Raw genomic sequence first — 144179 nt, 5'->3', positions numbered from 1 at the left:
CTCTCATAGAGTTGACTTGAGGGGTTTGTTCTTAATAACGAACTTTTCATTTAATACATTGTACTACTTAATTTGCTTCCAAAACCTGACATAAACTGTTGGTTAAAGTTTGCATATACATGCAAAATGTGTAACCATTACTGCTTGGCTGCATGCATGGACTGGGTCAGTATATGATGTAGTCTGAGTTATGAAACTGCAATTCAGCCAATCAAAGGTTAGAATAAAAAATGAATGTGCACAAAATTTCATGTAATCAACCACTTCACACAAGCATGAAGAGGGCTTACATCCATATTTCAACTCCCAATGCTTAATAACGATTACACTACAATACACAATTTTGTGCAGACGCTTCCTGAATATTAAATGCTCTTCTATCCCACAACAACTACAGTATGTTATTTCACAAGTACTTTTCAGTTGCCCTTTCCTTTATCCTTCCAGTGCTTTTGAATTACACAACTTTTATCTACCTTCCTTCCTGTATTTTCTATGTCCAAACCATCTCAAAGCATTCTAATCAACCTTTTGCCACATTGTCACCATATCACTATGTTTGTAACCCTTTCAACCTTCTCAATCTACATATGCTGCACTAACTATTCATCTCCACTGCAACTCAACATTAACAATTAGCTTCCATAAAAGAGTTGGTTCAGGATTCCCTCCATATAATATCACCATTTTTTAAAGTAAGCTGTATTTTTCCTAGCTACAAACCTGAGGTCCGTTACATTAGAAATTGCTTTGCTGAAAGTAATTCCTAATGTAAAGGACCGACAGTTTGTATATCGTGTCAGAACAACCAACTTTTGCTTCCACCAATACTGTTATTAAAACTTTTAGATCTTGTTGCTCAACTTATTTTAAAATTCAGTTCCTCTCATCCTACCAGCATCTCTTACATTTACTGTTCTCCCAAATGCACTTCCGCATCACCCATTCTATCGTCATATTTGCATTCACTGCACTATCTCTCTGGTAATCATGACAATTGAACCAGACCTGTTCAGACTGACATCAGAGCCGCCAAAGACTGTTCGCCATACAGCACCTATCATTAAACCGTAACTTCAGTTCTGGACATTATATACTGATGGCATTTTAAGTGAGACTGGAGCTCCTATGTCTCATGTTCCACAGTTCTTTGTTGTTTTTAGTACATTACTAAAAAATTCTTGGTTTTGAACATATGCAAGTACAATATGCGGATTATTTAAATCGTGTTAGAACTGTTACTAGCCTAAATAAATGTGTAGAACAAATCATTCAGTGTTGTAGCCAAAAGGGCAGACTGAAAATGAGCAAAACTTGAAAACATTTTTCAATCGTAGACCTCTACTAAGTCCCCATCCCATGAGTGGAAAATAGCTTTTAACTGTACTTATGATTCTGAACATTTGATGGAAATAAGTGGTGCTGCATTTGACTCAAAGGCTTTATTTCCAGCACTTTGAACATACAACTGGAAATGGTAAAAGTGCCATCTGCTTAGAAATTTTGTCCTGTCACTGCTGGACCATTTTTTTCCTAGAAAGATGCTTTCAGATTCCTGGAAAAATTGCTGAAGTGGTAGTTTCTCTTTCTTCAGTTTTAGTAAATTTTAGTTTAGATCCTCTTTGGACTACTTGTTGGGTCAAATTTGATCATTATACTTCAAAAGCATTAGCAACATTACCTTTAGTACCTATGTTGAAGTACCAGTAATAAATGATCTTAGTCACTATACTATCAAGCTTCAAAACAGTCTTCCTGCAAATTAAAGTGCTGTGCATCACTGCCTTTTATCACTTTTTAATTTTTCTCAATGATTGTTTTTGTATGTGTACATTAGCTCTTGCTGATTTGTTTATCTATTCAATATTACTCTTATGTTTTTTCTCTTTCACACATGGACATTCTAACTTTTGGAAGCACAATTAGCAAGTTAATGGCATCCTTGGATTATTCCATATACATGATTGCTAATACAGGCAGTCCCAGGCTTACGACATTCCGAGGTTACGACGCTTTTCAGATATATTCATCAGAAATTATTTCCGGTTTACGACTCATGTTCCAGGGTTTAATGGCGTTAAATGCACTTCGATCCACGGAAGAAATATGATGGCTCTAAAACTGCAGAATAATAAAAATTTGGAGGGTTTTTCATGAAAAAAACTCAATAAAAAAGGGATTTTGACAAAGGAAAATCTATTTCGAGAGGGACTGTCATCCGGTGAAAAAGTCCATTCAGCACTTATTTCTGAGGCAATTCGTTTGCTAGATACAGAGAAAGCTAAATGAAATGCTGGGTTACTACCTCAGAGCGAGCTCCATTAGATGGAGTCGTGTGTATGGAAAAGGGTGAACTAAAAACACGAACCTTATCCTATGAGATCCCAAAGTCAAAAAGTCCCACAGAGAGGTGCATTACAAACCCATGCACCACTCACGGACAGTATACAAATCACCACTTTTTGTTCCATGAAAGCAAAACCCCCACCAGAATGATGTTTTTTACTATGGGGGGAGACAACACATGACAGAGGTGGGTCACGGGTGACACGGTCCCCTCTCAGAAATAGATTTTTCCTTTGTCAAAATCCCTTTTCTGGATCGGGTCCCGTGTCAGCTGGTGAAAATTAGCAGAGAAATAAATATCATTCTTAAACTGTAAGAGATAACAAAATGTAAGCAAAAGAAGACCAAAGGTCACAAAAATCCACTAATTACTAGCAATAACAACAAGTAATGTACAAATAACTGATGGGAGCTTAAAATTAACATGACAATATAAAAAAATATACTTAAACAAAATAACTTATACAAATTGAAAACATTATAACATAAATGTGTCATTAAATAAACATACAGATAACTTTTGGTCAGTGATAAGTCAAGGCGTACGCCTGACTGAAATGACTGTATGGGGATAATTGAGGCAGTGGAGAAGAATTGACTAGGAATCAGAAAGGGCCTAGAAGGAGGGATAACGTTCCCTGCCGCGACTGCTGAGAATTTAAGAGCTTCTGATTTCAAATAGTGACGCTTGAAAGCCAGGGTGACTTCAAACCAGTGTATTTGGTAAGATCCAGAAATTCGTAATGGAAGTAGTTAATGGAGGTGGCCACAGCTCTAATATCATGAACTCCTTGGGACTGAGTCAGATTAGCCTCGCTTGATGAAGTAAAGGATTTTGCTGTCTAATAGCAGACATAGAGATATTACCCAATAAAAATGCAGTTTACATCCGTTTTCTGGCCACACCCAGAGCATTAAAAGTCAGGTTTTCTTAGATTTTTGACGATTTTCGACGATTTTTCGAAACATGATGCGGCGTAGAAGAACGGAACCCCCCATCGTAAACTGGGGACTGCCTGTACTGTACTGTACTATAATCATAGTAACCAATGTGCCATCTTAATCTTACTCTTGCACTCATGTACCTGTTTCATGACAAACCCTTGGTCCAAACATCTCTTGCACTGCTGCTCCCTGTCAGTCCTTCTGTCGCGAGTTACTTTCTCAACCAAAAAATACACGGACCTACAAAGATTAAATGTGTTTACAGTGCTATTTGTTAATGCTTGCATGGCTTATTATTGTCTTGTGCTACAGTGCTATTGATATTTTTATCTTGATTTCAAAGTGTATGTAAGAGTCATCTGTGTTATTTTTATTTTATTAAAAAATATGTTGTGCTGGGTTGCTTGTAATTTTTATTTTTTCTAATGTAGGCAAACAAATCATATGGAGACCATATGCAGCACCATCAAATAATTAGTTTATCAACTTTCTTTAAATATAGTAAAAATACTACAGAAAGGATATTTTTTCTTATTTAAGAGTAATTAATATACTTGTAGTTACTTCACAATGCAACTTCTTTAAACAATACATGTACCGTACAGTATTATCTCAGTATTAATTTGCATAAAACAAAAGTCTGTGTTCCTTAATTTTCATTACTCAATTACCAACACATTTTATTAGCCCAAAGTGCTTGCATGTCTTCCACTGGCCCTATTCCATTCAGCTCACAGCTACATTTTAATGGTCATCATGCCAAGTTAGGACATATTGTTAAAAAAATAACAATACAATATTATAATGTATTTGTTGATGAACTTTTTAAGAATTATTATTGATTCATTGTCACCTTTTCTCACAGATGACATGGGGAAAGACACAGCATCAAAATGTAGCTGTAGGGCGAAGCGGCATCAAGATGTATAAGTGTGTGTATTGTTCTTATTCTTCTCATTTTAAAACTAACTTGGACCACCACGTTCGAGTGCATACGGGCGAGAGACCTCATGCTTGCACCTTCTGCCCGGCTAAATTTACTCAGAAGGCACACCTCAAGAGGCACTTGTTTACCCACATGGGGAGCAGCTAGTGACCCATCCAATCTCGACCGATATGTTCAAACAAAAACTTTCATTGCATTAATTGTAAGAACGAACTGTCTCTTTTCTGTTAAAAAAAACCTCATCCTATACTGAAATCATGACTAGGGAATTTGTAATTCATCATCTTGCCATCATATTTTCCTTATCAATAGTTGACTATATAGTCATCATTTGGATGGGTAATTTTACCACCCATACACTTCTTAATGCACATAAAAATATAAATTATGCATTCAATATCTGTTTGCATAAATCTCAGAGCATTTCAATTCTACTAAATAATTATCACCTCATACAATTTAATGCTTTCTATGAGAGACTCAATTCCAACAATTTCACTGTACCATGTATAGATCAGTCCAACAAAACAATAATGTGAGGTTGTGCTACTTACATATGTATCTAGCCAATTAAGTTTCCTAAATATTTTACTACCTTATTATACATCTATAAATTAAATTTTTCACTGTTTTATACTTCAAACTACCTCATGTATTAGTTGCAGTGCATGTTTAAGCCATTTTTAACATCTTATTTTTATGTTACAAATTTTCCCTGAAATTAGTAGAGTACTATACAGTAGATATCTAATTCTCAAAGCACTATGCAGCATGATATTTCTATATTTTGACAATCACAATACAGTAACAACTTTTTTAACTGTACTTTATTAAATATGATTCAAATCCATACAGTTTTATTTGTATTATTTATTCAACATCAAACTAGCTTTAAAACAACAGCAGTCACAAGACCAAAATACATTACACATCTTTGTAAAAATTAATCCACTTTTACTAAAAATATTCTCTCAATGAAAGCTTCTTAAAAACCCCTGAATTCATCCATACATAAATACAGTACTTAAAACTATAAATTCATTTAGTTCAAGTAGAGTAGCAATAAAAAATTTATTAAAAAAATCATCTACTTTTATGAAGAAAACCAGCTTTTTCAGTGACTTTGGGAAATGTTTCCTTTCTTAAGTAACCTGCAGAGAAAACAGTTACCATCCATATGACAGCACTCAACTGCAAAAGAGTTCATGTCATTCCCTACAATTACTGAAGTGTTCTGGTTCCTGACAAAAACTTGTTTCCTGACCACTGCACCTATCAATGAAATTCTATGAGGATTTTAAGGCAAAGAATTATTAAAACAACAACAATGTCTTTGTGAATCAAAATTTCCTTTACCAGGGATGAGGGATAGAGGTTACGAGGACAAAGGAAAGGGAGGGACATAGTGAGCCTTTTATGCATCAGGGATAGGTAGTTACAAGAAAAATAACATACTTGTAGGACCATGGAACTCCCAAGGGGGTAAGAATATCTATTACTGTACATATAACACTACCTACCAGTAAGTTGTACGTTGAAGGAGTAGATTTACTTTACTTTTAATTCTAAATAAAATTTTCAATTTTAGTTTTTATGACACCAAAACTTTTGAGTTACCATTTTAAATCATTCCAGGGTTCAATAACATTACCTAGGACCTGATTATGTTAGCTATTGTTCACATTCTAGAACATATCAATGACTAGATGTGCAAGAGGAAAAACATCTTGGATCTATATGCACAAGGCAAAAAACATCTTGAACCATGAAGATCCAAGGAACAAGACTGTTTGTTCAGTTAATCATAAAGACTTTTTTATTACTGTAATTAATTTATGATGAGCTCTTGCAACATTCACAAATAAATAATAACCTTGGAATTATTCTTGTAAAATACTGTCCTATTGACATTTACCCTTAACACACCTTTTTTATAGCTTTTAATATATAAATTTTTAAATTGCAAATCAACTTTTCAGCTCTAAAAGAAAACAATAAACATGAGAGTAAACCATACTACAAAACAGAAAAGTGACATCATCTTTCCAGCTACGTGCATTATCAATGCCATCAGGAATGATTTGCTGACAGTCAGCTGTCACCATAAAATTATTTATATGCTAGAGCTCGATGGTAGGAAATCTGCAAATATCCAGTGCTTGGAAAGATGAGAAAGATTATTATAAATTTACCTGAGAAAATGTATAGTGCCAAGAATGGCAAGTCTTCCCGTACAATTACAATCCATATATTAAAAAAACCACTGACTTTTAATAATGATTATTTATTAGTAATAAGAAATTACTTATATGTTTCCCTCTTCACTTTTACATTTGCTCTCTTCTGTCTCTTATTACGAAAAAGGGTGAAGAGAAGGAAATCTCAAGTAGTTTTTGGGAGGAATATCACTTTTACAATATCCGAAGACCAAAATGCTCTTCTGAATTCTGATGTCCCTATTTTCCAAAGCCCATTTGCAAAGTGAACTCTTTCGAAGGTTAAAATACATCAGCAGCTAGCTGAATGAACCAAAACATCTTGATTATGCTACACTGTACATTTTAACTTCAAAACTCTGTGACTCGTTTCATTTTCTTTCACCAAGACTTTTCATACAGCTCTCTGATCAATAGCCATCAACATCAATACAAATTACTGCTGTATACAATATCAAAACAGCCGAGTAACCTTCTTCATGTGGGACTACAACTATCTAAGGTGAATCTGCAATTTGGATGGCTCAAATAATTTGTGAACTGATACACAATCTACATTAGTTTGGATTTATCCTTTGCCAGTACTGTAATCCTAGTTTTTTAGAATGTTTATCAGTACACCATAGCATTTATTTACTACAGTTGAAAAAGACTTGTAATGTATCTCATATCCTTGACTTGTATGTTGAATAGTCTATTTTCATTAGTCTCAGCAAACAGGTGTATCACACCAGATCTAGACTGTGTTTTCATACAAACTGACTCCCAGTATATTTACAAAAAGAGGAAAATATAGCATCATGTATAAAACCAGCAAAAATAAAGACTCAATTTAAGACAAAGTGAAATTTTTCTTCAGTCCTTGATTAGATTGCTATTACAGTATAGACAAAGCTGTAAAGATAACTTTGATTCTTTGGTAGTCTTACAAATAGTAACAAAATTGATAAAAAATTTACTCCTCCAAAAAGGGTCATCGATTTTAAAGTAACAGTAGTCTTACAAATAGCAGCAGAGCAGATAAAATATTTACTGCTCCAAAAAGGGGTACAGTACTAATTTTAAAATAAAACTAGTTGATCGTATCTTGGCAATCCAAATTGAGCTTCAGAGTAAGTAACGGTTTGGTGTAGAAATATTTTAGTTTATGCCAATATCTGAAGTAACAGTCGTAAAAAACACTTTTCTATGTAAATGGGAAAATTCTAATTTACATAATATTTCCTGGAACAAAAGTATATCATTGTTTTCCTCCTCTTTCTTTGGGTGCTAATTTGGGTTTCTATTAGCTCCTATTAGGAAAATTTCAATTTGGATTATCTTAATTTTGGTTGCCTATTAGGAAAATAATTTCAATTTGGATTATCATAATTTTGGTTCCCTATTAGGAAAATAATTTCAGTTTGGATTATCTTAATTTTGGTGTTTTGTAGTGATCTGGACACAGGTTATCAGTGTAAATTTCAATTTATAATTCATAGTAACATTTTCATGAAATTCACCAAATTCTTGCCTTTATACCAAAGAACATGCATGTATGCCAGTTTAAAAAAGACTAAATATTACAGTAGTTGATCTAAGTAATCATACATTAAGAGTATTGTAAAGGAACAGTCATTTACATCTATGTATCTTTTTTTATTCTAAATATAAGGTTATCCCTTCCTGAAATGACATGAATGACTGATAGCAGCCTTCCCTCACAGGTGGTGCCAGAGAAGACTCATCACACTGTAACAGTCATTGAAGGGAGCAACACCAAGGTGTACCTGTGTGTGTTTTGTTCCTTCTCGACCACGAACAAAGGTAACATGGTGCGTCACACAATGGTTCACACAGGAGAGAAGCCGTACCAGTGTCTATACTGTCAGAGCACGTTTTCTCAGAAAGAAAATCTGAAAGTCCACATTCGAAAACACACGGGAGAAAAACCATTTGCTTGTTCCTTGTGTCCTTACCGTGGAGCTCGTAAAGACCACTTGCAGAAGCACATTTTTAGTAACCATTCAAAAGGAAATGAAGGTTTACAGCAAATATAATGCTCAGAGGAAAGAGAATATACACAGTTCTCCCTGTGAACAAGCATACTTAACTCTTTGTAACAATGGAATAAAGGATTAACATAACATATAGTACCAATTTTGATAAAAATACAGTATGATGAAGATAACGTTGACCTAAAAAAGACTTTTACTGCATCATATAAAATGTCCTATTTTTTCTATCAAATGTCTCTGATTTTTAAAAATGAAATCAATTTCTAATTATCTGGTTGAAAAAGTAAGCTCAGCAGTTTATTAGTCTCTGAATCATCTGGTAAAAGTAAATAAAAGCAGGTATAATATACTGTAGAGCTAAATAATAGCAACCTTGCTTTCTTTGCAACATTAAGCAGACGGAGATACTTAAGCTTTAACAGCTTTGCCAAAGACATACTTTATGTTGTAAGGAAACTCGATTGTGAAATGTTGCAATTTGGAGTGACAGGATCATTCATGAAAAACCTTTGCTTATTACTACTTTCATTTGTGTTTGTTGATGTTTATAATAAAAGTAAAGGTATGAAAAAAGGTTTTACTTTCCTCTTTTGTAGTACAGTAAGATGTTTGAATGATATTAGGGGTCACAGCTTTTATGACTAGGAACATAATGAATGCTGTATCAATAATTTACAAAAAGATTAAGGTATGTCACACAAGGAAAGGGGTTGGCACTTTGTCTTACATTCAAAAGATATAAATTTTCTAGAATGGGATAACAACAGCCCTAGCTATTATTTCAAGACTGTATAGCATACCAGGTCCCTCTGTATAGAGGTTTTTGTTTGTTTGTTATCTATCAACCTCAAGTACGATAATGCCTTGCTGTAATTTGGTCTGCATGCAATTCCTTTGATTTTACCACTAATTTTCATATCTACCCTAGTGTTTTAGAGTCCCGGAGGGAAACTTTCCTTCCAATGCACCTAATGACACTTTGCACTGCCAATTATTTCTGAAAATTTATAACAATACATCAAGGTTGCACAAGTATTTGCTAATTTGACATTTGCCATACGAAAGAATATTACTGTGCATACTTTAGCAATATCATACATAAAAAATTACACAGAACCAATCACAATTTATACACAATCAAAATCTAGTTCTGATGACGACGGTTAGAGCTCATGATAAATATAAGTATTCCACTAGCACGATAGATTTCTCCCAACAATTTTTTGTCAAGACAAGGCTGATATTAAGGAGGAAATTCCTTCCACCCCCAAACCTGGGACACTCAACCCAAATATTTTATATTTACTTGTACAAGGAATCAACAGTTATAACAAAGAATAAATAACGATAACTTTCATGTAACAGCTAAGGCTGACCAACCAACAGGAATCACAGTAAAGCAGGTTTTAAGGTCAAATCTCTACTCTATGAAAGTATGAATCATTCTGAATCAACTCTTTATAATAAATCTTTTGCTGTAACCTTTAACTTGTGCAGATACCTAACAAGTCTATTTAAGGTTGAAAATAAGAACTGCAGTTCACTTTCAAATACTGAAATGATAAAAAAAATTCTAGTGCAACGACACTTTTCCTTTATCACTAGTTCATAGCTACAGTATTTGACAGCAGTGTTTCAAAATCAAGCTCCAGATGCTTCTCACTAACAATCATCAGCAGACCCTAAATCTGAGAAGGTATAATGGATTCCGTGGATCTTAAAATCATTGAATTACAGATGGAATTAAAGAGATTAAGGCTAGTATAAATATCACCTGTAAACAACTCCCATTCTCAAAATAGAGGTAAATTATTTAATTCAATATTAGTAGTAAAGCTTAGCTTAGATCCCCTAGGATATAAATATCACCAAATCAAAAGCATCCACAAACAACACTTTTGTTCAAAAAGATGAGAAACTCACATAAATGCCAAATTTCAACCCAAATAATCAAACTCTCATAATGGGAACATGAGATTCTCTGTTCATTTTTAATAAGATCTGAACCTGGGCAAATAACATTCTACATGATAAACTTGCAAAGCACATTTCACTACTTAACAGACTGTAATTAAAATACTAGTACACTAAACTGATCAACAAATAAAGAATACACATACAGTAATCTTCTGGGGGACTGCCTTTGATATAACACTAATACACAATACACACAAGTGACACCCAGAATATCTCTCTACACTATGTATTTCTTTTCCTTAACACTTAGTCACTGACATAAAAGCCTCTACTGCAATCTGGAGGGATTTTACAAAATGTCTTATTATAACTCCGGATTTTACAAAATGTCTTATTATAAAAGTCACTTTTCAAACTGTATCTAGTAAAACTACTATGCTTCATGGCTGTTACATCCTTTCCTTAACTGAAGAATTATTCAAGGTGTTACTTAATAAAAAAAAATCAATTTCAGTACAAGATTCTACAAAATCACCTGCAAGTAAATGTGTTTCAGAAGCCACATAAACTAAACCCAAGATTTTTTCCTCTCCTCCCAGGACACTGGGAAGCTATCCCATACCTCAAAATGCCTTACAAGACCATTTTATATCTAAAGTTATTTGTGGTGTTTTACTGACTGAGAATTAAAGTTTTCAGCAAGACATCATGAATCCCAAAAATTTTTGGCAACTAGAATTTTTATAAGTACAGTATATGATCATAAAAAATTCCCAAATGGGTACCTTTGAGATAACACTTACAGTATATCAAGTGACCTATTCGATATCAGTATGTATAAACCCACACTTACAAAATAATGATTGGGCATATAATTAAATACCCCATGCAGTCTATCAGGTTTGAAATTTAATGAGCTTATCATACAACTCCCATGTTGTTGCAAAAGTAAGAGGTATATAAATTCTATAATTTCTAACCACTATAGGGTCAGCCAGTTGAAGAATGACAGAAATCAGAAAAGATATACAGAATACAGTAACTGCAAATGCTGTACTATACAATATATTACACCATAATTTCTCCTAGTTTTGCTGCTACAAAGTATTTCCATCTCAACCCCACAAAATGGACCATACGATACCTGAATGGTCAATATGATATTTTGTCTCCTATTACAATGAACTGAAACAGCTGTGACAAAAAAAAAAAAAAAAAAAAAGCTAAGGTACAGTCCCTTCCAAACCATAAAAGTACTCTTGTGACACTTGTCCACAATCAGACTCTCAAAGTTGTGAAGCCTGTTTCAAAACTTATATTATATATAGTTTGAAACTCTACTATTCCATAATGTTCACATAAATTTTCTCTATTTCCCACATAATAAACTAGTACTCCTCCATTATGTTTTAAACAATTTTCTCAATTTTCTGCCTAGTAAACTTGTACAGGCAGTCCCCGGGTTACATTGGCCTCGGCTTATGTTGTTCCGAGTTTACTGCGCTTTTAAAATACTGTATATGCCAACGTATAAGTGACTCAGCGTATAAGACAGCCCCCATTTTTCATGTAAAAATGTAGGTTTAGAGTATGTTCACTGTATAAGACGACCTCCAATTTATTAAATTAAATAACACTATCTGTTGATGCAAGTTAGCTGATACATACATAAAATCAGTATGTTCAAGATTCTAAAAAGTTTGGCAAAGCTCACATTACAAAAAGATACTCTTTTATTCCCTTAAGAAAAATATACGGTAAGCATCATAACAAATGCTCGACACCTGTGACGTCACTATTGGCGGAGTAATACCCGTTGGAAGTAGATCCGCATGAATATATTCCTTTTGGAAAGAACCCTCATATTAAGGATAACTGGGGAACTATTGTTATCACAAAATCCTTCAGTTTGATTATTAAATACTACCAAGGAATATTGGCCTTTAGTAAACAACAGAGCTATGTTTTGTAAACAAGAAAGTTAGACTACCCTGATTTACCATTTCAATAACTTCAAATCATCTATCAATGTATAATAAGTACCATTAACAAAACTGTCTAATATTATTGCCGTATAATAATGGTACTTTGGATAAAGCTAGTAACAAAGTGAGAGCTCGCTCATCCTAACTTCTAATTATGGTAATTACCTAATGGTAATTACTATAATTACAATTTTGTTTACAGTATCGATAGTTGTGTTGCTGGTGATTTGCTTGAATTACCCACAGTTTTTACTGTTATTACAGTTGTTTTGTTTAGTGTCGATAGCTGTGATGGTAGTTAACTATTGACACAACTACTGACAATGATAAGTGGCAGCAAGGGATATTTACTCATGCTTCTCATTCTTACTGTGTTAAAGTGAGGAATTCCTGTAAACTAATCATTATCTTCTCTGATCATAGTCCGTGTTCAAGTGAAAACTTGTACAGTAATCTCTCCCATATCCACATCAACAGAGACACGGCCCTACCAGATAATGGAAATTTCTGGATATGATAAAAAAAAAACTCTACAGATGTAAAACAGCAGTTTTATACCCTTACTCACCATACTTTGTCAATATGGTGCAAAGCCATAAATACTTGATATGCTTATAAACAACAACTACCACACTTTAAACTGAAAACTTAATGCAAGAGCACACTTCCCACCTTATTTTACCCATATTTGTAACAAGATTTACTGCGCTTTATAAATACACTTTGACCAAAAAATTCTCTCTCACTCTCACCATGCAAAAAAAAAAGCAAACCTCTTTCTCTCTCTTATACGCAATAGACAATACATTAGGTGTACTGTGCCTACAGAACAGTACTCTATAACATGTAGCTTTATTTTTCATATTTTTCCAAAACATAATATATAATCAATAACATTCAAAAATAAATTGTATACAAAAAAAGAAAACCCCATTTTTCCTTCCTCTCTTACCTAGCACACAATATGGTAGTGTAATGTACTTACATTACACTCCCATGTAACATGGATATCATGATGTTTTTCCTATTTTTCCTATAGGCAGTCCCCGGTTAATGGTTGAGGTTTTGTTCATGGCTGAGCACCACTAACCAAAAATGGGCGATAATAGCACTAATAGCTCGCTTAACGGGGCTGTTAACCGGATATCAGCGCTGAAAATCCAGTTAACAGCGTCGCTAAACAAGTGCCGTAAAACCGGATCACCATTAACCGATGCCACCGGTAAGCGGGGACTGCCTGTACACAAAAAATATATAATAGATATAAAAAAAAACTCCCTCTCTCTCACTTAACTCAATGCACAGCCAAAACTGCTTACGACGGCCGGACTTTTTAAAAACTTCCCTCCTCCAGCACCAATGTTGTTGAAGTCTTCTGCATCTTGTGCCTTGTGCACCTCCTGTGACTCCTGGGAAACATTAAGCGGCAAACTGACCAGAAGAGGCATAGAGGTGCCTAGAGTCATGGTTATTGAAATGTGACAGCAACACATCAGATTTTTGGCTGAACAAACCTCTCACATAAACAAAGGGTGCCAATGTGCTCACCTGCATTTCTGAGCTGAACAATCGAGTTACCAAATCATTTGGAGATTACCTGTCAACTGACCCAAGACATATAGTGGCTTTGTCTGTCCAACTACCACTGGTTTGCAAAATGGCTACCAGAAGTATTTGCACATAAAGCTGACACTTACTGCTTGGAAGCTTTCAAACAGGTGAATTCTTTTTCCTTCTTGTCGACCTAGGTGTTAGTGGGTAAAATGCGACTGAATATACCAGTTTTATCGTTGTTGTAGATTTAACCCAAAACAAGGAATTTTTTCATCAAGTTATGCAACATCAGCCAAAATTCCTCTATTCTCTCCTCAAAGGCATCCAAAGATTTGAAATGAGCCTTCTTGTTAGAAAGCCTATGCTGACTATTGAACCATTACCAACCAACCTTCGGAAGCCTTAAAGTTTGCAACCCCATGCAGGCCTGTGAACTTTGTAGTTGCAGTCTTCAACTCAGCATCACACACATGCAAACCAGCTGCCCTTTGCTGATGAAACCAGATCAAGGTTAACTGTTCAATCTCCTTATGACAGGGTTTTGCTGTCACCTCACAGGCCTGTTTCCTGTATGTCTTCTTTGCACAGTTTGTCACATACTTCTTCAGTTTTTCCTTGCCATTCTCAATATCCTGCAAGGTTGATTGGGTATTGCTATACTCCTCTATTATATGTCCCAAAGGCTATCCTTTCTCGATTTTCCCAATGATTTCAAGCTTCTTCTAAAGGGTCAACACCTTCATTGCCCTCTTACAACAAGGTAGGGCTATACAGAGTACACAGCACCTGCAACAGAATGAGGGGAAAGCATTGTGGCACACGATATCACAGCGCCCATTCCAGACAAGGGAGAGAAATGCACTCTGATGCAAAGTGCATCAACATTATTTTCTTGTAGACCATGATAACTTGTAATGTCGTATGCGTTTACACTAATAGCAGAAAAGCTTACAGAAAAACAGCAGTGTTTAACCACCCAAGCACCTTCCAGAATATGCTACTGAACTGATGACATACCCACATCAGCCAGTTAAAACCGATAAACAAAGTGAAGTATGATACGTCAAGTGACACTGTGCTTTTCAGCCATTAACAATTGCAAAAACTTTCAGGTAGTCAAAACACCTGCCAACCCCTCCCCACCAATCCTACCCTGCCTTCCCACCCCGCCATCCCAGAAACTCTTTCCCTGGCCTCCCATCCCCCTTATAACCTTTTCTCAGCCTGTTTATGCCTGTAAGCAGCATCACCAACACTTCTTTCTGCCTGCACATCATTGCTAATCACTGGAGTGCAGTTTTTAAAATTTTTATGAACTATACATGTATATATTATACATGCCTTACTTGTATTCTGCGAGTTCAGAGGTCTGGTTAAACAAATCATTTATAACTAACTAACTTGTATTCTGCATTCATAGTGCATGAGTCACCCAGTACATGACAACCTGTTTAATACTGCCCGAGTCCTAATATCCAAGCGTACCCATAAACCACAGACTGGAGGCAGCAAGTGACCTATATCCAAGGCATACCCCTAACACGTTACCCCACGTGCTAGCTAAATGAAACATAATTCAGATATAAAGTTTTTGTAAATTGATTAAACACAGTTAACACATGCAGATTACATTTACAGTACAGGCAGTCTCCGGTTTACGACGGGGGTTCCGTTTTTACGCCGCGTCGTAAACCAAAAAATCGTCGAAAATCGTCAAAAATCATAAGAAAACCTTACTTTTAATGCTTTGGGTGCATTGAAAACGACGTAAACTGCATTTTTATTGAGTTTTTCATCAAAAGAACCTCCAAATTATGATTATTCTGCCGTTTTGGAGCCATATTTCTTCCGTCAGATCGGCGTACTACGCGTCGTAACCCCAGAACATGCGTCGTAAACCGGGAAATAATTTCTGATGAATATATTTGAAAAGCGTCGTAACCTCGGAACGACGTAAGCCGGACCTGTCGTAAACCAGGGACTGCCTGTACAGTACTGTATTTATAAATGCAGTAAATTTAAATATCAAGTCAAGCTGTGATTCTGCCAGTTTTGGACATCACTTCTCTGATTCCAAAATGTTAATTTAGTGGTATACTTTCTTCAGATCTTTTTCACTGTGTGGAGGATGAATTAAATTTTATTTTACTATTATTCATAAAGTCACAATTTAGAGTTTGCAAGTTTTAACACATTGAAAAATGTAAAGCCATTTGTAATAAACATTGGCAAACAGCTGTTCTTGATGCTACAGCTGTTTATGTCTGTGCTTGCTGTTGTTTATGCCAGTGTTTTGCATGAAAAAGTAAGTGGTTGTTAACCCTTAAACGCCTATTGGACGTATCATACGTCGACTAAAATTGTCTGTTGGGTGCCGAGTGGACGTACTGTACGTCGACTTCAAAAAATTTCAACCTTTGGTCAACTTTGACTCGACCGAAATGGTCGAAAAACGCAATTGTAAGCTAAAACTCTTATATTCTAGTAATATTCAATCATGTACCTTCATTTTGCAACAAATTGGAAGTCTCTAGCACAATATTTCGATTTATGGTGAATTTTTTAGAAAAAACTTTTTTCTTACGCACGGGCGGTAACTCAGCCGAAAATTTCATAAATTCTTTCGTCATTTTTGTCGTCATTTTTGCACTGTTCTATATTAGCCGTTACATAAAGTTTTATATATGTAAATGTGTGCAATTTCATGTACAATACAGCAAAATACAACCCATGGTTGTAGCTTTTATCAGTTTGGAAATATTTTCATATAAACCACGATAACTGCCAAAATTTCAACCTTCGGTCAACCCTTGACTCGACCGAAATGGTCAAAAAACGCAATTTTAAGCTAAAACTCTTACGATCTAGTAATATTCAATCATTTACCTTCATTTTGCAACCAATTGGAAGTCTCTAGCACAATATTTCGATTTATGGTGAATTTCTGAAAAAACTTTTTCCTTACGTCCAGCCAGAAATTCTTTCTCCACGTTGTTGTAATGTTTGCGGTTTTATATTAGTCGTTACATAAAGTTTTATATATGGAAATGTGCGCAATTTCATGTAGAATACAACAGAAAATAACTCATGGTTGTAGCTTTTATCAGTTTTGAAATATTTTCATATAAATCACGATAACTGCCAAAATTTCAAGCTTCGGTCAACTTTAACTCGACCGAAATGGTAAAAACGCAATTATAAGCTAAAAAACTCTTACATTCTAGTAATATTCAATCATGTACCTTCATTTTGCAACAAACTGGAAGTCTCTAGCACAATATTTCGATTTATGGTGAATTTCTGAAAAAAAAAAAAAATTCTTCCTTATGTCTGCGTGCGGTAACTCGGCCAAACATCTCAGAAATTCTTTCGTCATGTTGTCGTAATGTTTGCATCATTTTACATTAGTCGTTACATAAACTTTTATATATGAAAATGTGTGCAATTTCATGTAGAATACAACAGAAAATAGCTCATGGTTGTAGCTTTTATCAGTTTTGAAATATTTTCACATAAATCACAATAACTGCTGTAAATTTCAACCTTCGGTCAACAACTCGACCGAAATGGTAAAAAACGCAATTGTAAGCTAAAACTCTTACATTCTAGTAATATTCAATTGTTTAACTTCATTTTGCAATAAATTGGAAGTCTCTAGCACAATATTTCGATTTATGGTGAATTTAAAAAAAAACATTTTCCTTACGTCTGCGCGGTAACTCGGCCGAACATCTCAGAAATTCTTTCGTCTCGTTGTCGTAATATTTGCACCGCTTTATATTAGTCGTTACATAAATAAAGTTTTATATATGAAAATGTGCGCAATTTCATGTACAATACAACAAAAAATAACTCATGGTTTTAGCTTTTATCGGTTTTGAAATATTTCCATATAAATCACGATAAATAGAAAAAATTCGACTTTCGGTCAACTTTAACTCGACCGAAATGGTCGAAAACTGCAATTGTAAGCTAAAACACTTACAGTCTCGTAATATTCAATCAATTAGCTTCATTTTTCAACAAACGGGAAGTCTCTAGCACAATATTTCGATTTATGGTGAATTTTTGAAAAAAACATTTTTTTACGTCCGCGCGTTACGAATTCATGCATCATTTTGTGATAATATTTTCTCTGTGTTACTTTGATCGTTTTAAAATTTGTTATATACCAAAATCATCGCAATTTAGTGTACAATACAACTAAAAAAAATTAAGTCATTAGCTTTAACCGTTTTGCTTACAGCGCGATTTGTATACAATTATATACGTTTTTTTTTTCGCTGTCATATATTCCAATATTATATGTGATAATGATATTTTTTTTCATTACTGATGGTTGCATACTAAACTTCAGGCAATGACAAAAAAAAATGAGCCAAAAATAAACAATCTTAAAAACTAAGCGTGCTGTGATTTTTTGAAAAAAACTTTTTTTCCGCTTCGGCGCTAACTCACCGAACGCTGCCGGCATACGGGAGACGTTTTTGTAAATAGGGCTTCAGCGTTAAAGGGTTAATTACAAGAACCAATAATGAATTATTAGACAAGCCAAAAGTTTGGTAAGTCTGAATAAATGAATGCCCTGCATTTAGCCTACCACATGTTTGCCGCTAGTCAAAAGCTAACTTAAATGTACTGTAATGTACATTCCAGTGGAATCTACTGAAAGTAAGGGTGGCACAGGGAGCCTAGCATAGTATAATCTACCAAAAATGAAACTTGCACACTAAGCAGCATAGCCTAGTGTAATTTAATGAAAATGAAACTCGCACAATACATAAGATGTGATGAAATTGTGTGGTACAACAAAATTTTAAGGTTTGCATGATACACAAGCTCAGGTGTCACTAGAGTATATATGGTAATTACAGTTCTTTTTATTCTGTATATTTTTAGTTTTACCGTGTTTTTTGTTGGAAATAATGTGTATTAGTATATTTATGGTCTTAATTTGATGGTTTTATGAAAGAAGTGAGTGAACTAACAATGGTGAATGTGTTGAAATGGTGGGCAGTGGGGGGCACTGGTGCAGAGATGATGCAGTAGCACCTCTTTTCGCCTCAGAACTCCATGTTTTTTACTTTTCTCTGTCTTTGGGTCAAGCATATTGGAAGGGAAAAGACATCTCCTTGTTGTTCTCCCTCTTTTTTTTTTAATAATTTTGTCTCTGTTTTTCCCATACGAGACTGATTATTCAATGTTGAAGAGGGGTGCCACCCATACGTTTATGTATTCCTTGGACATGAATTCATAGTGTAGTGCAAGTTTGTCACCCATATAGACACACAACTGGGGTGAGGACTGTATACTGTGGTTTTGGGGCCCCAGATACTGTCGAGTGACAGATAAGGTGAATAAGGATTGAAGGATAACTGTATGTATAACCTGTTTAAATAGAGAGTCATGTGTCAGAACTTTGTTCTTATGAATATTTCCTGTTCTTATGAATATTTCCTGATCCAAAGGTGGATACTGGGTGCCAGGGAGGCATCCTTCAAAAACAAATGTGAAGCATCCTTACAAATGAATGAGAAATCATGCCAATCTTGAGATCTAGATCAAGTGAATGCATATAAGTTGTAAAAATAGGTGAATGTTTGCCAGAAATTCATCCTTGTAATATTGTTGACATTTCTGACAAAGAATCTACTTTTTCTATACCAATTACTATACAGATAATAAGATAGCCTTTTACACTGAGAATTATATGACAATTATTACTGTTACCCTAATTTTTTGAAATCAATCAACTATGCTTCTTAGGCAAGAGTGCATGGCCAAAGAAAGTTCAGGCATGTATGAGAATTCACCATCTCCCCAACATACATACAGTGAGTTTTCAACATCATATCTCTAAAAATTTATAATCTGAAAAATATATCAATCAACAGACAGGACAAAATTACCAATAAAATCACTTACCTCTCATGGGACAAGATGAATCAACAGACAATTGTTAAGTGGTTTTGGAGGGAGACAATTCTCAAAAAATGTGCTTTATTGATATACCAATGAAAAGTAATCAGATGTCTAAAGAAAGAGAAATTGTTAAATTACAATTAAATCCTATGAGTGCACACAGATTACTTAAGTAAATGAGTATTCCTTACTTGTACCAATGAGTCGTGCACATCATCAGAAGTTCAGGAAAATGGGATTCTTGCTCTTCTCTTAAAGAAACAGGTGAGATGCCAGACAAAGCCCTCTCAATTCCCAAAAGGTATTTTGACACCTGGTTTGAAGAAAAAAAAGTAAGTACAGTACAGTACAGTAATGAATTTTCTTACCAGATAAATTAAAAGTGTGCCTAGTAAACCCACAATACAAAAGTCCAATCTTAAACTGGTCCACTAAAAATCTGGATCTTCCATTAGATATTAGAAAGTAGTAAATACTTTATAATGTACAATAACACTTTCCCTGCTGTACAAAGTTCAAGTGCTAAAACAAGTAAAAAATATGAGCAAATTAAAATGCAAATTACTGTGAACAACCTACAATAAAATATAAGAATAAGTCAAATCAAAGGAACTCATTACTATAAAACTCAACTGCTTAGCATATTTGAGGGGAATTAATACCTGATCATTCAAACCAAAGAAATCTACAAAAAGGTTCTATGTACCAAAACCTTCCCAAAGGAACGACATAAACTCAAGAAACAGCTTGAATTTATAATGCAGTAAAATATTCAGCAGTACAATAACATTTTGGTAATACAGTAAATGTCTTTGTTTACTTGAATCTCTTGTATATTTAGTTAAAAACTCAATACTAACATTGACTTGAACTCTGCCTCAACAGACAAAAAAAAAAACTGTAAATTGCAGTCAAGCTACCACAATTCAATTCCACAGGAAATAAGGATGTGGGGGTAACTGACTTTAATATATTTCAAGCAAAGTAGAATAAGTGATGTTTAAAAAACTTTGCAGCATCACCTCAGCCTTAACATCACTCTGCCATCTAATTTTCATTTGTTCCCTTAGGCTCTCCTCACCTAATTACCCTCCAGCTTCTTTGACACCAGTATCACGAGTTTACAAAAGTGACTTATCATCAGCATTTTGACGTCTAAAAGTTGACGTCTCACCCCATTCATAATCGCCTACATAAATGTTTTCAGGTCAGCTTTTCCCTTAATGACTTACGTGTAAAAATTTGTATGATGATCATCTAAATAGCTGACTGGGTCACATTTCTACTTTAATGATCCTGGCCTAAATGACACATTCTTGAATGGGATGAAAAAGAATAAATCTTTCAGGTTGGTAACATAAGCAACTAGAATATATCTCATGGTTATTTAAACTATTAGATGAGTTAAAATTCATGGTGTGAGTGCAACTTTCGCCTTGAGATTTGCAAGTATAAAAAAGTCACGCGTGCTTGTGACAAAACTGCAGAATTATCAGTGTTACAAACTTAATAAGCAGCAGTTCATGTTTGAGATAGGTTGATTTTGGTTTAAGTACACAACTGAATTCAATATTATTATGAACAGCAGAATAAAAATAAAATCATTTCTCTCTTGATAGCCATACAGATAAGTGGACTGTATATCACTTTATCAAAACCAAAATATACAGTTTGAGCACACCTGGGGCAGATGGCCTTTACAGCAATAACTCCCTCTGGGTATAAGTTATTCCCAATATGAAGTGAATATATATTGCATATTTGAGTATTGCATAAACTGTACCACCATCCCTCCACTGCCATGTGTTGCAAAGGGCCTCCGTGAAATTCTGCCACTCGTGTCTTCCCTAAGCTTAGTCTTCCACAAACCTTCACTCATCCCCAGCCTTCCGCCTCACATTTCTCACTTAAGTAGGTCTGGCTCTTCCAACTCTTCTGGTGCACAGAGCACCCCAGCTATCATCACATTGTTAATTTCCCATGGTTTCTGCAGAGGTTATTTCCAAGCCATCTTTATTCCCCTTTTATCATTACATGTACCTCATCTACTTGCAAAAATTATGTAATTTCCCTTATGGTATCATTCCTCACTCTATCCAGTCTCTGGCTTCTAACAATCTTTGTACGGTTTTATTTTTATATTGACAAAATTTAGACATGAATCCATTTAAGAATAACGATCATACTAGACTCACATATAACCTAACCTTTGTGTGTAATTTCAGTGTAACTGATTTCCAAATCTGATTCAACCTGCCCATACATTCCTCAACAGTACGTCTTAACACAGCTTTTGATCGAAGTAACTCTTGTTCAACAATATCTTTCTCATGCCTACTGATAATATGCATAATGAATACTTACATTACAACCAATGTAAGTGCAAAACCTTTTTGATTACTACACTTACAGATCCCCTTTCTTTGGTAACTTAGCTGTGACTTCCAATTTTAGTCACCAGGGTTTGTCTCCTCATTCCATGTTCAGCAAGACAGTAAACAATGTGTCTTTTCTGATCCAGTTAAAATCACTGCAGTGCTTCCATCATGACTAGGTGTTTTCTATCTCTTAGGTTTCTTTGGTACTGGTTCCACCATAAAACACGTGAATTCATTTATAAGTAACTTCAGATCTTCAATTTCTGGTACAGTGTATCGATAAATTATCCCCTCATCTCTCATTCATAACCTCATAAAAATGGACTGCCCAACATTGTCTTTCTTTTTCTTTGATATTTAAATGTACATATATATATATATATATATATATATATATATATATATATATATATATATATATATATATATATATATATATATATATATTACAGGCAGTCCCTGGTTAACGGCAGGGGTTCCATTCCCGCCACTAACTTTAAATCGGTGATGATTATAGTAATGAATGGTGTTTCCGACGTTGTAAGCGCCAATAAACCGCTTGTCAGCGCTGTTAACCGCTTACTGGCACCAATAAACCTCTTACCGATGCCATTAAACCATTTACCAACGCCAATAAACCACTTACCGATGCTGAAAATCACTTACCATTGCCAAAAATCTGGTTAACGTCGTTAGCCAAGCGTCGTAAAACTGGAACGCTCTTAACCGACACTGCCGATAAGTGAGGACTGCCTAACAGGCTTGGCTTAATATGTTCTGGGTTTACAACGCTCTTCAAATATATTCATCAAAAATTATTTCCCATGTTACAATACATGTTCCAGGTTTGCGATGCCGATCTGACAGAAGAAATATGCCTCTAAAAAGGGCAGAATGGTAAAAATTTGGTTTTTTGATAAAAACTAAATACAAATGCAGTTTATGTCGTTTACAAATGATTAAAAGCAAGGTTTTCTCAAGATTTCGATGATATTTCGGGTTACAACGATTTTCAGCTTATGATGCGCACTGGAACGGAACCCCATCATAAACCAGGGACTGCCTGTGTGTGTGTATACACACATGCACACACACACACATATACATATACAGGCAGTCCCTGGTTAACGGTGGGCTCGGTTAACGGCGATCCAGTTTTAAGACGCTTGTGTAGCGATGAAATCAGCAATTTTCAGAGCCAAAAATTGCCGATTTCTGCTTATCAGCACAGATAATTGGGAATTGGCAGTGACACTTACCTAACAGAGGCACCGCTAACTGAAAATCAGTGCTTTTCGGTGCTGATAACCCCAGAAAATCATCAAAAAGTGCCGAAAAAATGCCGAAATCGCCGATTTTTGGTTAGCGATTCTCAGTTATCATCACACCCTCAGAAATGGAACCCCACGATAACCGGGGACTGCCTGTATATATATAATATATATATATATATATATATATATATATATATATATATATATATATATATATATACAGTCATAAAAAAAACGAACGCCTACATTTGTAAACAAATCATAGCAATGATATAAAAAAAGGAAAATAAAAGGGAAAATTTTAGTTCACTTATATTTTTTTCAATATCATTTCTCCATTATTTTTAAGTACAGCTTTTAACCTTCTTGGCATTGAATGTGCTAAATCTTTGAAATATTGTGCATCCATGTCTTCAAACCAAAACTTACGGATGGCATCCTTCAATTTGGGGAGGGACGTTTTCTCATCTGCTAGTGCCTTCAGTTTCCGTTTCATGTATGCCCAGCAATTTTCAATTGGGTTTAAATCTGGTGAATTGCCTGGCCAGTCCAATTTCTGAATATTAAATTCCTTAAGAAGGTTTGTGACCTTGTGAAATCGGTGGCAAGGTGCTCCATCTTGCATAAATACACGCATGCCCAAAAGTTCCTTGTAAGGGACTAATTCATTTTCAAGACATTTTCATAAATCTCTCCATTCATTGTCGTGCTCTCTGGGAGAAAATATAATCCCCACTACCCCATATCCGCTGAAACATCCCCATACCATCACATAAGCTGGATGTTTCACAGTCTTGACTGTGTATTTTGATGCATAGCGGTTAGATCCTTGGGGCCTCCTTACTTTCTTGCCAGCGCTATGAATAATGTGGAAGTTAGATTCATCGCTAAAACTACCCTTTCCCAATCCTTTTCAGTCCACTTCAAATATTTTCTGCAAAAAGCCATCCTTTTTTTTTCATAGGCTTAGTGAGGGGTGGCTTCTTTGCTGCAACACGACATGGGAGACCAAGGTCTTTCTGCTTCGATGTTGCACGGTCCGTTCAGATATCGTTCCTAAGCAGATCAGGGTTTTGAGACTTCAAAATTTTGGCTGGCATTGATGGATGTTCCATAACAATCCTTTTTAAAAATGTTATCCGTTCTTTTTGTAGTTTTTTCGTGGCCTCCCTGAGCCTTTCTTCCGCTTCAGTGATGAATCAAGGTCTCCTGTCTTGGGCGCGGTTGCACCACAATGAGACGGTGCTTTTAGAGATTCCCAGCTCTCTTGCAATAGCTGACATTGACTTGCCAGTTTTCCATAGGGTCACAATTTCTGCTTTCTTAACCAAGGATAAGGAAGTTTTAGCCATAATTCATTAGCTAAGCGCAAAGAGCGCCAAATGTAGCGGACGAAAAGCGTGAATGGGGCACGGCGCATACAATGACAGCCGACCTTTGTGATAGCTTGAGTATCACTGAAGTGCATTAGAAACTCATGGTACCGAACAGCGAGACAATACAGGCTGCCAGACGAACGATAAATTGGGAAAAATATATACTTCTCATTGGAAATCGCAAGAAAAGTCCAACGCTTATTACAGTAATATATAGGAGTCGTTATTTTTTTTTTTTATACTGTATATATATATATATATATATATATATATATATATATATATATATATATATATATATATATATATATATATATATATATATATATATATATATATATATATATTATATAAATTTTTGTGTAGCCGCTGTTTTCTCTCATAGGATTTACACTCTCACTGTCCCCCAAGGACTCTATAATACAGACCACCAAATTACAAAGAATTTTCTTATATGTAGTTGGTCTCTGCCAGATTAGTGCTTGTTGGCACAGTGATACAGTATAATATAAAGGACTCAGGTTTATGTATAAAAATTAAGGGATTTTGACAAAGGAAAAATCTATTTCTGGGGAGAGACCCGTGTCACCCGGTGAAATAACCATTCAGCACTTATTTCTAGGTAATTCTATTGCTAAAAGTACCAGAGAAAAGCTAAATGCAAAGCTTGAGTTACTACCCCCAGTGCGATCTCCATGAAATGGAGTCGTGTATGAAAAAGGGTGAGATTGTCACAATCACGGTACCCTGCCCTGTAAACATTCCCAATGACAAAAGTCCCAACAAGAGAGGTGCCGATACAAACCCCCGCACCACTCGCGGACTGTAAACAAAGCAACGCCATCTGCATTCCATGTTAGCACCCACCAAACCAGAATGGTATTTACCTTGGGAGGGAAGGAAGGAAAAAACAGGGGTGGGTTACCGGGTGACACGGGTCCCTCCCCAGAAATAGATTTTTCCTTTGTCAAAATCCCTTTTCTGGGTCACGACCCGTGTCAGCCGGTGAAATAATAACAGAGAAATAAATACCATTCTATAAAAACAGTGAACTGAAAAGGAGAAATAAAACTTATAAGTCCACCAGAGTGTTTTAATTAATCCACATAGGAAAACACATATACTGCACACAAAGAATAGGTGGGAAAATTTAAATCTACTAGACAAAAGGCATAGAATATACATAAACATAACAATGATAACATAATAACATGGTCAGGAGACAGGCTGTGAAGTACGCCTGACCTGGAGATGACTGTAAGGGAATAAATGAGGCAGGTAAGAGGGGGGAGAGTGACTAAATACCAGAAAGGGAATCAGAGGGAGGGACAATGTTCCCTGCCACTACTGTAGAGTATTTAAGAGCTTCTAACGATTTCAAATAGTGACGTTTGAAAACTAGGGGAGACTTCCACCCTGTATATTTTGTAAGATCCTCGAAATTCATGTGATGAAAATAATTAGTGGAGGTGCCACCGCCCTGATGTCATGAACTTTTGGAACTGAGTCTGGATTTGCTTGTTTAATAAAATACAAGATCTGCTGCCTAATAGTCATAGAGATAGCACCTCCCCCTTCCCTAACAAACAGGGGCCCTGAAGTTATCTGAGAGGTCCTGTCTAAATAGGCTTTTAAGGTGAAAACTGGGCATAAAGACAGGTCTTGTGGAAGGGGGATTATTTTCCAGGGTGACCACCTATTTTGAGGATCTTCATTCTTAGCTAGAAACTTAGGGTGAGGGATCAGCAACACTTCCCCCGATGGAAGGAAATCAATATGGTTGGTTTCTCTAGACAAGGCAGACAGTTCAGAAATCCTAGCACCTGAAGCTAAACTGACTAAAAATAAGGTCTTCCTCAACAAGGAAAGGAAAGAACAACTTTGATTATCAGTGTCTGAAGCTAATTTTAGAACATCATTCAAAAACTAGGAAACCGTATGTGGACGGGTTACTGGTCTCAAACGAGCACAGGCCTTAGGGATTGATGAAAAGTAAGAATCTGTGAGGTTGATTTTAAAACCATGCAAAAACACCTTTTTTAAGGCTGACTTGGCTGTAGTAATTGTACTTGAGGCTAGACCTTTCTCAAATAATGACCTAAAAAATGAAATTGCTAAATTGGTGGTCATCACTGTAGCTTCAGATTCTTTCAGGAAGAGTGCTAATTTCTTAACTGCTGAGTCATACTGCCTTAGAGTAGATTCCCTTTTGTCTGATTCTAGGAACACAATATTAATAGGATCAATATTAGCATCCCTCTGAGCTGCAAATTTCATGAAATCCACAAAGCTAGGGCATTTTGAGTTCTTGAGGAAGCTGACACAGTCTGAGTTTGTACTATTTGTGTCAGTTTTGGGTTGGGAATTTGGAGGCGCCGAAGCTTCAGCTCTAGGAGGAGTGGAAACCAACTGCTCTTCGGCCAGTTGGGAGCTACTAGAGCTACCTGACCCTTGAATGACCTGAGCTTGTGAAGGACTTTTAATAACAGGTTTATCGGAGGAAACAGATAAATCCTCTTCCACATGTTCCAATCTAACGACATTGCGTCTGTGGAGTGAGCTAGAGGGTCCAGGTTGGGGGTCACATAACAAGGCAGTTTGTGGTTGTATTGTGTTGCAAACAGATCCACTTCCAGACCCGGAACTTGATTGCAAATCCACCTGAATGACGTCTTGTCTAAGGACCATTCCGACTCCAGGGGGGTTGTCCTGGACAGGGAATCTGCAATGACATTCCAGACCCCTGCAAGATGGGTAGCAGACAGATGCCATTTGTGTTTGTTTGCTAGGGAGAAAATTGCTATCATAACCTGGTTGACCCGGCTCGATTTGGAACCCCCCGTTTATGCAGTGTACCACTACTGCGCTGTCCAAAACTAGCCTTATATGAATCCGACTGGGTGGATGAAGCTTCTTCAAGGTTAGAAAGACTGCCATAGCTTCCAGGACATTGATATGGAACTGGCAGAACATGACGGACCAAGTTCCCTGTACTGTACTTTCTTGTGTTGGGAGTATCCTCCCCACCCGCTTAGGGAAGCGTCGGTGTGAATGACTAATGGAGATCGCACTGGGGGTAGTAACTCCAGCTTTGCATTTAGCTTTTCTCTGGTACTTTTAGCAATAGAATTACCTAGAAATAAGTGCTGAATGGTTATTTCACTGGCTGACACGGGGTCATGACCCAGAAATAAATATATATATATATATATATATATATATATATATATATATATATATATATATATATATATATATATATATATATATATACATATATACACATACATATATATATAAATATATATATACACATACATATATATATAAATATATATATATACACACACACACAATATATATATATATATATATATATATATATATATATATATATATATATATATATATATATATATATATATATATATATATATATAAATAAATTTATAGTATATTACTGGTAACATGGAATATCTGTAGAGCACTTTCAGAATTTTATATACATAATTCTTACCAACAGACTTAGTTCTATTGTATTATCTAGTCTTGAATACAACAGCTATGTAATCTTAGAGCAAAATGAAAACTCTATAAATAGCATTTGCAATTGTGTGCTGGCTACCAAATTTTATTATATGGTACAGTCATGCTCAAAACTGAGACTACATAATTCTTTTTATATCATTCAAAATCTCAGATGCATGTTGAAAAGTCCTATGGTTGCCTAGTAAAGTTTAACTTTTTTTTTTAGATATGTTGATACGTTTCTGAACAACAGCTAACATTATTTTCCCTAGAGTTTATAAATATGACCTCTTTGATGTACTGGTATCATTTGTAAACTATGATTATTATCAATTTTTTTTTGCTCAAAGCACTACGTGATATGGCTGGCAGTGCTTTCAATGTCAGCAAGCACAAACCACCTCTAAAGCATCAACACTAGACCTAATAGGGTCAACAGTTATTGCAAAATTTAAAAAACAGAAATATGAACTGATTTAAGTTTTGGAGTTTTAGGCAATGACAAAACTACATGTGTTATAATAATGTTTTATATGACTAACAAACAAAATCTAAGGCTTTGGGATGCAATCTTGTTTACTAATAAATTTAATTTTAAAGATTAACTGTTCTTTGAATAATAAAAGATGATGACTCTTTAAATTAGATCATGTTGATAGTTATGTATTTATTCAAATAATTATTAGTATTATCAACAAGGTCTATGAAACCAAAATTTTTTAAGCTGACGAAGAATTACGTTCCTAAGTCCTTCTGCTTAATTTTGGTGTATACTGTAATTCAGGGCCGTCCAACCCCAAAATAAGTAAAAGTAAAAATAAGTAAAAGTTTATTTCTCTTTTTTATATTATAAAAATTTGGTTTACCTCTTATCCTGAATATAAGAATATTTCTTGCAAAATCAACAACTACAAAGTAAAGCTTCATTGGTGTCTGTTGTGTGTTACATATTTTCAAACGATGCAATTTATCATATATATATATATATATATATATATATATATATATATATATATATATATATATATACATACATACACACACACACACATACATACATACACACACGCAGGTGCCCCACGTGACTTTTTGTTTTTTCAAGAATGGCCCTCAGACTAAACAACTTGGATGGCCCTGCTGTAATTGATCCATAAGATGTCAGAGTGAGAGAATATGTAGATAAATTCATGTTTTCCTGCCAGTTAGTAAGAACAAAAAAACTAACAAACCTAGGCCTAGGAACAAATCTTGGTTCTGTCACAAACAAGCCACACCCACCTGTTGATATCAGTGGATGTGTTTTAGCTACAGTGCTTGACTCTTTAAAATTTTATGGTTGCAATTAATGCAATATCATAATTATGAAAACTTAAAAATTTTTCATTATCATTTTTGTATGTGAATATATGTTTGATAAAACTTTTTTTTTTTCTCTAATATTGGTGCTGAATGAACAAAAGTTTTTGAAAGGTTTCGTTACTGGTTTTCATGCAATTTGGCTATACATAATGACTGTACTGTATAATCACAAATTAAAATTTTTGTAAAAATGATACAGATATTAGAATTAGATGGTTTAAAAACAATGACATTGTTGTTGTAAATCCTGTAATCTAAAAAATTACTAATTATATTTTCAAAAGTGACTTGAAATTGTAAAACAGCACAGCATGCATTATAAGAAAATGACAAATGTGGCATTTATGAATACTGTATTGGTTTGTACAATGGTTCTGGGATTTCAATACCTCTTTCTGAAGAAGGAGGTGATAATTATGTTTGAAAGTTAACTTTGAATGCAATCCAGGTGTGGAAAATATTGGGGGGTCTGAAAGTTAAGCCCATGGCTATGAAAGGCATAGGTATTGTTATATTTTGGTAATTATTCTTCAAAGATACAGTTATATCCACTTCAAATGCTGCCATTTAAACTCCTTTCTGCTATATTTCCACCCCCATAATACCATATTATTCTGATCATCCTAAACAAACTTTGTTTCTTCAAAGAGGAAGGTGTCCTAACATTTCTTAAAAAATCCCAGAATATTTGGGTTGCCTTCCTTCTCTTGGAATATGAAGAACCTAGTGCAATTCTAAAAAATTTTCCCATAATCTTTACACAAGTTCTCAACTTTTCTCACAATTCACAGTGTTACTTCACTAACCATCCGACCAAATTCTGCAGACATTTTTCAAATGGCCTGTTAAGGCTATGAGACGAAGTACAATAAAATAGCACGACTCACTGTAAAATCACATTAAAACAAAGCCATTCAAATACTCAATTACCTAAGTTTAAAATTTAGGAACAAGCCATTGATAAAAAATTTTCATTTTTGGTATGGATAGTGTCTTTCATCTTGGCACTCCAACAATATTGCTGTATCTAAAAAAATAATAATAATAATAATAATAAATAAATTTACTACTTTATTAGATGATTTGGCTGTTACACAGACTAAAATGGTGAATCAATTTTAGTCTGTTACAATTACAGAGCAAAAGTACTTGTGATAGCTTAAAATTACAATTACAGAGTACACAATATACATCTGATACAGTATAGGCAAATGTTCATACAGAATAATCTTTTAGAGTTACAAGTCAAAATGTAGAAATGTAAATCACATTCTCATGGAGCATAATTCCCCACACAGGTTGGGTACAACTCTCACACCCTTGGAACTGGAGGCACAGGAGGGAGAATCAGCAGCGAGGCACTTGAGAGACTCTACCAATCCAAGTATCTGGCTAGGGTGTCTCAGACGAGAGAGAAGCGTTTTCAGTGTCCCCGCTGCCCTTCGACTTTTTCTGAAAAGTTCAACCTGAAAGCTCACGAAAAGCTGCACACAGGAGAGAAGCCCTTTGCCTGCACTGAGTGCGATTACCGTGGCGCACGCAAGCACTACTTGGACAGTCACATGGCTCATAAGCATAAAAAAGTTTAACAGATTTCCAGTGTTAGAGGTGTTTTAACAATTAATCCTAAATTTAATTGTGTGTAGATTTCTTACCCCAAGTATGCTGGGCAGAAAGAATAAGTGAGCTATAGTTCTGATAACAGCTTTGGGAGCACCAACTTTTGCAATTGGTGCCTTCTGTAATACATGTATTTTGTCTAAATTTGAGGAAAACTATTCAAATTTGGGGAAAAATCCTTTTAAACAGATTTGTAAAGCTATACAGATAGTGCTTCACTTGAATACTAAAAAAAATACTTCATTATTTTAATGCATAATGATCAAAGACTGCCTCAAGAACAAAAAATGAAGGTGCTGTTATGATGTAATTTTCCAGGTTTGTACCCAACATACCTTTCAGTGTACAAAGGAGAGTGCCACAGTCCAAAAAGAATCTTGTAAAATAACATTCACCCATTTTTTTTCTTATATTGTTTTGTGTGTGTGTGTGTGTGTGTCTGTGCACTTATTCTGTTACCTTATCCTGATTATTTCACTTCCAATCAGACCCTCCAGTGTTTTCTTTTAACTTTCTATACTATTTTCCAGTTTTAGGGGACTATGCATTGTTTAGTTTTAGAAATGCTGCTGGATAAAATTCCACACCATAAATTATCCAATTCATTCTAGCTGATAACTATATTGTCCTAATGTTGGCACAAAAACTACATTAAAAAATAATTCAATATTTATTTCTTAACTGCCAGTACCATGACATGATACACAGTGACATTTAGTCACTTGCTGGTTTAAAATCCATTTTTTTTTCTATTTCATATCAAATTAGCATTTCTAGCTGCAATAATCCACAATGATATTAAAATAAAGAAAAACTTAGTGCTATTTCACCACTTTAGTTACCTTCCCAATGTCAAATACCTAATTCATTTCTGACAACAATTCTCAATGTACAGGGTTCCCTACGACTATATCTTACTGGAATGTTAACTGATTATATTTTTAAAACAATTCTATTTCACAAACTTTTTTCTAAAACCAGAAAATGTTGAAGGTCTAAGGTACAGTTGTCTTTACAGAGCATTTAAGCTTAGTCCATACAGCTTTAATGTATGGAATATCAATAACTTTATATAGCTCCAAAAGAAAAAATCATCTTTGAAAATCTATAATTACAGCACTTCTAAAAGGATCCTTTTGGGAAAATGGGATACTATTTCATGTTTCATCATCTGCCTTCAATTTTCTTACTCTCACAACAAAGTTAAAAAATTTAGGCTCAACTTTGACATCCTGGTTTCTAAGTGCAGTAATTATACTGCAGTGACATTCAAGTTCCTCAGTTATGCTCAAGACTCCTAAGATGAAAAATTACTTTTTCCAACTTTCAACCACTGAGATGAGGACGACAAGCTTTTGTATTTCGGAGAAAACTGAAAAATGCACTAAAAATGCTCTTGAATATGGCATCCTCTGTATGATGTATTACACAGCTTGTCCTGGGAAGGCCTACCCAAAACAAATATTCTGTCAATAGAAATAACTTTTAAAAACCTGCTTGAAGTTAATTACTGTTAAGTGGGTGCTACGACACATGGGAAGTGCATATACAAAGTAATAAAAGAATTGATGAGAGGCCAAAATTGAATGGGTTAACAAAAAATAGTGTGGTCGCAGATTTACACCAAATGCCAAAAATTCCATTATTTAGCACCATTATTATTCCTTTACAATGAGTTTTCCTTTTATGGAATTGAAAAAAAAAAAATGTCTTTCTTGTCAAGTCATTTTACATCAATGTCAATATCTTCTTGGGAACTCTACAAATCTACCATCTAAAAATTATGAAGCATTTTACATGATACAAAAAAGTGGCAATTTACTACATGTCTACATCTATGAGCTTAAAGAAACTGGAATAGATTAGCTTCAAGACTTTTATTCAGTCAGATTAACATATTTGTTTTCATAAAAATGGTTCCAAAAAGTTAGGAGTAAAATTTCCCTTTGGTTAATTTAATGGTTATGGCTCTCTGTTGCAATTTAAAGTACAGTAGTCCATAGCATTCACGGCTAATGCAATTCTGACTTTAATATTTAGGTTTTTGTTCTACTGTAATCACAATTGCTATATAAAAAATAAGCAACATCGGTGAAATAAGGTGAAAAAATTACAATAAATATTTTCTAATCAAACCAGTATATTTTTAAGGATAAAATTTATCTTTTTTTCTATAGTACAGTGTATACCATAAGTGATTGTATGAGTATCCAAATGCTGAAGCTAAAAGCAATTCTTAAAGTATGACACACAACTATGAAATCCTTCTGACATTTACTACTACTCCATTATCCCATACAGAGGCTTAAAAATCCATTACGATCATAATATATAAATGGATGGCAGGACAAGTCTGACCTGTTGCTAGGTTCTTTGCCACACAAATCCTCAGTCATAGTTGCACTAGACTAACAAACATACTGTAATTCACCATTTTTAATTGAACTCCACTAATAAAGACAAATATCCTACCCAGTGATCTATGATATATGTACAAAATTTCTATCCTTCCCAGATATACAAACTCCAAGTGAATAATGGCTACAAGCAGTTCAACCGGAATTATATTTTTTCTTACTGGAGGTATTCTGATTCAAAATGCCAATCATACTTTCTTCTGGAAACTGTATTGATAGTATTCTCCCTAAGGCATTATGGTCTTGTCATAAGGCACTGCTCCTATATGTTTTATGATTTTTGTCTACTGTTACCAATCAAAGTTTTTTATAGTAACTTATCATGAAGACTCAATTAACTGAATAGTAAATATTTACCTGAAGAAGGCACCACAATAAATGTATGTTGGATGAATGAATAAAATCTGCAATGTCAACCTCAGACTACTTCACGAGATGCCAAAAGCTTTATAGTTTATACTTTATTACATAAGGGTAACAGAGCAGAACATAAACTTTCAAATGTTTTTCATTTCTAAAATGCTCTATTAATCCTGCTGTGTACTGTACTGCTATGACATAATTGCATGTTCTTCCATTATGTACAAATGGCAGTTCAAGAAATACAGTAAAATGTATTCTATAGTATATTTATATTTTTATCCATGTCTGGTCTTGGGAAATGATGGAATGAATAAAAAAAATTTTCCCACCAATCTTTCTCATCTCAAAAGTTTACTTAAGTTATCAATGGCAACTTATTTAACTGCTGAGTTGAGGATGACCAACCTCTTCTGAAAGCATCCATGTTATCCACCTCATGCACCTTTCCAAAAGGCTCATAAGCTGGAATCCCACACCCATAAAGATTCTCTCTCTCTCTCTCTCTTTTGCTGTATGCTGAGGAACATTCTTGCCAACACTGCTGCCAATCTGTCATACTTGCATTTTCTAATTCACCCTGATTCTACCTTCCTAAATAAGACAAATAAGATTTACAACCAAATGCCTTCATCTACCCTAGGTCTGAAGAAATCAAGAAGTACAGAAAAGAGGAAGGACATTAGTATTTAACTACACAGGAAGCAATAGACTTGCTTCCCAGAGGAGGGAAGGCTACCAGAGAGAGGCAAATCAGTGGCAGGAAAAGAATACCAAAACTTTACATTAACTACAATGCAGTGTTGCAAATTCAAGATAATTTGCATTTACCCTAAATTTATAAACCTGAAGTCTTTTACAGTCTATGGATATACCTTTGGCAAAAGCTCATCCAGTTGTTGAAGCTTTGTGACAAGACAGTTAGCTAATGACAGATGAGTGAGGTGGTGAGATCTCCATCCACTTACTCAAAAAACAGCACTACTTTTTCTTCAGCAACAGAGATTAGAACCTATTTTATATAACCAACCTGCATTTGGCCACTGGCTGCTGGGTGAAAGAAGATAGTACGAGGGAAATGTCAGTTATCTTTCTTTCATACGACCTTCGTAGATTAAGCAAAGACTTCAGTTTTAAATCCCAACTTGCAGTCCCACACAGCAAAAGAGAGTCCGTCTTTTGGTGGTTTGTATCCTGGCAGTGGCTTCTCCTGAGTGATATGGGCCCTGTTTAAAATTTTTTTTCAAGAACCACCCTGTCTCACCACAACTTAACACTTGTTAAGAAACAAAACCCTCAGCCTCTATGCAGTCTTCTTTTAACATATTCTCCTGTAGCATCTTTATCAGAACTGGCAGCCTCTCCATGCCTCAGCACACAGTGTATGCAACTTCTCTTAAATTTCTCAAACTATCCACGACTGGCTTTGAACACAAGTACTCCAGTATCAGCCCTTGTTCCAGGGATTTTTTAAATAAATCAGCATGCAACTCTTTTTGCCTTCTTCACAAATGGAGGCCTCAAAAACACACTGCGGACTAACTGTTTTTCATTTATCAATATTAGCACCATTTCTCAACTTCATCAACTGTTTGCAACCTTTTGTTTTCTATTAGTTTTTTCCTTTAGTAACATCAATTCTTTTGACAGCTTCTTTGTGCTGCAATATTGTAGTGATTGTAGATTTGGGCATACAGAACTCTTAGCCAGATCATCAACATGGACACTGCTTTCAAACCTTGCAATGATTTTCTTTTTAATCTACATTGCTTTTCTACTTTTCTTTTTGGTCTGTTTTCATCTGCAACTTTCTTATGCCCCATGGTGACTTGCACTAAAATACCAAGAAAAAAAAAAGTAAGTTTTGTGGAGTTGTCGACTGAGCGACAGCTGTAGGTAAACTAACCACTTTAGCTGTGTTACAGCATGGAAATGCACAAATGTAATACACCTTCTCTCATACATGTTCTAGCCTGTACTGTCTGTCTGGTCAAGCACAAAGTGCAATGGTCGACCATCAAGTAATTTTTTACTCAAAGAGTTTGAATACCAAAGGTACCACCGTATTTCAGATGTCAACTTCATTAAAATATTACTTCATATGCATTCCTTATGCTGAAAATGCATACCTAAAGTTCATAAACGATACACAAATAATTTAAGAAATATTACGGCTTCTTGTACAGTGTAGGGTAGAATTCATCTTGTTATCTAATTTGAGAATTATGTTTTCTGTAATATTATTCCTGTCCACAAAACATACATGTAACAGACTTTGTCTACAACTGTGGATGGAATGGAATATAAAATTTAGGCCAAAGGCCAAGCACTGGGGCCTGTGAGGTCTTTCAGCACTTAAACAGAAATTGAGAATAAATAGGTTTTAAAGGTGTAACACTAGGAAGTGTAATTAAAGGTGTAACATTAGGAAGACTTCACAGTTGCACTATGAAACAACTGTTAGAAAAGGGTGGAAAATAAGATGGAAGCGAATACGAACAGAGGTACAGTAAAAGGAATGAAAGGAGTTGCAGCTAGGGGCCAAAGGGACGCTGCAAAGAAACTTAAGTAATGCCTAGTGCACAACGTGAGGTTCATTAACAGCACTGCCCCGTACGGAGGTCTATAACCTTGATATGTAATTGTTCCTGGATGTACAGTTAGCTTTTCTTTACTGTACTTCTTTCCTGGAGTTAGCCTGTGAACTTGAAAATCAGTTTTGTAATGAAATGTGATTTTTTGCAGCCTTAAGAATATATGTTCATACACTTGTACTTCACACTAACCGGTTGATTTACTTGCAGGTTGTGCCTCGGTCAAGTGCCCGTGCCAAAGGTTCTGAAGGGGAGAAGAAAGAAGAGACATACAAATGCACCTTCTGTCCTTACTCTTCTTGGATAAAGGTAAACTTGATGAAACACATACTGATACACACAGGAGAAAAGCCTTATAAGTGTCAATTATGCCCAGCAGCCTTTGCTCAAAAGGGGAATCTGAAAACCCACATTCGAACACATACAGGTGAAAAACCCTTTGCTTGTTCTAAGTGTCCATACAGAGCTACTCACAAATATTCTTTGCAATGTCACATGCTTAAACATCTCGATGATCCAAACTGATTTTCAAGCCATCGTGAATGCAATTAAGAAATGTTGTTTTCCATTTCATCTGACCACAAAAGTTATCTATGCACTAAACTGATCAACAGCATTTTAAGAATTCTCTGTTCATTGTTCTAACTTTGCCGTGGATAAAAAATGTAAATACTGAAATAATAGGAAAAGAGTGTTTTTCGTGAGGTATAAGGAAAATTCATAATTATAAGAATGAAATGAAATAAAATATAGGAGGAATTGCTATAAAAAACAGGGGAAACGAAGCTCAGTAAGAAGTCTATAAACTGTAACGACAAATTAAAATAAGGATATTTATTCTACATGGAAGTCTGGATACTTCATTTCGTGTAGTAAGATTTATAATCTCAAATAGTCACTGTATTAGATGACAGAAATTCAAAAATTGAGGAAAACAAAAGCACTGCTTGAAATATAAATAAAGTACTGACAGAGACGACACATGTCTCTAATACAGTACTTTGCACTTTTTTTTCCACAAGAATCTCTGGGTTGGAACAAAGCCTGAGGAATCTTAACCCAGACTCCAAACCTCAAAGCTCTGTGTTCAGTTGCTGACTCTTAAAAAAGCAAAGATTATAAAGACGAAGATTGATCATAAAAAAAAAATCTGCTTGGATTACATAAAAATTTACTCAGATCAAAGGTCTCGCATTACCCGAAGGCCTCAAATGCCACTCTTGAATTTACCTGGTTTCATGACATTCAGAATCCTGCCAAGAGGGTAATGAAAGGTTTAAACCAAAGGCTAGCTAAGTGAGTCCGAGTCACTGTGCAACTCGAACCAATCCCACTGAAAGGTTGACTTTAATGAAAACAAGCACCACTGAAGCTAAAATCACCTTCTCCTTCTTGTACGCGAAACAAGCTGAGCAAGGATACCTTGAAGCTGAGCAAGGATACCTTTGAAACTAAATATCATACAAAATTATTTATATGCTAAGTCTGGGTAAGGGCAAGTTACTAACTGGCACATTAAAACATTCACAAAGGATGATCCTCTGGGTTTTTGACTGGTAGAGAACTTTTGTTGTTCTCTTGGATAATCTCACTTCCTGTAACTACAAGTAAATTTGCTCCTTGTTGAGTAGTCAAAACCATCCTGAATATATTAACATGGCATGACCAGAAGTGATCTGTTATCATCTCAAGAGCCACCACTCAAGTTACCAAATTGTACATGGAACTTCATCTACAAAGATAAAGGAGGAATTCCACCAAAAAGGGATTTATGGTTATTACAAATTAATTCTTTCTGCAATATTTAATCACTGCCTATACCCTGCTCTTTACTGGATGTACACTTTTGTCTTTCAAAGTTTTTAAGATTACAAAGTTTTGAGCAGACTGAGGACTGACAGATTCCTTATAGACTAAGTAGTTATTGTTTGCGCAAAGTTTTAAGTGAATTTACCTCTAGATCATCACTAAACTTACTTCAGATATGCTTGTTGCTAACTACAGTATATCCTCCTATCCATATGATGTAAACTTTTATCTTACATTTAATGTAAAACTTGAGGTAAATTCACAAAGAACAACATTACACAGTAAAACAAAATGACATGTAAATCCCTAAAGAAAAAAAAATTATCTTGCTGCATAACTAACTTATAAAGAATCTGTCAAACCACAAAGAGCTCAAAGCTTGGCAGACTTGAACAAATATGATTTGAAACCAATTCTCAGAGAGTGAACTTGTTCCATAGCTATCTGTCAGTATTAAACATAATTACTGTACAAGAATCCATCCCAAGATCACTTGACATCACTTCCACACAGGGATATACTTCGGTATGAGTAGAATCGTTCAAAAATCATGTTAGATCCAAAAATAATAATGAAACGCTGTATACAGCAAAATAAAAACTTACCATTTTGAAACAAAGGTATAGTACAGTATAAAAAACACAAAAAAATTGTTCCACAATGTGCAATAGACAGTACTCTGCATGTAATTCTAGGAATTAGTGGCATAAGTGTAAAGCATACTATTACATACCTGCAATTTTAGAGAAATAAACTAAAGCAAACTACGATGCAATTAGGGAAACCATGGGCAAAAAAGAATCACAGATACTAATTGACACTAAAATTACTTTAGAAACACTGTTTACATGCTGTACTACATTATCTGCTATGTTTAATGAATTTATGTAATTCATAAACAGTCAAGGGTTTAAGTGAACGAAAGAATCTTACAGAGGGTACTACATTACTGAACTTTAAAGTCTAAGGGTTTAAGTGAACGAAAGAATCTTACAGAGGGTACTACATTACTGAACTTTAAAGTCTTTGCACTGCTAAATTACCTAATTCCTTCTTGTAACAGGTAAACATTTCAAACCAAGATCATATGTGAAGCTATATCACAAGAGTATAATGGAATAAAAAGTATGATGATCAGTTACTTCAAGAGTTGTTTTAATATTCCCTTACACGAGCGAAAAAGAAAACTTTTGCAACATGGAAAAAAAATTTATGCTTAATATATACAACTCCCTGGCAAACATTTCCTTCTTAATGTACACATGCCCAAGCAAGAATTTTTTGCTTTTTACACTTCCTAGCCAATCAGACAACGTTAGTCAAGGTTAACTACTTATTGCAGTGGTACCCTGAAGAGGTACCAGTGAGACAAGCTCCTGCTTTCTCTTTCACTTGCACTTTATTTTGACTGCACCTAGAGAGCAAGGTGGTTCCCGCACTCAATTAGCAAGAAGGGAAGTAGAATCTCCTTGTAACGGAGTCTGATATGCATATACAGAGTACATACCATTGCCTTATAAATGCCAGTTGTTGGACAAGAAGCAACTGAATGTATACTTCTAAGCCTATAACAAACTGCCTTTTCACTGAGATGACAAAAAAGTGAAAAAATTCACATTCTAACACAAATCTTTCAGTTTACATGAGTCTATCTGTGCAGTCAACAACCCAAGAAACAGCATAAAATGAAGAGGAATGCTTCCTGTGTTGGCCACATATCCAGGAACCACAGCACCACCAATGATTGCCAGTCATTCCTGTTATGTGGACTGGACTTCTCGAGTAACTAGAGGGGATGTGAGAAGGCCCGTATGTCTAAACTGACAGGTTTGTAATAAAAAAAGGGATATTGACAAAGGAAAAATCTATTTCTGGGGGAAGACCTGTGTCACCCAGTGAAATGGTTCCATTTAGCACTCATTTCTAGGTATAAGTATTGCTACATATACCAGAGAAAAAGCTATCTAGAATGCCAGGGGTTACCACCCCTGAACACCTATAATCGTGTCGGTATACACTAGGGGTGAGCGAATTCACTATCACAGGCCTTTGTCCAAAAGATCTCTCTATTCTCAAATTCCCAAATTGGGTGTGCCGTTTACAAAGCCGAACCAAGGATACCCACCTGCTCACCCACTAGGCGTCATCAAGACCGGCAACGTCATCCCAATATTAGCACCCACCAAGCTTAGTATGTCACCCGGGTGGGAAAGAAGTGCAGGGATGGGTCAAATTGAACAGGTCTTCCCCCAGAAATAGATTTTCCTTGTCAAAATCCCTTTTCTGGGCTCTGACCTGTGTCACCCAGTGAAATAGTAACAGAGAATCTGCCATACAAGAGCTTGGTGGTACAAGCCTGAATAGCTATTTAGGAGAGTAGGACCCTTGTGATTAGCAAATTTTGCTATTAGGGCACTAGAAAAGTGAACAGTTGATCGAACGTTATCCAAAAAAAGTTCTTGAGCCTAACAAGGAGTCACATGCTTGGACTGGTCTATTTTTGGTAGGACGGCTTTGTACAAACAATATGATATACTCAACCTTTAAATATAGCATGAGCACAGAGAAATGACAGTTTTATATAAAATAAGGTTTTATATATACTTACCAAGTAATTACATAGCTATAGTTTCTACTTTAAACGGCAGCTTAAGGCAAGTTAAGTATACCTTAGTTTTACCAGACCACTGAGCTGATTCACAGCTCTCCTAGGGCTGGCCCGAAGGATTAGACTTATTTTACGTAGCTAAGAACCAACTGGTTACTTAGCAACGGGGCCTACAGCTTATTGTGGAATCCGAACCACATTATAGCAAGGAATAAATTTCTATCACCAGAAATAAATTCCTCTAATTCTTCATCAGCCGGCTGGGGAATTGAACTCCGGCCCATCGAGTGACAGTCCGCAGCTCTACCGACTCACCCAACAAAGAGCTTAACGGCAGCTTAAGAATTGAAAATTCATGGTATCGCTCTTTTGTTTTGGTGCAGATGAGTTCCCCACCCACTTTTGGGGAAGAATAGGTACAATGTAGCTAAAGAGCTCAGTTCATTTGTGTTCTTTGTCCATGTGCAGGGAGGAGGGACAGGCTCCATTCAGTAATTACTTGCTAAGTATATATAAAACCTTGTTTTATCAAAAATGAAGTTTTCATAATAAAACTAATATTGTAATACCTACCTGAACACCTGAATTAGCCCTGGCTACCTACCAGCCCGAACTATCCCCGTAACTTTTTACCCAATAATTGGGTAATTAACTGTCAGCGTTACCAACGCTTACAGGAAATCTTGTCAAGATGAGTTCCCTTAAGTACTGTTGGCAACACTGCTGCAAGTCCCAGCCGCGAGGCCGGGTTCCCAATTGCTTATCACTAATCAAACTGAAGTGGGGAGGAGGGGAATCATTCAGGTGTTCAGGTAGGTATTACAATATTAGTTTTATTATGAAAACTTCATATTGCAATACACCCCCTGAACACCTGAATTAGCCCGATTAACAAAATTTTATGGAGGTGGGATCAATCTAATTTCAGCCCGACCTGCCAAACGGGAAGGCAGGCACTCATTATTCACCTACTTTACCTATACGCAAGTATTCTCACCTGGTTATCCACTCGGCAAGAGAGAATGCCTGGAGAGAGAGAGTACCCTCGGCGTCAGTCTCGAGTCTCAGTACTGTCTGAGTCGAGCTACCTCTGATGGTATTCAAACCTCCTCATGGATAGAGGGTAGCAAAACTAACCTACCATGTGGCTAATCAAAGCCTCTCATGCGTAGCAGAGAACGACGACCTCCCATGTGGCTAATCAAAGCACTCTCATGTATGGAGGGGATGATGAACCTCCCATGTGGCTAATCAAAGCACTCTCATGTATGGAGGGGTACGATGAACCTCCCATGTGGCTATTGTAGCCTCGCATGTATGGAGGAAAAGTTGAATGTGCAGTCTCTTCGGTCTTCGCAGTATGATGCAGCCGACACCTGTACAGAAGGGGGGGGGTGTTGAAGAAAATCCTATCAATCTGGCTCAGTCTATTTACATCGTGCTAATATCCTACCTAATGTTAACCTATAGCTCCTGATCAATTCAGAATTCCCGATTCCTAGCCTATCTTGAAACCTAACCTAACTTCCCTCCACCCCGATCTTATCCTACCTACAATATCGTGTTGGCTGCCACAAACAGACTGAGCGAGTAACCCTTCCCCGACGAAAATTGGATGTCTCTGAGGTAAAAGGTTGTAAAGACCGACACTGATTTCCAAGTGGCCGCTTCTAGGATGGTCGACACCGAATAATTCTTAAGGAAGGCCAACGATGTCGCCATTCCTCTGATGCTATGTGCCTTCGGACGGGCAGACGAAGTTGAAGGTTCCAAAGAAGAAGAAGAGTCCTCTGACGCTTGTTGAATAGCTTCCCGCAGAAAGAAACTGATTGCATTCTTAGAGATCGAACGTGAAGGGCATTTAGGAGAGACAAATAACGTTCTTGGGCGAGGCAAAAGTTTCTCGGTCCGAGACAGGTAGGCTTTTAAAGCCCTCACTGGGCATAACAACATTTCAGCAGTGTCGCCACCTACAAAGTCTTCTAAGGACGTGACTTTGAATGCTCTAGGTAACGGATTCATTTCCGATTCTGACTTTGCCACAAATTCTGGTAAATACGAAAGAAAAATATCGTTTCCCGAGAAGGAGACTGTCCTGGATATCGCCCGAATCTCTCTGACCCTCTTGGCTGTAGCCAACACAATTAGAAAGAGGACTTTCTTAGTTAATTGCCTTAGGGGCGAAGACTCTAAAGGTTCGAAGGCTGCCGATTTTAGGAAACTCAATACAACCGCTAAATCCCACGAGGGGGCCCAAAGTGGAAGAATTGGGCGCTCTATTTTAAAAGACTTCAACAGGTCATGGAGAATCTTACTGGATGAAAGTTCCGGAAGATGAAAACGGAACGTACTGCTTAGCATTGACCTGTACCCAGCAATTGTTGAGAAGGAAAGTTTCTTGTCTCTCCTTAAAAATAGCAAGAAGTCTGCTACTTTCGCGAACCGTTGAAATAAATAGAATGTCCTTTGTTTCGGCACCACACGCGATACATTGCCCACTTGGCCTGGTATAACTTCCTGGTCGAATTCCTTAGGCAGAGAGACAGTTGTTTAGCCACTGCTTTAGAGAGTCCCGCATGACGGGCCGCTCGCTGGATAGTCTCCACGCAGCTAGCTTCAGCACGCGGAGGTTCCGGTGGAAGTGGTGGAAGTGCGGCTGTTTGAGTAAATCTCTCCTCTCTGGGAGGAATACTGGAACTTCTGTTAACAGGTCCAGGAGGTCCGGAAACCAAGGTCTCTGGGGCCAAAACGGGCAGATCAATGTCATCTGAGTGTTTTTGCAGATTCTGAGTTTTGCTAACACTTCCTGTATCATCCCGAAGGGAGGAAAAGCATAGACCTGTAAACTGTCCCATGAGTGCAACATTGCATCTGTCCTGCAGGACATGGGGTCGGCTACCGGGGAGAAGTAAACTGGAAGGCGATGGTTCATCCTGGTGGCGAAAAGATCTACCGTCGCTGGCCATTTCTTGAGCAGCAGTTGCACCTCGTCCTGCACTAATGTCCATTCCCCTCCGAGAATTTCCTGAGATCGACTCAGAGCGTCCGCCAAGACATTGAGCTTTCCCGACACGAACTGGGGAATGAGCGAAACTGTGTGTTCTTCGCACCATCGGAGAACTCTCTGTGCTACATCGTTCAACACCCATGATCTCGTTCCCCCCTCCTTTTTGAGATAAGATACTGCTGTAACATTGTCGCAGAACAACGCTACGGTCTTGTTGTTTACATGTTCTGCAAAGTGATTCAGCGCCTCTTCAACTGCTCTTATCTCTCTGTAATTTATGGACTCCTCCCGATCCACATCCCTCCAAAGGCCCTGGGCCTGAGATTCCTCCAGGGTTGCACCCCAACCCTGATCCGAGGCATCTGTGTACAGATGTATGTCTGGAAGGGGGGAGTCTAACCTTACGCCGGTGGTCAGATGATGTTCTGACCACCACCGAAGATCCTTCAGGCAAGAATCGTCCCAGACTATTAGCGCGTTTTCTTCCCGAAAGTCCCAACAATTCCTGAGACACCTCTGCAGAGAACGCATCCGGAGACGAGACCCTGGAACAAGAAGGGATAGGGAGGCCATCCGGCCCAGCAGACTTTTCCATAAGCTCACAGGTTGCACTTTGCTTGACATGAAAGTTTCCAGTTGGCTTAAAATTGCTAGAATTCGCTCCTCTGTCGGGTGAGCCCTCAAATGATGCGTCTGAATCATCATTCCCAGGTACGTCTTTACTTGAGTTGGAAAAAGAGAACTCTTGTCTAAATTGATTCTTATGCCTAACTCCTGACATAAGTTCAATAGAAAATCCCTCGCCTGCAGAGCCTCGTCTTTCAACGAAGCTTGAATCAACCAGTCGTCGAGGTATCTTCTCATTCGGAAGCCCAACGATGCATGGTGTCCGAGACAGGAGACATCATCCTTGTGAATACCTGAGGTGCTGTGGTCAGACCAAAGCAGAGGACTTTGAACTGAAATGTTCCAGTTGGACCCGAGAACGAAGAGGAACTTCCGAGATTCCTGATGAACTGGAATCTGGAGATAAGCATCCTTGAGGTCCACTGAAATCATCCAGTCTTCCCTCCGAACCGACTGCAGCACCGACTAGGGAAGTTTCCATATGAAACTTCGTTGAGGTTACAAACTTGTTGAGACCTGAGAGGTCTATGATCGGGTCTCCAAGATCCTCCTGCTTTGGGGCCACGAAGATCCGGCTGTAGAACCCTGGAGAAGGAGGAGCGGGCTCTAAGGCTCCCCTTCTCTAAAAGGGCTTGAATCTCTGCCGCCAAAGCTAATCCCTGATGGAAGAAGGGGAGTAACTGGGAAGATGTACTGGTGTGTTGGATAGCGGGAGATGAGAGTGAAAAGGGGCTTTGTAACCCCTCCTCAAGACCTCCACTACCCAACTCTCCACGCCCCAATCCTGCCAGATGTCCCAGCATAGGGCAAGGCAACCTCCTACTGGTGAAAGTGAGGGGAATGTCTCCTATCTCCAAAAAACCTTCTTGCGACTGGAAGGTTTCGGATCCGGGGCAGAACTAGAAGGTTTGGCAACAAATCGTACTCTTTTAGGAGAACCTCCTGGCGACTTAGAGCGAGAGCGCTTCGAAGGAGAGGACATTCTAGCCCCCCTTGGAGATCTAGCAGTCTGAGCTGCAACCCTGTTCATTGCCGATGTAGACGAACGAAGTTGATCATAGCCGACACGTCTTCCTCTCTGAACAGACTGCTGCTGAGCGCCAACAGAGCCCTCAGCAGTGCCCTCTTGTGGACGTCTGGAAAATGAGGTGGCAGATGATTGAGGTAGAAGTCCCTCCTCTTCTTCCCTAAAAAGGTAGTGCATCCTGCAGAGACGTTAGCCTGGTGTGCAAGTCCCATGGACACTGACGTGATGAGGTTGTCGAAGAGTGTCGGGTCAGATGGAGAATAACTGTCCTGTTTGAGAATCCCATCAGACCGGATAACATCCACATAGTATGTGAAAGCGCCTCCGACTGATTGCAGAAGGTGTCTTCTAATATGCTGGCTTCCCTGGCCGAGATAGATACGAGACGGTTCGATGATGGAACCCGAGATAGGAGTGCCTCTACCGATTCTTTTAGCGGCACCCTAACACCCGCAGAAGGGTTACCCGCGACCCGATAGAAGCCCTTCCGAATAGGAAGCAAAGCTGAATCCTGCTTGCCCAATCCTACTACTACTGCTAACCTATTGTCAGCCTCTCTCAGAGCCTGCTCTTTGGTGATTGTGTTACCATCGGTTTAGTTGCATAAAGCGACTCGAACATCGCTTGGTTCTGCTGTATCGGCTCCTCCTGAGCCTTAGACTGCGGATACAGCGATTGAATAAAGTCCAACATCCTCCTATATTCCGACTCACTGGCCGAAGGAAGACTAGCCTCCGGTATCTGATCCTCTTCTTCGCAGGAACAGTCTTTGTCGAAATGGTCTGACTGAGCCGAAACCGGAAATGAGACAGGCTGACACCTAACAAACGTAGTATCTGATGATCCAGAACTGAACACCCCTGGGTGCGCAATACGGACACCCGGTGAATCGTTCTCAAAGTCCCTGGGATTTGTCGAAATAGGTTGCGCAAAACCCGCACCCGCTAAAGATGACGACAGAACACCTGGGTCGGTCACACCTGGACGGACAACGCCCACTCCTGAGAGCGGAGAGACCGCAACACCCACACCACGCAAACCGGGATGTAGTAGGGTCGCATGAGACTGGGGATCCGGAACAGAAGGTCCCGTACTTAGAGTAGACGAGGGAAAGGGTACTTGATTACCCGAAATCAAACCCGAACCTACAAGGCCTGCCTTAGCCAGAAGGACAGAGGAAACTGTCAGAAAATTTGAAAAAGGAGGAACCAAAGGAGGAAGGAAAGAAGAAGAAGCCACACTCGGAGTTACTACCGGAGCTCCCGTCGACAATGTTGGACAAGTAGAGAACGTTCCCATTGGTCCCAAACTCAAAAGGTTTTCGAAGGGAAGGTTACAAGGTACCGAACCCGAAGGAAAAGGAGGAGACGAAATACTAGACATGTTAGGTACCAGAGGAATAGCGGAAACTATCGGAACCGCAGGATTAAAGGTTGTGGCAAGCGCACCGCCAGCTGCCGCAGAAACGCTGTAAGAAGCCTACGCAATGGTACAGGATTCGCCATAGATGGTACGGAAGACAAACCCACTAGAGGCATAGATGCCGGATGAGCTACTGAAGCACTCGGAAAGTTCCCTGAAAGGTGGCTAGAAAAAGAAGGCTGAGAAAGAGTAGTGGAAGAGGGTTTGGAAGCCTTAGAGGATAGGGGGAAATCTGGGGTTACAGATGAGGCCATAGATTTTAGAGAAAGAAAATATACATATTCCTGTCCTCCCTGATAATCCTGCAATACATCATTTGTGAATTCTGGGAAATTCTTTATTACTGTACATGGTCATGGATATTCGAAAAACCTAAATTGAAACACTGTCTTACCAATGACCTATACCCTTTAGAAAGCCCTAGTAAATTAGCATTATATTCTGCTACATTTGATGTCCTATCAAATGGATCGTCGCCAGCCAAGGAGAATCTGTCCCCCGAAGGAAAAAGAACTCTAGAAGAGGAAGGGAAATCCTCCGACCTTCCCGAGCCTGGAAGATTTACTACTGCGTCTGCATTTTCCTCAACCAATTTAGCAACATTTTGTCGCAAGGAGACTGCAGTCGGAAACAGGACCGCTGTTGGATCTAAGAAAGATTCCGGAGCCTTAGTTACACCTGATCCCGAAAAAGGCTGCACCTTCAACTTCTCCCTTACACTCTTTGCTACCTCACTATCCCTATCTGTCTGTGTCAAACCTAAATCTAGATTCACCTCTGGACTTACATTATCTGAAGAAAGGGGGAAATCTGCTACTAACACTGCCTGCTCCGCGCCGGGGGGCCGGCGGATCCAACCTTCGAGGTTTGTGGTTCTCCATGAACCCCGGCACCCGTTAGGGCTGGTTCTGGAACAAGCAGGGGAGCTGAAAAAGAACGGTTAGTTTCTGTTTCCCTATTGTTTATATTCTGTTCTTTAAATCACTGTCATTCGATGGGCCGGAGTTCAATTCCCGCCGCCGGCTGATGAAGAGTTAGAGGAATTTATTTCTAGTGATAGAAATTCATTCTCGCTATAATGTGGTTCGGATTCCACAATAAGCTGTAGGTCCCGTTGCTAAGTAACCAACTGGTTCTTAGCCACGTAAAATAAGTCTAATCCTTCGGGCCAGCCCTAGGAGAGCTGTTAATCAGCTCAGTGGTCTGGTAAAACTAAGGTATACTTAACCTGATAATTTAGTCATAAAGCTATCAAATAAATTTGTTATACTAGCTGATAATTTATCTTCTAGTTTCCTAAATAACTCCGTCTCTACAGCCTCTTTATCTAAATTCTGAGTATCTGCAGCTGGTTTCCTACGTTTGCTCTTAGACGCTAAGGACTTTCTATGCTTAACATAAACTTCCATCTGCTCCTTTGACCATGATTTGCATTCGTCACATCTCAGTGTTAAGCTACATTGTACCTTGCTACAAGTTATACAAACTGAATGTCGTGTTTGAGGGTACTCATCCTCCATTTGCAAGCTGTGCACGATCGGTGAGTTGCAGCGTCTCCAGCTGTTGCGGTGTCGGTTGCCGAAGTTGTAGTTTAAGTTGAAGCCGTTTTGCTATCCAAGGAAGTCATCTTCTTATCTACTTTATCCATTGCGAATCCAAAAACGAGCCAGAGTCAGATGGGAGAGAAAATCCAAAGCCAAGCAACCAATCAATCCTGGAGAAAGGGTGAAAATTCCAGTCCAAGTCTCCAAAATCAAAAGGTCAGTATATGGGGGTCGGGCTTATAACCAAAAATTCGCCTGAAGCAGGAAACATCCTTGCAGCAAGGCGAACAAAAAGCAACTGGGGAACCCGGCCTCGAGCGGCTGGGACTTGCAACAGTGTTGCCAACGGTACTTCAGGGAACTCACCTTGACAAGATTTCCTGTAAGCGTTGGTAACACTGACAGTAAATTTTTTACCCAATTATTGGGTAAAAAGTTACGGGGATAGTTCGGGCTGGTGGGTAACCAGGGCTAATTCAGGTGTTCAGGGGGTGTATTGCAATAGGTCATTTTTATATATGACACTCACCAAGTAATTACATAGCTGAATCCCACATTGATAGGAGGTGGGAAGAATGGACATGTGCTACTCCAAAAACATAAAGAAATGCATTTGAAATAGAAAAGAAAAGCTAGCATTTTGGTAATGCTTCTTGTAACCTTAACTGGGGAGAGGGCAAGAGCAGGAAGATACTGACTCTTGGTTGTTGCTCATCTCAACCAATAGGGACATGACCAGTAGTGTCAGGATTGTCCCTATTTCAGTGGGAGCTTTGTGGTCAGGGAGTGCTTGTTTGACTCGACAAAGCTTCAACACAACAATTGCCCTTGGCCTGGGCGAAAAATAGACATTGACTAACACACGACCATAAAACCATATTACCTGTACACCATTTAGAAAATATATATTACCCATCCATTAAAAATGAAGACTGAAGGATACTCCAAGTACTAAGTAACCCCGGCTTCCCAAAAACACAACAACCTTCATCAACGCTAGGAGACAGAGACATAGGGGGATCACTCCTACTCCTCATTCTCTAGCTGCAGAGAACAGACCCAGTGTACTGTAGTCCTCGAACAATGTTTCAACATCACGTAGATAATAGTTGGCGAAGACTGAGTGACACTTCCAATAAGTCGATTGGATTATGCTAGTTAGAGAGAGATTGCGTTAAAAAGCCAACGAAAATGGCTACTGCCTGTACTTCATGTGCTTTTACCTTTAACAACGGTAAACTATTCTCCTGAATTCCCAAGTGAGACTACAATAATGTCTCTCAAAAAGAAAAAGATAGGATTCTTGGAGAGAGAACATAAAGGGTTCTTGACAGAACACCAGAGGTTACGAGAATCCCCTCTGATATTCTTGGCTCTCTCAATGTAAAATCTTAATGCTGTCACTGGGCATAATACTCTCTCGTTCTGATGGTCCTACCAGTTCTGCAAGATGCTGGACCAAAAAAGAATGCGGCCGAGGGTTAGATGGGTACTCGTTTTTGGCTAAGAAGCCTAATATATATGAGCAAATAGCTGTCTCTTGCAAAAAACCAACTTGTTTGTCCAGGGCTTGTAATTTGCTGACTCTTTTCTCTGTGGGTAAAGCGATTAAGAAAAGTGTCTTTCTAGACCAATCCCTAAAGGAGGATATCTGCATAGGTTTAAAAGGCAGGACTGACAACAATGTAGGACTGTGTCTAGGTTGCAAGACACTGGCTGCCGAGACTTCCATTTCTTGGTGTCAAAAGACTTTAAGTCTGAAATGTCCGGGTCTGAGGAAATGTTCACCCCTCTGTGCTTGAATACTGAGTTCAGCATGGATCTGTAACCCTTTATCGTAGCTGTCGAAAGGCCTCTCGAAGATCCTGGGTAAAGTAAAAATTCGGTTAGTTGGGCTACAGAGGTAGAAGAGGAAGAGATGTTACCTTCTTTACACCATCTCCTAAAAACTAACCACTTAGCCTGGTAGTGCTTTGAAGAAGAGTCGCGTCTACATTTTGCAATAGCATTCACAACTTCTCTTGAAAATCCTTTCACTCTAACAAGCTTCCTGACAGTTTAAAGCCTGTCAGGGTGAGAGTGGACAAACCTAGACGACATATGTTGAAGTGAGGTTGTCTGATAAGATCTTTCCTCTGTGGGAGAATCCGCGGAAAGTCCGACAGAAGCTCCAGAAGGTCTGGAAACCACGCCTTTTGAGGCCAAAAGGGAGCTATTAGGATCATCATTGCCTGGTGAGAAGTCTTGAATCTGTTGATCACGTCTCTTATTAGACTGAACAGAGGGAAGGCATAGATTTCAGGTGTGACCAATCCTGAAGTATCACATCTGTTGCCCAAGCCTGAGGGTTTGGTGCCAGAGAGCAATACAGCGGGAGGCGATGGTTCCTGGACGTTGCAAACAAGTCTATAGGTGACCATTCCATGGGCAGAACCTGTTTGCAACGGCTCAGTTCGTCAGCTAATACACTTAACTTGCCGTGAACACAGCGGGTGAGAATCTATGTACTGTTGTTGTGCACCCAAAGAAAGAGACCCCTGGCTAACTTGCACAGTGACAAGGAGTGACTGCCTCCTTGGTTTCGAATATAAGCCAGAGCTGTCGTGTTGTCGGAATAAACCGAATTCAGTGAGTCTCAAGTTACTGCGGCAAAATGATGAGCCAGGTGAATCGCCTTCAACTTCTACAGATTTATGTGCAGTTTCCTCTCTTGAAGGGACCACTTCCCTAACATTTCCAATTGTCCATGTGTCGCTCCCCAACCTAGGTCCGATGTGTCGGAGAACAATGAGAGGTTCGGGTTTGGATGAGATAGGGACTTTCGTGAGTGGAACCTTCCTTCTACAAGCCACCACTGAAGATCTTTTATTTCCTGCGTCATGGGGGATATGAAGGAATCTGGAAGAAACTTCTTGTTCCAACTGGCCTTCAGAAAGAACTGCAAAGGTCTCGCATGCAGTACAGTATCCCCAAAGGAACGAACATCTCTATGGAGGAGAGAGTCTGTAGCAGGCTCATCTGGTCATTGGCCGAGCAGGTCTGAAGACTCAGAAAATGACGGACTTTTTTGGGGGCATGATAGTATTCTCTTCTCTAACAGAAAAACCCCAAAAACCCGAGAGTCTATCTTCATCCTCAAATAGACTATCGTCTGAGAAGGGACTACAGTAGTTGGGACTTTTCCTGCCCAACTCCTGGGCTAACTGTAGGGTTCTGAGAAGGTCCTCCATGCACTTCATCTGGGATGATGATCACAGGAGTCAGTCATCCAGATATAGACAAACTTTCACGCCCATTAGCCCTGGTGAAGACTTGAGGGGCTGTTGACAACCTGAAGCATAGAGCCCAAAATTGGAAAACTTTGTCCTGAGAGACAAATCTCAGGAATTTCCTGGAATCCTGGTGTATTGGGGTATGAAAATAAGCGTCTCTCATGTCTATCGAGACTATCCAATCTTCTTGCAAAATTGGAGCAAAAACTGAGCTGTTCGTCTGCATCCTGAACTTCGTGGTTTGGACGAAGATGTTCAGGCCGCTTACATCCAGGACCAGCCTCCAACCCCCGGAAGTTTTGGGGACTACAAAGAGGCAATTGCAAAAACCCCTCTAAAGACAAGTTTTCTACCTCTTCTATAGCTCTCTTGTGGAGAAGAGCTGTGACTTACTCTGAGAGGGCTGAAAAACCTCTTGGAGCCTACTGAGCACGCCTTGAAGGCGATGGGCACAGGCGACAAAGGTGTACCCTCTTTGAAGGGAATCGCATATCCTTCCTTGAGAACTCATAGTACCCATGGTTCTACCGCTTTGGCCTCCCACTGTCTTCAGAAGTGTGGGAGCCTGGCGCCCACAAGTAGACGGAGGACCAAAGTCTCACGTGTTAGAGACTGGTCTAGACGAGGACTTCTTGCTGATAGGGCAAAATGATCTGGGATTTGTGCAAGGGCACGATGAAGCTCTTCCTCTGTTACCTCGAAAGGGCCATGGCTGGAGAGGAGAGAGAGAGAGGCTGAGGATTAAATGAAACAGCAGGCATTCGGTTAGACCCCATCGTTCACTTGGACGACTGTGTAAGCAAGTCGTGAGTAGCTCTTTGCAATTCCGTAGCTACCCACTCTAATGTCATTCGAGGAAAAAGGCTGGTGCTGTCCAGAGGAGCAAAAAGAAGAGCAGATCTCTGGGATGGTGTCACTCCTTTAGTAGTGAAAGAACACCACGTCTCTTTTCTTCAGTACACATGACAAAACAAGGGCAGCTGTCTCCTGTGCCCCATCTCGAATCACCTTGTCCGCACACAACAGAACTCGGAGCCAGTCTGCATGTAAGAATACAGCAGAAACTCCTAAGGAAGGAGCTTCCCTGGTTGTATAGAATACATACTTCCTTTTGGAAAACCGAGAAGGAGGAGAACAAAATCCAGCTTTGCCCAACTCCCTCTTCTCAGACAGCCAAGAGTCAATCCCCGACAATGCTTTCTTGGACAAGATAGAGAGGGCCATCTTTAGGAGTCTAGTGGTACTTGAGGACTGACGTAACAAGAACGCTGATCCCGGGGAAGAAGGGGCCACAGTGGAGAAACATGTTGAGAAGCAAAACAGAAAATAATTTAATAATGAAGCATACACTGATGAAAGCTGTTCTGGTTCAGGTTCCTCCTCTGCTGAGGATACAGCAGAAAGCTCCAAATCTTGCTGTGGTCCTTCTGGTTTCAGAGACGAGGGTTCTTCAACAGTTCCAGGAAGTTGTCCAAATGTTGGTGAATAGGAAGCAGAGAAGAGTCTTGGGGTGCTGATGTACTTGCAGACTTTGGGCGACCAGCGACAGGTGAAGAGGATACAGGTTGACCTGCAACAATAGGGACGTCTGAATCTGAAGTCTCAGACTCGTATCCCAATGCTAGAGAGCTGGGAGCCAACGGGATGTCTGAACCTGCAGCTCTTGTGAGCCAATGGGCACTTACGAGCCAGTGGGTGCTTACGAGCCAATGGGAGCTTGGTGTCCAAAGGGAGCTCTCTCTCATCCCAATAGCTGCAAGAGGGTTCTTGATCCTTATGGCACTTGTGAGGTACCGCTGGAGGCACGTCCGCAACATGTCTCTTCTAAGGCCTAGAAGACTCCTGAAAACGTCGACAGTGTCCTTTGGGTTTGGAATCCAAACCACTGGAAGATAAGGTGTGATCCAATTGGACACCCTTCCAACGTTTGGTTGCCGAAACCTGGGAAATAGCAACAGGTTCGACTGAGGAAGCAACTACTCATGGGCAAACCCCACCAACCTCCCTTGGACTTATAGTTTGCCTCCTCCCAGGTGCAGGGGAGTCTGACAGGGACCGAATTTAGGAGATCCGTAAGACACCTTTCCAGTGGCTGGCTGTCGATACCTGGGACCAGCAACAGGCTCGACTGAGGAAGCAACTACTCATGGGCAAACCCCACTGACCTCCCTTGGACTTACGGTTTGCCTCCTCCCAGGTGCAGGGGAGTTTTGCAGGGACCTCCGTCTAGGAGCACCGTTGGGACGAGCAGCCACCCCCTCCACAACACTAACCCGGGTGCAGGCACTAGCACTTGCACAAACACTTGCACTATGATCCTCATTTCTATGTCCAAAAGAACTCTTACAGAGGCTCCTATCTGAGCAACAGTACTTACTCAAGCGTCAAATTTCTTATCCATCCGAGCTACAGTACTTACTAAAGCGTCAAATTTCTTATCCATCCGAGCTTCGAGACTGGTGATGGCACTAGATTCAGAGGGAAAGGGAGCCAGGTAACGGAGTTATAGGGAGAGCAAGAGAAGTACGAATCAGGGAACGAGAAATCAAAGGTGTAGAAAAAGCCGGTTTAGGGGTAAAGGACACAGAGGCTCTAGCCTTGGCTCTAGCAGCGACTTTCCTAAGTCTAGCTTTCTCTAATTTATCCAAATGATTGGTCAACACTTTCCATTTACTTATGGCCCAATCTTTACATTCCTCGCAAGTCAAGTTGGGGGAACATACTTGTCCACGGCAGTGAAAACAAACAGAATGTTCATCATATTTAAATAAAGTCAACCTAGGATTACAGCCTTTGCTGCAATACCAGAATTGAAAAAAGGCTAAGCTAAGCTAAGCTAAGCTATGGAAATACAGCTTGGAGGCTACCAAATGAAAGAATACTTCATCAAATCCTTCGATAGACAACCAAACCATCCGGTGAAACTATTCCTGAATTAACAAAACACAGCTGCTGAACGACCGATGTTCGGTCATCAAACAGCAGAAATGAACTGAGCTCTTTAGCTATGTTGTACCTATTCTTCCCTGAAAGTGGGCGGGGAACTTACCTGCACCAAAACAAAAGAGCGCTACCTCAAATTTTCAATTCTTAAGCTGCCGTTTAAAGTAGAAACTACAGCTATGTAATTACTTGGTAAGTGTCATATATAAAAGTACACTCATACGGAAGGAATAAATAGCTACAAAGGAGTGGAATGAGACTGAGATCAGGCTGTTCTCCTTCTAGGAAGCAATTCTACTTGGCCTGCAGAAATTACAGGGCCAAGGCAGAACAAATCCAGAGATTTATGAACTGAATGAATATAGAATTTAGGCCGAAGGCCAAGCACTGGGACCTATGAGGTCATTCAGTGCTGAAATGGAAACTGGCAGTAAAAGGTCTGAAAGGTGTAACAGGAGGAAAACCTCGCAGTTGCACAATAAATCAATTGTTAGTAGAGGGTGGAAAGTAAGATGGAAGAAAGAGAATACAAAAGGAGGTACAGTAAAAGGAATGAAAGGGGATGCAGCTAGGGGTCGAAGGCACACTGCAAAGAACCTTAGTAATGCCTACAGTGCACTGCATGAGGTTCACTGATGGCACTACCCCCCTACAGGGCAGAAAAAAAAAAGTTAAGTATACCTTAGTTTAACCAGACCACTGAGCTGATTAACAGCTCTCCTAGGGCTGGCCCGAAGGATTAGACTTATTTTATGTGGCTAAGTACCAATTGGTTACCTAGCAACGGGACCTACAGCTTTTTGTGGAACCTGAACCAAATTATCACAAGAAATGAATTTCTATCACCAGAAATATATTCCTCTAATTCTTCATTGGCTGGCCGGAGACTCGAACTCGGGCCTAGCAGAGTGCTAGCTGAGAACTCTACCGACTCGTCCAACGAGGAACTCCTACAGGGCAGAGACTTATGGGGCAGGACTATCTGGTAAAACTTAAAAAAAGATCATAGGTGACCTAGTTCCTTCCTCAGGGCTAAGGATGTTGAAGTAACCAAAGGTTTCTTCTTGAGGGCTCAGGATATTGAAATAGCCAAAATCTCATGACCCTGACTTTAACCTCCGATACCTGGGCCTCTGGAGTGGTTTTTATTAGCAACTTGACTCTCCTTTCTTGACCAAAAGAAATGGTCTCCTTAGTGACTTCAACCTTTGACACACCTGATGCTAAAATCATTTGTAAACCTCACTTCTAGATTATTCTGTCCTCCTCAAGTATGTCTGCTTTTGCCAGAGGCAGGAATACTAAACTGTGTACAGCCTGGCATTGGGATAAGTCACCTGAGTCTTAGAACTGAACCTGGGGATTTATGAGAAACCTCTGTTATAATAGACACTAGCATGTACGATATTTCATTTACCCTACTTGCTGACAACTAAGGATAGAAGGAACATGGTCCTTCGGGATAGGTTCCTCAAGGATGTCATCTCTTTAAGGTTTACAGTACATGCTGAGCTTGTTAAATACTGTATCTCAAAGCTAAGGATGCATCCTAGAACAGTGGCCTCAAGTTCTGGGAGGTAATTCTTTCTCAAAGGCCAAATGTGACATTAAACAGTCAGTTATAGGTACTGGTATACAGAGCACCTAAACCAAACCCAATGTACAACTTATGAAAATGGGCAGGTAATGGTGACATAAACCCCTTGTCAATATATAATCACATCAAAATGATACTTAAAAACTTCATGTAAGCAGTAAGTTTAAGGTAGGTTAAAGAGGAGGGGTTCTGTTCAGGTAGGATACTACAAACTAGGTTACATTAGAAAGTAGGTTACACTTAGGCCTGTAAGAAATGCTGTAATGGCTTATTTCTTTGCAAGAGTCTGCTGGTATGTGGCACCCTACATGGATTGGGTTAGGTTATGGTGTACCATTGTAATTCTCACAGTCTCATTTTCCTGATTTTTAAATTTCTCTTTTCTAGGGATTTTTCAAGATTACACGCATGAACCACAACCTGTACTTCTGCTGCTGCTTTTCTTGTTTTGAATATTTCACCCCCATTTTGTTTTATTCAATCTTTTTCTTCAACCACAAATCCTACTTCCCGCGGGCAAAATTTAAAATCAACTGGTTTCCCCTTTCCTGTTGGGTGAAGGGTAGAAGAAAAGTGCGCATGCGCACGCGCACACACAACTGTTTTTCCAGACAATAATGGTCAAAGCACATAAGCCTAAATATTTTTCTCACTTTAATCCCAGTTGACGTATAAGTTTTTTCTCTGTCCTTTGCTCTCGTTACTGTTACTGAGGTGGTTATAAATGTATATTTGTTTCCCTCTTAGACTTTTTCTTAGTTCTTTGTTTATGTTTTGAAGTAATGACTGCTAGAGTATTTTCAACATCTTTTGTTCCTTTCATCTGGAAATTTGGTAAGTGAACAATAATGAACTCCGATTGGTTCTTTTGTTCTACGTTTTACAATAAGGTTGGTTTTCAAATTCTGGCATTATAAAAATTGGCTTCAGTTTGCCTCTCTCATGGCTCTTTTAGTATAATGAAGGTCAAGGCATGGCACTCTAAGGTCTGGTTAGGTCAGGACCTGTCAGTCTAAGAAAGGTTAGGTTTGTTTTCATCTGTGGAACATGTCCCGTCGTTCTAAACTAGGCCCTTACTATAAATTACGGAGTTACAGGTTTGGTTACGAGGGGCCTGGCACCCTACGTTAGGTTAGGATTGAATACATCCCATACTTCAATTGACCTGATCAGGCCTATTCTCACACCAAAATCCAATTACCCATTGTGGTCCACCAAAACTGCAAGATATAGCCTAAATGGGGTCCTCTATCTCTGTGACTAGGCTACTCATTTACTACTGAAATATCAGAAACATTAAAACAAACTAAAACAGGATTAAGTTAAAAAAAAAATACTTTCACCTATGGAATACAATTGTGGTTTCAATACGAGTTACCTAAACGCCAAAATAAAGTTGAATTAATTGGAAATCTTAACATCTACAACCTGTCTACCCTACAGCTGGTTTCCTCACGATACACAACTTAGCCTAGGCCTATCATCACTTGACTTAATCAAGAATACTTACATAAGCCTAGCAATGACGCAGCCGAGGTGACTTGGTTAAGGTTGCACGATAAAACTCACAACAAAATTAAAATATAATATATAACACACCTACATCACTGACATGAGGCCATCACGTGGCTTGCAGATAAGCCTAGCTCTATGAGTGTGTTGTGGCTCAAGCAAAACTTACCTTATTCTATGATAAACTTTAGCTCCCTGTGGCTTGAATTTTGTAGTTCTTTAATCAAAATATAAATAACACACAGAACATAGCCAGAGAAAGTCAATGAAGGCACAAAATCACACAAAAATAACAGCGATCTTTCTACTTGATAAACGCAACCGATGGGTTGGCAGCCAAAGCCAAGGAGTAATGATATATCGCTGTCACTCACTTGACCAATGACCACTTCAAGAGGAAATACCACATACCATATTAGGTAACATTGATTTAGTTACTGTACATTTCGTATTTTATTCATGTTACTGTTTTCATTTAATTTTCACCGTCTAGTTCAACATCCCAATGTTACATTCATGGATGAAGGCACATTATGGCATCTTGTTGCCTAAACATCCACTGTCAAGCAAGTAGTCTTTTTGACGAGATCGTTTACTACCATTATAGGTAATTTCATTTTAAATAGCAAGAATTTTGTTATTTACACCAAACAGTGTATTTAATGTTTGAACTTTAAGTTCAACTGTTTCAGTAAGGAACTTTTCAGGTATTCCTTCGCCGCCTCTTCATTTCTGCAGTAACATTGAACGTTCGTACCCAGTTCGGAGAACTCATAAAGGTATTGCCAAGATCAGAAAACCATTTTTTGTCGTTGCTTTTAGACCTACACGATTACCTTCATGGTTTTATTTGTGAATTGTTATAATTCTGGAAGTAACATGGAAGCGGCGAAAATTCATATTTACGGAGTATTTATCCTATGCAGGAATAATCCGGGAACAGTTAGTCATAATGCAAGCATCTTTAATGAACTATTGAAATCACATCGACTGGACAATTTGGGTGATGTTGGATGGGCATATACCTAATATATGCCAGCTTTGATCGGGTATTTATCAGATATTAGGTGACTTAGTAAATAACTTTATATCAAATATTAGTGTTAAGGAGCAGTGTAGTGTAGTTAGAATACCAACATTCTAAAAGACTGTGATACAGGAAAAAAAAAGTCTTAAGAATAAATCGAATTTCTTTCCTTGTGTTTTTGTTAATGAAGTTAAGTATATCTTAGTTTAACCAGACCACTGACCTGATTAACAGCTCTCCTAGGGCTGGCCCGAAGGATTAGTATTTTTTTTATTTTTACGTGGCTAAGAACCAATTGGTTACCTAGCAACTGGACCTACAGCTTATTGTGGAATCCGAACCACATTATAGCGAGAAATGAATTTCTATCACCAGAAACAAATTGCTCTTGTTCTTCACTGGCCGGTCTGAGATTCGAACTCGCGACCAACAGAGTGGTAGCTGAGAACGGAACCCGCTCACCCAGCGATGAACAAATCATGATTATAGATGACAATATAAATGTTACTGATAAAGATGACAGTGCAGACTGTGTTAGCTGTCTTATGAATGCTTAAAAACGGATGAAAGAGATGAATAAAAATAAAATGCACCCACTCATATGAAAAATTGTATAAAAATTATGCGCAAATCATCTTTGTTAAATTGTGACTTGTGGAAACAAAAAAATTAATAAATAAATAAATCAAAGTGGACAGATGGGAAAGGTTCAAGGCATTAACCTGATCAATTACTTGATGAGGAAAATCGAATATTATAAAACTGAAAATCCGAGAAGTGAATGGATATGAAAAAAAAATAATAATCGACATCGTGAATGCTAAGTGCCAAGATTAAAAAATGCTCCCCGAAGACTTCAGAAATTACGAACTGGCAGATATTTTTATGAATTTTTTAAGGAGAAAATTGAGGGTGTAATTGTCATTTTTAATGAAACCCTGAATCACATTAGCGTTGGACAAGACTATCGAGACTTATTAGTGTAAATAATGATGTTTTTATACAGTATATAGCCTACGATTGGACGGTCAATGTACAGTACTACAGAGTCCATGGGGTAAAGTTTCAAGATGTTCATGCAGTTATTTATAGGACAAATGAATTCATGCGTCCAACTGAGCACTTTCGGATGGTTTTGTTGACTATATAAGCTACTTAGGGTAGCGTAGTTTTGAACGATAATGCTTTGAATAACATCGCAGTGTTGTGGGTGCCTAAAACCACTGGGGTAATAAAAACTCAATCTACTTCGCCCGAAAAAAAATTTGTTATAATAATAATTCTCGACCTAACATGTCATATTCAAAGTTCCTTGCAATGCTTTACAAAACTGTAGGTTTTCTTTTGAACTTAAGTATTAAAAGGTCATTTGGGTCCCTCCTCACAATTTCCTTAAGTCATAACCATCAAAACCACGACTCAGTACATCAGCATGCCTCCTCATTCTTCGTCAGTTTGAGTTACACAGGTCACCAAAATTCGTTTCCCTTCAGGTGACCTTGAAGGCCGTCCCAAAGGACAAAAGACTATAATTTCAGTGAATCTACCAGACAGTTCTTTCTGAAAATTTCTTGTTGGTTATCGAATTGAATATTGAATTTAGGCCAAAGGCCAAGCACTGGGACCAAGTGAGGCCATTCAGCGCTGAAACGGAAATCGACAGTTAAAAAGCTTAGAAGGTGTAACAGGAGGAAGACCTCGCATTTGTACAAAGAATCAATTGTTATGAGATGGTGGAAAGTAAGATGGAATATGTGATTTAGGCATAAAGCCAAGCACTGGGAAATAAGATGGAAAGAAGAGAATATGAAGGTATTACTACCTCAAAAATGTAAGAATTACAGATCATCCATGTTACACAATGACAATTTCAGATCTGTTCTGCAGCCTTGTGATGGTTCCAAATTATCGTGTAAGCTGTGCCTTCAAAATGGGATCTGCCTCATCTAAAAGCTTGCAATATCATTATGGACACTACGTCTTTTTTTTAATATAAAAAGGGCCAGACACCTGAGTCAAAATACAGTTTTCAATTTTATTTTAAAATTCCTTAAACTTTTTATATGTAAAAAATGTAGTGTGAGCACTTCATTAGAGATAAAATGACCTCAGTGTGGCGTTATTTGGCTTAATAAAGAATGCCACATTCTAACGATGGATGTGATGTTTTAATTAGGTTTTAAGATTCATTATTCCATAAAGTCTGCCATTCATCAAAATATTTAGATGCTCGATAATCACTGCTAAAAATAGCTTTTTTCATTTGGTCATGGTTAAATTGGCCCCTTTATCAACACATTTCATTGAATTGAATATAGAATTTAGGCCAAAGGCCAAGCAATGGGACCTACGAGGTCGTTCAGCGCTGAAACGGAAAATGACAGTAAAGGGTTTGAAAGGTGTAACAGGAGGAAAACCTCACAGTTACACTATGATAATTGTTAGGAGAGGGCGGAAAGTAAGATCGAAGAAAGAGAATACGAGAGGAGGTACAATCAGCATATTCATGACCACATGGCTAAGGATCAAACATACTTCAGCATTTACAGTACATTTGCTAAATATAATCTATAGAATGAAACAATTTGCTGCACAAGCGAATTTTGAGAATAACTTTATAGAAGGCTGCCATTGCACTCCTCCAATCACTGAAAATAAAAATTATGGCAGCATGTTTCTTATCAAATTCAGCAAGTGATATGTATTGCCAATGAATGAGAAACATCACTTGGAAATAATGTATTCTTTTGTCTGTTGTTTAAGCTTGGAAGCGGGCGTTTTTTTTTTTTTTTGGCTGTCGACTTCCCGCCATTCATCGAGGTACGCAACACTACATTAAGTAAAGTTCTGATGCGACAGTAGAAAACGTTCTTTGGAAAGGAAAATTGATTGGTGTTATTTGGTGGTAAAGTAGCAAATTTTATACCCGAGAATGCCTACAACTATAATTATCGTCGCACAGTAAGCCCTGTGTCAATGTTGCATTGGGGTCATAATTATTTTGGAGTACTGCAGATGCACAATTTCTGACAAAGTTCAAGCCGCTAGGATAACTCCCGCAAGAGAAATTAAAGTCTTTGAGGAATTCTAATCGACATAATTATTAAATAGGCAATGAATTTTAAAATGCTGGTAATTTTAATGCTTTGCAACTATAGTATTTCACTATGAAGCCTCAGAACTAAGTCCAGATTAAGTAAAGACCTAAAATCCATGGTGTCAATTATCAGACTTGTACCTGCACTTCCAGGCCTTTATAGCCTACCACTAACTAAACACCACAAAAAATATTAAATGGTAACAAAACCTTTTCCCACTACTATTGTGGTGAAATGCAGTTCATTTCCAAATTCAATAAGCTCGTAATTCGTAATGGTTCTAAAAAAAAAAAAAAAAAAAATGGCCTGACATTCACTAATTTGTAACTTAATTTGAATATGGAGTTTAGGCCAAAGGCCAAGCACCAGGACCAATGAGGTCATTCAGCGATGAAAGGGAAATTGACAAAGGTTTGAAAGGTGTAGCAGGAGGAAAATCCCGGCAGTTGCACTAGGAATCAATTGTTAGGACAGGGTGGATAGCAAGATGGAAGAAAGATACGAATGGAGGTACAGTAAAAGGAACAAAAGGGGTCGCAGCTAGGGGCCGAAGGCATGCTGCAAAGAACCCTAAGTAATGCCTACAGGGGACCACGCAAGGTGCACTGACGGAACTAACTTCCCTATGGGGTAATTTGCAACTTGGAAGGATATAGGGTAGCAGTCATACAATTGGATTAACTTGACAACGAACTAGATAGATCTCCTTCATAAATTGAGTACAAATTTTAGGACTTTTGTACATTTTGTATTATTACTGTGTTACATACACGTCCTCAGTCTCATAAAATAGTGGCCAACATGTCCTCTTCCTGCAATTAGTTAGCAGCTTCTCAAGTTTTAGAACAGTTACCTCTTGGCTTCCATGGGGTGACTCCAATTATTTTGAAACGAGTTACACCACTTGAAAATGGCTGGAGGAGTGTAATGAAGAAATAATGGGGAAAATCATGTAAGTAGCTATAGTGCAGGGAGAAACATCTAGAAACCTTTCAATAGCCCTATTCTTACAATGCTTATTGATAACTGGGTCACGTGGATATGACGAAGACGTTCAAAGCATTTTCACAGATATCCGAGGTGGTGACCTCGACCCTCCAGTGGAATATAGAATTTAGGCCAAAGGCCTAGTGCTGGGACCTGTAAGGTCATTCAGCGCTGAAAGTGAAACTGACAGTAAGGTGGTTTGAAAGGTTTAACAGGAGGAAACCCTCGCAGTTGGACTATGAAACCATTGTTAGGAGAGGTTGAGTAGCAAGATGGAAGAAGTAAATGTGAATGGAGGTACAGTAAGAAGAAAGGGGGTTGCAGCTGGGGCCAAAAGTAAACTGCAAAGTCATAAGTACCGCTAGTGCACCAAGTGAGGTACACTGACGGCACCATCATCCTATGGGGGATCATCCAGTGGGTTTGATGTACTCACATCTTGTTACTGACATTACAGTATTCCATATCCATTGCAGTATTGGGCTTTACAATTAGGGACACATCGACTGGTTGATGCAGCCAATTTCCTTTAATACCCTTCAGGGATCATGCAACTTCAATATTACTGTGGCCCTAATAATTTATACAATTTGCAAGAAAATCTTCACTAAGTTTTAAGGACAATTGTTCTTCAGGTTTCAAGTTTATAAAAAAAAAAATTGTGCTGGGAAATTTCAGTTTTTAAAGTAGAAACCAATATAATTGTGCAACCTCTGACCTAGAAGTCTGGCAAGGAGAGAAAAGGGTACGTCAGCACTGACGATAATGTTCAACTTTCATGGTCTCATTTCAGTGTCATATCTGTAATGTTTAGCATAGCTCTAATCTAGAAGCCCGATATACAGTGGAAGTGTGATTAGTGATAAATTTTTCCTTATTCAACTGCTTCTGTTTATAGGCTGTATATTAATTATATATATATACATTTATTATATATATATATATTTATTTTCTGATAGATCCTTTAAACATAACCATACAAAAGCTAATCATGATCTATTACTCTTTCATGGGGTTTTCTTCTTATTTCACTGTGAGGCTATGTTGACGATAAAAACCTTTGGATCCAAATATCATCTGGTACATTTGTTGCACAGTGTCAATGTGCAGAGCTCCAAAGTATCTCCTTCAAAAACAGGTGGTCCAGCTAGGATGGACGAATATTTGTTCTTTTAAGCTAAAGGTTAACAAAGATCTGGTTTTAACTTAAGTTACCGATTCGTATAAAAATTAAATCCTTAACCTAATAAATAGTAAAAGGAAAGTAAAATACTCTTTTGCCTGATAAATCTTTAATGTTTCCACAGATTAAGTGGAGTTAAGCATAAAGTTTCATATGCGACCTCCGAGCAGACCAGGGATGGGCAGCTGCTTGTCACCAAGTAGGCCTATGGCGTGGGGGGAGGGTAGTTAGCGGAACATGGGAGGGGAGGGGAGGGGAAGGGCAGATGAAGTGACTTTGCATATACAGTACGACCGCAACAAACGTGTGTATAAAGCCCAGTGCTAGGTTGGGTTGTCCTGTGCATGCTTACAAGAGCTGTGGAGAAGGCTGAAATACTACTAAGGGGCCGAGCAATCAACCAACTCCACGCCACATCCAGTAGCCAGGCACAATTCATGACCATGTGCACTACACCATGACCAACACCACCCAAATCTGTTCCCTGCCTGCAGTGAGAAAGAGGAGAGAGAGAGAAAGAGGGATAAGGGGTATGAGCTGACAGGGACAGCAGGTGTGGCCACAATGGGACATTCTTTTTCATTCACTGAGGGCAGTGTGGATATGATACTGCCATTAATCCTGCGAGCTGAGGCCACCAGATATGATACGTCCTTTACGACTAATCCCTACTTGGGAGGCAAAAAAAAAAGACCATAGAACGACCACAGAGCTTTGCATATACGGTTGCGTAATTTTATATCTTTACAAACATAACGGCTTTCATATCATACATCACTCGCTTAAAGTGGCACTTCATAAAATTCATGACCTAACTTAAGCAATTTCACTGAGTTTAAATGTCACCCTCAACTACATAAAGCAAAATTTAATTAAAAAGAATTCATGAGCACAATGCAAAACAGCTCATGGCTCAACCAGAGCCAACAGTGCTCTCCTCTTCATGCCATATGGGGGACTGCTGCTGCTTCTTCCTTTCTTTCAGGTGCTGCTGTTTCAAGTCTCAACTATCATCACAAGGCATTGGCTCAGCTCAGTGGACAATCTTACATTTGATGATGATTCACATCACCACCCCAATTCCACAACTGCAAACGGAAGATATTATGTAAGAACAAATATGCTCTACACACAACAGTGCTGTGCTCTACCATTAACTCATACTTTTATCTCAGCTATGATAAAGGTGTACCTGTAATTTTCAAACAATATATCCATTATATAAGGTACCAGTTCAAACAGTTACTACATCACATAACACATACACTTCAAGAAATACAATACTTTTAAGTCCTAATTCTAGCAGCTTTCCTGAAGCAACACAATATGGTAAATACAAACTTCTTGCAAAGAAAGTTTTTAAACATACAAAAGTCCATCACACAAGTCCTACTAAATCATAACAGTATTAATTTTAAATATCCAAGTACACCATTTTTTTTTTTTTTTTTTTTTTTTTGAGTCCTAACTATGGTGGTTTAGTCTTACCTGTGGATACTGCGTGATATCTAGATCACTATAGTATGCATTTGCTGGCGGCAGATTATGATCCAAGGGTGGAGCACTTAACATCTCCGGCAGCTGCATAGACCACATCAACTCTGAATTCATTCCACCACTTAAAATACCAACACCCCCACGTTCTGATCTTTTCTGAGCTCTTTCAGTACCAATAGGCTGAAGTTTAGCATGTCGCTGCTCTTCATGCATTTGAGCTAATCCTGCATTATTGGCAGCAGCTGTCTGAGTGGGTGAAGCTGGGTTTGAATTGTGTGGGGAGTGTACTGGTGAAGAGTTCTCCTGTGGACCAGCATTATTTCGAAATGCAGCATTACCTCCAACTGAAGCAGGCACTACAGCAAGAGGTGGCTGGTTTCGTGGTGGCATAAGTCCTATCAATGATTCAGTATGTAAATCTAACCCACCAGGAAACTGACTAATTCCACCATAGCCTGAACCTAAAGAAGGAGTAACAGTGGGAGCTCCATTCTGGAAAGCAGCTAGTTGTGATCGAGGTGGAAAAGTAGATGGCACAAAGGTTCCAGACCTACTTGTAAAATCAGGAGCATTAGGATTAAGATTACTCTGAATCTGAGGAGCTGCAGATATTGGAGCCATCATATTATTTGTAAAGACAGGATGTGTATTTGTTTGAGGGGTGGTAAACCTCACTCCATTCATCATGCCTGCCAGCTGTGCTATGGAAAATTGTTGTTGTTGCTGTTGCTGCTGCTGCTGTTGTTGCTGCTGCTGTTGCTGCTGCTGCTGTTGCTGCTGCTGCTGCTGTTGTTGCTGCTGCTGTAACTGCTGTTGCTTTTGCTGATGAAATGAACCCATTGCAATTTCTATAGGTGGTGGTGGTTTACGGTAAGGTTGCCCAGGAGCCAGGTTTACTAATTCTGAATGTTCTGGAGGCCCTGGCACAGGAACACGTGGCATGGATGATACAGGACCTCCTGGTGCTAGACTAGCCATGGATACACCTGAAAATGGTTGAGGACCCATGTTTACATTTACTTGGGAAAGATGACCACGCGTTGGCAGGGGGGCTACCGGACCCAGACGTACCATTGGCGATACCATTGGAGGTGGAGTACGAGCTGGGCCTGGAAGTAGGAAAGGAGGCGGGTCTCCTCCAATGTCAACTGAAGTACGAGGGAAGGGTGGCGTTGCAGTTTGGCGAGTAGGAGGGGGAGCAATAGGTCTCATGGAAGGAGATGCGACAGGTGTACCTGGAGCACTTCGTGCCATACTTGTTGCACCTGGCTGATGAGGTCCAGGCATTGATAATGGCATAGGAACACTACCTGGAGGACTGCCTGTTGCAACAGATGTCATATGACTGCTGACAGTAACTGTGGAAGTCACACCACGATAACCTGGAGCACGAGTAGCTTCCGGAGCTGGAGACTGATCAATCTGATCCACGTAGGAATTACCTTGCCCATGAGATGCTTGCTGTTGATTTTGCTGAAGTCCCTGAGGCTGAAATTTACCATTCGTAACAAGACCTGAAGCTGCAACAGATGCAAAGTTTTGCTGCTTCTCCTTAGCTCCCCACATGGCTTCATGCGTTACTTGACTGAATCTATTATTAAAAATAGAATACTGTTCACTCATCATACTATTATTATTAGCTTCTGGCACACATTTTTCCTCTCCAACAATACTCTCAGAAGTACAAACAGTATTTCCTAAATTTTGTTGTACAGAAGGCTTTGGAGATCCTACTAAGGGTGGAGTAGAAGACATTTTAGCCGATCCTTTGGAGTCTGCCAGTTTAGCTGCAAAGGTCTGCATGGCATCAGTGGTATGAGCTACAGTTGAGGGATGTACATTATTCAGAACCTTACTCGCTACAGTAGTAACAGGCACAGATTTCTTTTCCCCAGGGAATAACTGTCGTACAGCGGGACTCTTAGGAACAGCAGAGGCAAGTGCACCACCAGATGACACAGGTCTACCCTGAGATGTTCTTTTGGGAGATGAAACTGCACTTGACCATGCTGTAGCAGTAGTTGTTCCAGACTTTGCAGTTGTTATGCTGATGGTGGAAGCTGTAACAGTTGCCATACTTATTCCAATTGTACTGGCTGGTCTAAGAGCCTTGTTTGCTGAACTAGAATTAGAGGCATCTGCATTACTAACTTTAGGTGGTTTAGGGGCTACTTTAACAACTGTCTTGGGAATTAATTCTGATAAATCTTTATCAGGGTCTTTTACTAAGGCAGATATAAGATTCTGAGCCTGACGGGTTGCTTCAGTTGAGCCCTTGATGCTTATCATTCTATCTCCTTGGCTCTTCCCTTGTTTTTCCACTTCTATGTGTGCTCCTGATACTTCTCGAATGGTATTGATATTGCAACCACCGCGTCCTATTACCCTACTGATTGCGCTGTTTGGAACAGCTACTTTCTTCGCTTTTCGACTAACTTCTTTCCATCCTTCTTCTCTGCGACTACCTTTCTTGGGACTTGTTCCAAGTCCTGATGACACTTTAGCATTTGGACTCAGAGATGGTGCACTAAGAGTAGTTGACGCACTACCAACTAATCCTGGTATTGGGGTGACATAATGGTCCACTTCTCCAAATGTGTCCAGAGCATTAACACGAGATGAATCATGGCCAGATTTTTTGTTATTAGATGGTTTGATGTTGTCTAGATGAAAAATGTCTAATTCATTCATGACACCACTTGCCTTATTCTCCTCATCTTTCTTCTTCTTACTTTTTGAGGATGAGGTGGAAGAAGAGGATGAAGATGAGGACGATGACGTTGTTGTGGTTGTCGTGGTGGTACTTGTAGTAGTAATTATAGTAGTTATTGATGAGGCACTAGGTTGAGAATGTGTATTATTGTTATTATTAGTAGTATTACTATTATTATTATTGTTACTGTTACTCGTAGAAACAGATTTCTTTTGGCCACCACTTTCAGTAGTGGGAAGAGGGGATGGATTACTGTTTTGCTTTTGGTTTGCTATAGTTGAGTCTTTTGTCGCAGATTCTCTCTTTTTCTTTTTGGTTCTCTTGCCCGGTTTGTCTTTTTCATCCATAACTTTGGTTTCCGAAGTTGCACTGGTCTGACTATTAGAATCTATGCCACTGTCACCATCCTTTTCTTCTGGTACAATTTGTTCCACTACCCTCTGAAGAGCATTAGCTTCATTCTTCTCCCTTTTTGTTTTTTCTTTCTCTTTCTCGTTGTTAGCATTATCGTCGTCATCTTCCCCTTCATAATTATCACTTCCATCATCTGCTCTCTTAATTCCTTCAAGGCGTCGTTTTTCCTCTCTCTTCTCTTGCTTTTTGGCTCTTTTCTTTATCCTTCTTCGAAGGGCAGCCAACTTCTTTGATTCCTCTCTTGACTTTTCCCGTTCTAACTCTTCCAGTAAGTTGGATGCATTTTTATTAGCCTCTAATGCCTGTTTATCTTTGGCAGCACGAATGACTTCTAAACAATTGGAGCACTTTGTTACTAATTCTTTATCACTTAGAGTGGCTATGTACCTCTGTAATTCTTGGTCTGAGGGGAATTGGGATACATTACGGACCATGTACTTTACAACTTTATAGTGCCCACGCTTAAAAGCAGCCATTAGACAAGACACCTTTCTATTGTCTTCAGAATCTATATCGGCTGAAGCACTGTATAGTAACTGAACTACTTCAAGATGACCACCATTAGCTGCCAACCACAAAGGCGAGTTTCCTTTCTTATTTTTCACCTCCACTTGAGCACCTCTGTTGAGTAAAAATATAAATATCAGCTCCAGGATCAGAGAATATGAAAATATTATGATTTAATTACCTTCCACAGTGGCTTGTATTAATTTTTGCAAATTAATGAAAATGCCTGGAAGCCTCAGCACTCCTCCAGAGTCCAAAACAATATGCATGAACCAATCAATGAAGTAGACACTTAGGATATATAATTCAACCCTGCTATTACTCAAAAGTTTACTTCCCAAAAATAACCTATTATGCCAAGCAGTACATATAAGATACTATAATTACCTTTGGATGAGAAGTTCAACAAACTTATAGTGTCCCTTATCCGCCGCAATAGTGAGAGCTGTATCTCTTGAGGAGGGTACAGGGGGAGCATTGACATCGGCACCTTTGTCTAATAATACCCGGCCAACCTCTACATACCCGCCACTTGCAGCTTCCATTAGGGGTGTCAAGCCAGTCTGTCAAAAAAAGACAAAAACAAACAAATTAAAACTCGTTTTCCCATTATGTGGGAACTAGTCCCCTGGCCCCCATTTTTTTTTTTTTTTTTGCAAGCTTGAAAGCAATATCTTACAGAACACTACTGTTCAACTCAAAATTATTCTGAATTTTACCCAAGCAACTGTAACTTCTAATTGGTAAGAAGCATGTTCTACTGACTTTTCAAAACATTAGCCTTCATACTTCATTGACGAAAAAAAAACTCAATGGACATACAAAATTGGCCCTATACAGTACCCTCATCCCCCTAAAAATTTACCAAATTGAGCTCAGCTATTCATCTTTTACTGTGGTACTATCAACTATTTGAAATATATTTTATACATCTACACCTATACGGTTTCTGGACAGACCTTCACTTGCTCATTACACTAACACCAGTTAAAAGAGAGATGCAGTTTTTAGGAGCCACATACTGATTAAACAACTATTTATTCACTCATTTCTAGTACTCTGTGTAATCTTTAATGTAAGCAAATAATCCCATTACCAAAAATATTCCAACAAATCCAGTAAATCTTTATTCTAGTAAATTCTTTCACTTTCTCCATAGAAGTAAATGTAAAGCTTTATCATGTTTATAAGCAAACATACCTTTCCAAAATTCAACAACCTTTTTTGAACATTATAACCACCATCATCATTAATTTGCAATTAACTACAGTACTCTACTTCTCTGAAATTTTAAAAAGGAATCTTAGGAAGAATAAAAAATCACAAGGAGATAATTAACTAAGATAATGTGTGTTTTGCCTCAACATTATGGGTCACTGATACTGAACATGGGAAGAACGGAAGAGAGTAGCATACAACGAGAGCAAACCATACAACCCTTCAGGCATCAAGATCTTCCGAGAGTTCAGTGACCAGAGCTGCTGCATCCAGATTAAAATCAACAAATATGACATGACTGACGCTTGAAGATTAACAACATGCAAGTGTTGAAAAAGTAACCTTAAGAGCTGTCATATAAAACTCTATAAGAAAAATTTATTAGACATCACAACAGAGCACCTAACATTCCACAGTGAAGTTCAAACAACCATGAATTACAATACTGCTTCTATTAAATACATATGTTCTGCTCAACCAACAAAATAGTGGCCCAGGAAGGAAGAATACTACCTAAAAATACCCTAGTACATTTAATGGTTTTTACTAACTTCCTTTTCAACTAAATCACTCTACTACTAATAAATGCATGGAAAATATTTATGTTTTGTAAAATAAAAGATTCTTTTATCTTAATAAATGATTTCTGACCATCTTGTAAAATTTCACCAAAGCATTACAAAATTAACTATACACTTAACTGCTTGATTAGCAGTCACCATTGATGAACATACCCTTATGAGCCAAAAAAGACGTCAGTTCCATTCCATCAGTGTACAGTACTATGCTTTTACTTAATCACTTAGGTCTTAAACATGCATTTTTCATTTATACATTAACCTGAAAATATAACGTAATACAATAAGCACATGCAATAGGTTTTTACCTTGGCACGATGTTCAACATTTGCTTTCCGGTCGAGAAGGAGTGACACGACTTCATGACGACCTTGGAAGCAAGCAAGGGTGAGAGCCGTATTGCGGTTGGTTTCAATTTGAGCATTGATGTCTGAGCCCATGTCCAGCAGCAACCTTACTGCTGTTACATGACCATTCATGGCAGCCAACATCAGGGGACTAATGCCAAGTTTGCTTCCAGTTCTGGAGTTAATTTCTGCTCCATTGTCCAAAAGCAGCTTGATGATGTTTACAAAACCCCCAGATGCTGCTAGACTGAGCGGAGTATAATCGGACACATTGCGATGTTCCTTGTTAGCTCCTCTCTGCAGCAATATCTCTACAACCTGAAGACATTTATGTAGTATATAACAACAGTCATCAAATTACAAATCATGCTAAAAAACTGAGTCAAAAGAAAATCTCTGTACACACAAATCTAACTTTGTCAATCATAGGTTCCTGTAATTACATACTGGAAACCAGGATACTCTTAAATTATATCTGCTGTAGTTTCATGAACTGCTCTTACGCTGGACGAGACAAACGCGGATTTACTCACCTCGTACCTTCCTCCAGAGCATGCCAAGGATAAAGGTGTATCCTTGGTACGCTCTGACTGCGCCTCAATGTGCGCACCAGCATTTAACAGCGTCTCAACAACTTTGCTATGACCTGCTGTTGCTGCCAAGATTAGAGGTGTGAACCCTTTCTTATCTCTATGCTCTGTAATAGTAAGAAATCTAGTTATAACAAAAAAATTTTAAGGGTAAATGATGAATTTTTTTACTACTAAGGTCTTGAAATTTTCAACTGGAGCATTTATTTTGTTATATATATATATATCATCAGAAACTTGTTGTACTCAATTAGTTTTCTATTTCTGGTAAATCATTAAAATACTATGGTACTGTTTGCCCTTATCACTCTTCAAGTTCTCCTAAAATCAAGAACATTTCCTTTTCTCTCTGATCTGTCATTACTTAATAAATTTCACATGTTTGTTATGATGAGGCCCTTTCATCATATGGCACTGGAGGTTTTGACGATTTATGATAAATGTGTTACTTTTGTATTTCCTATCCTTTTCCTATTTTTTATCTAAAACTTTTGCCTATAATACTATAGGTAATACTGCAGGTAACATGGATTTTTGTGCTTTTTCAATTTTTGTCCATTTTTATTAGCTGGGATGCGAAGTGTCAGACTAACAATGCAATTTCATGCTCAACATGTCAAATACCAGTAACTTCTCAACATATACCAAAGAAATCTCTGTCATTACAGGAGCTCCAGTTTAAGAGGCTGAAGATAATGCTCAAGAAGATGACTTCACTTTTCGAAAGCCAAGCTTATCCCCATACACAATCTTGAAACTTACAGCAAGGCAAATCCAAAGAAAATGACGTTGAATGACAACTTGACAACCAAGATTACAATCTAATCCACACTGGGTAACATTAATGTGTCGCATTGTTGGTAAATATACAGTACTACTGTATTATTAGACTGAATTAAAAACAAATGCAACATACCTATTGTGGCACCACGTGCAAGGAGAAGCTGTACCAACTCTTCGTGACCACCAGCACAGGCTAGAGTTAAAGCAGTATCATGGTTTGAATCAGTTTCTATGTCCACATCCACAAGATGTGAAGGGATGGCAGTTGGATAATGGCATACAGTCCCTGGACCCACACCCGCATGCCCAGTGTATGGGACAGTTCCATCTCCACCCACGTACGGCAGACCAACTGAGACTGGGACACCACTCCCGACGCCCAGCTGACTTCCACTTCCCTGAAAACAATCAGTGTACAATCAAGTACCTTCATTAATGAACTTGAATGCATAAATTGCTTGCTTTAGCTCAAACCTTCCTCTCCATGCTCTTATATCCTGAATGATTAAGTCTGAATATATTTTGTATACTAATCAACAATACAAATAAAAAAGACTGAAATCAAATAAGGGATAAGCAAAAACTTATATGAAACAAATAGCAAAGGTTTTATATGATATTCAGCATTTTGACTTTTGGGTAAACTGGTAATTGTGGAAAACAAAAACTTGATTTACTGTCTTAAGATGCAACTATTGGAAAAAAATTGCAATTTTAAAACACATTATGAAGACAATTCACTAATAAATTATACACTTACGAAGACTCCTAATAAGCTATATTCCCCAAAACTCTTTAAAGCAACAAAACACCTCACTTCGACTCAGCTTTTCCCTAAACTGTACTCGAGAGAGAAAAATAAATAAATAAAAACTAAATGCAACCACTTTACCTGCAAATTATATCCAGAACACAAAAATATCAAAACATATTCATAGACTCATCTCACACTTGCATAATTACCATAATAACTAACTTGTGCACAAGGACATAAGTCTTACAATACACTTTTTAATGCTCCTGTATACTCTTTAATCAAGACTGATTTACTAATTTCCTGTGGCTACTAAACCACAATTTACTACCATTAGTCAGTATTTCATAAAATCTGTTTGCAATGACAGATTTACACTCCTATCTTACAGCTGCCCCTCTACTTAACAGAGTGGTTGGGACATTTTCCTTAGCTGCAAAATCTGTTAAATTAAGAGACCCCATAGATAGGCTACACTTGAATCATTCAACATTTTTCACAACTGTAGTAACCGTAATTACAAATAATTTCTAAACTTTACTTTACATACCATAGAACACAACACTTGAAAGGTAACCTAGCAAAAAAAGTACAACAATAAATTAGATGTCAGGTAAGAAAGAAGTCTGATAAGATAAGGGTTACTGTATCTGCATACTATCCTGCACTCTATACAGTACATGTATCCTCAATTAATAATCAATTTTTAACACTAATAATAAAGCCACATTATTCAAGCTTTTACTAATGTACTAAATATTCTGAATCAGTACAAACACTGACTTTTACTTGTATGATACTAGATCTTTCATATATTTCGCATGGTAATTAAGATTTTAAAACATTTTGAAGCCTTCAGCATTTACTTCTCAAAAAGCAAAAGATAATACTCCCTTCAAGTATTAATGGCTCCACTGACCCTGAGGAAATTAGTTTCTTTGAAAGCTATGAACAAAAAACACTTAACCTGGCCTGATTCACATGTATCAAAATTACTTTTAAATAAGATACAATTTAAAAGAAAATCTAATAATCAAAACCACTGGGGTTTGGACTGCTATTTAGAATACATGAAACCTAAAACATTCTCTGGACCTAAGGCCGGTAATCTTTTACATGAAGTTTTTGAGTTTTACAGGAAATCCACTACTTTCAGTTAACAATTCTACATTGAAAGAAAATACTAATCTACCTATCAAAAGTTCGAAATTACTTTTCACAAATAAGAAAAAGTAAAGATGACTATGATACTCGCAATGTATTCAGGTAAGAAGTAAAACCACATATCATTAATACCTGGAATCCCCATTCCAGGTAAAGGGGAAATCTTCAATGCCCTGCAATTAATCTCTACTTTTCACTATCATACTGTATTTCTTAACAGATAGCTAAAAAATCTAACTAATGCCTAAGTTATATAAAAACACCTTGGCAAAGCATTACCAAACTTGTTCTATACCAACAATTCCAATTCCTAAATATATGAAAACTATCTAGGTAACCCAATGGTTCAGTTTCTAAAGTATCTGATTAAATACTACCACCATACTAAAAAAATCAAAACATTCATTAGGTGCAGCAAAGTCACTTGTAAAAGTACAAACCTTCAAAACACAGAAAATGTCTGAGAAAACAAGGCATAAAATGATGATTCACTCTGCCAAAACTGGATTTCTTCCTGAGAAACCATGGATTTAAATAAACCCTTAAGTATGGGTCAACAGGAAGTAAAACCACCAATGTTATTATCTTACCTGTGAAGCAGGTGTAGCAATCATCTCAGATAACTGGTCATTGAGTATCTTGGCCGGAGCAGCTGGAGTAGCTACCATCAAACCGGGCTCATTGACCTGCAGACCTTGACCAAAGCTGGTGACAGGTGCCGAGGAGAGAGGAAGAGTGCCAGATTGTGGAGCCATACTCACCGGGAAATGAGCCATGGTGTGGGTGTTAGCGTACACCATTCCTTGACCGGCAGGATCCAACGGTAAGCCTGCAGTAACAGCCTGGTGATGTGCTGCGATATCATGTTCACTGGGCGCATCAGCACTTACAGGAAGTGTGAGATGACTGTCCCTCTCTTGTTGCTTGTTCGTACTGCTTCGCAATTGCTTCTTCTTGTTCTTGCTGGGTGGTTGACAGATACTTGGGGAATGAGTAGTGACTTGCTGGCCTGAAGATATGGCAGCAGTGCTAGTATGCAAAAGAGGACCTAAGGGTCCACGCTGCTGAACACTGACTTCTCCAGCAGCTCCTCCTGTCTGTGGTGACTGAAGCAAATACTTCTTTACCTGAGACTTGTTAGAATGTGGAGCAGTTGTTGCTCCCACAGGAATACCTCCACTGGCATTGTTGGAAATAGTACTACTGCTGCTGCTGCTGCTGCTGCCACCGCTGGTGCTGCTGCTGCTGCTAGTACTACTGCTGCTGCTGCTGCTGCTGCTACTTGCCGCTATTCCTGTGGGAGCCAACACTTGCAACTGATGATGAGCAGCTACAGTTGCAGCAGCAGCAGTTTGGCTGGTGATGGATTGGTTAGGGACAGTCTGGCCAACTCCAAGTCCTGACAGAGAACTATACGGCAGAGGTACAGAACCACTACCAACTTGGAAAGGAGGAAACTGCAAGTGAGGGGTAGAAACTATTGTAGTAGGAACAAATTGCAATCCGGTCGCTGGGGTCGGCCCTAACCCCGTTGACAAGTGCATCTGAGTCCCAAGGGGGGTAAGCGGAACAACTTCCGCACTACTTCCAATATCTCTGCCAGTGCTATCACCTTCTAACATAGCATTTTCCATATCTTCTGATAATACTCCAGGGCAATCACACTCAGAGGGGACACTTCTCTTCTTATCCATCTTTCCTCTAGCTAAAGAAGTTTCTATTTTGTTCTTATTTTGACAATTCTTATCAAGAGTACTATCACCCAATAATGGTGGTGGTATAGGTGGAGGACGGGGCAGACCTTGAGATGAGCCACCCGCAGGATGTGGAACCCCAGGAGGAGGAGGAGGAGGGAGCGATGACACATTCCCTCCAGGAACTAATAATGGTTGCGTGGTCAAACTATTACCATGACAGCTGTAGCTACCATCGACCCCATGGTTTAGCTGCACCTGCTGGAGTTGAAGAGGTTGAACAGTTTGGCTGCGTTGCACCATCATTTGCTGCTGTGAGGAGTGTTGCGGCGCTGACACTTGTTTTTGTTGCTGCTGCTGTTGCTGTTGTAATTGAAGTTTCTTCTTATCAGCTTTCTTTGAAGGTATCATCTTCGGTCTTTCAGACACGGGTACATTTCCAGTTGCTGGCCCAGAAGAGGAAGAGGAGGAGGAAGGGATGTTATGGGAAGGGAGAGAGGGAGGAGAAGCTGGAGTATGATAAGCAGATGAACTACCATAACTTGGAGACTCCTGGGGACAAGCACCTGAAGGAAACATCGTTGACGGTACTTGTGCCACTTCTGCTGGCAATGAGATAGGGAGTTGTGTTGCAGAGGCACCTCCTCCACTGTACAATGAGACAACAGGAGGTAAGTCAGACATAACAACGCCAGGGGGTAATCCCGTCCAGCCAGTATTTGGAAGGAAGCCCGTCTGAGTCTCAACAGTGTGAGTGGCGATGGGTACGTGGGTATGCAAGGATGCTGGAGGATAAACAAGAGGGGCTGCTAGAGAGGTACCACTGCCACTCATACCACTACTAACAATATCACTGCTACTGCTACTGGCAAATGAGGTGGTGGACACTCCACTCAAGTTTCCAACACCCACACCACTGCTGCTACTGCTGACTGTAACAGCACAGCTGCTGATGGGGATCCTGGAGGGATCATAGCTGCCACTGTAGGGGATAACTTTACCCTGCAGTTCTCTCTCCACTCGCTGCAACTCCTCTAATATTTGCTGTTTCTGTAGAATTTGTTCCTCTCTATTAGAAGATGGTTGCTCTGCTTTTCTTACTAAGTTATCAACATACTGGTCAAGTCTATCACAAGGTCTCATTTTGGCTTCCTCCTGATTACTAGGAGGTGGGGGAGAAGTTGGGGAGGCTGGCGTCAATAAAACACTCTCTCCCCCACTATTGCTGCCCTTGCTTACTGGGGGTGTTTTAATCTGTAATAAAAGAAAAAAATTAAATGCAAATGTAACTTACATGTTCAAGTCTTTTACAAATAACTACACTCAACGACAAATGTTTACATACATTGATATACCATATACCTTTACCATAAACCAAGATAAAACACCATCTTTGATTTTTACATATCTGATTGACTTTGTTCAGTTTTCAAATCTATTAGTTTTAATTTTGTCTTTTGATGGTGAAGCATTAATTTTCTACTGAATTTTTTAAATTTCAACAGTAAAATAATATTTTTTCATGTTTTCTCCCCTTATATGTATTCTGAAAAGCAATTTTGTTAGGAGATTAAGTCATCTACTATAATCTAGGCTTTGTTTTGAGAGACAGGGTTATAATTGTGGTTTACTGTCCAATCGATGGGCTTTAGCTGTAGTGAAACTGTATCTCCATCCTAATATGACAAATCATTTAATGGAATTCCTTCAAATCTCTTTCCTCATATGGAAAGCATGTCTTCAGGTCCTTTCTGGTGATATTAGCAAAGTGGTTGTTTAAATACTGAACTAGGATACTTGGTGTTCGTAAACACAATCACACAATCCATGTAGTTCAATTTCAAGTAAATCAATACCACCTCGAGTGACATTATTGTGCTTGTACAGTATATATACATATGATGTTCTTGTAAGGAAATACTGCACTTCCCTTCTAAACTGGCTTTTACCTTTTTAAATCTCTTAACTACATAAAGAGATTACAGTACTTCTGTAGTGGAAGTAAACAAGGCAGAGGGAAGAGGAGAGAGAGAGAGAAAAAAAAAAGGGGGTTTATTTGCTTTCTCCCAGTTTCTGGCTCAACAAATTTGTCAGGTGGAAGTAACTAAATCTTTGCGAATGAACATGAGACCACCTTTCCCATCAAGAATGTAAGTTAAGATGCTGATTGTTAACTGAAACTGATTTTGTCTCTGATTAGCAAAATAAAGCTTATCTGATTGTTTTATGATCTTATAACTTAAATCTGTTTGCAACTGTTGTAGTCTGAACAATTATTTATATTCTAGCATCACCTAACAAATATCTTAAAAGATACGAGATTTATGTTCAAGATTCAATTATGAGCAAATAATGGTACAACATATTTGTAATGCAATGGACAGAGAATCCATATTATAAAAATGAAGCTTAAAAAATGAAGTGCCAGCTTTTATGAATTTCATATGAGATATAAACTGCTCAAGCACCACTGCCTAAGATCTAGATAAAAGTGAAAGAAAGCATCTTATCTTATCTTTGTAATACAAAGACCTTAAACTTACTATTTGAGAGTCTGAGGATGGAGTCAACTTTTCCCCATTTGGACCAGTGGTGGTAGTGAGATTAGATGAATTGGTAGGCAAAGTGGAGATGACCCCTGGCTTACGATTAGGTTTGGTTCTGTTTCCTTTTACTACACTGGTTTGAACGCCACTAGAACCCATAACGGTTCCCCCTTCACCAAGTCTCTCATCTGGTATAAAGATGACAAATAATTACAGAGTTGGAACAACATCCCTCCATAATGAATGCAATATATGTGCGGTACTGATAAGAAAAACAGTAATGTGCTAGAAATACAATCAGAAAGTCTGTTACTGTAACTGTTCCAACAATTAAAAAATTGTAATGTATCCACAGCACCAAACCTGAAAATACTTACCTATATCATTAAATATTTGATTAGGATTAACTACAAGAGATTGCTGTGGATCAGAACCCTGCACCACAGTGAGGCCCATGGGCAACTGGTGAGGGTCACTCTCTAAGATGGCTCCTGTTGCCAACTCTGCAGCTGGACCTTGGGTTGTAGCTGTGACTTGATGTTGAGGTGGTCCAACCACAGGCAACAAGTGGGAAATGGAAGAAGGGAAGTCTATCAGAAGCTGGACAACCTTAGTGTGGCCTCCTCGACTTGCTTCCATCAACATGGTCGAGTTGTCCTGAACAGAAAGGATTCATCATTAAATTATTTTCACTTTAAAAACAAGGGGCAATATTTTCAAAATTATATGTGTATGACCTCCTGGAAAACAACACTCTTCACTTCAAATCAGATTAACACAAATATTACACTTAGTCAAAGGCATATTTGACAGTATTAACCATATACTGTACACAAGCATGACACAAAAGAAGTACATACCTTGAGCTTATGGTTGGGATCAGCTCCATGGACCAAAAGCAGCTCTACAACAGGAACATGACCCCCGGCACAGGCGAGAGAGAGTGGTGTATGATCGTTGTTTGTGGTCGTCTTATTAACGTCTCCACCTTTTACTATGAGGAACTGTACCGTACACAAGTGACCTGCTCGACAAGCTTTCATCAGTGGGGTTCGACCCCCCTCACTCTCATGTTCCTGTTGAAATGCACAGTAAATATTAAGCCCTCTGGAACAAATTTAAGACAAATAATTTACCATTACAATAGACAAAAAACATTTTTAAAAGCAAACTTTTCAGATTATTTGTTGGCAATGTCCGTCAAATCAAAATAAAACCTTTGATGGAACCATCCAGTTTCCTTTACAAATACAAGGTCTGACAAATTTCAAATGCTTCAAGAGACTGCTTTATCAAGATGTTTGTCTGCATTCTCTCAGCCAAATATGCTAGATTAAATAATACTTAATACAAGTGTGACTGCTTTTCACTCAAGTGAAACAGAAAATCAAATCAATATACTGTAACAAAATTCAAGTATTCCATGACGTTCCAGAGCACAAGAAATGGAGGTTTATCATTATATTATTTGCTCAATCATTCTATTTTAGCAGCACCATCTGCAGCTTTATCATCAATCAACACCAGCAGGTATCCAAAAAAAAATTGTTCAATTATTTCTTTTCTCAATGGCACAACAGATAATCCCATATTAAAAGTTTCTAAATGTAATCTATTTCTAATAAACTTTCATAATCCAACATAACACCACACCCCTGAAGTGGAAAATTGTAAAATGAATACCCGCCCTGGCCCCTGTCAACTATCACAAAAGGTAGTAGGCTACCAAAATAATTCATTCCCAATGATAATGCCACAGGGCACGAAAGTTAACAAGACACTCCCTGGGGCATTAATATGAATCTCAAAAGAAGGGCCACAAGTTTTTCTGAAATAAAATTTACATCTTATCTAATAAATTACAACTTCATATAAACTTCCCAATTTGTCTTAGTTTACTAAAATTCTGACAAACATATTTACAAGATATGTTCATTAAAAAAATATTATTCGTTATAAATGTTTAACAACACCACAAACAATCAATGAATAAAATTTTCAGATGCAAGTTTGAGCATATCTTACTAACTTAATAGTGCTATTATAAACATGTTAAATTGGAATTATCAAAATGTCTTCTTGTTTCCTATCAGTACCTTGCTATAAGATGCCATTTGAAAAGATGCCTGAAAAATATTATGCTGCACTAAAACTTTCCTTAATCATAAATCTCAAAGTGCCTCATACTATTGTCATCTTCAATACTGACAAATACTACATCTCTGTAGTTAATCTACATTCATCAAACTTAGAATTTTGAACACGAGAACAACTCAGTCTACTGACAATCACTGAAAATTACCAAGCAGAAAAACTGTCCAACCTGCTACAACTTGCATATAAACACATCTAAATTATGGGCAAAATAATAAAATCAATTAGATATGGACACAATTCCAAAAATCCTACCCCTTCCCAAGATCTGTGATTCTCCCAAAATACAAAAACAGTGACAAACTGAAACATCTTAAAACTCTACTAAGACTTGAAAAAAAAGCTACTTGCTAAATATCCTTGAAGTCCAATCATTATCACATAAGCCGAGTAAACAAATGTATAAAAGAAAAACTTTAAGGAAAACTGCACTGTACACAGAGTGAAAATGTTGGCAATTTTGTGACAAATTTCAAGGATCAATGAGCTATATAGGTCAACAGTGAATTACACAAGATGATCTGGTTCTTAAGCATCTGGAAAACTAGCAGCCACATTTCCACTACCTGACAGATGTTAATGCACTCTTTAAAAGCATACAGCAATCACACTTAAAGAACATACATGAATTGCCATTTTACTATTCTACATTTTCTTTAAGGCATAACCAAAACTTACAAGATTTGCTCCAGCTTGTAGAAGAAGGTCTGCAACATCTGTATGCCCATTTTCACAGGCATATGTTAGAGCAGTGTCTCCTGTCGACGTCTGGGCATTTACGTTGGCACCAGCATCAATTAGGTACCTAAAAAAAAAAAAAAAAAAAAATTGCTGTATATCTAACAAAAACAAAGTGATACATAACTCCTGTATACTAACTGCTTCAAAGTTTATGAGTAATGTTTTTATTCTACTTATATTTTTGTAGCTTTTCAATAGTTTTATCACAACACTTTGCACCTTACTCTACCACCACAACGTAATTTTTACAGTATTTTGAAATACACTACCAAATTCTGGGCTTTAACGACTCGACTTTGAGGCAAAATCCAGTAGGTTAAAGGCTTCTATAATTATATAATCAAATGCCTAAGCTGATCAGGATAAATGTGCACTACATTTAAATACCCTTAGCCTCTTTTTATGCACATGCATAATAACAGAATCACTTAATCTTAAACCTCAATTATCAGATTTTATTACTTTACAAATATAAAGGACTCTGGAAGTTCATATTTTATACTTGAACAAAAGATCTGGTAAATACATTGAACATGTCAGATCCTCAAATTCTTACTATAATACTACTATGTACATTTAAAAATGGATGTACTGCACTCATGTATATAAACAATGCATCTACAATACAAATGCAGTAGTGATATAATAATGATTTGTGTCCCTTTAATCCTGCAGTTCTTAATAACCCTGGCTTTAGATTACCAATGTACATTTCAATGTTAAATGGAAACTATGTATAAAATGTTATTTAAATGTACTCAAAATATATATTAAATACTAAAACATAGTTACAATACAATACATGAAAATGGAATTAAAATATACAATTTTTGAAGGATATTTTGTCTAGATTTTTGGACAGCATTATCGTACTTTGCCTATCACCTCAGCATTGGCTACTGTCGCACATTTTAAAAAGGCACATTTTTTTTACTGCCTCCCTAAATGAGAAATGAGAAATAAAATATCTATTACATTAGCAGTGAGTGGAGCACTACAATTCAAATTGTTGGGCAAAACAGATAAACATAACGTTCCGAGCTTCTTTGATTTACTTTTTTTTTTTTAATTTTAGTACAGTACTAATAACTATAATTTTTGAGGATCTTCCAAACTGTTGAATAAAATAAGGATTGCAAATATACACACAGGCAATGAGAGAGAGAGAGAGAGAGAGAGAGAGAGAGAGAGAGAGAGAGAGAGAGAGAGAGAGAGAGAGAGAGAGAGAGAGAGAGAGAGAGAGAGAGAGAGAGAGCCCAGTTAGGACAGGTTATTAATTACAGTAAATCCCCTGTAATCGCGTTCTCACGATTCGCGGGTTTCTCTGTGGAACATATCTATCCATTATTCGCAGAAAATTTACCAATTCGCGGTATTTTTCACTGAAAATATTCGCTAATTGCTATGTTTTCATGTAATTTTCATGAATAAATGCACTTTTTGTGATAAAACTATTAAAATACTCAGGTATAAGCATTTTTACAGGGTTTTTCTTGTGTTTAAGCTATCAAAATGGGCAGTTCTAAGTGTTTTATAGGGGTTTTAAGTATTCACGGATTTTAGCCATTCACGGGGGGTTCACTGTACTTTATATGGAATTTCTGTACACTATCAGCCAAGCAAGTTGGCACCAGGGTATCAAGCAGGCTGCTGAAAAATCTGTTACTTGACATCGTTACTTATCAGGAGGAAAGACACCCCCGGCAATTTATTAGGTCAAGGTACCACTTGCAGGCTATATCTATATTAAGTTACTTGAGCGGACAAAGGATAAATATCAAAAAAGGAACCACATGAAAATATGACACTTATCATGATTATCATTGCACACCTGCCAAAGGAAAGAAATCCTTCATACACAATAATGCTGATTGTTCCTCGTCCCATGAACAAGTGAGGCTGAAGTGTAAGCATTACCAGAAAGCTCTATTTTTTTATTGCCTCTATAATCACTAATACTCATCAACCAAATAATACTTACTCAACCAAATCTCGATGACCTTCTTGGGCTGCCTCCATGAGGGGGGTCGACGCACCCAATTCTAAATCAGCTCCAGCTTTAATCAGAAGGTCTGCTACATCCCGAAATCCTCCACAACAAGCTAAGGTTAATGCAGTTTCTTGAGTTTCTTCAGTTTGCGCATTAATATCAGCACCTGTTGAGAAACAAGTATATGAATCAATATCTCTCTTACTAAACTGAAATGACAATAAAAGCCTATACCAACCACAAAATACTTAACAAAAAACCAAAGAAAGTATATGTGAAAAAACTAAAAATGGAGGGGAGTTATGTATAAAGATGCACAACAAAAACATCAGCTACAATTATGTGCAAGTGTCCAAGTTATCAACGTTGGGTGTTATTCCTGAAGTTTCTATGGGCTAGAGAAGTGTGGAAACTTGAAGATGAGATATTACAACAGTGGCATTCTTTTTTTGGAAAGAATATTAACCACAAGCCAATATGTTTCTGGTAATGTCGGATTTGTTACTCCACGACAAATGCCATTTACTAAAGCCAAAGGTTTCCGAGACACGTACAAATTACTGATACAAACAGGTGTGATTTGATTTAGCCATGACGAATGCAGCTTTGGCTGCTTTATAAAACACCTTCTTTTCCTTTAATGCCTACAAGAGCAGGGACATAACATATTTCAACATCTGTACAGGCTTCATTAATCTTTGTGAATGAAAACTTACTAGCTGATTAAACAGATTTTAAGACAAATTTTGAAAGGTTTCCAAAGCTCTTCTAGTCAATAAGCATATTGTTTGTTGTGGCATATATTATTATTAAATAACTGACAACCATATTAAAAGCAATTCTGCTTTCAAATTCAAGCAATAATTGGTAAAGAGAACTGGCTTGCCCTGGACTTTGATCAGTCCTTATGAATGCTGTAATGAGGACCTTTACATCTTATATTTTTTTATGATGTTCATGGGTACATAAAATGTTCTTTATATGGCTACTAATTCACGGTAGAGAGGGGGCTCACTGCTTCCAACTAGTACAGATTTATTTGTGCATGACTTTAATACTTAACTGACGAGAGGTGGTTTGCTATTCCTAACTTATATTTGGAGAGACTTAATTAAATACTCCAGAGCATATTCTGAGCCCTCCACTATGGATTGGATCTATTGAGCAACCATTATAATGTAAGTCCAGTGCTGAGCTATACATAGCACATGGCTCCCACAGTCCGAAATGACTGTACAGTTGCTTTGTAGAGTAACATGTGTTGATCTGTTCCATTAGTAGTATGCAATTTGTTTTGCTTTGAGCTTTTATACATGCAATGTATGCTTTCCATTTCAATTATGCATCAAATGCTAAACCTACGGACACCAGTTTGGCTAATAAGTATCAGGTGGCTTCTCATTCCTAATTCAATTAACTCATTTTCCACATGAAAAGCAGCTTTATGTTCCAAACTAGATTTGAAATAGATGACAATTGAAATAACATTCAAGATACCCATAACCAGGAGACCAACATACTAATTAATTTTACACTGTAGTTTAACTAGACCCATGATATATCTGATTTAGATCTCACAAACTGACTATCTCCCAGCAAGATAAAATCTGAAACCAAAAACACATACCATCTAGGCACTAGTTTAATCCAGTGAGCCCACTATGACTAATTACACAGTAGAAACAAATTTGTATCAAGCTTCGGTTATCAACAGACAAAAATAGTAATAACAATAGTTAGTTAGTTATGATTTAAATTTTCATACACATTTCCCGAAAATTTTGTTCAATGCATTAATGGCCCTTTCAGTGATATCGTAGAGTGGTGTTCTAATCCCATTTATTTAGAAATCATTCATTTTACTTTAATACCTGTTACAATATCAAGCATTTTCTTCGATGGAAACTGCAATACTGAAGAAAATTTAGAAGACATTTTTCTGTATTTTCTGCCTACCATGAATAAATAGGCTATACCACAAAAACTAATTTCCATAAGTTTCATGTTTTGTAACCTAAAGTGCACAATAAAAATATGTAATCTGTAATTCAGTGAGTATAACAAATTATACATAAATAAATGAATGGCAACTTCTTCCTTATCAGCATTTTGCAATTATACAAATATGCTCCTGAATGGATGCTCTAATATTAGCGCAATAATTTACAAATCAATTTTACTTTAAGGCAAACACAGTAAAAGCTGAATTTAATCCTATGTTTAATTTGCTAAAGATATTTTTAAAAACTGCCTTTTCATACGTATAAAAATAATAAAATGTATGACAATTTTCCTACTATGCTCCCCAACCCTATTTTGAGTCACAAAAAGTTTGCTGTGAACTATTTACCATCATTGTGTAAAAAAACAAAAACATGGACACTGAAATTTCTAATACTAAGGAACTTTAATTGGCCAAGAAATTCCAGTTCTATGTAAGTTCTCACTCAAGACAGCTACAGTGTTTAGCTCCATCTGTAAGCTTGTATTACCCTGCCTCTTTGTTTATTTACCTCTCCCGCATCTTAACACCCGACCATGTACATTGATAGCATACTCTAATTTCTATATACAAACGTCCTTATCTTTATCCTTTTTATGTAACAAAATTCAATATGTTCTCTCACTGTCACTGAGTCCTTTACATGATTCTTAACCATTTCATTTACCTAGCAGGTAAATATACTGTTTATTTTCCAGTAATATGGAAACCTAGCACAAACACATTCTTATTCATATAATTATAAAATTATCAGGTTATACTTCTTAAATGAAGCAGTATTTTCACAGAAAAAATCAGCTTCCTAACTGTCAGTTTCGAAGTTATTACAAAATAAGCAATTATATTTTTTTGTTTGCTGTATTCTCAAAACCTGTAGGTATATAAAATCATGTACCTCTCAGAGGCAACTTCACATATTCCAATAAAACTTTTAGCATTTGAAGAATAACTATTGATGTTAAATTGGTTGAGATATTAATTGCTGCAACATTTTTATTTTAACAAATGTCAAAAATGGTAACAGCTTTCTCAAAATGTAAATTACACTCTTAAGAGGCCTGATTTTTTTTTTTTTTTTTTTTTTTAAACAAGAATTCTGAGCAATGGTTGAATTATGACACATGAAAATTTGAAATCTATCCCCTGTCCATAAGGTCAGAGTACCTATATGCATTATAATAATGCCTTTTGGCATTGGTGCACCCCTTGTAGTTTTCTGTTACAAGAGCAAAAGCATGCACACACTATAGCAAACATTTCTTGTGGAATGAAATAGCAAAACTACACTTGTCTTTGCATTATTCACTTACTTCAACGATTACGCGAAACTGGGTACTTGCCAAGATACAAACTTCAAATCTGTTTTAAATTTATACAGTAAACCCCCTGTATTCACGGTCTCACAATTCGCGGACTCACCTATTCGTGGATTTCTCTATGGAACATATGTACGCATTATTCACTGCAAACTTGCCCATTCACAGTATTTTTCACTGAGAAATATTCACTAATTACTGTATTTTCATTTCATTTTCATGATTAAATGCACTTTTTGTGATAAAACTATCTAAATAATCAGGTAGTGCTTGAGTTATGATAATTCACCTTACGATCATTAGATTTTGCAATGGGGCAAGCAATTAATACCGATACGACAATATTTAGAAAATATTTTTAAATTTCACAAGGGCGCAGGCAGCAGCGTACAATCAGGCAGCAAGAGAGACCAAATTACAACAGACCAACTTTTCCTCCATCTCTTTATCCCACTTCTAGTTAGAAAAGTAAAAGAGAATGATAAAAGTATTCTTAGTAACGTTACACTCTTGCGTAAATGTGCACAGCGATAAACAACCGACCAAGAAACTTGTTTTGCTTATCACCAAATTGGATAACAACAGCCATTTTGCTTGCTTTTCAACCATTGTATGGTAACACACAATTACTGTAGGATATTGCACAAATGACGTTAAGTAGAATAGGACTCATATATTTTTACATTATACCCTTATTCGGTATGAATAAAAGATCGGCTAGAAAATGTACTGCTAAATTTAAGCTGCAAGTTGTAGCTGAAGCTGAGAAAACAATGTCCAACCTGCTAATGACTATAAATTACCATGCATCAGCAACACGGATGAAACTCAACCATAATTAAAATTGCAGAGAAAGTATTTTAATCAAAACTACTGGGCCTGAAAGAACACATTACTGTACTGCTATTTTTGCGCCAATAAACGATAAATAAATAAAGCTAATATTATGATGAAATCAAGTAAAAATAGCCAACGGATTCTTGATTTTTTTTTTTTTACGCAAACGAACACCCTGAAACGGCCAACGCCATCGACTCGTCTATTAACGAAAAAAATAGCTAAATCAATTTCACAACGAGACATATTTAAGCTATATTTTGTATAATGAAAAATAACCTTGCCCCATACAAATAAAGTATCTAGAGATTCATTTACACTAACTAGAAGCAAGAAAAGCACTCTGAACCGAGTTAAATGCGGCGAAATAAACACCGCTTAAACGATTTCCAAACCAAAACATTGATTGCTATGATCACAATTTATAATACAAAAGCAACATAAGAATATATACAATATTATTTGATACAGTGAATTAAGGCATAACATTTTAAAAGATCCATGGAAAAGATGCATATTCGTTATGCTGATGTTTGTATAATATGATATGTGAATATAGAGTACAGTATAATGTAGACTAGGCTTCCGTATATGTATACTATATACCATTGGTTCTCAACCTTTATTACCACGCCTCCAAGAGCTGGTCCTTCCTCTCACGCCCCTTGCATCTATGAGTTTCCTCCCAGATTAGGGAGGCAAATAAAAAAAAAAAAAGAGAAAGAGAAGGAGTTTCGAGGGACAGGGAGGGAGGTAAATAATTACAAAATAATGGTAAGCCAGAGAGTCTAACTAGAATGGTAGACTGAAACTAACCTTAAAAGGCTAATTCTTTCATTTTTCATAAACTTGAATATTAGTTCCTCACTCTTGTTCAGAAAATAACGAATATAATTCTAGAATTTTTAAATTTTCCCCTAGGCCTCGTCCCTGGAAATTGCTGACGCCCCCAGGGGGCGCCCCAGGTTGAGAATCACTGCTATATACTGTGTAGGCTAAGCTAATTCTTGTCTGTTATTCAATTCCTCTTTGTAATGAATTATCACGAACCTCCAGAATTAGCTGATATTAATAATTACTATACTGTGTATGTATATAATTACTATACTGTGTATGTATAGAGTATACTTAATACTGTACGGTAGGCTACCATATATGTATACATGGTACTGAATACCCTAGTGTAGGCTAGGCTATATTCAAGATACATTTTTTCCAACAAACAACGGGTTTTCTTGGAACCTAACCCCATCGTAAGTAGGATACTACCTGTATAAGCATTTTTAGTTTTTTTTTGGTGTGTGTTTGAACTATCAAAATAAGCAGTTCTAAGTGTTTTTAGAAGGGTTCTAAGTATACGCAGGTTTTAGCCATTTGCCGGGGGAGGGGGGAGACACGCATCCCCCGTGAATACAGGGGGTTAACTGTATTCCCAAAAAGTGTTTTCAAAATACATATTAAAAAATTCTGAACACTGTGTACCCATGCAAATACAGGTGGTTTACTGTATTCCCAAAAAGTGTTTTCAAGAGAATACCACACATTAAAAAATTCTGAACACTGTGTACCCATGCAAATACAGGTGGTTTACTGTATTCCCAAAAAGTGTTTTCAAGAGAATACCACACATTAAAAAATTCTGACCACTGTGTACCCACAGAAAACGTTAAAGGGCCCATTATTTGCAAATCAAATACAATACTAGTAGTTCATCCCGAATACCTACAAAACTATGATAAACAACACGTGTGTATTACGAGGAAATCTTCCAATCCCGGAGGAAGACCTATTTATTAATATGAATATCATGTTAGTATGTTCAGACCATTTACAAGTCAATTTGCTCCCAACTGTCCCAAACTCATGTAAGCTGTGACTGAGAATACAGCATCAGCATCTAAATTGCAAATGAAAAAAAGACCTATGTTTGCAATTGGTCCCAAAAATGACAAATTTTATATCAGTTTGTATTTTCCATAACTAACAAACCTTCGGTCTTAACGTAAGGATAAATTCTCTGGTGCTAGTTGGAGTCCAGTTAAAAACAACACAAGGAATTGGTAGCAACTATCCCCAGCCAATAAGGGAGACGGATTACGTTAAGACCAAGGTTGTTCCATATATGAACAAACTATCATAAACATCTAGATGGATTACATTAAGACCAAGGTTTGTTCCGTATATGAACAAACTATCATAAACATCTATCATAAGAAAATTGATAACTGCTTTTTGCATTCACTAGTTATGCAACTGTCACTATTATGGATGCTTTATATGCTTTAGTTATGGAAACTGTTATGATTATGGATTCAAAATATACCATACTAATTATATTTTTGCAAAATGAAGAACAGTTGCCCAACCTAACAGTTATACTTTTCATGAAGAAAACCACCCTCACTTACTGTGAGCTAAAAGTAATGTCACCATTTCCTCATGTCCTTCCCTAGCAGCTTCCATGAGGGGAGTGTAACCCTCATCATTTACTTCCTCTATATTCGCGCCACGTTCCAGCAACAAAAGTGCCAGATCGGTGTGGCCACCACAGGCAGCTAGGGTTAGTGGTGACTCAAAGCTATCCGCTGGCATGTTTACCTGGAAAAAACAAAAAAGTTTACAATAATGTTAATTTAAATGCAACTCCCATATAAGACTATACTAGAATCCAAATTCAATATTTATGTAAATCAATACATTAAAACAAACTTGATATACAGATTTTAGTGGCAACATCATAAAATTCAATCTTTCCCTATGTGAGCAAACAACACATACCGCTGCAAAAGTTGAACTGTACTGATATTCAGAGTAAATAACTATACAACACTCCAAGATTATAAGAAACCAATTTCTGTCAAGTCTGCTTTTTTCGTATATTTAAGAGCTTTAAAAGTCACTTTTTTCAGAATTTGTCAATAATCATTAGTCAAAGTATATAGGTTTTTCTGCAAATGTATCTGGATTCTTGCAAATAAAGGCTGCTAAAGAGCTATAATTTCATAAAATCTAAACCTTACCATTCATGAAAAATTCTTTGGCTAGACATAATAGCACTTAATTAGCTCAGTCATAATAATACTGTAATAATAATATTAAAGCTGGCTGTCAACACCTGATCTGTGCACAAACGACTGAAACCACTTCAAGCATGAAATGTAGTTTATTCTAGTTTGGCCACATTCTTAAATGCCATCAAGTTACTACATTCCAAATAACACTTTTGAGTCAGCCCTGTGAGCTAAATAAATTAGCTCAAGTGTCTGTTTACAGTACTTGGCAATTATAAACAATAACAAGCCAATTATAGATATCTTGCCACACACCACTGCTTTCCTTGTAAAACATTGCCGCTTTTTCTTGTGCTAACAAATGGAGGGGGGGAATAACTGATGGTTTGGAGACACGATTGACACTGAAGTAGAGTAAAACAAAGAATAAATTGGATATAAAAAAAAAAGCAGCAACCACCAATGACACAGAACAAACACATCATCAATCCATCTTCATAATTATATAGAATACTTTCCCCTTGGTAGGTTGCATGTACAATTTCCTCCACTTCTGTTATGCACCTTCTGTGTTTTCATCTGGACCCAGTCTACTGGGCTTCCTACTGGTCTTTGTCCTGCTACTTCCATATCCATTATGGTATTTGTCTGACACTGTTCCTCATCCCTTCTCAAATTTCGAAACCACCTCAATCTGGAAAGTGCCTTTCCTCACATTTCTGAACTCCAATCTCTTAGAAACTTTTTGATTTTGGTGCACTCCCATTATGAGTCTCAGCATTTTGCAATCATACATCTTCAAAATCTCCATTTTCATTGCAAGTGATAAGGCAGGCTGCTATCTAGGGGTTTTTGTTCTGTTTACTTATTTTCAAATAGTTTAACCAGACACTTAAGCTAATTTATTCAGCTCTTACATGTCACCCCAGAAGGATTTGCTTCAAAGATAAAGTTTGTACTTGATTTCTTAAATTAACAATTTTACTACTGTACTGATTAACCAAAAATGAAGAAGAATCTGACAAGGTTTTGACAACTTATTGTTTTCAAAATTGAACAAATTTATATTTCAAATGTTCACAAGTTACATTAAGTATTAAGCATTACTTTACAGTCTGTACATAAAGGGACTGGATCAAGTGAGCTATTCAGGTAAAGTGACTCTCACCAATTTTAATTCTATTAAATTCTATTAAGTCAAAATTAACAGAGTTGTTCTTTTTTAATATGATGAATTCCATGTACCAACACTGGTCTTGGTCTGTCATACTATTCACTGTTCCATATATTCTGCCATTTCCTTTAAGGAGTTTGGAGATGTTACATAATAACTAATTAGAATACCTAGGCATGATCTTGTCACAGTAGTTGCTGCTTTGAATGCTCATCAGTTTCTTCTTATCATTTGTGAAGTGCAAATCTTATTTGTTTGGCAAGGAACTTTTTTTTAGATGACAAATCCTTAATCTGCTGTGAAAACAATGCAATGATAGGAGAGGAAAACTGACGTTTTGTGGGGTGATATGGTTGCAAATTCCAAGTTTGATGAAGATTTGGCCCCACCACTGTGTAATAAAAATATCTATACACTTTTAGTACTGATGCAACCATCATAACTCTTTAACCACCTACATAACACATCAGCAGCAACAATGCACCTCTTTCATTTCTAGATTTATAGATTGCTCTAATTTAAAATCCTCAAAACTGTAAACATGGGTAACTAAATACGATGCAAAATATAAATTAATAACAAGAAATATAAATGAATTTCCTATATCTCATTCAAGTTACATTTAAGTGATGGTACAAACAAAACTAGTATAAGAGATGCTTCCAAGTTTAAAGCTGAATTTTTTTATATTTGGAATGCTCAGCAAACAGAAAATTCAAGTTTTGCAATTTAGGATTTACTGAGTATTTTTGTATTTTCCAGCCACATACAATATTCACATTTACATTCAAGTCATGGGCTGACTGTATTGATATCCCTTATTTTAAATCTTCCTACAATCTACAATTCCTTCATTTCTCTTAATTCATACCAAATCTTGAACTGCAGTCTTCCTTTTACACTGAACTAATTTGCCTGGTCAACAATTATACTCCATAAAGACAGCCATCTCATTTTATCATTTCTATGACTTCTTAAATATATAACCAATGTCCATTAAAAATGAAAAAAATTAGGACTTGGGGAAAATTTTAAGCAAGTGAAAATAAAATACCTGGGCGCCAGAGTCTAACAAAAGGCGGGCAACCTCGACATGACCATCCATGCTGGCTTCCATCAGGGCAGTGTGCATCTCATCCGTCTTATGCTCTTGATCTGCCCCAGCATCCAGTAAAAACTTGACCATTTCGAGGTGACCCTTATAGCACGCTAAGGTTAAGGCCGATTCTTTAAATTCGTTACTATGGGTGTTAATTCCTGCACCTTGCTCCAACAAGATCTGTAAGACAAATTACCCAATTATAAGAAAATTCTTTAAAATAAATTTTGTTTGAGATGAAAACTTTAATTTAATTTGTGATTAACTACCCACAATTGTTACAAGAAATCTGATACATAATTGGTATGCCTTCTCTTTAATACAACAGTAATGGTAATACCGTCTCCAGATATCAATTTAGTTTCAAATATTTTTTCTATACAAACCCATCACTTACACAGCCCAACATACACGATCTCTGAATATACTGACAAATTGCAACTTTTTATCCAACAGACTGATGAACAGCACCGGTCTGCACATATACCAGGTGGAACCTTTGGTTATCTTTCAATCACCAGCCTCACTTTTTGTCTCGTCTGGAAAAGGGACTGCAAGGTTATGTGGTGCTATGTGAAGGGAGAACATTATATAAGGTATGGGTTTTTACTCAACTATTTTATAACAGTAATAAAAAAAAATAATTTTCTCATCTCCCATGCAGTTTGATAGCTCAAACTGCAATTTATAAAGGAGGCCAAAGCAGTAGAATGGTCCACCATGCAAAACTACTTTATATGATATGATATACACTGCATTAATCCAGTCACAGTTCCATCCCTAACTAAAAACAATCAAAAGTAGACTGGCACCTCCAAGTACAGGCGGTCTCCGGTTTCTGACAGGGTTCGTTTTGCTCGCGTCGTAACCGAAAATTGTCGTAAGCCGGAAAATCGTCGAAAATCGTAAAAATCATAAGAAAACCTTACTTTTAATGCTCTGGGTGCATTGAAAACGACGTAAACTGCATTATTATTGAGTTTTACATAAAAAAAAACCTTCAAATTATGATTATTCTGCCGTTTTAGGGCCATATTTCTTCCGTCAGATCAGCGTCATGACGCGGTCGTAACCCCGGAACATGCGTGTTGTAAGCCAGAAATAATTTCTGATGAATATATTTGAAAGCGTCGTAACCTCGGAACGTCGTCAGCCGGAACCGTCGTAAACCGGGGACTGCCTGTAACAGCATTTAAAACAACTTTCCCATGAAACACATTCAAACTACAAGGTGCTAAATGACTGTTCTAATGCAAAAACTCTCACCTGCACTGGTTTCCTAGCCATCATGTAATTGTAGTATTCAAGACAGCCAAGAACCAGTAGACAATGCCATTTCTAGAGACTTAATTCTAATCTAGGATGGTAGAAAGAAAGTCTACCCAATTGTTTCTTGAGCCTCTGGTGGTCCTAAGGTTCTCATTGGACACAGGTCCTCACTGCTGGTGATAGAAAAGGTCCCAACCAGCACCCCAATCCAGACTGTGGTGGACTTACACACTACAAAGAGAAATTGTACATCCTTTAATAACATATAAAAATAACCTTTTCTCCATAAGGTTACAGATGGCAGTTTGCTGTAACTCTAGCTACAACCTTGGTTCACTCTTCCTGATAAAAGTTACTTGATATCCTGTGCAGCATTTTGACTGCAGCTCCTGTAACATGAAAAGTGTCTGCTCTCTTTCTCTCTCAAGAATCTTTTCTGGATAATTTCCGTGAGTAATGATGATGGGATGCCAGTATAAGGAACCGAAACCAGGAAGGGAGGCATATATATATCCACAGCCATCCCTGAGTGCACATCCAACTGACCTTCGAAGCAGCATGATCCAGTTGCCAAAAGTAGTTCATCTAAAGTTTGTTATTTAAACTTACTGTAAAAAGGTCCACCAGAGGTGTGGCCTAAAGATGCCAAACCACCTACACTTTTCATAAATCAGTGACCATTCTGCTTGGGCCATATACAAGATTCTCTTTTTGGGACTCAATAAAATGGTGACAGTCATATTCACCCCATAAAAAAATTTCCATGGCCAGACAGCACAGATCTTTGGAATGGATGGCCCTAGGTCCTAAGGTAGTTAATTGTAGATGTCACCATTCCCACTATTTGTTCTTTAAAATACCCAATGTACTGAGGCCAAGAAAATACCCAATGTACTGAGGCCAAGGAGTGAAAAGTCCTAAGAAAGATGCTCAGCTGTTAACAGCATTAGGACTTCAAAAGCAAGGCAAGTTCCAAGAGACACGTGTAGAGGGCTATCACATGCCACGTCTGTCAAACTAAAGACCTCATTATGTCTAGACACAATAAATGTAGGCTGTTTGAGTGATAAGTTCGTGGTGAAATCACTCAACATATAAGAACAAAATGTTAACTGACTCCATAAAATTAATGTAGCTCAATCAATATTCAAGTGTCACATGAAACCTTACCTTGGCAACCTCTACATGACCTGCAGAAGCAGCTTCCATCAGTGGTGTGTGGCCATTTTCATTATGTTCTTCCACATTTGCTCCGTGCTGCAGCAGAACCTGAAGAAAGTAAGCAGAATAAAGAAACATGAGAAGACAAACTTTCAAGTCTGATTAGACAAATACCATGAAATATTCATGTAAGAAAATGTTAGTAACAAAAATTTGGGGTATTATTGTTTCATATAAATTATTATTTCCTCTACCCCTCTTGATATTGAAGAACACAAAGAGGAAACCTACAAGACAAAACTAAGTACAGTATAAAAGTTGGTGGCCACGATACACTTCCCGGTTACAAAATAAATGTTTTCATATCAATCTCCAGAATTTATATGAAAATCAAAATAACTCAAGTATGCATCAATGTCAACTTTATATAACAACTGAAAGGACAATAAATTTAGCAAATACTTATCATCAATTAAGGGGCACACCAAATTCCCTGAAGCCTCAAAAAATAAACTTATAGTTAGCAATATTTTTGGACAATTTATTGCTTAAACAAACATATCCTAGAGTATTATCACTCAAAAAAGAAAAAAAAATCATGATTACTTAATACAATTCTGGACACCTTGAAAATGCATAATTTTTCTTTTCTTTTGCTGTTTTCCCAAAACATATTTTAATGTAGTACAATTTATTTCTCAGGGGTCAGTGAATGAATTTCAAATTATACAGTACAGTCAACCCCCGGTATTCGCGGGGATGGGGTCCACAACCACCCGCGAATAAGTAAAATCAGTGAATGCTTGACCCCCTCTAAAAATGCTTAAACTGCCTATTCTAATTGTTCAAACACCAAATGCATAAAAAATGTACATTTAGTCACAAAAATATGAAAACACAGTAATTAATGAATATTGCTCTACGAAAATATCCATGAATAGGCAAATTTTCCGTGATCAATTTGGAGATACGTTCCACAGAAAAAAACTGCGAACAGGTGAATCTGCAAATGCTGAACCACGAGTAAGCGGGGGTCGACTGTATGTAATTGATCTTATGAAGATATAAGGATAAATTAATTTACTTTAAGCACTGGCTGAATAAACTGTACAAATGTGAAGCAAATCACTGAAACCATAAGCCCAAAATTCAATTTTATATCGTAATTAAGTACATTACTTAATTGAAATTTCAATAGTCAAGATGTTTATGAAAACACTGATGCATATCACCAACACACTTTATACATGAAAGTTCTTTACATGAAAAAGTAAATGTATTTCTTTTTTCCTTGAAAACTTATAATAATCAATTTAAAGGAGACAAAAGGGTTTGCATGAGGAAAATTTTAAAATCTTGAAATGTTTCCCAAACCCAGTACAAGTCTCGAGTGAGGAGACAGAATCAAGTTGCCTAAGCCCCAGACTGTTAACGGAAAATTGTAGGATCTGTCTGAGTTTGAGAAAACATGAGCATTGTCACACTACTTTTTATCAGCACAGGTACAATCAAGTTATCAAGGCCTAAAACTTAATGGAGAACTGTATGATTTTTAAGAGATTGTGCTGATAAAAGCTCACATCCCATTTACCCTATACTCCACATACGTAAGGAGTATGAGACTAAGCAGTGAAAACTGGAAATAACATACGAGGTTGTAATTCTTCAATCTTGAAGAGAACAGCGACCATCATTTACATTATTACAGCCCTGAAGGACAGCTGCGATCACAATAGCGGAAGGCAGGTCAACCTAGGTCACATCATGTGACCAAGGTACAGCATTAGGATTTTGTTTTTCAAAGATGATTCAATAACAGTCAAAGATAGGTTAAAGCGGATTACTCCATATATGAATGCATAAGTTCATATATAACGGAACAAGTAACATTTTGCCTTACAAGTTTTCAAAATGCAGAAACGTTTCAAAACCGTTTTGGGGTAAAGCCTACAACTGAGGATGCTCCTGAATACATGAATAACTTGTCTTCAAACTTTAGGAATGTTTTCGGTTGCATTTATGAGAGAAAAAAACGTGTATACAGTACAGTATTTAACTTGCCGCGTATTCTTTAAATTAAACCTGTCACCTTCTCATGCTGACCCATAAACCTGTCACCTTCTCATGCTGACCCATTTACTTTTCAAGTGTCTTACATTACATAATTTTGCATATATTGGTGACATTTACATCTTCAAGCATATGACTGAAAATATTGATCAATCTTGCTATTGCAGCTGGATTTTGTTCGGGCATGGACAGTGACGGAATGGTGAGGGGCACAGTGTCCAGATCTCTCTTTTCTGGTATTTGGATCTTCTTGATCAAATCCACTGCAAAAAGGGAGACCTGTAGACAGTATGACTATCTTTTTTGACAAGAGTGCACTTGTAAAAGACTTGCTGTACAATACAATGCCATGGGAAAGCAGGACAAGAAGCTTGTTCCAATCTCTGAGGCCTTGCAGTGTTCCCTAAGGACCCCCAGTTCAAAATTGTCATAAGACATACCTACTCGAGATAAAATGGTTCTCAAGCCCTTACTGTCTGACTGAAGGACCCTTTGCTGTCTAAGGTAAAGTACGATGTCAGATACCTACTGAACATAGGTACTGATTGGATTAATCAGCTCCACTTAGACTGGTAGCAGTGCCTGTTGACATGCTACATAACCATATAATTTTAGCTATTTCATTTCAAGGGGCCCCCCCTCCCCTCCATCTGAGATATTGTTGGATAATCTCCAAGCAAAAGACCATGTCTCTACAGACTCACACGGAACCTCCTGAAGAGTAATTGCCGACTTTCAGCCTGAGATTCATTGGCTAATCTACAAAGGAATATAAGACCTACGACCACACCTGACAGCTAGAGGAGTTAAAAAATGATTATGTCCTTGGATCCCAAGAAGCTCCCTAACTACTGCATATGATGGATTGGTGGAAAATTCTATACGGTCCCAGGGAAGTACGAAGGCATACAACCACTTGAATATTGCATCAGTTCTCAGACTGAAGGCATATGACAGTATTCGGCAAGTAGTATCTGGCAACTATTCACCAGGCAATGCATACACAAACACCACTACTCAATGCACAGATGACATTCCACAGTGACAGACTGACACTTTCTTAGGCCTTCGATTATGGGTTACCCTAGGACAAGAGCATGCGCCAGTGCAAGGCTGGCTTAATCTAAAACAAATGAACAAGTTACTCGCTAATTTATACTATGCGGGCAATCAGTATCATGGTAGCCATGCTATTTAACACTCAATTTAAGGGAAACCAAAATGTTATCTTTGTTATTTTTCTCCTAAATGAGTTTTTTTTTTTATTTCTGCAGGCTTAGCCCACACTATACTTTACAGTTAGGTTTTATTTTTGCTCTAAAGATTTCACCACCCTTCAGTCAAGCGAACTGTATACAGTTTAAGGGGAGCAGCCATGCCCTAAGGCCCCTTAAAAAATAAATGACCATTTCTACCTTATGATTGAAGGGATTTGCTTAAAATTTTTACCACTTATTAAACAACTAATAATGAAAAACTTCTCTCACAGGGAAATTTAGAAATACGACCTCTTAAATTAATTGTTTTTTGCAGTTAAAAAAATCATGTCACTTTTCAAAAATATATACATAAAAGTTGCATTCAAAAATGACTTTCCCAACAACAAAATGAAGATATATAGCTACAACAGACTTTATGAAAGTTTAATTGAGTTTGGTTCAGTCTTCTTGGAGAAATAAGCATTTAGTCTTGAAAAACAAGCAAAAAAGTTTTTTTTTGACTTTCACGAGAATCTGGAGACTATCAGGACATCGAGTGAGTTATCCCTATACCATTATAACCTGTTTTCTCTATGAAGCTACTGCTAGAGAGAATGGGATATTTTAGGGGGTGACAAATATTTTTATAATAGTTATTTGGACACTTGCTTACATTTATTTTTACAATTTGTAATTCAGAGTGCCGTACAAGCATAGAACAAAATTGTCCATGAAATAATCTAAAAATTTTTTTTAGCAATATATCTTCAAGACATGTTTAATTACACATAAAACAGTTCAACACAGTGTATAACTCCCTTCCACCTAGCCAGACTTAAGTGTCATAGAGACATTTTTTAAATTTTTTTGTTTTGTTTACAACTTTGTTGTTCCCAGTGCCATACAAGCGATGAACAAAATTGTCGCCAATAAACCAATCTAAAAATTTTGTATTAGAATTAACGCTACAGTTTATGTTTATTGAGACATAAAACAGTTGAAAACTGTCAACTAAAATTCGATAATTCGTAAAATTCAGCAGTCAACGGACCCTTTAACCAAAAAAGTTATAAATCATATTTTTTATAATTATATCCTATTTGCTAACTAAAAAAACATTCTATTAACTGTAAGGTCTTTAAACAGACAATAATCTGACATCTCCAGATACGCCAAACTCTACCCACTTGTTTTGTGTAAAATAACTCTCTTAACAGACAGCTGTTTATACAAATGATGATTAACATGGATCTTTGGTGGTGAAATGGCTTAGGTTACTATTACTTTGGTGGTGTTTCTAGCACTTGGTTTGCCAGCATTTTAAAGTGCTGGAGCAGCTCAGGTCCTTGATGTTGGTAGGCATCATTAACAAGATAACTCAGGTCTTTAGTACTTGAAGAGCCTGGGTCACTGATAATGGAGGAACTCAGATCCTTCATGTCAATTTCTTGTACTATAACTAATATTGTAGAAGACATGGAATAACAACGTATATGCTGTATCTTAAAACTGTAGTAACCAACTTGAAAGTGGAGCAACCATCCTAAAGCTGGAGCAACTATACTTCAGCTGGACAAATCTGTAGCAGAGTGAATACTCTGAAGCTCAAGCTTTCCCTCCGGTGGAAGACTGACTCTATCCACGGATGCAATTTATTATGGGGATGATAACGGACATTCAAGCAAATTACTAAGCCCATTGCCAACATGTACCCATAGCCTTTCATTGCAGGGATGTCTAGACACTGACTTCTCATCCCCTTTTGTCTAAAATCCTACAATTACAAGGCTGTACCTAGGCTGTAATAGCTCCTTGTCCTCCCTCCAACATAGCTTATTTAGGGAATGTATGACAGCAATAGAATATTTTACAATATTTCAAGTTTAGGAGGCAATAGTTACAATTTTTTCCCAGGAAAGCAATAAACACTGTTACTTTTTCATGAAAAATAGAATAAATGTAAAATATGAGCCAAAGGCGAAGCACTGGGACTTGAAGGTCATTCAGTGACGAAACTGAAATTGACTATAAAAAGGTTTGACCAGTATAACAGGAGGAAAACCACACAGTTGCACTTTAACCAACTGTTAGGAGAGGGTGGACAATAAGATGGAAGAGATTGTGAATGGAGGCTCTCATGAATACTAGACATCCTGAAAGCACAAGCGCCCCTCACCCCCGTCTGCCCCTCACTCGTGTCTACGACTCATACTGTCTGATGTTCTGTGTTACTAGCATTTCTTTGGATACCTTCCAGTATCTACATTAATTTCAAACCTCCATCATTTCTGAAATGCCCCTTGTGTCTCCAGCTGCTGGTGCCAAGAGGGTGAAGTCCATTACCCTAGAGGAGAAACTTTGAGATAATAACTAAGCATGAATGCAGGATGCCCATAACAGCCATTGCATAGGTGCTTACAACTTTGAACACTCTCGATCATCTTGAATATTAAGCAGCAAGCTAGTAACGCTATGAAATCTTCAGCATCAGTAAACTGTGTCATCATGAAGAAAAGAGCTGCATAGATCAACAAGATGGTGAAATAACTTCCGTGGGAGGATGACCAGATACAGTAGTCACCTAGGCTACTGACAAGCATGTTAATGCAGTCTTGTAGACACCCTCAAACAAGTAAAAAATGTGCTGAAGTTTCTTCAGTGCAATTTAGTTTTCTGTACAGCTGCTACAGCGTATAATCAAGGCCACCGAAAACAGATCTATGTTCCGGTGGGCTCGGTGTAATGTAGTATCAGCCGCAGCCCATGAAACTTTAACCACGGCCTGGGTGGCGGCCAGAAGCATGATAATGGCTAACTTTATTAACCTTAAATAAAAACTACTGAGGCTAGCCTCAATAGTTTTCAAGATCCAAGGTCGGACAGAAAAAGTGTGGACGTACAGACAGACAGCCGCCACAACAGCTTTCTTTTAAGAAAACTAAAAGCGTGCAAATGGACCCACTTAAACGCAACAATTTACATGAAGTCACAAGTGGTTCAAACACTAATGTGAGAGTTCTAAGCATGTTTAAGATAAGTAAAGTTATGATGTTTGTTATGATAGGTAATAAATGTATTTTTAACTTACAACTGGCTTACCAGATTGTAACCCCATCATAACTTGGGGGCCCATCTGTAATGGTTAAGATGTAATACAGGTATATACAGTATCCTGATATTGCCCAAGTCTTTTCCTCTGTCACACTATTAACCTGTGAACTTTGTGCAAAAAAGAGCAATTGTAAAGCACATGCCAATGGAAGCCATTAAATCTTGATGAATGCAGTCAGTATGACATGGATTTCCTCATCCACTCAAAAAAGGCAAAATATAATTCGTGGGTTGGTACAGAGTAAAATTTGTCTTTTTATTATGATTTTTGTAGTTGGACGACTTCCTGTTGAATTCATTATAAACACAATTCTTTGGGTTAGTTTCATTTTGGCGTACAGTATGTGCTTAACATCTTTCACACTTAATTTTATTTGAACCTTGTACCTTATTTAATATTCTGACTTTTCACTAGTGAATTTGTGGCATTTTGGAAATTCAGTTTATGATATTGTGTTTGCTGTTTGAATTAGATTCTTTTGCAAGCCCAAGAGTGGTTTATGGTGTATGATCCAGTTTAGTCTTACTGTGTGCCAACAGGCCTTGGTGTACAAGTCAGGTCGTCTTTATTGAGCTTATTCACGTCCTTCTTGGACCACGATACAAGTCTCCTGCACCTGACAAGGCCTGCTGTGCATATCACACTGAGTGATCTCATGAAATAGTGGATCTCTCTCCAGAGCAATGTATAAATGGATCTCATTGGAAATACCAGCTGACAACACCTACAGTTCCTTGTTTGATGGATCATCCAAGCTCCTTCACCAGCAGCAGCTGTTAAGCAGCATTATTAGTCAAGGTGCCTCTTTCTTGCTTCAAAGCCATAGAGAGCTGCTGGTATCTGGTTCCAGCAAAATGGACTCCTCCCACAAACAGACATCCGAGCCGACTCCATCGCCCTCTTCAGCTTCATATCTGCTGACTTAAAATCCTGCCTGCTTACCTACAAATCTACTAGTAGGCAGGGCATTTCCTTTTTCCAACCTCCCTACCCTGGGAAGCTACATTCCATAAGGTGAAATATAGTTTTAGTGCCTGCCATCAGCCTTCTTGTAGATCTTCACAGCTGTCTGCTCTTGGTTTGCTCACGGCATCGCTAAGCTCTTATATCCTTGCTCACATCATAACTGAGGTTTAACCCTGCTAAAGACATGCTAAAGATGCCAAGACTTGAATTGAAAGGCAAAGTTTTTCGGTTTTCATGGCCGTTTTGTCAGATTTGGGGCTAAGCTCTCTGATTCTGTAGATGTTTAGAATTTTGCAAAGGTCATGCCTATGTTGGATGCTAATTAGCTTCAACACCTTTAGTCTACCAAAACTGGGAATTTGGAGGAAAGTTTTCAACACTTGTGAAATTGTGTAGTACAGTACACCCTCCACCATATCTGGCCATAGTTAACTGGGTGTGGAGACCATCACTGGGAAGCAATGGGCTATGACAGGCCAAGTCACTCATAGCAAGCAAATAGTACTGATAAACCTTTTGGAAAAATTCTTAGTAACCATGCCAACTGTTAACAGCAGCTTGATATAATTTTAACATGAGTACACCCTGTTGATTTGATAAAGTTTGTTCTGATGACCTGGCACTGGAACCATTTGGAACAAGTTAATTCATCAGGGATGATAACCCCTAGACCTTTTAAATGCTGCTTTATCGTAATGGCATTTCCACCTGGGGCAAGATAAAAGAAATTCTTACTGAAGCATATACATTCAAAATTGTCCCAATTAAGATTTAGTTCATTGGAACCCAGGGACAAATTATGCTATCTAGTTAATTCTGAAACTGTTCATGGTTTTGATGCGCGTCTAGTACGGTCAAGACAGGGTAATCATCTCCAGTATTGCTAATCATTACATTAGTAGAGACCAGGACCAAGAAGTTTCTGGCAGGATACCTGATATAACTTTGGTTGGTTTGGATAATGCTACAATAACCGATACTGGAAGCTTTTAGTTTTAAAGGCAATTATGTATACAGACTCCTACAGGTCCATATATCTGTTTTTCCTTGCCCTTGCTGTATTGTGCAAAGTGGTCAACTTTGTCTAAAACCTTGGCAGTGTCAACTTCACTGCCAGAATTCTAGTATTCTGATTACTGAATCTTCTTGGTTGATTTGCTATGATACCACAGGCCTATCCTGTACAAGGCCGTGCTGGTATTGCAGGAAATCATTATCCTTCTTTATTTAAATCTTCAGCTGAAAACACTTATGGACAGAGTAAACAGACTATAAACCCAAGAGGGATCCAGAGAGAAATCATTCACCATAGAAAAACAAGTTTTAGGAAAATGAGATCAATAAATACATGAATAAAAATCACAGTGATACCCCTGAACTTCAGAAGAAATCAGCAGAGAACATGAATGAATTTGTTCCTTGCTTAGATATTTGGAGATCAGAAGATTCCACAATTGCACTAGGCAAACTATTCCATATTCTAGAGACAAGTTCCTTCCTATGACCAAGATCAGGGTCGAGTTGTGGGTCACTGGCATTCCTCATCAAAGTTACTGTCTCCTCTTTCTAGGGACAAGTTCCTTCCCATTACCAAGATCAAGGTCAAGTTCTGAGTCACTAGCATTCTTCACTACTAAATTAGTCTCCTCTTCCTAAGGACAAGTTCCTCCCTATGACCAAAATCAAGGTCAAGTTGTGGGTCACTGGCATTCTTCACCACAAAGTTATTATCTCCTCCTTCTAGGGACAAGTTCCTTGCTATGACCAAGATCAAGGTCAAGTTCTGGGTCACTAGCATTCTTCACCAGAGAGTTACTGTCTCCTCTTTCTAAGGACAAGTTCCTCCCAATGACCAAGATCAAGGTCGAGTTGTGGGTCACTGGCATTCTTCACCATAGTTACTGTCTACTCTTTCTAAGGACAAGTCCCTCCCCATGACCAAGATCAAGGTCAAGTTGTGGGTCACTGGAATTCTCCACCACAAAGTTACTATCTCCTCTTTCTAGAGAGGAGTTCTTTGCTATGACCAAGACCAAGTCAAGTTGTGGGTCACTGACATTCTTCACCACAGTTACTGTCTACTCTTTCTAAGGACAAGTCCCTCCCAATGACCAAGATCAAGGTCAAGTTGTGGGTCACTGGCATTCTTCACCACAGTTACTGTCTACTCTTTCTAGGGACAAGTTTCTCCCCATGGCCAAGATCAAGGTCAAGTTGTGGGTCACTGGCATTCTTCACAAAATTTATTGTCTCCTCTTTGTAGAGACAAGACCCTCCCTATGACCAAGATCAAGGTCAAGTTGTGGGTCACTGGCATTCTTCACCACAGTTACTGTCTCATGGACAAGTCCCTCCCAAGATCAAGGTCAAGTTGTGGGTCACTGGAATTCTTCACAAAATTTACTGTCTCCTCTTTCTAGAGACACCAAGACCAAGTCCCATTCCACCACAGTTACTGACTTTCAAGATCCCTCCCAAGGACCAAGATCAAGGTCAAGTGTGGGTCACTGGCATTCTTCACCACAGTTACTGTCTACTCTTTCTAGGGACAAGTCCCCATGGCCAAGATCAAGGTCAAGTTGTGGGTCACTGGCATTCAAGATTGTCAAGACAAGACCCTCCCTATGACCAAGATCAAGGTGTTGGGTCACTGGCATTCTTCACTCTTTCTAGGGAATGTCCTCCCATGACCAAGATCAAGGTCACTGGCATTTCTTCACCACAGTTTCTACTGCTTTCTAGGGACAAGTTTCTCCCCATGACCAAGATCAAGGCAAGGTTAGGTCACTGGCATTCTTCACAAAATTTATTGTCTCCTCTTTGTAGAGACAAGTCCCTCCCTATGACCAAGATCAAGGTCGAGTTGTGGGTCACTAGCATTCCTCACCAAAGTTACTGTCTCCTATTTCTAGGGACAAGTCCCTCCCCATGACCAAGATCAAGGTCAAGTTTTGGGTCATTGTCATTCCTCACCATAGTTACTGACTCCTCTTTCTAGGGACAAGTTCCTCCCTATGACCAAGATCAGGGTCAAGTTGTCGGTCACTGGCCACCTTCACAAAATTTATTGTCTCCTCTTTCTAAGGGCAAGTTCCTCCCTAAGACCAAGATCAGTCGAGCTGTGGGTCACTAGCATTCTTCATCAAAGTTATTGGTTCTTCCATACAACAAAGATCAGGGTTGAGTTTTGAGTAACTGTCATTTTTCACCAAAGTTAACGTCTCCTCTTTCTAGGGGCAAGTTCCTCCCAATGACCAAGATCAGGGTCAAGTTGTGGGTCACTGGCATTCTTCACCAAAGTTACTCTCTAAGGACAAGTTTCTCCCTGCGAAAGAGATCAGGACTGAGTTATGGGTCACCGGCATTCTTCACCACAGTTACTCTCCTCTTCTGGGGACAAGTTCCTCCCTGTGAAACCCCTTGAAAAAGATCAGGACTGAGTTGTGGGTCACTGGCATTCTTCACCAAAGTTACCCTCCTCATCTGGGGACAAGTTCCTCCATTCTCCTCTTCTAGGGACAAATTCCTCTCTATGACCAAGATCAGGATTGAGCTGTGGGTCACTGGCATTCTTCACCACAGTTACCCTCCTCCTCTGGGGACAAGTTCATCCCTATGACCAAGATCAGGGTCAAGTTGTGGGTCACTGGCATTCTTCACCAAAGTTACTGTCTCCTCTATCTAGGGACAAGTTCTTCCCTATGACCAAGATCAGAGGCGAGTTGTGGGTCACTGGCATTCTTCACCAAAGTTACTGTCTACTCTTTCTCGGGACAAGTTCCTCCTACCTGTACGGTATTCTAGTGAGTTACATCATATTTTCTTAAGTACGAGAAGTGAGGATTGTGGTTACCTCAGTAAGGGTCACATTATAAAAATAATGCTGTGTATCCACAAATATGTCTCATACTGTTATCAGAAACTTAATTCAAGGCCCTAATCTGCAGCGTCTGAAGAGAGGTTAACAGGTTAAGTTCATAAAAACATTTCTCAGGAGCACAAGATTACAATCACACATGCCTGAAAATCACAAATTTTCAAATATTGCAATCCTACCAGATAATTATGACAAAATTACTATGGAAAACAAAACCTTGAGGAGCATAGGCAGTAAGTTTCCAAAAGAACCATCATAATTTTATACGGGGGGGAAACTACCCAGCTGCTCTAGTATTCATATTCATTCCGAAGTTACCGCTCAAAATCAATGTGCAGCTTCATTCTTTTTGTGCAAAGTACGTAGTTAGCTCCCCCTACCATTTTTTTGTCTTTCAACTAATAACTTGCATTTTAATATTTTCCTATCTCAAACTTCAACATGAAATATAATACTTTTAAGACATAAAAGGTGTAAGTTACTGGGTAAGAGAGATCAAATGGGCATCAAATTACTCAGTCCTAGCTGGTCCACAAAAGGGATCATACTGCAGACACTGAAATAATGTGGCAGAAATTTAGTGGGTACCAATTTTATGCAATTCACAATTTTCATACCCCACCCATTCAAGTTGTTATATGAAGCCCATTAACAAAAATACTATTAAATAGTAAAATTTTAATACTCTTAAACTATCTTAATCAGACCACTGTAAAGTAATAACTTATCCATTAATCAATACAAGTATATGGCAAGACAAATAATTGTTAAAAGTTAGTCATCCTAAATTCGAGCTTACATATCCTGGCTAATTCTTACTTAAAACTCATGCATGGTCAAAATTCCAAATAAAAAACATCATGCACAGATTACAGACTAACAAGGTTTAGACAGACTAATAATGGAGGCAACCCAAAATATAAAATGGTCAAAGAATCTGTTCCATCAAAAATACATATCATAAAATATGAAATCTTTACTCTGTTCATTAGAGATTCACAGATTAAAAGCATCCACCATAATACTCTGTCATTCCATTCCATATATTGACCTTCATACATTCTGGCAACCTTTCACTGTTGCCCCACTCTACACCATTCACCTTTTAGGTAAGCCTTCCCTCTCAAAACCAGTTTATTTCATATTGTCCGTATAAACTAAACCATGTTGACAACCTTTTCAAAGTTATCTGTACTTGTACCACCCATTCCTTTCAAATTCAGTATTCAAACAAACGATGCTTAAATTTTCCAACCACCACCACTACCTCAATTCCATCACACAATGATTGGTCTACACCAGAGAAAATCTGTAGGCAAATCATTCCTTAGACTCACCTCTATGAAATCAAATGCACTTGCCTAATCATTACCTAATATATCAAAAAGTATGACACATTATAGAATTTTACTATCGCTAAACTAAAATTACCTGGGTTTCTTCATGTCAGATTCATTGAGTAACACAACAATTACTTGCTAAATCAATAGGAAAGGTTATTTGCTAGTCAGTAAAATAAACCATTAGGAAATTTTGCCAAATTTCTACTTTTTGGATGCTTTCATTTTTAATCAATCTAAAAGTAAAAACCTCATAGGTGGTTGTCAAAGGACAGCATACAGAACAAAATTATTCAAATATGTTATGTTAATAAAACTTAAAATGTACATAAATGCCAAAGATTCAACTCTCACACCATGTGCATGTATCTGAATACACACTGTATAAATATATATTGTGCTTTTAACTGGAGCATGTATGCATTGTGCATGGTACTGTTCATGTAAGCAAATGTATATTACACCCTATCAGTGTACCCATACGTGTATGTATGTATGTACTGTACAGTACTTACAAAATCCCACATAAATGAAAAATCACTCATACACTACGCGAGTGTAGTGGATTTCATTTTTTTCCAAGTGTTGGACGCTTTTGCAATCACAATCACATTCCTGACAGAAATCTCAAGACAGTCACCCTTGAATATTTGTCAAGTCACTATATTTTTTCAAGCCTTCTATCAAAGAAGCATGCTCACATACAGTACACCCCATACAAGAGTAACCTGAAAATGTCCTCACACCTATGGTATATCAATACATCAACTTTTGAACAAGCCAGGCTCCATTACCTTAAAGTAATGTGGTAGTTGATATACAGTTCTATACACAAGACTTAAAATATTTCCAGTGCTTTCAAGTGTGACAGGAACATGTCCATCAAACAGCACTTGCTTAAATCTGTACCTATGAGCTTCTTTATAAACCATTATCCAAGGACATCTTGCTTAATACGTAATAAAATAATACCTATCATTGCTATCAACCTTAACCCCATATCAAGAAAATTTTTCAATATTCTGAAATTTGTGTCTTTAACAAGTCAATAAGCCTCCTTATTCTTTTTCTCTTTTATTCACAGCAAATTGTAGAACAGTGTGACATAAGGAAATTAAGAAAAGAAAAACAAAGTATATGAAGTGTATGGAAAAAGAACACATATAAAACTAAAAATCAGTAAAATGATGAATCAGATCAAGCTGAATGTATGGGAAAGGTATTCTGCTGGAAAGTTCCATATAACTGAACTGAAATAGGGTTGTTTATAGTGTGTGATGATGATGATAATGATAGTTAGTTTGTTGTATCATGGATATGCTGTTAGTCTTACACTGACACTGAAAGGAAAATAAATTCTGTAGTAAAACTCAGCCGTTCACACGAGAACTGAAAGACGGAATATTAGTCAACCAGTTGAAAACAAGAGATCCACATTCCTTATGTTAACATTTAGATCATATGAGCCCTTCAAACTCCTCTCCTTTGTCTATTTCGATAGCAAAAAACCCTCTAGACTATGTGCAACGCATATTACCTTGACAACATCAGTGTGGCCGCCTGCACACGCATACATGAGAGGAGTGTTGCCCGATGACGATTGGGCGTTCACATCAGCATTATGGGCAATCAACAATTTGACAATTTCTACGTGCCCAGCAGACGCTCCTTCCATCAGTGGGGTGCAGTCACCCTTGATGCCTCGGTCTTCAACATTGGCACGCATGGCAAGAAGCACCTGAAGGGAACAGTCATTAATACGCCTCCTCCTCTTCCACACCGAACGAAGAGATAGAAAACCACTGCCCTTCCTGGGCACAAATTAAACGAGGAGAGTACACCATGAGAAGGGAGCCCTAATTAATTGGAAATACACACATTTTTATGTAATACACACAATTTGTGCATATTAACAAGCGTAATTCTCACACACAAGTCACGCATACTGTGTACATATACATACTGTATACTGTAGGTAAATATACTTATGTATACTGTAGGTAAATACTGTATACTTAATGTGGAAAAATAATTTCAACAGAACTAGGATAATGATGGCTAAATGGAATTTCATACTGCTTTTCAGTTCACTTCAATACACAATACCTTGAGGATTCACGTCCAACAGAATTAAATAGCTGCGTCATTATGTAATTCAAGGCCTTATTTTGTCTCCATATAATTTCCTTTTCTGCTTTTTATAGTCTTTGTAATATTCATATGCCATACCACAAGAAGAGCCTCTCAATTCAGGCAACATTTTCCACTTTCATACTTTCAGTTAACTGCACTGTCAGCAGGTCTTTCCCAAGTGAAGCAGTAGTCAAACACAAAAGATGCTGGATATTGCTCCACAGCACCTTTAATTGAAAATCATTTTTTTGTAATTGCATTACTATTTATGCTTTTTTTTAAGGTAAAAATCAAATATTTCTCTGTAGACCACTTTTTAGGCCAAATGATGGACAACAGAAAAATAAGTATCTTGGTTAAGTCTGTGTCTCTTATAAATTCTTAAAAACAGCACTGGTGCCTTTTTTCCTCTCTTATCAGGGTTTATCAATTATCCTAGTTACATTTATTCGTACTTATCCTGAGGCTGATTTTCACACTTTTACAAATCTGCCATACTTCAAGTATCCACAGACAAACATCAGTCAACTCACTATGAAGCAAATGTTAAAAAAGATTGAGAAAAAATTCTTTGGTAGAACTTCTAAGAATGCTCTAAAAAAATGCCAACGTACCAAATCATTTGTTCAAACACCAGGAAGATTTCAGTCAGCAACTATCAAAGTTAGGGGAAGAATAATCTATCATTACTGCATACTACACAAATATAACGATTGAATTCAAATGTACATTTTTAAAATGACTACCAACAACTAACTTAATGTGATGTCTTTAATGAAAACCCGAATACTTAGAAGAATAATATACAGTACAATATTCTTAATACTGGGTACATTCCTAATTCAGATGGCAATGTAATAAACAATTACTTTTAGTAAAAACTAAAAAGGAAAATGCTTAACTGTTAACCCCTTCCCTTACCACAAGCAAATGAACAGACACATTATTAATCTTGAGAAAATAAAATGTATATAAGGCACTTATTATTATAATATAAGCTAATAAACTTAACCCATAAGGAACAAAATCGTCTTTTACTATCAACATTGTAGTTGAGCTCCACAAAACAATCATTACATTACATAGAAAAATAATTAACATGTAATATACTGAAGTGATGTTCTAATACTGCCACTGTAAGACATAAGACGACATTTCAAGTTGAAATTTTAAACAAAACGTGCCACTGTTATATCTAGGACATGTGAGTGGGATGGGATGTGAAATGTAAGCCAATCATGCCCATAGGACTGGATTAAAAGCAATTTAAGTAAACAAAGGATCACGACATGCTGTGAGGTAAATAGTTGCCAACTGTTGGAACCAAAAGTCTTCTGTGGGTACCCAACCATCTGCAGGGATACATTAGGGGGATATACAGGTTTGAACCAGGTCTTAAACTGAAAACACCCAAGGATCTAGGGATCTGTTCAATGCATAAAAAACAAAAAGCTTTGGTTACACAACATGCTATGCTAACATCACTAAAGTTTTTAAAACAAGCCATTCTGAGAGGGATGAGAAGGGCACAGCAAACTGAATAACAGGGAGACCAAGAAATAAAATCAGCAGAGCAGAAAACAACACATGACCTAGCCCAAGATTAGCACCAAGAACATTCAGCACATTGCGACTGGAACAACTGCATAAGCACGCGAGCCAGCAACACCACTAGCTGCTATGTTTGTGAAGCATGATGCAAGTGAGCAAAGCGCAGGGATGTTACACAGCAGGAAGGAGTAAATGCAGAGGGAAGGTTGATTAAAGCTTAGATGAAGTGTAATGAGTTGCAGTAATTTGAAATTTAAAGGAGCTGTGAATAAAATGAAAGAGAAAGTAACCGGCAAGCCAAAGGAAATTATTTTCAATAGGTAATTTTATTTTTCTCAAAGATTTTATAGATTAAATGTTGAAAATCCTCGATCAAAACAAATTCACAATTCCTAAAATAGCACATAAGACATTATTACAATTGCAATAAGTGTATGACACTAGCATGCATTTAAAAAATATACTGCATCTAGCTGCATCTATATCACTACTGTATGTGCGGAGGTAAACTTGACTGTTAAAATTTTTAACACAAATATTGCCATCTCTATTCAAGTCTTTCCCATCTTGAAAATTTGTAAAACTGGTAAGATTAAGACACTTGAGACATTGTAACATTATTGCACCTAACCCTATGTATACTTAAACCCGGAGATTTCTTTTAACCTATTACAATCACTACTCCATACAAGATTGTAATAGTGGATAATGAAAAGCTTAACACTAATAATTTTGAAAACTGGAGGATAAATAAAATAAATTACTTTTATGTATTGTATATATATTTTTTCAACACCTCTTTCCCTGCGAGGCCATGGCTCCAGGTGTAACTGCTCCATTACTCAGCAAGCACTATGGGATAAGGTTGTTAGCCCATGCACACCCCCGCTACAGCTCAGTATCTACCAGGTACTTAATTCACTGCTTAGGTCAATGCAAGAACAATGGGCTTTACCAAAATATATATGACGATGCACACGTTACACCGTCTGAGATTGTGATCAAGTAGTGTCTAGTTTCAAGGTATTTAAAAATAAAATTTTCAGCAACCTGTGTTAGTATGTAGTGTCTTGCAAGTCCAGCATCCTAGATTTTTAAATGTGTATAATTCAACATTAATCTAGCAATAAAATTCACATAAACACATTCAAATTGCAGCCATCAATGGCCACAAAAAATTCAGCCAAAAATGGTTACATTCAGAATCAGACAGTACTAACTAAGCACAACGAGCCATGGAGAATTAGCAAGGTATGAGATCACATAATTAATAAGGTCTGAGTCTTGAACAGGTTCAACCTTTCACTTCTTGACGATCTCTTCAAAAAATATTCATAGATTCTGGCAGCCACTTAATTTTGAAATAGGGAGAACACTTAATTTCCAGTCCTTGTCACACAACCTAAATATAGTTCACTTTACCCTGCTCAAGATCCTAGTTCTAGTGAATGGTGAGCTGTTTAGTCAACCAGAATCTTACTAAATTCAGCTGTCTAGCTTTCCTGGGCTTTGTCCTACTGAATCTGATTTACAAATAATTATTCCTACTTTAGGTTGAAGAAGGGATATGCCCTATCCTAATAGCAGGACAATACCATATATTTGCTAAGGTAAGCAGCACAGCAGTTGTGCATGCCACTCTTTGCTGTCAGTACTTCCACCAATGAGCACTGGCCCAAGTTGGAGGCACAATGAATTTTTTTCATCAGGTCTTCCTGTCTACAAGTCTCTGGGCCTCTGCTCAAGTGCCTTGGTTAAAACCCTAACAATTAGGAAAATCTCCAACTGGCTGTCCACTTGGTAAACAATGATTACTTTAATATGCAACAGTCCTAGCCTCTGTTTCTAAGAAAGTAATCCAATTATCTAAACGATTCAGTAGCTACCCGATTATCATTATTACATACAAGCAATCCAACCTGCATATATTTTAATGTATATTCATGAAAAATATCTAATAGCTATCAAAATTACCACCATGATACCAGTCGTTCCATTATTTCAATAACTTGAGCAATAAACATACCCCAAAAAGCACAGCACCCATATGCCTTCCATGCATTATTCTTCATCCAAGCAGAAAGTTGGAATTCCATAGATTGTGGCGTCTTAACTCCCCTCCCCCCCTCAATCCTCCAGGAAAGAAAGGGGGGAGGCCTGACTTTAAAGAATATTTCAGACTGATTATGGAAAATTATTGTAATATGCCAAAACAGGTAAAAATTAACTTGCCACATTCCAAATAATATGCAGTTTTGTGTAAGTATCCTTTGTATTAAGGATACTTATACAAGATGAATTTTAATACAGAAATGTAGCAAAGAACAGAACTGGCTTTTGTATCTCAAAGATAAACAACTGCAACTTACATTACCAAATGGGTACAATGATAAATTAAGAATTCTTGGAAAATTCCAGAGAAATACTGAGTATGAACTGTTACTGTAAACTCTTAACCTGTTTGAATGTCTCTAGATATCACATAATGAAAGTCCGTGTCCCGTTTATCTTGATATCGCTAAAAATTCCAAACAGGAACAAGCACAAGAATAAAGCACCCATGCAACTTTACTGCTTGGCATACAATGCATAAAAACCCTGCTTTACTTTTTCTAGAATTTTACCTAATGCTTTATAATAAAAACCATCACTAAATTTTTTTTAAAAGTTTTGTTCTTTTCAATGCACCACTGCTACTGATAAAACTTCAAGACCTATTGTATGTATACTAAGAAAACTGACCTATGGGTTATTGGTGATATATTGTCAAACCTAAAGTCAGATCACCTTACATTAATGATTATGATCCTAGACGCTAACATTAATGAAGCAGGTATACTCAATACAAAAACTACAGTATGTACAAGAAATCATTTAGTTAATTCTGTATCTTGTTCACAGTATAATGATTGAGCATATATGATAATGCATTGGGTAATACTTGAAGAGCATTCAACACATTTGGAAGGGACAAACTTCACATGAAATTCCCATTTTAGGGTGATAGTCCATTGTTGGTATCTATAATAGTGTCAAAATTCTTTGATAATGAGAAAAAAAAAAGTCACGGTACAGCCAACTTGGTCATTACTAGGATATGAGAGAAAAACAGCAAGTTTTGATAACTAAAAAAAACTCCACATCCAATAGGTTTTGGAAGGATAGCATTAGTTATCACCATTAAACTTCTCACAGCTGTAACTATTCCCATATTAACCTTACTGGTAAAATGTTTGACTGCACATGAAAACAAGCTCTACTTATAAAGAGCAAATTCTAAGCTTATGCAGAGAATTTTCATACTGACTTACAGCACACACATCATCAATCATATACTAGTTACGTCAACATGGAATACATGTGTTTTCATACCTCAAAACAACTGCAAGGACTTCAAAATATTCTAATTGTTCAATTTGTGCAGTCTGTGTTCTCTCGATTAAAATTTTGAAAACCAAGGTCATATTTTTTATTAAAAAACACGGAGAAAACAGGGTAAATTTAAATGTCTGGTGTATGGGGCACCTTTGAAAACCACTGAAAAAATATCAGCATATTAACTTTTTGCAGTCTATCAATAGCGTGGTGGCCATAAAAGAAACAGTACAGTATAAACAAAATCATGATGGTCAAAGTAAAATGCTCACAAAGATCAAAACAGCTAACGATTGAACTTGATACAACTTGTTTATAGTTTCTTTGTGATGAAAAAACACTGTGGCTCTAAAACCAAAATCATCTGTAAACTCTAGTAAAAATGGCCTGGACCAGGCTCATAAACACAAAAACTATATGAATTTTTTCCTGCTTTTCACTAACATCAAATTCTAACCAAAACTGAAATTGATTAACCACTACTTAAATGGTTTATCTACATACACAATTTTTTTTTTTTAGGATTACAGAGGCTAAAACAAACTGTACCTATTCTGCAATAAAATCTTTGCATCTGCATAGATCTAACTTAGATGACACCCAAATTACTATTACCGTATAAGCTGACGTATAAGGTGACCTTTCAACTTGAAAAAAATTTCCCCCAAAATAAAGGGTCATCTTATATGCCAAGTATAAAAAAAGCAATGCTGCCAAGATTTTTAATAGGCAGCTAACCCCTGAACTGTTGACAGTTGTGTCAATAGGTAACTGTCTTCATAACTATCGGCACTGTACACAAAACAACTGTAATACTGTAAACTATCATACTGAGACGTTAGGATGAGTGAACTCTCACTTTGTTACTAGCTTTATCCAGGGTACCATTATTATAAAGCAATATTAGACAATTCTGTTATTGACACTTATTATGCAATCCCCTTTTAACAATGATAGATAATTTAAAGTTACAAAAAGGGTAAATTGGGGTAGTCTCACTTTCTTGTTTACGAAACATAGCCGTGTTCGTAGTTCCCAGTCGTGCTTTACTTACGAGTCTTGCTGTTTACTCAAGGCCAATATTTCCTTGGTAGTATTTTACAATCAAACTAAAGGGTTTTGCGATATCAACAATTCCCCAGTTATCGTTAACATCAGGGATCTTTTAAATGTTAAAGAAATGCATTTATGCAGATCTACTTCCAACGGGTATTACTCCACCGATAGTGATGTCATAGGCACTGAGCATTTGTTAGGAAAAATATACGGTAAACATCACAAGGGAATACAAAAGTATTTTTTTCGTAATAGTGAACTTTGCCAAACATTTTAAAATCTTGAAGGTACTGATTTCACAAATTTTTAGTACGATAATTCCAATAATTATTGATTTTATTTATGTACCAACTAACTTACATCAGCTGGTAGTGTTATTTAATAAATTAAGAATCGTCTTGTATGGCAAACATACCTCTAAACCTATACTTTTACATGAAAATGTGGGGTCGTCTTACAAGCCGAGTCACCTTATACGCCGGCATATACAGTTCTTAGTTTTGCCTCTAACCTGTGAGAAACCATATAGTCCATGCTGCAACAAATATCAAAATTGCAAATTGTGGGTCTGTCAGATTCCCAAACAATTATAATCAATATATAAAAAGAGATGCAGCTATTTTGGGTTTTGAATAGCTAGTTGGATCACTGAAATGCTAATAGATTTACCCTCCTAAATGCCAAAACCTACTGTAAAATACAATTTGCCCAACTTCAATATTTGTGTACACCAATACAAGCAAATTTCTTTTCCATAAAATTCAGGTAGAATACAGCACACCAAAAAAATCACAATGAAAAGTTCCCTGAACTTACCTTTACAAAAATGATCCGTGAATGCATACAGCAGGTGTGGCCCTAAATTTAAAGAGAGTACTACAAAAGCTATTTTTAATACAGTACAAGCAAATGTATAGTGAACTACTTACTTACCTCTATCCAGCAATCAGCACTACAAAATATACACAACAGAATAGAAAACTGATCAAATCACTTGCCTGAGCTAGTTCATAGTAACCAGCAGAGCAGGCTAATGAAAGAAGACTTTCCCCTTCCTCTGTTGTTTCATGGACAGATCTTCCCTCATCTAGCAGCCTTCGAACAGTCAACACGTCTCCGTCAGTGCACGCCTCAACCAACGTACGTTGCCCGTCTCCTGGCGTGCTGCTGCTGCTACTGCTGCTACTACTGCTGCTGCTGCTACTGCTACTACTACTCCCTCCCACCGTGGCTGCAGCAGCTGCCGCCGCCGCTGCCGCTGCTGCTGCTGCCGCCCCTCCTACTGTCTCCGAGCGCATGCGCGTTAAGGCTGCTGCAGCTTCGTCCAAAGCACAAGAAACACTAGAGGTAAGTCGACGAAGAACTTCTGGATCTGAGAGCAAAGAAAATCTCATTGAAAAATCAATTTACTGAAGTCAAGGTTATTAAAGACTACTATTTACTGTACACAAAAATACCCCCAAAACCAATACAGTGGCACCTCATCTTGCCAGCTAACTTGGGGACATGTCCTGATGATTAACAAAATCCTTAAATTACACAATCTACAGGATACCAAAGTCCAGAGTAACAAACACACGCATTTAATTCCATTTCTAGTTTTGAAGAGGGTATGTGCCTTTGTCTGCTCATTTTATACAGGGCAAGTAAATACCAGTGGTACTGGGTTTTTGGTAAATTCACATAAATATAAAAAGTCCATTCAAATCTACGTGCAGAGCTTATTAAAAGATTATAATACGGCAATAGTTCCCCAAAATCCTTTCACCATCCAAAACACAAGGTTAGGATCTGTAAATAATTTTTTGAAATCTTATAGAAATATGCAATACACTACTAATTAACCCATGACATCAAACACATTTTATCATGGGCTATAACTTTTACAAAAACTTGGACTAGAACATTGATACACAATGCTAGAGAGAGAGAGAGAGAGAGAGAGAGAGAGAGAGAGAGAGAGAGAGAGAGAGAGAGAGAGAGGGGGGGGGAATAAATAGATATACAATTACATAACTCAACTACGTTAAGAACAAATCAACTCGAAGCATTTACAGATGTTGCCATTCTGTGCAATGGGTCCTCTTATACCCACTTTTAAGCCTCCTTTGACACCTCAATTACATAATCTTTTGTTCTCATTGTGAGGGAAGAGAGGAGAGCAAACCAATAAGTAGGTCCTCACCTTACAGCGCGGGATCTGTTCCAGCCCTGCGCTGTAAGCTGACTTCCACCGAAGTCAGCGTTTTGCTGTTATCGGTGCTTTAACAACGTTTACACCACCAGAACTTGATGTTGCATCAAGCTGCAATGCAAAAAGCTCTGTTAACTTAATGCCTATTCTTGCCATTAGTGTCATAACTTGAAGCAGCATCAACTTTCGGCGCCGTAACTTGATGCAACATGAAGTAACGGAAGTGAAAATGCTCAAGATCGAATCTGCTGTAAATCCGTGCTGCCTTAAATCTGTGATGCACTGTAGTATTCTAATGGGATGTATGAAGTATAAAATCATCATCTGTCCAATACAACCTCTTCAATTACATATTACTGTAACTGAATTACAACTCAGGAGGGATTACAATACCAAGCTGGAGGCTGATGTAAAAGGACAAAACATTTGACTAAATGTTTTTAGTTACATCTTCTACAAACAAGCAGTCATACCTGTAAAATACAGAAACCATCATAGAGAGCTGACCATTACCATTCACAAGCATCATGAAGCATGAAAGCTGATACCCTGGAACAGCCATGTCTCCAACGTGCTGGAATGTGAAGGATATCATGAAGATGAGGACGAGGAAGAAATTGTGCAATCCCTTCCAGTACACAACCTGCTATGATAACTGGTCCCAACAAGAATACACCAAGGATCTTTCAAGTGACATCACTAATTTAAAATCTTGTCAAGCTGAGTGGCACCTCCGAGTCCCCTCCTGATGACTAACAAACAGGATGGAAGAGAGCACTAACTTCATGTGCCTTAATCCTGAACTCAGAAAGATTCTCAGCAAAAGATTAACAGTATGGACAAAAGGGCAAGATGAAAGAAACAAATTCTAGCACTCTGAGGATAAGTCTTCTCTAGTACACTGAGAATAAGTCCTTATGGCATGCACTCATCAAAGGAATAGATTATCCTGTGAAGAAAAAACAAAAGCATGAATATCAATGACAGCCACTGTCATGTCCCACTAATCAAGGAACCGAGTCTTAGCTACCAAACCCAGGCCATACTAAAAAGCCCAACATACTGACAAGCCTTGCAGCTCTTTAGCATGCTAAAAATGCTGTATGAGCAAGTAAAAACTATTTTAAGTGTTAAAGTCAACAAGAAACCATCCACGAGAGGCTTGTCAAGAGAACTGGTCATGCTGCACTAATCCTAACTAGGTATTAATTGTCAACTTGGCAATAAAATGGCTAAAATGACACAACAGGTACAAGTAATCACAATCAATTCCCAAGTTTAGACTAGGCTAGATGAATAAACATAAAAGCAGCTCTGTAACCCTTAATTGCCAGCAACAATTTCTTGACATTTCAAGAAGATGATGAACGGACTTCAAGTAATTGCCAAACTGGTGGACGTGCACTGTTCAGAAGTTTCCCCTAGCTGGTAAATGCTCTAGGGGTGTTGACAACTAGGTCTAGGAGATTCATGAACCACTCCTACTTGAACTAAAGAGGAACAATTAGTCACCCAGGATTTTGATGAAACCTGGGACTTTACCACAACCTGGTAGATTTATCCAGTGGGTACTGAGGCATCGATGGTCACAATCATTTCACACCTGCAACAATGAGCTTGTGGTCCATTCCACTGGGTCCAGCTGAAAATTATTAAAAAACTAGCAGTCTAATGTTAAGCGATTTTGCATACAGATCTCCAAAAAGAAGGCATTTCCCACACCTGCCAAATCACCTTACTGATGAACAAAGTGCAACAACCACTAAATCAAAAGCAAGCTAAATGCTGCTAAGGACATCACCTACCAAGGTTCAAAAGCCCAGCAAGAATCTTGGCACATTAAGATCTTGTGCTTTCTAGCCAAAGTAAAGATCTCAACTGCCAGATGATGCAGACTTCCTGGCACATTCCCCTTTGTTCCAAAGGTATGTGACAGTGGCAGTCACAAAATGTAAATATAACATTTCGTCCTCACATGAAAGTCATGGATACTTGGTGGTCTTAATTCCACAAAACTGATATGCTTTTCAGTTCACTTGGTGATCAGATGGGTTCTCAGCCCTGAGTAGATGCATCCATGTATATCTTCTAGTCAATCCCTACCTGCTGCAACCAGCAAGGAACCTGCATCATCCAACAACACTCAACTTACACTGACCAATAAAAAACTACAATGCTTATAGTAGTCAGTGTACAATTTCCTACTGAGGTTTGTGCCTCATCAGGAATCTAAATGGGTTAAGGATAACTCCAACCTTTCCTGAAATACAGCCAATCAAGATGCACAGACAGAAATGTTTCACCTGTTATGAGGATTCTGCTCAATTTTCTTTTATATTCCAGGGACTTTTACATTTTCACACTGTCAGAAAGCCTAGAATAATTATGCTAAGCTAAAACTATGTCAATTCATTGTAAATTCTATTCTTCAGCTGGCTAAACCTACCTGGTCCATCTATTATAATCCTTTCCAATAACTCGTTCTGGTGAAATTAAATATAAAAAATAAAAAAATAAACAAACACACTGATGCTGGGCTGGATTGGGGTGACATCTGGAGTGTAGGCTTAACAATACAACCCACTCAAGTGTTGACTGTTTAAAAACAACTGAACCAGTCTAAAATACAAATTATAAAAATTTTACCAAATGCTACAGAAAATAGCACAAAAATATAAATGAAATGGGTATCCATGTTATTTTTTCACGGTACAGTACAAAAACAGAATTAATAAATTTCAAATATATTTCTAAAGAAAAATGTTAAAAGTAAAGAAATTTCTATTCTCTGCAAATACCTACCCACCATTCTATGTACTGAATATTATTTCAAAGATAAGAAGTTCAATGATCTGAAATGAAATTGCACCAAAACCAGTGTCTATCATAAAAATCAAATTTACAGCATGCAATAAGAAATTATTTCTTACAACTGATAAGTGTGTGTGCAAAACAAGTTTACTGTCTCCCACCCCACAATCTCATAAGGTTAAGAAAAGTTGTTACAAAAGGATTTCTTTCACAATGTGTTTTCAGTCACAAAAACCTTGCTTCTTTCAGTAATGTAATAATTATTTCTCCCTCTTCTACTCCTCTCCAGAATTCTACTTCAAGCTTAGTGCAGCTATGGACACTATAATTACCATCTCACTGGAAATCTAATTTGTTTTTAACTTTTCATTTTTTAAATACATGTACAGCTTATCCCCGGTTATCGCCGATCCAATTTTATGGGGCTTATCTCCATTTTCAGCAATGATTTCTACTTATCGGTGCTGATACACACCTAAAAAGAGGCACTGATCTCCAGTTACCGGCACTGATAAGCACCGAAAATCGCCGATTTTCGATTATCGTCACGCTGTCGGAACGGAATCCCTACCGATAATTGGGGACTGCCTGTACAGTATCTTGGTACTCACTGTGAATTTAGCCATAAATTTTACTATATTAATTTCCCTGAAACTGCATTAGTGATAAATCTGAGTGATTTAATTTAACGTGCGCCTTTGTTGATATCACTTCAGGTCCTATGTACATGCATTACTTTTAAAATTAATTTAAATTTTCACTAGAACTTTTAAAAATCTACATAAAATTTCTATAGCCTTTATCCTAGAAAAGTGGCTAAAATAACTGCAGAAAGAAACTGCCAAGTACCATAACATGCTACGTGGACCAGCTTTGCCACGTAACACTAGAGCTAAATACTAACCTGCAGCTTCAAGAAGAGCCACTAATCGTGAATGAGTATCAGGATCAAAGTGCGGTTGAGTGTGGTGATGTGGCGAGGTTGTGTTAAGGTCAGGCGTGGTGGCCGTAGCATGGGCTGCAGCAGCCGACAACAAGAACTTGTTGCGGACGTTCCCACCAGCTCCAACCACCTCCTCCTCCTCCCCCTCACCCTCACCCAAGGAAAATGGCTCCACCTGCAAATAAGATGACACCCATGAGGATATTGTTAAAACAAAACAGATACAGATTCAATGAGAACTATTTCTGGTAACAAATGTAAACAATAATTTTTAAAAACTTAAAAGTTTAATATTAAAAGATCATACTTCCCCATTTGCCACCCAGAAATTCTAACAAATTAACTATTTTTTTTTTTTTTACAATATCTTGCAAAATTACAATTACAGCTCACAAATACTATAAAAGATAAGAACTAAAACCATCAACAATCCACGAGCATATTTATGGACAAATATATACGGGATGTGCTGGAATGAGATGTAGTACCATTGAGAGAGTTGCATTATTCTTTCTTGAAAAATTACAACTGCAGCTCAAATAATATTGTAAAAAATCAAGACTAAAATCAGCAAAGATCCCTGACTATATTTATGGAAAATAATATATGAGATGTACTGGGATAGGGAGATGTAGTACAGTCGACCCGACTATTCGCAGTTCAAGATTCGCGGATTCACCTATTAGCAAATTTTTCTGTGGACCATAACTCCAAAAATTCGCCTATTAGCAGATTTTCTCATAGAGAATACCCAAAATATTCACTATTATTCATTTTCAGTTCATTTTTGCCACAATACTGTACATTTTTATAATAAATTTAGTAATTTTCAAATATTAATATTAATGTAAACACCAAAATATCAATAAAATTTACTTTTTCTTAAAAATACTTCACCAAATGTTGTACTAATGTTACCCCTAACTATGTTAAAAGAAAACAATAAGGCTTTCACACTATTTGAAAATGTGTGTGCCTGAATATACGGGTAACCTGATTACTTTTCACCTTGGTAAAAGTAACAGTTGTAGGAGTGTTCACGCATAGCTGTAAGCCATCTACAGGATTTTTATGGGTATTAATGTTATAATATGACTTTGAAATGATATTGACGTATTTTAAGATGATAGTTTAAGGTATATTTGGTGTTTGAACTATTAAAATAGGTAGTTATCATTTTTAGATGGGAGACTATGCTACAGTTGGTGTCTCAACTATTAAAATAGGCAGTTATAAACATTTTTAGAGGGGGCCTCAAGTATTCGTGAATTTCATTTATTTGTGGGCGGTTGTGGTCCCTAACCCCTGTGAATACCAGGGGTCTACAGTACATTCCCCCAGTGAATTCTCAAGGAAGACTATTCTTCCTCCTACCTTGAGCTGTGTGAGTGTTGCCATATACAGTAGTCATTTACGGCCTGGTCAAGTGATATAAATGTTTTTCCACAAAATTAGCTCAAATACCATGGAACAAAATAATGATCATCATATGATACATCCCGCTAGTTCTCTTCTGCCATAACTGCATAATTTAAGATGCGTGCTACTACAATAAGGTTAACAACTGACACCCTACTTTAGCAAAAACTGTAAATGCCATTGAAGTCTATAAAAAAACTTGTTCCAAAAGACAAATTGGCCTGATTATTTTTAACTTAAAAAATTTCAAAAAATGTCCGAGCTTTAATAACATCCTTGCTGTATTATCATTAACTTTTCAATTCATTTTCAATTTCCTAGGTAACTTTATTTGGCAGGCAAAGCAGTACTTAACAGTTTGGACCATATCTTACTTATGTATTACGTACAATTGTCTAACATTTTTTACTAGCTTTGAGTGCATCCTAGAATTTCCTTAAAATTATAAAAATTAGTGGATAAGTATTATCTGCATTTACAGTGTTACCCAATGTTCCATTTTAAAAATCTAAAAAGTTCTACCCAATGACACACAAGGCAACTAAATTATCTTATTCAGGCTCTAAGAATTTCAAAATGTTCCCCATCATTTCGGAACAATGTCCAATACAGTACAGTATACTGTAATAGCGTAAGTTTCCATATTTCATACGACACAAAACACACATACACACAAGGCAGTGGGGGATTAGTGTTCCAAAAATTGTTTACACAAATCAAGGTGCAACATAGACTATTCAACTTCAACAAAGTAAAACTGAATGTCACAGACACTTCTTCCAGCTACCAGATATCAGCAGCAGTTCAATTTCTTTGCATACTGACACAAAAGAGGAAAGGACAGGCACTGAAAAGTATTAAAGTAGTTGAATATTTGAAAAAGATGCAGCTATGATGAATCAAAGTGAAATGGCTGGCAAGACTTGAATAAAGTTATAATGCTGAATTTTTTAACTGTTTGGTAAGGCAGAAGTGTGCTTTGTAAAACATCTAAGCAAGTAATGTAATTTTATGAAATGAAACTAACTCTTGTTTCTCGTACCATCACCTTTCCGTAAATAGTTAATCATAATTATACTTTTTAAATATCATAAAGACTGATGACTAAATTTCATACTGAAGTTAAAAAGGTACCATACAACTGCCCAATTCCAAGTTCTACTAAAAAACAAGACAGATGAAAAAATATTACTAACAGCTCCAGGAAACAGAGCTACATCACAGGATGTTCTTGTTCTTGAAAAAACATGAGTCAACCTAATTAGATTTTACATCATAGGCTCTACACTAGGTTATGTTAACCTGCAACGCTTACAACAGAATATTGCCATTGGGTATCTTCTGAAGATTCACAACCTTGATTATAAAATGTATATTTATTTTGTTTCAAGTACACAAACACTTCTTTCTAATAAACTCCTTAAAATTCATTCTATATATATACAAGAAAAAAAAAGACCAACCCATTTTAAATATCTTCTACCAATACAGTACTCTTTAATAGTTTCCTGTGCTTGAAAGAATCAGAGGCCTTCAGTTAATGGCATTTAGATCAACACCACAGGGCAGTGATAAGCGCAAACCTTCAGAGCTACTAAACTGTATACCAACCATATACAGTACAGCACCATGGTTTCAACAATGCTGGTAAGAAATGTCACTCTTGAGATCTAAAATCAATTTATCAATATTGTATTTCCTATCTTCAGTTTTGTATTTCAGACCTTATACGCTTTCAAGTTTTTCTGGTGTGTTGATTTAATGCCGACCTTGCAATATATCAAAACAAAAGGTTAAAGGAAGTATGGTATAAAATAAAGTTTTGCTACCTGAAACTCTTGCTTACTAACAAACCAACTGTCCTTATGTTTTCAAAACTTACAATGCAACTTTATCCATATTTTCCCTGAGGTTAAAGGTGCTTTTCTGGATTGTCAAATAGGATCAAATCAGATAGAGCATATGACAGGTCCCATTTTCACGCTTATATAAACAAAGGGAAAGAGCAAATACAGTGCTGTACTATATGTGCAATACTGTATTGTTGTACAACATCTTCAATAGTTTCAAAAACAGTGGGAATTATTCAAAGATCTGTTACAACTCGCCTGAAGTAAGGAATTACACTGTACATAATTGCATTTCCATCTGTAAAGCTAAAAGTTTCTTAATTATTTACCGACACTGTAACTGCATTTCCATCTGTCACGTTGAGTTTCTTGATTATTTACCAAAGTGTATGTACTCAATCTATCTCCATTAAAGGTTGACTGGTTTGTTTACACCCAGAGGTAGATTATACAATCTTATTCATTTTGAAATGGTTTGTGGTTCTCAAGTCTCAAAAGGCTAAAACATGGGTTCATCGGCAAGTGAAGATATGAAAGAGCTTGGCAAGTTAACAACATTACTAGTCTTTATAGTGACAAAGTTTACAACAAGGGCAGTTCCTTGCTGGACACTTGATGACCTGGGATAATTTGGATAATGCTTAGTTGAAACATCTGATTTAAAATTATGCATCCAGCCTCCTACAGGTCCAACCATCCATTTTCCTTAAGCTTCTTGTGTCATATGAAGCGATCAACTTTGTCAAAAGTCTTGGTCAAGTCAAATCAAAAGGTGTCAATTTCACTACCCAATTCTAGGGCTCTGATAGGTTGATTAGCTGTGATACCATAAATCTCCTGTGAATAAAGCCATGTTCGTTAAAAAGGAGATTGTCATCAATGAGATGTTTGATATTTGCTTTCCATATGATTTCTCAGATTTTTATATTTATCTGATGTGATATGACATCATATCTGCATATCAGAGAGAGAGAGAGAACCAATTGAGCAAGAGAGAGAGAGAGAGAGAGAGAGAGAGAGAGAGAGAGAGTGTGTGTGTGTGTGTGTGTGTGTGTGTGTGTGTGTGTGTGTGTGTGTGTGTGTGTGTGTGTGTGTGTGTGTGTGTGTTTTAGTTATTGAAGCTAACTAAGCCGGTACAGTAGTAACAGAACATATAAAAAGCAGTTATCTAACGGATTTTCATCTGAATACTTACGGCTGTATATTGTAAAATATGACTGCAAAATTTTTTCTGTCTGTTTTGCCAATGAAGCTTCTAGTCTACCTCAAGCATTCTTCTTGTTTGTATAAATGATGCAATTTCTCATTCCTCACACTGAAGAGTACTAATTTTAACTAAAAATTCAAAAGGCCCCAAAAGCATTCACAAACTGATGAAGGCTGTACATACTTCAGAATCAAAGAGAAAGCATGAAATGCATTCTCTTGGTAGAAAATATAGTTCTTGAGGTTATTAAAACTGAAACAAAAATTGTCTATGAAAGCTGCCAAATTGTACAGCAAGAAAGTGTCTCCATTTTGTTATATTTCTTTTTTTTTTTATTATTTTGTTGCATAATACAAGAAAAATCTTGACTGCAATTACTGTTGCACCACAGGCTACAAGACTGACAGTGTTTATAACACAGATCTACAGTACTACGGGTGGTAGAGAAATTAAAAATCCGGTGGAACATCTGAATCAGAAAAGAATACCGTACCTAGGACAATATATGGCAAAAAACTTTCAGCCATTTTGAGGAATTTCAAGGAAAATACAAATGAGGGGAAGGGGATACTGCCATTCACAGCAAGCAGGAAAGGATGCATAAGTTTGGAGTTAGGCAAAACCTCCTAAGTTACTGGAGAGGCTGCCTCCGCCTACAAAACAGATGCTGCCAAGCTTCCAGTAGTTCAAGAAAATTACTGAAGGCGGAGGCAACAACCATAAGATAATTTTGGGGTGAAAAAGGACTAGGCTGAACAAATGACACCCAGCAGAAACCATATCCACAAAAGTTAAAAACAGGCACCTTCAAGGTATGGAAGGAAAGATTAACACTGCTTCTGTGCAAGATGCAAAGCAGAAGGGCATAAAAAAACAAGATATATTTGTCTTCAACACAATCCCAAGGCATGGATCACAGCAAAGTTACTGAATGGTTCCACCAATGCTTTACACCCAAACTGCAGAAAGTATTTAGAGGAGAGATAGTTGCCATTCAAGATTCTATAAATAAAAGACAATGCACTGGTCACGTGCAGATCAGCACTGAAAATTAAATATATTCGGGTAGCATTTCTGCTGCATAACCTCTCTGCTTCAGCCACTCAACCAGGGTATCATCTGGTGTGTCAAGGTTTCATTACAACTGACAAGGTATCCAATGATTCATTCAGCAACTGATGATGACCATGACAAAGAAATCATGGACTGATGGACATGATTCACAATTGCTGATGTAACAATGTTCACGATTTCAAAGAATTCCCAAAGAATGACAATGATGGAAGAAAATATAATCCTAATAAAACAAACTGGTGGCAATGGATTCCTCTAAGCGATCAAGGAAGATGTGGAAAATCTTGACAAAAAGCCAAGCTGGCAGTAAAGAATTTCTCTACACTAAGATTAAGATCATTTTGAACATGTGAGCTTTTGATTCAGCAAAGTGGACTGTAAAAATTTTGGAAAATGCACAGGAAATGGCTCCAAATCATATTTTCCTTCCCAAAGGTATGAAAAATGACAAATTTTTAAAGTAATTTGTATTTTTCCCAATATAAAAACCTTCGGTCTTTACACATGGGATTCACTTTGAGCAAGCTGGAGCCAGCCGTTTAACTAAATAACAAGATGGTTATTGGTAGTTGGCTGCCAACAGTAGGGAGGAAGCCCCGCCATTTAGTTGGTACCTTTTGTCCCAGGTAGCAGAACGAGTTTTGACTACTGACAATCCCCCCACCAACTATTGCCCTATTAAATTTTGTCTGCTCTGCCTTCTGCATTAACAGCATAACGCGTAACAACATTACAATACCTGCATATTCAGCAATCTACACCATATAATCACCACTGTATGCATTGTCATAGTTTAGACAATTCCAGCAGCAATAAATTGAAACTGGTGTGTACATAGTATGGCTAAGATAGTTGAATAAAAATCTCTCATGTTCTAAGTTTGGTGAAGTAAAATTAATATTGTTCCATGTGCGCGCGCGCACAAACCTCTGTGAGAGAGAGAGAGAGAGAGAGAGAGAGAGAGAGAGAGAGAGAGAGAGAGAGAGAGAGAGAGAGAGAGAGAGAGAGAGAGAGAGAGAGAGAGAGTACTGCATAATGTTCTTTACTAGTTTATTTATCAGTTAAACTCAAGAATATACAGTACTGTTGGGGTCTGCATATGGTTTATCAGTTTTTGGCATTGGGTGCTGGAATGCATCTTAAATACAAGTGACTACTGTAGTTAAAATGCATTATATACAGTACACTATACATATTTAAATACTGTGTTGTATTCCAAAGTTTAAGTCTGTAATGACAACCTATCAAGAGATCAACTACTGAATATCTACTTTCATATATCTACTTTCACTCTTCAGGGGACAACACCATTTGATGCATTTTCTTTGGTATTACGTGTCAATTTCAAGACCATATACATTTGGATAAATATTACTCTAACATGGGTGTAAGCACCCCATCTCCCCCCCAAAAATTGGCATTAGGAAAAAGTTTTTTCCTTACCCTCTACTACATGATGTCAGTGATTACATTTCAAAATATTCTGACAGCACTGTACCTCACTTTGACAGACAGGTGGTCTCCAGTATCCCAATCATATGTCGACAAGATACAAAGTTTGACCCAAGGTATACTATTGACAGTGTAATATGAACATTCCACCATGAGAGAGTTGATTTTCACCCCACTAACATTCAACAGAACAAGACAAAACGTTAGCAGTCAAATTCTTTCATCTTTCATTCCAATATAACTTTTATGGTACCTCGCAATATAAACTACAGTTGGAAAATGAATTTTAAATAATACTACAGTGAACCCCCATATTCGCGGGGGATGCGTTCCACACACCCCCGCGAATAGGTCAAATCCGCAAATGCTTAAAACCCATCTAAAAACACTTAGAACTGCCCAGTTTGATAGTTTAAACCAAGAAAAACCCTGTAAAAATGCTTATACCCGAGTGTTTTAATAGTTTTATCACAAAAAGTGCATTTATTCATGAAAAATATATGAAAATACAGTAATTAGTGAATATTTCTCAGTGAAAAATACCGCGAATGGGCGAATTTTCTACAAATGATGGCTAGATATGTTCCACAGAGAAACCCGCGAATGAGTGAGTCCGCGAACCACGAGAACGCGAATACGGGGGGTTTACTGTATTACTATACAATATTAGCTGCTTCCTAATAAAGTGTGAAATAGCTCCCAGTCTCAGCAAAACCTAATCATTAATGTGGCAGGAAATTCAAACATGTAAATACCAAAAATTAACATGGCCAATCTCATACCAATCACCCACTTCCTTGTTCTTTGTGGAGCCGTGCACACCTCCAGTAGTATTGTTCTTTGCACTCAAATACTTCTGGTGCTATTAGAAAGCTATGTATTATTCAGCATTCCTTCTCAATGCAAGAATTCTATACCAATCCCATATTTCCCCCTATTAAAAAAAAAAAATCACTTCCTATTTTATCTATGCAATTGCCTATGCTGATCCATAATGCTGTTCTCGCAAAACTACTACTTTTAAAAGTACTGCATCACAATCACTCTTGGCACAGTCTGTGAACGGTGGAACCAGTTTCCAAACATTATTTTAGACAGGAATCGTCAAAGTTTAATTGATGATCTTGTATATTCATTTGTACCATACCAAAGTTTTACAATAATATTGGTACTGGTGTGTAAGTTTTACATATCTTAATTAAGACAGATATCCTGTTACTTTGAGAAATTGACAATCACCTTAGCTTTTCAGACAGTCTACTTTCTGAATGTTTTCCATAATTACAATTCTGAATTATAAATGTCAACTCTTCTAACTAGCTTCCACTCAAGTCAGATCCAATACTAAAATTCATTGCTTGGACACATGGTAAACTTCATTTCAGGAAACAATTTTGTCGACAAAATCTAATTTATTTTTAAAAAGAACCACCATAAAACAAGTACAGGAAGTCCCCAGTTATCAGCGGGGGTTCCGTTCCGGCGGTGTGACAATCAGCAAATATCGCCGATAACCAACAGTCTGGATTTTCGGTGCCTATCGGCTCCTCTCTTAGGTATATATCGATGCTGAAAATCACCAATTTTTGTCGCTAGACAAGTGTTATAAAGCTGGATTGCCGATAACGGGGGACTGCCTGTATCTTAATACAGAAATCAGAATTCTTTAAAAGTAGAAGACTGCATTTTAAGTTTTAGTTTAAATCTGCAGGCCAATTCACTCTTTTTCACAAGGTTCCATGTAGTCTACTCTTATGCTGTGGTTTTCATAATGCAGTATTCCCCTGTGTTTATGCGCGTTGTTGTATAACTGTATGATTTTGTATTCTGATGTGCATATGCCGTAAAAGAGTTAGCATAAGGTTGCAGTGATTAAACGCTGTGTGGTTTGAGAGGACGACGTATGCGTGGTGCTGAGAGAGACAGGGAGCCGTTGTTCGTTGTATAGGGACGCAATTTGTTTAGTCAGTATTCAAAACTTGCTGGAGTAATGCATTCCTATCACCTTCTCGTATGACTCCATTAATGTACAAGGTGTTATGGGACTCGATCAAAACACTGTTGGGTGGAAAATTCCATTACGAAAGTTGCCTAACGTCATTCAGGAATTTTCTATGAAACGATGTTTTCCAATCTTATTATAATAACTAGAGATTCTCTTGTTCTGAAACTATGTAATGATAAATATTATTGTTAACTGTAACTCCACTTCCTCTCTAATTATCATTTTAAAGAGTTTTTAAAATAAAAACCTCATCTGGGACCTGTCCATGCACTCGTATAGGCTATGCCCTACCGTCTAAGATGCCCTTACGAAGGGGCCTGGTAGTCTGAGACCAGAAACCGCGTTGAAGGGGGATGCGTTTCCCCCTCTCTCTCTCGCTCTCGGGACTTCGAATGTCCTGTTGTAATGTAATTGATATTTTGGTAGACGATGGTCACTCACAACCTTTAACTGTTTAATTCCTTAGTAAATGTGTCCGAGTTATCTGAACAGTGCATTTTAATAAGTGTGTGTGTAACGGCGCCTGATTAAAAACACGAAGCAATTGATACCAAGGTATTGTAACATAGTTATTGGTTTTTAGCACACTAAAAATAATGTTTACAGTGATTGTAAGCAAAGATACTTTTTGCCCTTTTTAATATTTCTTCATGTTATATGTTTTATGCTTTATCTTTTGAAGAATTTTTCTTTTATGCATATGTGATGTGTTTGCTATTGCCTTAATTTTTGCTTTACATTTTTTTATATTTAATTTTTTGCAGAGTATATTTCTGTGTCTTTTGTATCCACATTTTTACATGATTGATTTATTTGCCTTATTTTATTTAACATTTGGGAATTAAAATTTTGTTACTAACAATTTAAATTTTATTTGAATAATTTTTTATATTTAATTAATAAATTACTTTCTGATTTACTTTTGACTGATGATTAATTCAGATTTAATCCAATTTTGTTTTTTCAAGTAATAATAAATTTCCCTGAGACTGTTAATGTCATGTAAAATCTTTGAATTTAGAAATAAATTTTTGTATTTAAAATATTATATCAGTTTCATTTTATTAACCCACCAGTAATTTTCATTTGAATTAGAGGTAGAGTGGTAAGTGAGATGCTTTCCTTCAAGTAACTGAAGTGAGCTCAAACCAGGGAAATGAAATAAATAGAAATACTTGAACTTTTATAATGTTAATGGAGTTACGCCCTTAGATTTTACCTCACACCCGTTTAACGAACTTAATCTGCTTTCTTTCATGATTGATAAGTTTTATAAGAGACCACTGTTCCCTTTAGAGAAATCAGTCGTTTTGTATGTGTGAGGAGGGTTCAGGTGTCTGGCTGTTGTGAGGTAACTATCATTGTCGAATAAATGGTAAGTTTGGTAATCAAATACCAAGCACTTAGATACCAGGTTTGATTTGAAGAACAGACACTGGACACTTCGTCACACTACCAATAAACTAACCAACTTCAACGGCTGCTATAGAGGCACACCATTACAATCTGACAGGCTATACTCTCCAATAACAACAGTATATATACTATACTATACGTTATGTGGCAAATTAATCCCAATCACACTGCCTTTGCCTGACATTAACCCCTTGTGGACAGTTAACATACTGTACATACAGTATATGTTTACATATATTGTACTGTAGCTTTGTGGTGGAGTCCAGATAACAAATGCAGTATATGTTCAAGATTTCACACCATACAGTCTGGAAGAATTTTGTGGGAAAAATATTCCATGTGCCATAAATTAGAAAACTGTACTAGTCTGAGTGAGCTGGGAGAGATTTAGTCTTGCTTGAGATGGTAAAGGGGAATGGTGTCCCAATTTCCTATCCAAGGACGAGTCGCAAATATTTTACAATAAATATAAATGCGTCCTCAACTTACGGCGATTCAATCTTCCGGCGCTTTTTCAGTGCCATTAACAGCGTTTTACAATACCATAACTTGATATTGCATCAAGTTACAACGGCGTAAGTGCCGTTTGCAGCGCTAACGGCAAGAATAAGCATCAAGTTAACGGTGCTTATGGCATTGTAACTTGATGCAACATCTAGTTACGGCACTAACAGAGAAAAATCGACTCATGGCGAAAATCAACTTACCGCATGGCGCTGGAATGGATCCCCCTGCCGGAAGTCGAGGACACACTGAACTCAGATTCTATTACTGATTTTAGTTCTTATCTGTTATGATATTGTGTGAGCTGTAATTATAATTTGACAAAAATAATAATATTAGAAAAAACACTTATAACTTGGTAAAATTAGCATATTTTTACCACTGATTTTTGGAAGAAGCCCTACACAGGGTTGGAAATATTCACTTTCAATTTCCCCTGGAAAGCACAGCAATGTTTGAATTTTTTTTTTCTTACACCATCAAACTTTTTTTTTTTAAATGACCATCCTTAAATTTAGCCTGGCATAGGGATGTACTTAATATATTTAGCCCAGATTGTGAGAGTTAACCCTTTAAATATAAATTCACCACAAGAATATCATCCCAAATTACTAGGAATCCCTAAAGTATATCTTAGTTTAACTAGACCACTGAGCTGATTAACAGCTCTCCTAGGGCTGGCCCGAAGGATTAGATTTATTTTTATGTGGCTAAGAACCAATTGGTTACCTAGCAACGGGACCTACAGCTTATTGTGGAATCCGAACCACATTATAGCGAGAAATGAATTTCTATCACCAGAAACAAATGCCTCTTGGTCTTCACTGGCCAGTCGGAGATTCGAACTCGCGACCAACAGAGTGGCAGCTGAGAACGGAACCCGCTCACCCAGCGAGGAACTATACCCTAACTTATCCCACCACATTCCATAGCTATACAAACCACTACAAATTTTAGTGTTCAACACTCACTATACTACTGACAAGAAGTATCATACATGAATCATAACAATTAAAATCGAGTACAGTAATAAATGGTTCACCAATAAAATCACCACTTGTTTATTAGCGTAACACCTTGAGATGTAAATTGAGCTGCTTTAACTCGGTGGCATTTTTTTAAGTCAGTTTTCAACAAAAATGTTTTAACTAATGTCACTTTTAAGTAAATACATATCAATGATGTTCTGGGACATACACCATCCCCAGACAGTCCTACCTATTTCTGTGAACACAGTCTTCAGAATCTATTTTCTAGATGTGTAAACAAATGACGCACAAACAGTCATGGGTCCCCTATATTCCTGGCCAAGCAATAAATGAAACTTGTGAATTAATTCTCAATTCTGAGATATATTGCAAGAGGTCGAGACAGAGAGCTACTGTATATGAGATGTAATATGACTTGTGTAACTACAACTACTCCTTCCAATAACATTTCTCAAATGCTAACAAATCTCAACTTGGGGGCTTCAAAGACTTCTGTAACATTCTACTACACAGACAATCAGATCTGCAACCTGTCTTTTTGAAAACTAAAACAATGCTAAACCATTTTTTGTCACGTTTGTTTAATCACTTCACATAACTCTCCATTGTTTGGCTACCAAGGAATAGCACTCACATGGCCTACTGAGATTTAATACTACACTACTTTACTGTTTACAGCAGTTCAGGGGACTTCAATAATGAACAAACTTGATACTTTCTCTAGAAATGTGTAACAATTCACAAACAAAAATTTTGGAGCATTTTTGTGTACTGCAGTGTCTTCAAAGGATAAATACAATGGACCTGGGGCTTCTTAGTATTTCTAGAAATTTGTACCTTAAAATTGAGTGAGCATGGGATGATGAAATGCTCCACTTATATACAGCATTTTTCAAAAATATTCAAGACTTTTCAAGTCATATGTAAGGATGGCAGTATACCAGCTGTATAACATTAACTTTTGTGAAAAGTACTATTCAAATACTCTGACGTTCCATGAATTCATGTTACTCTAATTACTCATCAATTTCCAAATGTTAATTTTTTTAGCAGGCCAATTTCATAAATATACAGCTCCAATTCTGAGTTGGAGGTTCATATTCAAAAGAACTTTCTCACTGGATTCTGTTTTCTCTAATTGCATATATATACTGTATGCCCATACCAAATGACAAAATGGGTACAGTATTTTGATTTTCACAGATGTGTTAAATTTATCCATTAATTATAAAATTCCCTGAACACTCTAACATCTTAAACCTGGCATTCCGTGGTCCGGGAACCCACGTGATTCAGCTCGGTTGTGAATCAGCTGCCATTAGTTTGAGTGGCCACGAGGGCAGCGCCACCTATTGTTTACAACTTCCCAACAGCAAAAATTATACTATATCTCTTGTTTTTTATAGTTTTTATGAAAATAATTGTTAGTAATGAAAATGTATGAAGTCAAATATGTTTTCGATATTAAATTTCAGTGCATAAATATATTTTTTTAAAGCTTCCACTTGAGAAGACTCTATCATGTCAAAATGTTTAATCAAACAATATAGACATTTAGCAACGCATGAATTCCTTAATCTTAGAGTGCGTGAAAGACCTCATTTCTTTTATGCGCCTGTATATTTACCCATTCGATATGCCACCCAAGAGAGCAGATGATGATAAGAGGTAAGAAGCGCAAGCATAAAACTTTATCCATGCTAGAAAATGTTTCTATCCCTCCCCTCCCATTAGAGAATGCTTAGTGTTCATTTTCCTCTATAAATGGTGTGCTTTGTTTACTTTTTGATGGCGAATGCAACGATGATTGCTGAAACTCGCTATTTTTGACATTTCATTACCCTCTACAATCAAAATAACGACGAAGAAACTAATAGCGATCACTACGAAGATGGTAAATTTAAGAGATGGAAGCCACCAACAATATTCTGCAGATTCTGAGAATAATTATGTAGTTGAGCTATGGTTGGGCTGACTCAGGAATGTAGGCTAAATGTGTTAAAGTAAACATTTTAAAGAAAATTATACACTATGAAGTTATAAAGTGATAAAGTGAAAATATACGAGTAATAAAATGATGAAGTGTGTCAGAATTTAACCTAGTACTGTAGTAGGCTAACTTGGAACTAGGCTATTTGTATATTAGCTTGCAAGACTGTTTACATAGGGGCATCATTTTTTATGGGTGTATTCTACATTCTGGGATTTTCTGTGGTCCAGCAGTAGCCTGGTCCCAAGGTTCCCGGATTTAAGAGGCTGGACTGTAATATCAAGCTCACCGCACACAGAATTAGTAAACTTTTAAGTTGGTTTCGGAATACTGGAATCCTGCTTTGATCTGTTTCTGCTGTGTATCACCAGGGGAGCTCTTTGCCCATCAATTCACTTATACAAAATTACTTGAACATTTTTGCATTTCACTCGTCCTGGAATGGCTGTCTGTACCGAGCTCGGTGCCATATACTGGACATGCCCTTGGATTCAAGCTACTGCAATACAATATCTACTATGTACAAGTGGTTTGAACCAATACACTGTAAAAGAACATTCTGGAATACAACTACTTGTATCAAACTGCTTTGTGGCAAAAGCAACGAAAGCACACAATTGCAGCTCAACCTCTTAACACATAAACCAGCTTTCCCAACTAAAATGTTTAGTATCGTACATACCAAGCCTAGTACCTGCCAAATAGGGATTCAAGCAGTGAACCAAAGGATTTGTGTTTGTGGTAAACCTAATTCAATCTACACAGTGGTAGAGTTGAACAACTGAAAGGAAACCTTTTTGTGTCACAACTCGAGTGGTAGGGTATGGCATTATCTGAAGTCATCATATGGTGCTGATAAATATATATATATATATCTGATATTAATCCAACATCTTAAAAACTGTACATTAAGATTTTCTCAAATAACTAGTCAGAACCACCAACTCAAAAACAGATTTCAGTCAATAGTAATGTTACAAAACTTACCAAAAGGTGGTAATCAAAATAAAATGGCCTATTCAAACAACATACAATCATGCTGGCCAGCCCTATGAGTTAGTCTATACATAAATTCTTCATTCACTGGACTAACGTGCTGGCAAAATGTCTAGCAACTATTGCTACAATCCACCCTTCATCTCCGAAATGCATAATTCCCAAACCATATATCAGATGTTAAGCACACACACTATGACACTGCTATCCTTTACCTAACAGTAAAATGCTTTCCTTATTGGATGTTAAAAAGTAAGAACTATGTACCAGATCTTTAATGATAATGTTTTCCGTTAGTTTTCAAGTTGGTCGGGAGGAATCACAGCTTCTCTCCTATTTCATGTGTTCTATTTAATAACTAAAATGCAGACAGAGAGCTACTGTATATTCAACAGACCACCCTGTTCTGTAAATGAAACTAAAACACTACATGTTGAAAGACTAAGGCAGTGATACCACTTATTATAAATGTTGAGTATTAGTCAGTGATACCACTTATTATAATTGCTGAATAATGTTTACCCTTCCTCAAATATTGGTATCAGTTTGAATCCTGTCTGAAAAAATGCTGAACTCCTCTACATAACACTGTAAGAAGAGTAACCATCACATTACTAAATCTTACATCACCTAAAAATAGATAGGTGTCACAAGGTTTCTTTGTTCAAAATCATTTTACTGTGTTAATCTACTGCAGTGTTTGATTAAAAAAGTAAAAGACTGTAATGAACCTTTTCAATAATGGCTGACCGAAATCTGCAAAGGCACATGAGATAATGGTGCTATACTGTACCCACCTACTATGACAATAATTAGTATGAATACCTCACATATACAGTAAATGTCTACAGCAAGCTATCACCTAAAAATAAGGATTTCTTACCAAAGTTCTGATTAACCACAGCTGGTCAAACTTCAAAACTGACCAAATTATCACTTTTCTTTCAATTAACTAAAATTACACATTCTTCAGTAGTAAAAATTTACAAGCTATCCTGCTAGGAAGAAATACAAGCTTTGTCTTTGAATGATATTCAATACAAGCTTTGAACACGTAGCCTAATCAACCATGTAGATTCTCCCCTACATGTTTCTGTACTCCTTAGTAAGTGGTCAATAAGGTGTAGGAAATAATGTAACTAATACCTTTACAAAGTTCTTAATATGGCATCAGTGCAATGCTTCCATTACATATAAAGACCTATTAGTCCCTGAAGTAACTCCTCTGCAACATCAGCCCAAAACTTGAACAGCCACCCTATTGCTAATATGTATAAACTTGCTTGTTCACATTACTCTACCCTTGCCACTTGAACAAAATTATAAACAGTCCCCATGGGATATAGGTCTCCAATGTCCTTATATCTGTTGTGGGCTTCAACTGCCCAAATCAAAATAAACTAACAACTCGATATCACCATAGTAGGTTATCTGTCAACGTTTCCCCACAAGGTTATACATGAATTCTCTCCACTATCTTCTGTTCTATGCTCTTTCTATAAGACATGAATTCTCCCCACTGTAGTCTGTCCTGTGCTCTATCAAAAATTTTTTTTTTTTTTTTTTTTTTTTTTTATAAATAAGGACCAATTAATTTCAATCTTTGATGAAATTTTCCAAGGGTTATTTCCATCTTCCTTTCATATTTTTATCAAATACATGCAGCTGGTCTAGTAATTATTGATGCTCATTCTAACCATCCCACTCAAGTGTTGCCTTTAGCCAAACATGACCAACATATGTCAAGCTACTGAATGCTAAGAAAACAATTCCCAATAAAAAATACACACTACTATTAGCATGATGATGCACCTTTTGTATGGTGGAAGACACTAATTTATCCAAAACTGATGATTTAAGAAGTGACAACAAAGGCACAAAACTGAAGATTTCACATATTCAAACTTGGCATGCAGATAAGCAGTAGTAGGAAGCAATGTTTGTAATGACTGTCCTCTTCTAATCAGCTTTCATTGGCAGTTCACTAAACCAAGGTGCTCAAAGTTGGAGAAAAGAAAAAAAATTTACATCAAAGTGAAAATGTTAATGCTATAGTTTCCACAAAGCAAGGATAATATGCTCTGTATTTCATCCTGCAGCCCAAAAGGTTATCGCCTACTGAACAACAACTTTCAATTCTCTTTATACTTAAACACATCTAATGCTAAGGCCAAAATAATGAACCTACATAAGCTAGTAGGTAATCTATACAAACACTGAAGTCTATGAAGTATCTACGAGCTGTCAAAACGATTACTTTTGTCCCAGGGATAAAACACATACTGATTGTATGAGAGGGGGAAACTGACAGGTTATCTCTTAAATCACAGTGCATGCTTCAAAAAATTTGTCTTAAGTCCCAACCATATAGTACTGTATATTAGTGCTACGAATGCTGTATCCTCCACCACACAGAAAAAGAAATGCAGTTATTCACGACAGTTATACATATGCAGTTATTCCATGTCTTGCCTTTTATGACTACGTACCACTTGATCATTTCACTGTTTACCGGTTTCATCCAGCAAATATAAAGTACGTAAACATTTTTTTTTTCTTTTGCTACCTCAATTTATTCTACTAGTGCCACTAGGCATGAAGCGATCTGCTTTTCCAACAGGGATTAAAAAATAATGCTACCTTAGTTTATTCTACAGCTGCCATTTGGCAAGAAACAGTCTGCTTTTCCAACAAGGATTAAAATGATAATCATATTAGCAGCAATTAGTTTTGTCAAGACCAATCACCATAAATCCCCAGCAGATTAAAGCAGATATCTGCGACTGTACTATTACAGCCACACAGCTCTTTAAAGGCTAAACTTGCCACGGATGTTTCACCGATTGCTGTAATGGTCAACATATTCTTAAAACTGCAAATTGGCTGGTAAGCATTCCCTTTACTATTCATAAAATTGTGAGCATTTTGTAATGAGACACTACAGATACTGTAACATACCTACTAACACTGGAATGAAGAGTGACAGCAGGCAAAAATAAAGTGTGCGCACCTAATACCAAAAGTACCAAAAGAACTAAATATTTGAAAAGCCTTATACATACGCAAAAAATTACAATTAACCATTCCAAATAGCAGATAACTAACAAGTACAACAAGGTCAAACAGTCGAAGTATTTTCTCTTATCAACTGAGAGCAAACATTGGATGGTTAATCTTCAAATAGGTTATCAGATACCATAATATTAATTCTGAACATTTAGTTTATTGATGATCATCCACAGCCTGATATTCTACTTGTTCTATGTAGCCTGATATTCTACTTGTTCTATGTAGCCTGCTATTCTACTTGTTCTATGTAGCCTGCTATTCTACTTGTTCTATGTAGCCTGATATTCTACTTGTTCTATGTAGCCTGATATTCTACTTGTTCTATGTAGCCTGATATTCTACTTGTTCATAGGTGGCTCGATACTCTATTTGTTCATCTGCAGCTTGATAACTATACAACAAAAAAACCAGAGCATACTCATGAACAGAAAACAGATTCTCATTTAGCTGCCTTCCCCCTGGCCCAAAAATATCAATCGTACATAAAAATTTGCCCTATCAAACAGTCATTCAACATCAATGTCAACTCAGAAGTTGAAAAAATATTCCTACTTCAATGTCAACTCATAAGTTGAAAAAATATGCCTATGTAAATTTTGGCCCAAAGCTGTAAAAACTGTGACCCCTCCAATGACTGGTGGGGAAATCTGAATCTAACATTCTAGGAACACATCACCTCTGGTCAGTACCTATTCTTTTTGGACTTTCTTTCTTCACTATTTGCAATCTTTTACTTTATGTACATGTGTATCAACAAATACTAAATGTTTTAGCTCTAGGTTATGCAGCATACAACTCTTACGTGCATAGGTATGCATACACATGAAACTTTTACTTCATACAACACCCATGTACAGCCAAGGCACATAAGCTATAGTATATAATTTGGATATAATGTAAAATACACATTTACATACAGTAGTAATGACTGAAGGAATAACAATGAATTAATGGTTTACAGAAAAATGGTGCTAAAGGCCACATATGACACAAAATGACTCATTAATATACAAACCTAAAGCTCCAACATTCAATCTAAATCGGTTAATATATGGCATACATTTTATAAATACAAGCAGCAATTAGAAAGTTGATTTTATATAATATAAAACGTTCCAGCCACACACACAAGATAGTTGTAGGCGAGCAGGATAAACAGTCCTCCTTTGTTCAAGGGGAACTTTTGCAATAAAACATTGGCAAACCCAGGCTGGCCCACTCCTGCACTCTGGGCATACACAAAAATTTATTTACAGATTACAATTAAAGCAATTTAATGAACATCCCATTGTCTCTCATATAAGCTCAGAAAACTGCTTCTTGGTTTTATAAGCAATTGCTGGTAAAATAAAATTTTACCCACTTGGCTAATTCATATTCAACATAGGCAGCTTACAGTTATGCTACCAGATGTACAAGAAATCAAAATATTTATAAAAACTTCCCTTAAACCAGGTTTCCCCATTACATTCATCCCCTTTAATACGGCCAACAGTATAAATAGCAATAAGAAAAGCAAACCGATAATTGCAGAAACAAAAGGATATACAAAATCGGCCAGGCCAGTCGCCAAAACTGGTCCTAAAACCACTCTCTTCAAAACAATATCAGCCTGTCCCTAGACTGCCTAACGTGAAATTAGTAGGCGGCCTGCGGGCAGGCCAAATTATGCCACAATGCAAACGGCCAATTAACTCGGCCTCGGAAAACAACACGAGTGCAAAAACCAACATACGAAAATTTCAGTAAGGGCCAATGGAAAAAATAAGATGGCAAACATACCAATTATGAGTCATCGTGAGCGCCTAGCACACCAAGGAGATGAAAGTCCGGAGACATATTTAATAATCTACCATGCTTTCGGCCAAGCCCCTCGGGGAAGGAAAGAAAGAAAGAAAGAAAAAACGATCATCCATCTTGGGGGGGGGGAAGAAATTCCGAATGGGGCTTAAATACGTGGGTAAATGACGGCCATTACCGTCACAGGGTGGGTTATTTGCCCCGTGGGTCCGAGGAGTGTCTGCCACACACACAAAATCGCAGGAACACATGGAATCGCTTTATAGGTCAAATAAACACACTTCCATTACGACGACTTTAAAAAGAAAAAAAAAAGATGGAGGGATTTTCTACTCTATTTCGGACACGAATGTCACTGGAAACGGTTTCTGACACTGGCCACCACACTGTGGGCCCTGAAATAAGAGCCAGGGGAGCAGAAATATGCGGCGGGTGGGATTTATGGCTGGAAATACGGTGTTCAGTAACTACGCCTAAACCCGTCTACGTAAGAGGCTTTTTCTTTTTTTTCTCAATCTCCGTCAATGCAGGTAGGGGCGAGGGCCTAACGGCCTCTGGAAAAGACCTACCTCCGATTCGTCGCCTTCTTCACTGTCAGAGTCAGCAGATGTGGTAAAGAATTTGTCTTGTAGGTCGGCATACGTGTGGCATTTGAGATGGAGAGGTTGTTCAGTCTTGCCCTCCTCCCCACTGTGGCCACTACTACTACTTCCCTTATTTGAACTCTCTTTCTCCCTGTCTGAGGATTCCGTGAGCACTCCCTGCTGCATCTTTCAATAATAATATGTCCTCCGCTCATCCACTAAACCGCCTTTTACATCGCTGAGGAGGCAAATTGCGGTTAAATTCTAAAGAATAATCACAAATTCAGTCTTAACTCTAGGAGGCACTCGGCCACCGCCATATTAACATGTAGTAACTGCTAGCAGGCCGCCAGCACCTCACTAGTGACCCGGATGATACAGTTCCAATAATATTTCGCGCTCGCACGCGCTCACGGGCCCTCGCGAGCTCACGCCCGCCAATTCAAATGCACACCTTTGTGTTGGGTGGGGGTTTATTCTCTCCCTGCAATCAATTTTTGGGTGTGATGCCCTGTTTATAGGGGGCATTAGCGCACACACCCGTACTTTCATTGTGAGACTGACACACACACACACACACACACACATATATATATATATATATATATATATATATATATATATATATATATATATATATATATATATATATATATATACATATATAATATAATATATAGTTTGTCAGTCTCACAACGAAATAAAATAAAGGACAGATACATCGTATGGGCTTCCAGTGAAGTCAGTTTCTTGATGACCTCAGATAAGTCGGATTTAAGAAAAGAGGATTAACGGAGGCTCGATAGAAAACAGACCACGGCAGATTTTTTTTTTTAATTTAGCCCTTTTGTACGGTTAATTAACGGCGTGTCATTTTTATTTCATTTTGAGGGTGACTATTTCAATTAGACAAAAGGACAAGATTCAGTTAAGCCTTTAATTCCTTGCGTGGGTATATAAATATTCTATTGTCATTAAGTCTAGTGATTTTTGCTTTTATATATATATATATATATATATATATATATATATATATATATATATATTATATTAACATTCAGATAAGATTTATGTTTTGCCACCAATTTTTCACTTGTCGTTGTTATATTTACAAACATTATGCTACATTTAATCCATGCCTGGAGCACATAACTTATATAGTTCTCCCTGGGTGTAAGTTATCCCCAAGGTATAGTGATTATCAGTTATTTGCAGCTCGATATTTGAATTCTGTCATTAAA

At 37.4% G+C, this 144179-nt stretch overlaps 2 protein-coding genes and 1 long non-coding RNA gene across 11 annotated transcripts in view; 1 reads left to right on the top strand and 2 right to left on the bottom strand.

The window, feature by feature from the left end:
• Positions 1–37857, top strand: part of LOC136844976 (longitudinals lacking protein, isoforms H/M/V-like) — a 188928-nt gene extending 151071 nt beyond the window's left edge. The window contains exons 6-7 of one of the 6 annotated variants that reach the window (XR_010855023.1): positions 4157–4439; positions 8160–9023. Coding sequence is in view for 5 of the 6 variants with exons in the window: in XM_067114462.1 (XP_066970563.1) it covers positions 8160–8492 (333 nt within the window). In the remaining variant the exon portion in view is untranslated. Of the gene's footprint in view, positions 1–4156; positions 7296–8159; positions 9024–31041; positions 33230–36944 lie in introns of those variants that run through there. The other 5 variants (XM_067114472.1, XM_067114464.1, XM_067114470.1 and 2 more) reach the window with 5 other exon arrangements.
• The window catches only part of LOC136844978 (uncharacterized), a 122677-nt gene extending 64265 nt beyond the window's left edge, over positions 1–58412 (bottom strand). Inside the window, exons 1-2 of the long non-coding RNA XR_010855024.1 lie at positions 58272–58412; positions 20020–20141 (exon numbers count right to left, since the gene is read on the bottom strand). This is a non-coding gene — a long non-coding RNA (uncharacterized lncRNA). The remainder of the gene's footprint in view (positions 1–20019; positions 20142–58271) is intronic.
• Positions 58413–64489: 6077 nt separating this feature from the next.
• Positions 64490–143317, bottom strand: LOC136844974 (ankyrin repeat domain-containing protein 17-like). 4 transcript variants are annotated; one of them, XM_067114449.1, is made up of 19 exons: positions 142924–143317; positions 122545–122758; positions 117634–118007; positions 110058–110258; positions 95966–96064; positions 93482–93706; positions 90651–90840; positions 84079–84253; positions 82035–82161; positions 80063–80278; positions 79580–79859; positions 79200–79390; positions 75724–77910; positions 73178–73442; positions 72205–72368; positions 71633–71989; positions 69916–70091; positions 65886–69642; positions 64490–65485 (listed from the first exon to the last, which is right to left on the bottom strand). In XM_067114449.1, the coding sequence occupies exons 1-19, from the start codon at positions 143122–143124 to the stop codon at positions 65444–65446; spliced, it is 9441 nt and encodes a 3146-aa protein (XP_066970550.1). In that variant the 5' UTR covers positions 143125–143317; the 3' UTR covers positions 64490–65443. The 4 variants fall into 4 exon arrangements, with proteins under 4 accessions (XP_066970550.1, XP_066970549.1, XP_066970551.1 ...); XM_067114448.1 differs by having other exon boundaries at positions 75553–77910; positions 142924–143303; XM_067114450.1 differs by lacking the exon at positions 110058–110258 and having other exon boundaries at positions 75553–77910; positions 142924–143315.
• Between the last annotated feature and the right edge of the window lie 862 nt (positions 143318–144179).

The sequence above is a fragment of the Macrobrachium rosenbergii genome, chromosome 13, assembly GCF_040412425.1.
Source record: "Macrobrachium rosenbergii isolate ZJJX-2024 chromosome 13, ASM4041242v1, whole genome shotgun sequence".
Classification (NCBI taxonomy): Eukaryota; Metazoa; Arthropoda; class Malacostraca; order Decapoda; family Palaemonidae; genus Macrobrachium; species Macrobrachium rosenbergii.
Note: the sequence above shows the minus strand (reverse complement) of the source record. Positions and strands in the feature narration are given on the sequence as shown.

Excerpts from the sequence above, each read along its gene's own strand:
- LOC136844974 (XM_067114448.1), bottom strand. The coding sequence starts at position 143,124 with ATGCAGCAGGGAGTGCTCACGGAATCCTCAGACAGGGAGAAAGAGAGT. Across the intron at positions 93,707-95,965 it reads GTCATGTAGAGGTTGCCAAG|ATCTTGTTGGAGCAAGGTGC; the intron begins GTAAGGTTTCAT and ends TTTGTCTTACAG. Across the intron at positions 80,279-82,034 it reads TACAAGCTGGAGCAAATCTT|GAACATGAGAGTGAGGGGGG; the intron begins GTAAGTTTTGGT and ends GCATTTCAACAG.